General features: G+C 45.6%; 1 protein-coding gene across 26 annotated transcripts; it reads left to right on the top strand.

Annotated features, from left to right (window-relative positions):
- Positions 1 to 24,856: 24,856 nt before the first annotated feature.
- On the top strand, positions 24,857 to 115,162 carry pknox1.1 (pbx/knotted 1 homeobox 1.1). Of its 26 annotated transcripts, none has more exons than XM_049728417.1 (13): positions 24,974 to 25,023; positions 26,362 to 26,451; positions 36,561 to 36,673; positions 49,870 to 49,935; positions 61,746 to 61,876; positions 92,165 to 92,336; positions 93,945 to 94,145; positions 94,224 to 94,368; positions 94,468 to 94,565; positions 110,716 to 110,844; positions 110,921 to 110,997; positions 112,226 to 112,392; positions 114,349 to 115,162. In XM_049728417.1, the coding sequence occupies exons 3-13, from the start codon at positions 36,620 to 36,622 to the stop codon at positions 114,528 to 114,530; spliced, it is 1,422 nt and encodes a 473-aa protein (XP_049584374.1). In that variant the 5' UTR covers positions 24,974 to 25,023; positions 26,362 to 26,451; positions 36,561 to 36,619; the 3' UTR covers positions 114,531 to 115,162. The 26 variants fall into 26 exon arrangements, with proteins under 26 accessions (XP_049584372.1, XP_049584388.1, XP_049584383.1 ...); XM_049728419.2 differs by lacking the exon at positions 24,974 to 25,023 and adding an exon at positions 25,071 to 25,337 and having other exon boundaries at positions 26,362 to 26,443; XM_049728416.2 differs by lacking the exon at positions 24,974 to 25,023 and adding an exon at positions 25,071 to 25,337.
- The last annotated feature ends 26,153 nt before the right edge of the window (positions 115,163 to 141,315 follow it).

The raw sequence follows: 141,315 nt of genomic DNA, 5'->3' as shown, positions 1-141,315 counted from the left end.
CAGAGGGAGGCCCCGGTGACCCGCGTCCGGGCGAGGGAAAACTAAGTCCATTTATATCACTCATCATAAGGGGCTTGGGTGAGCCGTGCTTTGTCTGACCCCTCACCTAGGACCCGTTTGCCATGGGTGACCCTACCAGGGGCATGAAGCCCCCGACAACATGGCTCCTAGGATCATAGGGGCACGCAAACCCCTCCACCACGATAAGGTGACGACTCGCGGAGGGGTGACGACTCGCGGAGGGGCGACGACTCGCGGAGGGGTGACGACTCGCGGAGGGAATTTTAAACACTTTATTGTATTTTTAACCATTTAAACTTTAAATTTTAAAGTGTAAACGTATCACGGCTCCACTGTGCTCTTGCTGTGCTTACGGGCTGATGCGCCCCTGCGGACCACCGCGAGGGCATCTGCACAAGACCTTTATCATTTTGTTTTTGAACACTTGATTGTATTTTTAAACACGTTTTAAACATTTTAAAGTGTAAACGTGTTATGGCTCCGCTCTGCTGTTGCTGTGCTGGCCGGCTGATGCGCCACTGCGGCCCAGCGTGAGGGCATCCGCACGACTTTTATAACTTGAACACTTGATTGTACAGTCAAACCTCGGTTTTCGAATGTCCCGGTTCTCGAATAAATCGAAATTCTAACACAAACTTCAAGATTTTTTTGCTTCGGTTGTTGAACAAAATTCGGAGGTCGAATCTCGCGAGATGAGCCGGGAGGACCCGAGAAAACCCGACTGCGCGGCCCGGATGCCAACTGACTCTGTTCGTTGTTCTTGTATTTTCGTTACTTTGAGGATTGTATTAAGCCCTAATCATGCCTCCAAAGAAAGCAAGTGGGAGCAGTAAAGCCATCCTAAAACACAAAGACACTCTTAAATCAATGCGACAGTGAGCGCCTGGTGCATTGCGGTTGCGCGATCAAACCAAATTAAGCTCCCTGCGCACTGAGGTCCACTTAAATTTTGGAAAGTTCATCAGGACTTTAAAAATATTTTCTAAATTTCAGCGACAGCTCTGTCACAAAAATGCGACCAGCGCGGTGTAGTTTTGCAGTCGGCGACGCGCTACGGTTGCGCGTTCGGCGGTGCCCTGCAGTTGCGCGATCGGACAAAAATGCGCAAATGAAAAAATGCTTAAAAAATGTGTTTTTTTTAGTCTTGGAACGGATTATTTTTTTCCATTATTTGTAATGGGTAAATTAGATTCGGAATTCAAACGATTCGCTTCTCGAACCGCCTTCTGAAATGGATTGTGGTGGAAAAGCGAGGTTTGACTGTACTTTTAAACACTTGATTGTATCTTTAAACACTTTTAAAACTGCTTTAAAAAGCTTGTTATGCCTGTCTGCTTAGATGACGCACGACGCGAGCTCTCTGACCGGCCCGTCAGCTTGCGTCGTCGTCCTGCTCTGCTGTCATCATTCCAGCCCTCCATGTCTTTGTGTGAGTCCGCGTTGCATTTGGGTGTCCTGCCTTGTTTGTGAAAAAAGGAAGTACAAATCAGTGATGCTACCGATTCTGCTGTTGCGAACTAAGTGGAAAAGTGGACACATAACACGACTGGACGAGGCTGGGATAAAGCATGGTTAGAACTGCTCTTCCAGTTAAGCAATTCAGCGGCAAGAATAGGGATCAACATGTTCTCCTCTACCAGCCAATAGTGTGCTGTAAAGTCATATGGGCAGACAAAGCCCCGCGCTCCAAATGACGCTGCAAAAAGCCCCAATGCAGCGAATATATCCGCAATATTTGTTTTCATAAAAACCCGCGATGCACCGAGGCTGCAATAGGTGAAGCTCGAAGTAGCGAAGGATTACTGTATTGCTGTGACCTTTCTCTTGCTTTGACTGGCTTTCCCTTCTCTATGACACTCTTTGCACATACGTAGGAGTTGATCTCAAGACTGCATTATCACACAGGCTAGGCCAGACATGGGCAAACTGCGGCCCGCAGCCACGGGGCCGTTTAATCCGGACCGCCAACCCTCAATAAATTTTATTATTAAACATTTACTTTAGTAATTTTCCCTGCAATGACTGCGTTTCCCCAGTAGATGGGGGACCGCCCGCCCACGCATTTACTACCGGAAGCCGTGTCAGAAAGCTCGGTGCACACTTAAAAGTGCGTGTACATACTCAGTAGTACGGACTCGGCGCACTCCGCGCTCTGTTTCTATTAGTGCCGAATTTAGAGGATGGGCTGTGACGTCACCATTCTTGTAATTTGCGCGCTGAGCTTTCAGATACAGTTTTACGCTAAAGCCACCCACAAAATTTCCCCTGGAATCCTTCCATTAAAATGTATGGCCAAAGGAAAAGGTGGACACTGAGTGCCGAGTGTTTAAAAAAGAGTGGACAATTTGGCTCGACCTATGGGACGTGACGTTCAGCCACATGAACATCAACATTAACCCGTTACAGATCTAGGTTAACGGACCTACACCTCGGGTCTATCCTAAGAATTGCCACAACAAATTTTACTCCAGACTATGATGCACTAGCAAAAACAGGGAGACCAACAACACTGTTCCCACTGAAAATGAAGGGGAGTTTCTCAAGTTTGTTGTAAAAAAAAAAAGCATTTTGAATATAATTTGTACAAATAGGGATTGAAACTAGCGAACATTCTCATTTTCAAACAATGCAAGATGTTCAAAGACATTGATGCACCATCTGTTTGCGACTAATCTGAACTTTTAAAGTTCTTAAGGCCGACTTTAAGGAAGTGTTTCCCGTTTCCTCACCTCTGTCACTAGAGTTAAATCTCTGCTCTGATTTTCAGATACCCCTCACCGTGTTGCCGTTTTGATTACCGTAATTGTCGGACTATAAGCCGCACCGGATTATAAACCGCACCAGCTAAAATTCAGGGATATTTCAGTTTTTTTCTTGCGTAAGCCTCACCGGACTATAAGCCGCACGTGCACACGAGTTTTTTACAAAGAAAGACAGTACATAGAAAGCCTTTTTAACGTTTTAATAACATACTTGAACATGTCTTTCTAAACATTGCCTGTGACGCAGTAGTAGTACCACAGCAACGCGGAAGTGTGCACGCGAGTTATTAGCAAAGAAAGTGTCAGGTTCAAAGTGCTAACTGAATATCTGTATAAAAGAAAAGGATCAGCAGACAAACACAAGTGAGGCAGAATATTGAGTTTTCTCGCGAGGAGTGAGATACAGATTGCTTTCTACAATCTGACTACACTAAAAATCTGTTTACACTCCTCGCTCTTTTTATTTGAAATGCCCTACCCACAGTGTGAGACGATTAGCCCCTGAGGGTGAGGGGGAAAAAAAGATTGCGGGCTTCGTCTCGTAAGAAAAGAAACAAAAAGTAATGCACAAAGTGTTGCGTGCAGATATGGCTATATCAGCAAAACAGTTTAAGCAATATTCTGAGAGATAAAAAGAGAAAGTAATGTTCTTTAAGGAAGATCAGAAGGTTCATGACTCATCGTTTGATGTGTTGTTTTCACGATCTGTTCTGGTGGACGTCATTTTTCTGCTGAGATGTCGCAGTATCTTGTTTGACACAACCGTCATCTCGCCCCTGACTCAGCCGTAATCCTTCTGTTCTGTTGTACAAGATAAGAATAAGCAAGGCAAAGCAGCAAGCATACTGAGCAGTAACATTATGAATAAGTACTCATTAGAGAACGCATGATAACATATATATACAATTTTTCTAACAATTCCCCCCGTTTATCATAAGTTCTCGGGGACTAACTTATCACCCATATGGCCACTTCAAAAGATTTTCAGCCAAGGGATCACATTTCGCAAGAACTAACTTACACTTGGGAGGAAATTGAGTCTTAATCGTCAAAGCCAGAGTCAGGAAACAAATCGGACAGGTTTACCACAATAGATTCGCTGACAGAGTCGTCACTAGAGAAAGAACTCCCGTCAATCGAAAGGTCATCCCTTTGGAGCAACGGAAAAGTCTCAGCTGGTGGAGAGATAGCAGTTGTAATTAGCCTGTTAATTAAGGATCGGAGACAAGGAATGCAACAACATCCACACAGGGTCAAAATGGCAGAGAAAACGGCAATGGAGACTAGGACCGAGGAAACCAGGGTGCGGTACTTTCCGAACACGTTCAACCAGTCGGTCCAAACCTCCGTGTTTACCCCACTGTGTTCCTTCATCCTCCCATTCAAGGTCCGCAGACCCTCAAGGGCCCGCGACAGGCTTCCGTCGGCTGCAGTATTATTTGGAATAAATGTGCAACATTGCTCACCAAACATGGCGCAGACACCGCCCTCTTTTGAGAGTAGCATGTCAAGGGCCATTCGATTCTGGAAAGCCATGAGGGAAGTAGCGGCCAGTTGGGAGTGGACCGCCTTGAAACCCGCCTCGGTCCAATTTCCAAGCCTCTGCACGTTGTAATGGATGTAGTTAATCCTGTCAACATTTTTGTTAAGAGTACACCACCAACACAGGGCGGATTCAAAACCAGCTGCTATCTGATTCACCAATTTATACTCATCCGGTACTCCTCTAGGAACACCAATGGCGTCTATGTAAGTTGGATTAGCTGCACCCTGCCATTCGGCGTTTCGCTTCGTTCTCGGCCAGAATACGGGCACTACGGACTTAGCAAAAGATGTTAGATCATAAGAGGACATTGGTATCAAATGAACAGGAAACAATAGGGTTACCAAAGCGCAAATTCCAGAGCTGTTTAAAGGCAACCTATCATAAAGTTTGTTACTATTACACCAAAACCAAATATCACTATGAGCAATGGGCAAAAAAGGGGCAGTGACATTAATCACGGACCCACACCATGGAGTAGCTAGGGCGCCGATCTTCTCACCGGTACCAGGTAATCTAATGCATGTGAAATCACCCTTAGCTACATCGGAAGAAAAAAGGGGTTTACGTTTTGTCATAGAGGCAACAGGGTAAACCTTATCCCATTTAAAACAATCATGAGTGGGTGAAATGGATGAGTTTAACATTAAAACAACAGCACACTTAGGAACTATATCTGCAGGTATGATTTTCAAAAGAGGTCTTGGACCCATACATGCAATGCAACTAGTGTTAGCCATCTTTGCGGCTTATTCAGCCATAAGAAGCCAGTTGTTGGTTTGACCGCTTATTCCTGTGGAGGCTACAAAATAGCTGTCTACATCAGTGAGGAGCATACTTGTGATTTTTGCTCCTGCTGACAGGGTGTAATTATTTATAACGGGACGGTCTGCGATCGACATTGTTTTGTTAATGCAAATAGCAATAGGAAAGTGGGGATCAATTCCAGAGGACCAAGCCCACAGTTGAAAACCCCAACAAGAAGTGTTAAACAAAGTGGCATTTGGAGGACGGTGTTGTGTTGTTTCATCCTTTAACACTGAAAGTTCCTCATGCTGTCTCGGCCCTTCTGCTACAGACTAATATGACTTTTCTGTCGCCTGCACGTCATCTTTCTTGCATGGCTACGTTACTGTCTCAGCCGCACCTGACCGTTGAAAGATGCACGACACTCAATCCTGCCACTCTCATTCCCCTTCCTGACGACGGTGAATTCCATGATTGTGTCGATGCTGCCCAACAGATTGCAAAGGCTCGGCCTGACTTGAAAGATACGCCTCTGCCAGATGGTGATGTGGTTTTTGTTGATGGGTCTTCTAAGAAAAATGAATCTGGAGTGACCCTTACTGGGTATGCCATTGTTACTGCCGACGAAGTCTTGGAGGCTGCTAAACTGCCATCCTATATGTCAGCACAGGCCGCTGAGCTCATTGCTTTGACTGGGGCCTGCAAATTGTTTGCAAACAAGTCCGTCACTATCTGGACTGATAGTCAGTATGCTTTTGCTACAGTGCACGTTTTTGCTCAGCAGTGGAGCAACCGTGGCATGATAACTTCTACAGGGAAGCCCGTCACCCATTCCACATTACTAACTCAACTTTTGGACGCTGTCCAGCTACCTTTAAAGGTGGCTGTTTGCAAATGTGCTGCTCACACTGCAAGATCTGATCCTGTTTCTCTTGGTAATGCTTTTGCTGACAAATCTGCTAAGGCCGCTGCAGAAGGCCTGCTCCATGTCCTCTCGTCTCTCACTGATCATGATTCGATGTCACACATCTCCCCTGATGTGTTGCTTGACATGCAGTCTCAGAGCCCCTCCCAGGAACGACTCTCTTGGGAAAAACGGGGTGCAACTAAAAACACTGATGGTCTTTTTGTGTGACCTTTGGGCAAACCTATCTTGCCTCGTAACTTGTTCAAATGGGCTGCTATTCCGAGTCATGGGGTCACCCATGTCTCGACGGGGGGTATGGTGAAACAAGTTGAAGCTATTTATACAACATACGGCTTTGCAGCTTTCTCACAACAATTTTGCAGAGCCTGTCTGATCTGTGCTAAACACAACCCACAAGGCAATTTAAGACCTCAGAGAGGGAAATACCCGACTCCATTGTATCCGTTTCAGCCTTGCTTATTCTTATCTTGTACAACAGAACAGAAGGATTACGGCTGGGTCAGGGGCGAGATGACGGTTGTGTCAAACAAGATGCTGCTGACAGCTCAGCGTCCACCAGAACAGATCGTGAAAACAACACGTCAAACAATGCGTCACGAACCTTCTGATCTTCCTTAAAGAACGTCACTTTCTCTTTTTATCTCTCAGAATATCGCTTAAACTGTTTTGCTGATATAGCCATATCTGCACGCAACACTTTGTGCGTTACTTTTTGTTTCTTACGAGACGAAGCCACAATCTCTTTCCCCCCCCCCTTAAGGGCTAATCGTCTCACACTGTGGGTAGGGCATTCCAAATAAAAAGAGCGAGGAGTGTAAAACAGATTTTTAGTGTAGTCGGATTGCTGTAAGTCTGATTGCACTCCTCGCGAGAAAAGACTCAATATTCTGCCTCACTTGTTTTTTGTCTGCTGACCCTTTTCTCTTATTCAGATATTCAGTTAGCACTTTGAACCTAACAGTTAGGATCGATTCCGGAGGACCAAGCCCATAGTTGAAAACCCCAACAGGAAGTGTTAAACAAGGTGGCATTTGGAGGACGAATTTGACCATCAGGGAGTGTAAGAGTCAAAAGGAGGCTTGTACCCTGATTCTTCAAAGTTACTCGTTTAGCAAAGAACACCGCCTCTTTACTGGAACCAGAGGGCCAAAAATCTTGCGTTTGTGTGGTGACAAGGGTGCCCCAGTCGGTGCTAACCGGGTGACTAGTTAAATACCACCAATCTCCGAGGCATTTATCCCCAGTAGTGGGGTGACCATTTCGAAACCCTTTCAAACTTTTCATAGGTAAAATAATAGAAGATGTATTAGGAGCCACAGTAAACATTAATGAGTTATTGTAAGTCCAAGACAAAAGCCATGGCACGCAAGTTGGAACGCGGACGGTTTCTGGTGTACAAACAACATGATCAAAAGGGGATTTTGTGTTGCGCTTATGTCTAGCAATTTTTCCCCATGAGCCATATTGATTAGAATCAGCGTTGGTAGTTGCCTGAGAGATGAATGTTCGAGGCTCATGGTACTCTATCCATACAAATAAAATAACCCCCGAAAAAAAAAAATATATATATATATATATACACTACCGTTCAAAAGTTTGGGGTCACCCAAACAATTTTGTGTTTTCCATGAAAAGTCACACTTATTCACCACCAAACGTTGTGAAATGAATAGAAAATAGAGTCAAGACATTGACAAGGTTAGAAATAATGATTTGTATTTGAAATAAGATTTTTTTTACATCAAATTTTGCTTTCGTCAAAGAATCCTCCATTTGCAGCAATTACGGCATTGCAGACCTTTGGCATTCTAGCTGTTAATTTGTTGAGGTATTCTGGAGAAATTGCATCCCACGCTTCCAGAAGCAGCTCCCACAAGTTGGATTGGTTGGATGGGCACTTCTTGCGTACCATACGGTCAAGCTGCTCCCACAACAGCTCAATGGGGTTCAGATCTGGTGACTGCGCTGGCCACTCCATTACCGATAGAATACCAGCTGCCTGCTTCTGCTCTAAATAGTTCTCGCACAATTTGGAGGTGTGTTTGGGGTCATTGTCCTGTTGTAGGATGAAATTGGCTCCAATCAAACGCTGTCCACTGGCTATGGCATGGCGTTGCAAAATGGAGTGATAGCCTTCCTGATTCAGAATCCCTTTTACCCTGTACAAATCTCCCACCTTACAAGAGTTCAAGAGAGAGTCAAGAGTTTTTTTATTCGCCATGTTTGAGCGTGCCAAACAAGGAATTTGACTTCGGTAAATCACAGCCTCTGTTCAAAATTTGGATGACTAACAACAACACTCAGGACATGTGAAGAACGAAAGATATTCTCAAACACCCCCTGATCTTAAACTCCCAAGAGGGCAAGGAAAAACTCAAAACTCCAGCTAGGGGAAATGAGAAACCTTGAGAAGAGACCACCGATGGGAAGGTCCCTCATCTAGGATGACCAGGCTGCAATGGATGCAGAGAGGACACATAGTACAAACAGTGTAGACAAAAAAGGTGTGGCAAGCGGGATGTTATTGCACAGTAATGACTCTGAGACTCTAAGAGTGGTGTGAGTCCATCAGAGCGACAGCCTGGGGGAAGAAGCTGTCTCTGTGTCTGCTGGTTTTAGTGTACAGAGCTCTATAACGGCGTCCGGAGGGGAGTAGTTCAAACAGGCTGCAACCTGGGTGCGAAGGGTCTGTTGAGATGTTACTTGCACGTTTCCTGGTCCTGGACAGGTACAAGTCTTGGATAGATGGGAGGTTGATTCCAATTATCTTTTCTGCAGTCCTTATTGTCCGTTGCAGTCTGTGCTTGTCTTGTTTGGAGGCCGATCCAAACCAGACAGTGATGGAGGTGCAGAGGACAGACTGGATGATGGCAGTGTAGAAGGTCTTCAGCAGCTCCCGTGGCAGGTTGAACTTCTTGAGCTGTCTCAGGAAGTACAGCCTCTGCTGGGCCTTCTTCCGGACAGAGTCTATGTGGCCGGTCCATTTCAGGTCCCGAGAGATTGTGGTTCCCAGGAACTTGAAGGTGTCTGATGAGAGAATAGTATTACTGCGGATAGTGAGGGGTGAAAGTGGTGAAGGGCCTCGCCTGAAGTCCACTGTCATCTCCACGGTTACCAGCACCAAAGCAACCCCAGACCATCACATTACCTCCTCCATGCTTAACAGATGGCGTCAGGCATTTTTCCAGCATCTTTTCATTTGTTCTGCGTTTCACAAACGTTCTTCTTTGTGATCCAAACACCTCAAACTTGGATTCATCCGTCCACAACACTTTTTTCCAGTCTTCCTCTGTCCAATGTCTGTGTTCGTTTGCCCATCTTAATCTTTTTCTTTTGTTGGCCAGTCTCAGATATGGCTTTTTCTTTGCCACACTGCCCTGAAGCCCAGAATTCCGCAGCCGCCTCTTCACTGTAGATGTTGACACTGGTGTTTTGCGGGTACTAGTTAATGAAGATGCCAGTTGGGGACCTATGAGGCGTCTGTTTCTCAAACTAGAGACTCTAATGTACTTATCTTCTTGCTCAGTTGTGCAACGCGGCCTCCCACTTCTTTTTCGAGTTTGGTTAGAGCCTGTTTGTGCTGTCCTCTGAAGGGAGTAGTACACACCGTTGTAGGAAATCTTCAATTTCTTAGCAATTTCTCGCATGGAATGGCCTTCATTTCTAAGAACAAGAATAGACTGTCGAGTTTCAGATGAAAGTTCTCTTTTTCTGGCCATTTTGAGCGTTTAATTGACCCCACAAATGTGACGCTCCAGATCTGAACCCCATTGAGCTGTTGTGGGAGCAGCTTGACCGTATGGTACGCAAGAAGTGCCCATCCAACCAATATATATATATATATATATATATATATATATATATATATATATATATATATATATATATATATACATATATATATATATATACATATATATATATATATATATATATATATATACATATATACATATATATATATATATATATATATATATATATATATATATATATATATATATATATATATATATATATATATATAACAATAACACAAACCAGCAAAAGCAACCAAAAGCACACGGTAGACTTTGCGCAGGCTACAGCCCGATTAAAGCACTTTACGAATGACTCTCTAATGCTCACGTTTTGGATCTCCTCAGAGTCAACACCCTGAGCTTCGGGTTGGTGTCTTGGAAATTGGCTTCTGCTAGCTTTCGTGTCAACCCTGGATCTTGGCACCAGGATCAGGCACTATTACCAGACTTTGCTCACCTTCCGTACTTAGGTTGGGTCTGCGGAGATCACCTTTTTACAATGAGATAAATGCAGAAAACAAATAAATGCAGAAAAAACAATATTCTTTCTCTTCACATTTATGTAATTGGATATAAACCATATGTATTGTCTGAAACGGATACAATGGAGTCGGGAACTTTCCTCTCTGAGGTCTTAAATTGCATTGTGAAAAAGCTGCAAAACCGTATGTCGTATAAATAGCTTCAACTTGTTTCACCATAAATAAATAAATAAATAAATAAATAAATAAATAAATAAGAGGAGCAAAAAAGGAGCGAGTGCGCGTACAGCAGACATTCCAGAAAATAGCGCAACAGTGCCGCACGCTACGCAGAAGGGGGTAGCGAGTTCAAGGTCCTAACAGCCTGGTGAAAGAAGCTGTTGGCGAGTCTGGTGGTGCGGGAGCGCAGGCTCCTGTACCTCTTCCCAGAGGGCAGAAGGTCAAACAAAGAGTGAGCCGGGTGACACACATCTCTCGCAATCGAGGTTGCCTTGCGGGCGAGATGGGAAGTGTAAATGTCCTTCAGGGAGGGGAGCGAAGCACCAATAATCTTACCAGCCGTATTCACTATGCGCTGGAGGGCCTTCAAGTTCTGTTCAGTGCAGTTACCACCCCAGACAGCGATGCAACTGGTGAGGACGCTCTCAACGGTGCCACGGTAGAATGTAGACAGGACTGCCTGAGGAGCACATGCACGCCTGAGCTTCCGCAGGAAGTACAGGCGGCGCTGAGCTTTCTTTGCCAGTGACGAGGTGTTTGCGGACCAGGAGAGGTCCTCACTGATGTGCACCCCCAGGAACTTGGTGCAGCTCACCCTCTCCACCACAGCACCATCGATGATCAGCGCCAGGTGTTGTGTGTGACCCTTCCGGAAGTCAACAATGATTTCCTTGGTCTTGTTGACGTTCAGCAGGAGGTTGTTGTCCCTGCACCACGTGGTCAGAAGGTCAACTTCCGACCTGTACCGAGTCTCGTCGCCCTTCGTGATGAGACCCACCAGAGTCGTGTCGTCAGCAAACTTCACTATGCGGTTGTCGCTGTAGGTCGCAGTGCAATCATGCGTCAGCAGGGTGAAGAGCAATGGACTGAGCACGCAGCCCTGGGGGGCCCCCGTGCTCAGCGTGATGCTGGCGGAGATTTTGTCGCCAACACGCACCACCTGAGGCCTCTGACAGAGGAAGTCCAGTATCCAGTTGCAGAGGGAGGTACTGAGGCCCAGCTCGTCGAGTTTGCAGATGAGTCGCTGCGGCACAATGGTGTTGAAGGCAGAGCTGAAGTCCACAAACAGCAACCTCACATAAGAGTCCTTTCTCTCCAGGTGTGTGAGGGCCGAGTGGAGGGCAGAGCAGATGGCATCCTCAGAGGACCGCTTGGCACGGTACGCAAACTGGAAAGGGTCAATGGTGGGGGGGAGAACGGACTTGATGTGCTCCATGACCAGCCGCTCAAAGCACTTCATGATGATGGGCGTTAGTGCCACAGGGCGGTAGTCATTGAAGAAGGACGGTGCAGGTTTCTTCGGCACAGGAACGATGGTGGCAGCCTTGAAACACGAGGGGACGATGCTGCAGGGAAACGTTAAAGATGTCCGTGAAGACACCCGACAGCTCCCCAGCGCAGTCCTTCAGCGCTCGACCCGGGATGTTGTCAGGGCCCGCCGCTTTACGCGTGTCAATAGCGGCAAGCGCCCTCCTCACACCGTCGGCAGAGAGGCACAGGGGCTGCTCGTGTGGGGGGGGGGGGGAGTTTTCTTCAGCGGGCAAGTGCTGTTCTGGGCATCGAAGCGAGCAAAGAAGCGGTTCAGATCGTTCAGCAGACGGACGTCGCCCTCACAGCTCCTCGGCGCGGGCTTGTAGTCCGTGAAGGTCTGAATGCCCCGCCAAAGGCTACGTGCGTCCTTGCTGTCCTTGAAGTGGGTGGAGACCTTGCACGAGAACGCCTTCTTCGCTTCTTTGATGCCTCGGGACAGGTCGGCCCTCGCTGTCCTCAAGCCAGCCTCATCCCCCGCTCTGAAAGCCTTGTCCCTGGCCCTCAGCAGTCTGAGGACAGCCCCTGTCAGCCACGGCTTCCAGTTCGATCGAGTGACGACGGATTTCGAGCAAGTCACATCATCGATGCACTTCGTGATGTAAGAGGTAACAGAGTCAGTATACTCCTCTATGTCCGTCCGATCGTTGTAGGTGGCTGCCTGCTTAAACAAGTCCCAGTCAGTGGTGTCAAAGCAGTCACGAAGTGCATCGGAGGCACCCTCAGGCCACACCCGAACCCGCCTCCGAACCGGCCTGGATGCCTTCACCAATTGTCTGTATGCGGGCAAAAGCAAAACGGTGAGATGGTCAGAAAGCCCAAGATGGGGGAGGGGGGTGGCTTTGAAAGCTCCCTTTTGCGCAGAGTAGACCAGGTCCAGGAAGCTGTCTCCACGTGTCGGAAAAGTAACATGCTGGTGAAGCCTTGGGAAAACAGACTTCAGGTTGGCATGATTGAAGTCTCCAGCGAAGATGGTGAAACCGTCAGGGTGCGCTGTCTGCTGTTCACTGACAGCCTGGTACAGTTCACCAAGCGCCGCGATCCTGTCGCCTTTGATGTTGATAGGCGGGATGTATACCGCGACTAGCAGAATTGCTTCCCCGTAGAAGTTATGCCACGGTTGCTCCACTGCTGAGCAAAAACGTGCACTGTAGCAAAAGCATACTGACTATCAGTCCAGATAGTGACGGACTTGTTTGCAAACAATTTGCAGGCCCCGGTCAAAGCAATGAGCTCAGCGGCCTGTGCTGACATATAGGATGGCAGTTTAGCAGCCTCCAAGACTTTGTCAGCAGTAACAATGGCATACCCAGTAAGGGTCACACCAAATTCATTTTTCTTAGAAGACCCATCAACAAAACCAAATCTGGCAGAGGCGTATCTCCCAAATCAGGCAGAGCCTTTGCAATCTCTTGAGCAGCATCGACACAATCATGGAATTCGCCGTCGTCAGGAAGGGGAATGAGAGTGGCATGACTACACTGCGGCCCGCGAACAAATTAGTTTGACACCCCTGGCACAAGGGATAGCCTTCTCATTGATCAATCGCGTATCTTAAATCATGCTTTTCCTCCTTTGAAGCGACTATGTACTTCAAACCCAAACGACACCATTTTATAGCGAAAAAATGTGTTGAATTTATTTGTTTTCGACATAATACTGGTCGCAACTTTGCATGTAGAGCATTTTTTAGTTGTTGATCATAGACATCAGTTGAACACTCTTTCTGGTCTGTGTCTAAAGTCTTCAAACAACTCATCTTCTTTTTGTTTAGTTCGGCCAATGTCTGTGTAATTTGCTCTACGTTGGAATTTTATTTTTATCCTGCCCAATAGTTGGTCAATTTATATTTGTAATGGCACCCCGTTATATTCCAATGGACGGCCCTGGAGATCAAAAGGACTCCAGGTGCCTTTAACGCTTGCCCAATGTTTGGTTAAGGATGCCATGAAAACCGGTTGTACTTCATCACCTCTCAAATTATAGGAAGCAATGAGTTGTTTAATTTGGGGTACAAAGACGGAAAGGATGGTTCGCTTTACCGTGCCACAACATCTGTCTTTGTAATTTGATCATTTTTCTCATCTTCATTCATCACATTCTCAGCTGCGGTTCTTAAGCGAGCTCGCGCTGACACTGTGTCATCATCTTCCTGTCAGTGCAACAGCAAGTTCTTTTTTATCTTTTCTTCGTCTTCCTTATCTTTCAATTGTTCCTCTCATCTGGGAAAATGAGAGTAATTTTGCTATTTAATTTTTAATTTTAAGTCTTGCAAAATTGCTATATCCTTACTGCACCGAGATAAACTGTTAAATATATCTTTAAAAATAAACAAACAAAAACAATCTATGCTCTTCAAAATGGGACCCAAATGTCAGATTACAAATCAAACCTCCTCCTTCACGGTCACATTTTTTGATAGCTATTCTTAGCTAGACACTGTCATATCATACTAAATAATGGCCTGCAAATTAAATATAATGTTGTTGCTGTGGTCTCAAAACATGTGACTAGAATTTGGACAATTACTAACCCCCATCAATTGATAAACTATCTCCTCACTAAAGTCCTAGCCTGTTAACCTATCTGCATCAAGAAGACATTTGCAATGCAGGGGATAAGAGAATAATAATAACACCTGAACCCTAACCCCAGAACACAAGAAAAACCTTAACAATAAACAAAATAAACCCAAGTACTCCAAATATTTCCTCATTAAGATTATAGCCTTTTTGTGTCGAACACCATTGATTTCTAATCATTAACCTAATTTTATCCAGTTCTACAATGTATGTTTTCTCTTACTGTCACATTTTTATGAGGGTTGGGCACTCTCCTCGTCTGACGAGTTTCTGCCCACAACCCTCATATTATTCTATAATTTCTAATGTTTACATTCAACAATGCAAATCTGATAAACCATTGTCTAGCACACCGTTTTCGTGCACCAATTTAACGCAATTCCAACCTTTACAACGAACTGATACACAAAGACAAACATACACAGAAACAAACACACGGGCCCACAACATAGACATGACAATCTTCCCAGCTGATAACAAGGGGGGTGGGGGGAGCAACTGAAGTGCGGAGAGCCTCGCCACCGCCACGTCGCATAATGCAACCCCCCACCTCTGTCCAAAATATGCATTTGTCAAGATATTTTATATTTTCGGTGTCGACCCCTTCCATTAATTTCCAATCTTTGCATTTTAATTCATGTTGGGGTAGCGACTTTTGTTTGCTATTTCATTTTCCCATGGTTTATTTTTTTAAATTTCGGAGTTGGCAATTCGAATGGCACCTACAGTGTCCTAAAGCCAATTTAATTCACAGGACAGTGGTAAAATATTCAATGAGTGGTAAGTCTCCTTTCCTCTGCTTCCACACAAAGCCACTGTTTATAATCCTGTGTGTTTTATATAAAGGAGAGCTCAAATGAGATCACTCTCAGTCAAACCATACACACACACACACACACACACACACACACACACACACACACACACACACACACACAATGCGCACTCTTATCGTCTCACAGGCAAGCAGGGGAGTCCGCCCTCCCGCGGATATTAACAAACTCTTTAACCTTCCTATTGTGTAAAAAAAAATATTTTTACCCTTTTCTTGAAGTAGATATGAAACCTATCTTTTCATGGATAAGGGAGCCAAACCAGCTAAACAAGAGTTAAGAAAAACATTGGATGAAAAAGATTGTTTTTAGGTTTTTTTTTTTTTTTTGGCTGATTCAATACGCTGGTCAAAAATGACCCGCTAACACCACAGATGGCAGCAGAAAGCTAACACATTAGGAAGGTTAAGTTAGGAGGCCCCACGACACCTCAGCGGAATTTAACTGCTCCAAATTACCTGTACTTCTTCAGAAAACAGAGGAGTCCGCCCTCCCATGGAATTTAACTGACTTATAAGTCAGGGGACTCCATCATCCCAACGGAATTTAACTGTTTCTAATTGCGCTTGATAGGGTCTAGAATTGTCAAGGTTTTAAGTGACCTCTTGTCACTGCACATTCATTCCTTTTAACAGAATCAATTATCGTACTCAGAGTCTGCTGGTTCTTTTCCTCGGATGTTCTCGTCAACCACTCTGGTGTCCAGCCGACTGATCGAGTCAGCCCCGTGAAAAGGGTTTCTTTATGTGCCTTGGCCAAGGACTTGTCCTGCGTCAAAAAGTCAGCTGGACCCCCGAAATAGGTCTGTTGAGAATCCCCAATTTCTGTCAGGTTCAAAGTGCTAACTGAATATCTGTATAAAAGAAAAGGATCAGCAGACAAACACAAGTGAGGCAGAATATTGAGTTTTCTCGCGAGGAGTGAGATACAGATTGCTTTCTACAATCTGACTACACTAAAAATCTGTTTACACTCCTCGCTCTTTTTATTTGGAATGCCCTACCCACAGTGTGAGACGATTCGCCCCTGAGGGTGAGGGGGGAAAAAGATTGCGGGCTTCGTCTCGTAAGAAAATAAACAAAAAGTAATGCACAAAGTGTTGCGTGCAGATATGGCTATATCAGCAAAACAGTTTAAGCAATATCCCGAGAGATAAAAAGAGAAAGTGATGTTCTTTAAGGAAGATCAGAAGGTTCATGACTCATCGTTTGATGTGTTGTTTTCAAGATCTGTTCTGGTGGACGTCATTTTTCTGCTGAGATGTCAGCAGTATCTTGTTTGACACAACCGTCATCTCGCCCCTGACTCAGCCGTAATCCTTCTGTTCTGTTGTATAAGATAAGAATAAGTAAGGCAAAGCAGCAAGCATACTGAGCAGTAACATTATGAATAAGTACTCATTAGAGAACGCATGATAACATATATATACAATTTTTCTAACAGAAAGACTGGACACAGAATTTTTTTTTAAAGCTTTAATAACATACCTTAACATTTCTTTCCAAACACTGCCTGTGACGCGGCAGTAATACCGCAGCAACACGGAAGTAACACAGCAAAGTCACTGAGACGCAGCGGTAACACAGCAGCAATACAGCAGCAACACGGTAGCACAGCACTAACAGGACTGGTTAAAAAAAACATACCAGTAAAAGTAAAAAAAGAGCCGTCTTAATCTAAAAAGAGCCGTCTTCATCTTCCTCCTGTGCACTGAAACCATCGAAGTCTTCCTCCTTAGTGTCCGATTGGAATAGCGTTAGATATCCTTCGTCTCACACTTTCTCAGTCTCTCTTTCGTCGTCGGTTTTATGCATTTTTTCAAAGTCAAAGTCAAAGTCAGCTTTATTGTCAATTTCTCCGCATGCCAAAGACACACAAAGAAACCGAAATTTCGTTCCCCCCTATCCCACGGTGACAAGACATGGCTCACAACAGACAAACAAGTAACAAGTATAACAAAAGCGTGCTGAATAAATAATGAATAAATAACACAACAATAAATAAATAAATAAGAGGAGCAGAAAAAAAAGGAGCAAGTGCGCGTACAGCAGACATTCCCGAAAATAGCGCAACAGCGCCACACGCTACGCAGAAGGGGGTAGCGAGTTCAGGGCCCTAACAGCCTGGGGAAAGAAGCTGTTGGCAAGTCTGGTGGTGCGGGAGCGCAGGCTCCTGTACCTCTTCCCAGAGGGCAGAAGGTCAAACAAAGAGTGAGCCGGGTGACTCACATCTCTGGCAATCGAGGTTGCCTTGCGGGCGAGATGGGAGGTGTAAATGTCCTTCAGGGAGGGGAGCGAAGCACCAATAATCTTACCAGCCGTATTCACTATGCGCTGCAGGGCCTTCAAGTTCTGTTCAGTGCAGTTACCACCCCAGACAGCGATGCAACTGGTGATGACGCTCTCAATAGTGCCACGGTAGAATGTAGACAGGACTGCCTGAGGAGCACATGCACGCCTGAGCTTCCGCAGGAAGTACAGGCGGCGCTGAGCTTTCTTTGCCAGTGACGAGGTGTTTGCGAACCAGGAGAGGTCCTCACTGATGTGCACCCCCAGGAACTTGGTGCAGCTCACCCTCTCCACCACAGCACCATCGATGATCAGCGGCAGGTGTGTTGTGTGACCCTTCCGGAAGTCAACAATGATTTCCTTGGTCTTATTAACGTTCAGCAGGAGGTTGTTGTCCCTGCACCACGTGGTCAGAAGGTCAACCTCCGACCGAGTCTCGTCGCCCTTTGTGATGAGACCCACCAGAGTCGTGTCGTCAGCAAACTTCACTATGCGGTTGTCGCTGTAGGTCGCAGTGCAGTCATGCGTCAGCAGGGTGAAGAGTAATGGACTGAGCACGCAGCCCTGGGGGGCCCCCGTGCTCAGCGTGATGCTGGCGGAGATTTTGTCGCCAACACGCACCACCTGAGGCCTCTGACAGAGGAAGTCCAGTATCCAGTTGCAGAGGGAGGTACTGAGGCCCAGCTCGTCGAGTTTGCAGATGAGTCGCTGCGGCACAATGGTGTTGAAGGCAGAGCTGAAGTCCACAAACAGCAACCTCACATATGAGTCCTTTCTCTCCAGATGGGTGAGGGCCGAGTGGAGGGCAGAGCAGATGGCATCCTCAGAGGACCGCTTGGCACGGTACGCAAACTGGAAAGGGTCAATGGTGGGGGGGAGAACGGACTTGATGTGCTCCATGACCAGCCGCTCAAAGCACTTCATGATGATGGGCGTCAGTGCCACAGGGCGGTAGTCATTGAAGCAGGACGGTGCAGGTTTCTTCGGCACAGGAACGATGGTGGCAGCCTTGAAACACGAGGGGACGATGGCCTGCTGCAGGGAAACGTTAAAGATGTCCGTGAAGACACCCGACAGCTCCCCAGCGCAGTCCTTCAGCGCTCGACCCGGGATGTTGTCAGGGCCCGCCGCCTTACGGGTGTCAATAGCGGCAAGCGCCCTCCTCACACCGTCGGCAGAGAGGCGCAGGGGCTGCTCGTGTGGGGGGGGGAGTGGTCTTCAGCGGGCAAGTGCTGTTCTGGGCGTCGAAGCGAGCAAAGAAGCGGTTCAGATCGTTCAGCAGACGGACGTCGCCCTCACAGCTCCTCGGCGCGGGCTTGTAGTCCGTGATGGTCTGAATGCCCCGCCAAAGGCTACGTGCGTCCTTGCTGTCCTTGAAGTGGGTGGAGACCTTGCACGAGAACGCCTTCTTCGCTTCTTTGATGCCTCGGGACAGGTCGGCCCTCGCTGTCCTCAAGCCAGCCTCATCCCCCGCTCTGAAAGCCTTGTCTCTGGCCCTCAACAGTCTGAGGACAGCCCCCGTCAGCCACGGCTTCCAGTTCGCGCGAGTGACGACGGATTTCGAGCAAGTCACATCATCGATGCACTTCGTGATGTAAGAGGTAACAGAGTCAGTATACTCCTCTATGTCCGTCCAATCGTTGTAGGTGGCTGCCTGCTTAAACAAGTCCCAGTCAGTGGTGTCGAAGCAGTCACGAAGTGCATCGGAGGCACCCTCAGGCCACACTCGAACCTGCCTCCGAACCGGCCTGGATGCCTTTACCAATTGTCTGTATGCGGGCAAAAGCAAAACGGTGAGATGGTCAGAAAGCCCCAGATGGGGGAGGGGGGTGGCTTTGAAAGCTCCCTTTTGCGCTGAGTAGACTAGGTCCAGGAAGCTGTCGCCACGTGTCGGAATAGGAACATGCTGGTGAAGCCTCGGGAAAACAGACTTCAGGTTGGCATGATTGAAGTCTCCAGCGAAGATGGTGAAACCGTCAGGGTGCGCTGTTTGCTGTTCACTGACAGCCTGGTACAGTTCACCAAGCGCCGCGATCCTGTCTCCTTCGATGTTGGAAGGCGGGATGTATACCGCGACTAGCAGAATCGCGGTAAATTCCCTCGGCAGATAAAAAGGACGGCACTTAATGATCACAAACTCCACAAGCGGCGAGCAGTGCTTACATACCACCACAGAGTCCCGGCACCATTCTTCTCGGATGTAGACGCATATTCCACCTCCACGCGACTTTCCCCCTCGTACAATGGCGCGGTCCGCCCGATAGCACGCTAGCCGCTCCAGGTGCACTTCGAGTGTGAAGAGGGTCTGCTCATGCTAATCTTATTCATGCACGACGCGCTAAATTACATTAAACTAGCGAGCGACACGTATAGCTTAAAAGCGGCATTTCTAGTAATAGTACATATATGCAGTTCTTTTGTCCCCCATGATGACGGTTCGTGTATAAAAGCTTCCTGTCTTTGTGTGAATGCGGGTGTGTGCGTGATGCGCGAGACGATCAAAACACAAACTGGCACGTCTTCTCCGGCGCATTATCTCTTCTTCGTCTGTCTCGCTCTTGCTTCCTGCTAGAGCGCCTCCTGGAGACCGGAGGCCGTAAAAATCCAGAAGTACGCTCCAGAGTAGACACAAGATAATGTCAGCAACATCGACTGCCTTTGGCTTAAAAGCGGCATCATATGCATTTCTTTTGTCCCCCATGATGACGGTTTGTGTATAAAGGCTTCCTTTCAGTAATGTCCGTCTTGATCGCGTTCCGCGTGATGCGCGAAATGTAAACACAAACTAGGACGTCTTCTTCGGCGCATTATCTCTTCTTCGCCTGTCTCGCTCTTGCTTCCTGCTAGAGCGGCCCCTGGAGGCCGGAGGCCGGAAAAATCCATAAGTACGCCGCGCCGCCGTTTAAGGTTCAAAGTAACCTTCTGAATAAAATGCATTAAAAGTTCACATTCATCACAACTTGTTTTAGGTGAGCAAAATGTCAGAAGAATTGAATTTAAATGCTGATTGATTGGGTTTTAATACAATGCAGATGGTCCAAACAGCGCCACTGCTTTGTGTAATCTCTGAGTGACATGGCAGAGTAAGAGAAAGGGTTTAGAGCACAGGTGTCAAACTCAAGGCCCGGGGGCCAGATACGGCCCGCCACATCATTTTATGTGGCCCGCGAAGCCAAATCGTGCATCAAATTCGTGTGTCATTACTAGAATTGCAAATTGTCTTCACTTTTAATATCTTATTTTTAAAATATTTTACCAGTTTTTACTCGTCTGATTTGAAAACGAGTTATTTGTCAGTTTGTTTTGTAGCTTTTACTGTATATAATAGTGTTAAGAGTAAGAGTGATCAAGTCATCACAAAAATCACGGAAAAAATCTTATATAAGCCGCACCTGACTATAAGCCGCAGGGTCCAAAATTTTGGAAAAAAGTCGCGTCTTCTAGTCCGGAAATTACGGTAATTTATTTGGATGTATTTTTTGGCCAATTCTTCAAGATGCTGTATTTGGTCAGAATGTTTGCCGTTTGATGTGATTTCGCCTCATAAGATAAACATCTTTCATAAATCTGACCTGCAGGCGCTGAAGTAACGGAAACTGTTATTCATAATAACAGTGTCGTATTTAATGAGAATCACTGATAGCAGTTTTTTGATGGATTTTGTTTTTAATGCTGTTAATAAATGCATTATTTTTTTGAATATCCATGCTTTACTACCTACTAAAGGCCAAAACCTTTTATGCAATGACCTTTACATGTCGTTTATATTATTTCACACAAACACTACATCTATCTGCTCCTGGTTCGGCCCCCCTGTCAAAATTTAGTCCCCAATTCGGCCCACAAGTCAAAAAGTTTGCCCATCCCTGGGCTAGGCACCGTCGCCCCCTTGCAGGAGGGCGGCCAAGAATAGTATAAGAATAGGGACCTTGGAGTTGGGGGTTAGACCTTCTTTCGCAACTTGTAGAGAAGGCTCCAGAGCTGTGTCTCGATCCTTCTGGCATACATTAAATAGTTAAACAGAGAGGCAGCCTCCTGATTATTACTATTAGCATAGCTAACAAATGCAGACGAAGACGAAGTGCCATTCTCGCTGACACCTACGGGCAAGTTGGAGTGGTCAATCAGCCTACCATGCATGCATGTCTTTAAAATTTGGGAGGAAACCGGAATACCCAGAGGTGACCCATGCAAGCACGAGGAGAACATGCAAACTCCACACAGGAAGGCTGGAGCCGGAATGGAACCCTGCATCTCTAAATTGTGAGGCGAACGTGCTAACCAGTGCTCCACCTTGCCACTACTGCAGGGATGTCAAACATACGGCCCGCGGGCCGGATCCGGCCCGTTGGATCATTTAATCCGGCCCGGCATAAATTTCTGAGTATGTCAAAAAAAGAAGCGAGTCTCTAGCTCATTTCTATCAAAAGTTATGATCTTTTAAAACAAATACAAACCAAGTGCTCCCTCCGGCCACGGGAGGGCAGTAAATGTGTAAAAGAGCTCACGTCCAGCGGCATTGACACGAGTTAGTACTAAAACTAAACCGTAAATCTTGCTTCACAATTCACCACAAGTTATCAGTCAACACACCCTTCCCAAAATGGCACTGTCAAAAAGAAGAAAAGTGGACACGGAGTGCAGAGTTTTCAAGGAAAAATGGACTGAGCATTATTTATTCACAGAAGTGAATGCAAAACCAGTGTGCTTGGTATGTAATCAGCAAGTTGCAGTGTTCAAAGAGTTTAATATTCGGCGCCACTATGAGACTCATCATAAAGACAAGTATGACCACTTGAAAGGACAAATAAGGAAAGACGAGATAAACAAATTTGTGGCTGGTCTGAAGAAACAGCAGTCTACTTTTACGCGCAGCCGCAATATCGCTGATGGGGCTGTAAGAGCCAGCTACATTATTGCTAACGAGCTGGTGCAGGCATCCAAGCCATTTTCTGATGGGGAGTTTGTGAAAACATGCATGTTGAAGGCTGCGGAAGTCGTGTGCCCTGAAAAGCGACCTGCCTTTGCCAATATTAGTCTGACGAGGAACACTGTCGCAGATCGGGTGACAGAACTCTCAAGTGACTTGACGCGCCAAATGAAAGAGAAAATCAAGTCATTTATCGCATTTTCAATTGCAATTGATGAGAGTACCGATGTCACAGATATTGCTCAACTGGCCATATTTATTAGAGGTGTTGATGAAACTTTGACCATCACCGAGGAGCTGCTTGAATTGGTACCCATGAATGACACCACAACAGCAGACGACATTTTCAGCGCTCTCGTTGGAGCGCTGGACAGGGCGGGAGCGGACTGGTCGCGTGCCGTGAGCCTGGCTACCGACGGTGCGCCATCAATGGTCGGGAGAAAGGCAGGCGTTGCTACAAAATTCCGTGACAAAGTACAGACCGCAAATGGAGGACAAGACTTTTGGGCATTTCACTGTATTTTGCATCAGGAGGCGTTATGTTGCAAAACACTGAAAATGGACCATGTTATGAGTGTGGTTGTGAAAACTGTCAATTTCATCAGAGTGCGCGGTCTAAATCACCGTCAGTTTGACACATTTCTCCGTGATCATGACATTCATGCTGGTCTACCATACCACACTGACGTGCGGTGGTTAAGCAGAGGCGCAGTACTCAAGCGCTTCTTTGAGCTACGAGGGGAAATTGGACAGTTTATGGAGAAGAAGGGACGCCCAGTAAAGGAACTTAAATGCAAGGAATGGGTGCAGGATCTTGCGTTTCTGACTGATATTACACAACACTTGAACACACTTAACACTACATTGCAGGGCCGAAACAGAGTTGTCACTCAATATTACGACAGCATAAGTGCGTTCAAGATGAAACTATCACTGTGGGAGACGCAGATATCCAGCGGTGACTCTGCACATTTCTCTTGTCTCACAGCTGTTCGTCTGGAAGCACCGGACTGTCCCGATAATGATTTGAAAAAATATAAAGACAACATAACAGATTTGCTGCGAGAGTTTGAGCAGAGGTTTCAGGTATTCAGTGAACTTGAGAACAAATTTGGCTTTTTTCGCTCGCCATTTACAGTGAAGCCTTCTGATATGCCAGCTGACATTCAACTCGAGCTTATTGACTTGCAGTGCGATTCCGCTATGAAGGATAAATTTGGGTCCGTGGGATTGGATACGTTTTATCAATATCTCGTGCCAGGTTACCCCAAATTAACAGCCATGGCTGCAAACGTTCTATCCATGTTTGGGACTACTTATCTTTGTGAACAGGTTTTTTCCGTAATGAACAATACTAAAACAAAGCAGCGCTCAAGGTTAACAAATAAACACTTGAATGATATTGTTAAATGTGCTGCTACTCAGGATTTGACACCCAATATTGATACACTTGTGAAGGCAAAAAGATCCCAAGTTTCAGGAGCCAGCAGCAGCAAGGAGACTGCAGGAGTGCAGTGAAAGAGAAAAAAAGTGTGATGACACGAAATTAGTTTGCACTCATTAATACAGATCATTAAAAATAAGATTAAACTGGTTTCATATTAAAGACAGTTAATATTGTGCAGTATATTCTCAGCTTCAGTAGGCCCAGCCTAGTAATTTGATCGGATGTAGTATAAGCATGCACTGCTATAACTTTTATTTTGTATTTCTTTTTTTATTTATTTCAAAGCAGTACGACAATTAAGGCGAGAATATTTTTTTTTCATACGTAGCTCCCACTTGAGTTTGTTAAGTGTGGTGAGTTGGTTCAGGTGTAAAACTGCGTTCACTTCATTGTTAAAATAAACCAGTGAACCATGAAATCATTTTTTTTCATTGTTTGTGGAAAAAATGTGTTGTGCTTAGAAAAAATTCCTTGTCATCCGGTAATATGTAGGGTAGGCTACAAATGTAGGCTGAATGATAAAACATAGTACTGAAAAACAAAGCAAAACATTTGGAGTTGACATTCTTTTACTGATCCGGCCCACCTGAGAACAGAAAGTCTGGATCCGGCCCCAGAGCCAAACTGAGTTTGACATGCCTGCACTACTGTAAAAGAATGGATGTTTTTTTTTTCTTCTTCTTTTGACCCCCCCATTTCATATTTTCATGGCAACATAATTGGTTGTATGTTTCATTTTAGTTAAAAAAAGCCAAACATTCAAATTAATGTAGCAAAATAAAATTTTGTTGTGTTATGGTCTACTTTTGGAGAACCATCAACATGTCTTATAAGTCAGGGTGTACTCACGGTATGACAAATATGTCGCAGTTACACAAGCCAAAAAGGGCAATAACGATTGGGAACCACCGCTTATAGGAATAACAATGACAAACCAGTAGCAGGCACGTCATTGGAGAGATAAAACCAACAGTGCAGAGGCAGCTGAGACCTGCAGAACGTCATTGACCGCCCACCTTATAAATATTAATGTCCCAAACGTCCCTGCGTGACCATACGCGATGACGCACCGCGACAATTGCGGGTCCGGATTGCTGCAGCCGCTTGTCAGTGTGACGAAGATTGGCACTCAGGTAAGCTGTCACTCAAAATCCCTATTTTCCGTCCCTATCAATCAAACAATCTGCGCTCAACGCTTAAATGGCCTAGGGCGAGAAAACGCGTAGTCTTGTGGGGCAGCAGAAGCTTGATGAGGGGAGTAACAATGTGGAATAATAAATTCTGTATACAAGAGGAGGGTGGGGAAAAATGTCGCCGTTGAGACGAGGGTTGTGGAAAATCACACGGCCAACGCTCCAAACGAGGCCCGGCAGCTGTAATGCTAGCGCGGAGAGGAAGGATAAGAGGGCGGCTGTTTTACATTATAATTTACCGTTCTCTCGAAGCTGTAGGTAACCTCAGTTTAGGCTCCTTTGGTGCAGCTAAATAAATTCATTTCAAATGCGGTCTTCGACCGATTAAATAAACACAAAGCCAGTGCTATTTCTCACCGTCAAGTCTATTCACATTCTGTATTGGCACACAATTTACAATACACTTAATTTACTGTGTTTTCGTTTATTAGTGCTACGAAAGCCCAACAAAATACTTTTGCTAATGAATTTTTAGAAGATGAATATGGTGGTTTGTATTTTAATAGTACCAGCGGGAGAACCACTTATAAATAGCCGTTAGCTACTGTGCTAATGTTAGCTAGGAACCGGGTCGGCAGTTACGTTCCAATCCATTTGTATTGCCAAATGTGACTTGGTGTTACAGGCGGCCAACATGGAGCACAAAATAGAGGCTCGACACATACTGAGTTGAGTATTTAGTTGCTCGAAGTTGTCAGACTGCTTCGTACATGCGCTCACTTTGCCACCACGCAAAAATCGGACACGGGGCTGAAAGTTCCCTGTTGTGTTAAAAGTCGTTCCAGCCATTTGTTAGTGCAACGGAAAAGCGTGTCAAGAGCTGATGATCTAGTACTAGTAGTTTCATGGATACGAGTGCTGCACTGTGGTGCAAAAATGTTAACTTTATATAATGCCAATTTTAGACTTCACAGCTCATATTTTGTTTTATTCACCCTAAAACGTGGGACAACAAAACATTTTTTTTACTTAATGGTGTCCTTCATAATTACAATGTTTGTGTACGCTCTGTGCTCACGTGTGCCTGCGTGTTTATTATTGTGTTTTATTCATGTATGTATGTATGTATGTATTGTTGGATTTGGTCCACAATTTGGGAAGCGCGCTATCCGCGCCTCACAGCAAAATCCGTAGCCAATCACCTGTTATCCAATTTACTCACTGTGTGCTCGTTTTATTTCTTCAGTTTTAGGAAAAGGCTAAGACACCGAAACAAAATTTTGATTTACACAGGTTGGTTGAGTTCAATCACAATTCTTAAGAAAGCTCTGTTTTCAGGAAAGTACAGTACAGCGCTGGGCCTTTCGTGCGACCATGCTCAAGAGCAGAAAGTCTCCATTCAGAAAAGGCAACGTTCAAGGTTCTTTGGTCAGTTTATATTCAGTTGCACATGCTAGTGTGGGCTGAGTTTGATGGGTGATGAGTAAGGGGGTGTGGCAAGTTCGCAGGAGAGTTTGATTCCATGGGAGTGGGTGCTGGTTCGGTGAGAGCTGGTTCCGTGGGGGTGGGTGCTGATTATGGGCGATTCGGAGTGTGTGGGGGCTGCTGTTTTCCATCCCGTCTTTCGGCCCTGGCGATCACCTTTGACCGGGTTCTTGGTTGTTTTCCTCCTGCCGCTCTTCCTCTGGCACCTCTACCGGTTTTATCTCCAAGTCTCCTTCCTGTACCATTCTTGCACATACATCCACTTCGTCCACTGTCGCACACCGCCCATTCATCATTCTTTCAATTTTGTCATTTTGTACGGAGTTATGTGAACTTTTGGCTGTGACATCATCAATTTGTTAATGTTCCCTGACTATGCAAAGCTCTTACTCACCACTTACCATGCATTTGTTTGTTTGTTCTTTTGACACTATCTTTTGACACATATCTTTTCATTGTTAGGCAAAACATTTCCCTCTGTCCAGAACGTTCAGTAGTAATCCAAAACTGGCGTCTAGTATTAATCAAAACATAAGATATAATCAAGTACTGAACATTCTTAGACGACTTTGGCAGTGTCCGTGATTTAGAAAATCTTCAGGCATGCATTAAACAGTTCCTTAAGGGCCATTAAGCTATTCAGGCAATATATAAAAAAACATTTATTTCAAAGTGCACAGAAATACATATCAGATCATAAAGTTATAAAAACCTTTGACATTACCACCTATCAAAAATGTCTAGTTATGTCTTCTTTATTGATTTGGTGTGTAGGTATAATTATATGCTTAAAATGTTTCTTTTATTGTTTTAATATGTGAATATACTTGTCTGCTTATGTACTTTATTCAATGAGGTTTGAGCATATCTGTTTTTGTAGCTAGGCAGGACTTTTTGTATTTCGACCCCATTTCTTCACTCCCTCTGTTGACCTCAGTTTAACTGAGGTCACCAAAACCGTTGACACTACAGCTCAGTGGCCTAGTAGTAGAGTGTCTGAGACTGGAAGGTAGTGGGTTCAAACCCCGGCCGGGTCATACCAAAGACTATAAAAATGGGACCCATTGCCTCCCTGCTTGGCACTCAGCTTTCAGGGTTGGAATTGGGGGGTTAGATCACCAAATGATTCCCGCGCGCAGCACCGCTGCTGCTCACTGCTCCCCTCTCCCCCAGGGGATGGATCAAAATCACATGGGGATGGGTTGAATGCAGAGGACAAATTTCACCACACCCAGATGTGTGTGTGACAATGATCATTGGGACTTTTTTACCAGGGTTCCTCTGTTGGCACACCATGGCCCTCTGTGGAGCCGCTTCAAGCCCCTCTGTGGGGCCGCCAGTGAGTGAGAAAAATAAATATAGATAAAATTCATACCCAGACATTTGTAAAAGATGGAGAGTGGAAAGGCAATTGGCCTAGACGACATTCCAGTGGCTGCATGGAACTATCAAGGAGAGATGGCAGGGGAGGTTCCTTAAAAAGCGAGAAGATGCCTGAGGAAAGGTGCTGGTTCCTATTTTTTATTTCAGACCACGGTGATGCGCAGAGCTGCACTAGCTACAGAGTTGTTATGTTGATCAAGCAAAGCATGAAGTTATGGGAAATAATGTTAGAAGCGAGGCTTGGAAATCTCTACTGGCCAAAATAATGGAGAGTGTGGCAGAGATGAAGATGTTGCATTTAAATTTTATAGAAGTGGTGCGGGAGGACATGCAGATGTTGGTGTGACAGGACAGAAAGATTTGGAAACGATTGCTCTGCTGTCGCAGACCCTAACAGGAGCAACCGAAAGAAGAGGAAGGAAGAGAAAAAAAATCTGAGGGTTAGGGTTATATTTTGGCTGTCATGATCATTATTGTAGCCCTCACATGTTATCCCTGCACTTTAAATTGTCAATTTTTGCATATTTGAAGCCCTTTGAGACTTGCCTGTTGGCTAAATAAATAAAATTGACCTTACTTTATTTTTCAACTTCTGCATTCTTCTGCCTTTTATTTTTTTTTCAAATCTTAACTGTTTCCACATAAGCTCGGTGGCGCACTGGATAGCACGTCCGCCTCACAGTTAGGAGGGTGCGGGTTCGATTCCACCTCCGGCCCTCCCTGTGTGGAGTTTGCATGTTCTCCCCGGACCGCGTGGGTTTTCTCCGGGCACTGCGGTTTCCTCCCACATCCCAAAAACATGCCTGGTAGGCCGATTGATCACTCCAAATTGTCCCTAGGTGCGAGTGCGAATGGTTGTTTGTCTCTGTGTGCCCTGCGATTGGCTGGCAACCGGTTCAGGGTGTCCCCCGCCTACTGCCCGATGACGGCTAGGATAGGCTCCAGCACGCCCGCGACCCCCGTGGGGACTAAGCGGTACGGAAAATGGATGGATGGATTTCCACATAATTCATCTGATTTACTCCATTCCACTTTTAACATCTTAAATATTCATGCCAAATATTCCAAATATTTACCTTTTTTTTTTTTTGTTTTTTTTGTTGTTGAGAAATTCACAAATTTTCAGCCAAAATTGTATTCATTCTTAATGGCACATTCAACATTTCTCATTTTCTTCCACATAATTCATCCAATTCACCTTCTTTCACTTTCTAGATTAAAATTTCACATTTTCACTTTTGAAATTGCGGCAAAATTTTGCAAAATTAAGTTTCTTTTTTATCGACTCAACTTGTTTCAATTTTTAACTGTTAATCTTATGCCTACCTATTCTAAAATTTCCCTCTTCGGAAAAATTTAAAATTTTCAACTTTAAAATTCACGCCCAATTTTACAAAATTCTTTCTGTATTTTCCTACATTTTCTGACCAATTGAACTCGTTCCAAATGTAAACATAATTTTGTAGCATTCCCCAAATTTTTATTCAGCCTCTTCGCCTTCACACGCAATTTCCACAGAAATTACAAATTCTAGTTATTGTTAATCCTTTCTGAACCTCGTAAAGACAAGCCGCACCAACAATGGATTGATGGATGGATTATTAATCTTAACCTCAAGTGCCTATCATAATTTGCCATTTAAATTAATTGTCGCAAGGGTAATGTCACTGTATTTATTTAAAGCCCTACTGTATTCTTTTTTAATTAAGTAGTGCCCTGTATTACTACACTGCTCAAAAAAAATTAAAGGAACACTGAAAACACATCAGATTTTAATGGTGAATTTTTTTTGGGGGTATATCTATACTCTCATGATAATGATTCAGGGCTGGACCGTCCGCCACTCTCAAATGCGTCCATCTTGTCTTTGTTCTTTTAGTCAATTTTCTTTTTGATCTGCAACTGTGTGTATTCCCCCAACTGTATGGTTCTTGTCCTGTGAAGAGCTTTGCTTGCCCCCTTCAAGCATGATAATAGTTCCTGTTGTTCTCCCAAAGGTCAAAGTTGTCTCATCACCAGTGACCGTCCTCTGTTGCTTTTGAGACAGCCAGTGGAGTAGAGGACTCGGTTCAGGAATTGTGCCATGCGCTAGGGCAGAACACACTGGGACACAAATTTCACAAAACTATCTTTGTGTTATCAAATCTTCCTGTGTAGCATTTGTTTATTACACCCAACTCCTCCTATTAGCATTTGTATTCTATCAGTTGGGCACATTCATCATCGTAGTATCAAACCGCCCTTATCAAATGCTTTCTCTTTTTCCTTCTGAGTAATCCATCCACACTACCCATTAACAAGGCTAAAATCTTCGTTCTTCTTTTATTTTTTTTGTTTTTTCTGACTTCCATTGTTTATCATCAAATAAAGTTCTGAAATCCTTTGTAATTAACTGTAATGTAATTTAACATTCGACCCACATGGTTGTATATGCGGAAAATGTTATTGTTCAATCTATGGGTCATACAGTGCCTGTGTTCCAAATATGACACTCCTCCTTGATTTAACATCTCATAAGTTATTATTGTCAGCAGCGCTAAAGAATAGTGCTTGAAAGTGAATGCCTTATCGCCCAATTTAAAACACATGCCACATTTGAGCTAGTATTTCATTTATTTATTTGCCATCCTCATGCTAGCTGGCATATGTCAGAAGTAATTTTGCTTTTAATTTTAAGTCCTTTAAAATTTCTATATACCGTATTTCTTGGACTAAAAGTCGTGTTTTTTCATAGTTTGTGTGTGTGGGGGGGGGCGACGTATACAGAGGAGCGACTGATATGTGAATTTTTTCACAAGTTTTCAAAAAAAACTTTTATCGTTACAGTTCAGTAGTTGTTGGCTCGTTGAACTCTTGTTTTGTTAAATAAAGAGCCATTTACCAAACCCACGTCTTTCCTTGTACTTTGTTAACGCTGCAATATACTAGATCTGTGGAATAACGACGATGCTGACGTCAGGGCGCACGCGCGGCGTTGTTGACAAAGGACGAGCAATTTGATTGATGGATTTAATGATTTGAAGTGACACAGATGGTTTGATCATATTATTGCTCATATAATAGTTATTTGATATATAATTTATATATCGTTATATGGGCCTGTGGAATATTTTAAAGTGCGAGCGCCGTCAGCTGCGCGCATCCGGCCGTCATTGTTGACATAAAGGACGATCGACGGATTTAATGATTAGGAGTGACACAGATGGTTTGATAATATTATTGCTTATATAATAGTTATTTGATATATAATTTATATATCGTTATGGGCCTGTGGAATATTTTGAAGTGCAACCGCCGTCAGCGTCGCACACCCGGCCGGCATTGTTGACATAAAGGACCATCGATGGATTTAATGAATTGGAGTGACACAGATAGTTTTATAAACGTGTTATTTATGTAATGCTTATTTGAATAACTCTGAATGTTACATCAGGCCCGTTCTCAGCTCTTCGTTTGTACCTATTGTTTAGCCCGTTGTTGCTCGTTCATGTCTGTTGTTGGTGTTGGATTTTGTCAAATAAATTTCCCCCAAAATGCGACTTATACTCCGGAGCGACCTTATATATGTTTTTTTTCACGTTATTGTGCATTTTATGGCTAATGCCACCTATATTCCGGAGCGACTTTTAGTCAGAAAAATACGGTACTTACTGCACTGAGATAAACTGTTAAATATATCTTTAAAAAACAAACAAAAAACAATCTATGCTCCTGCACAGACCTTGCATGTTGACTCTTAAAAGTGGCACCCAAATGACAGATTACAAATCAAACCTCCTCTTTCACTCACAATTTTTGATAAAACAATCTACTCATCTAGACACTGTCATCACATACTAAATAATGGTCTGCAAATTAATCATAATGTTGTTGTTGTCCCTCAAAACATGTGACTAGAATTTGTACAATTATTAACCTTCATCAATTGATCAATTATCTCCTCACTAAATTCCGTGCCTGTTAACCTATCTGCATGAAGAAAACATTTACAATTTACTATTAACTCGGCATCTGTCCTGCTATATCAGCGATGCCTTTACTTTTTTTTTTTCTTTTTTCACGAGTCTCTGACTCGTATGGTGGCCTAGCCGAGCTAATCAACCCCGACCTTAGGCAACAGTACAAAGTCCCGAAGCGTCTACTATTGAGGCCACTCCGGTGCCCATATGCTAGCCATTGACATCCCACAAGTTCCAGCGGTGAGAGCGCCCTTCGCTGATCAGACAAAGTCCTCATCACCTTTGTCTTTTTCAAAAAGAAATCACTTTTTCGCCAGTTTCCATACAATCATAAGTGTATATACAACCACCATTCCTGAACACAGAGCTAAAATTATTAATATTTAGTTTTACTCTGCTTTCACTCCACAATATTGCTGAACTGGGAGATTTTATTGAAAAATAGTTTCCCCCCTTACCTTTTGTGCCGATCGGTCTGCAATATTGTTGCGCAAGAGCGAAGAAGGAAGAATCTTTCCTGGAGCATGCACTTTTGATTCTGAAGAAATCACGCCAGATGGTCACCATTTGTTAGATTTGGTCCACAATTTGGGAAGCGCGCTATTCGCGCCTCACGGCAAAAGCCATAACCTGTTATCCAATTTACTCACTGCATGCTCGTTTTATTTCTTCAGTTTTAGGAAAAGGCTAAGATACTGACACAAAATTTAGACTTATACAGGTTGATTGAGTTCAATCACAATTCTTAAGAAAGCTCTGTTTTCAGGAAAGTACAAGAAAGAAAGAAAGCGCTGGGCCTTTCGTGCGACCATGCTCAAGAGCAGAAAGTCTCCATTCAGAAAAGGCAACGTTCAAGGTTCTTTGGTCAGTTTATATTCAGTTGCACATGCCAGTGTGGGCCGAGTTTGATGGGTGATGTTCGGTGAGCGCTGGTTCCGTGGGGGTGGGTGCTCATTATGGGCGATTCGGTGTGTGTGGGGCTGCTGTTTTCCATCCCGTCTTTCGGCACTGGCGATCACCTTTGACCGGGTTCTTGGTTGTTTTCCTCCTGCCGCTCTTCCTCTGGCACCTATACCGGTTTTATCTCCAAGTGTTCTTCCTGTACCATTCTTGCACATGCATCCACTTCGCCCACTGTCGCACACCGCCCATTCATCATTCTTTCAATTTTGTCATTTTGTACGGAATTATGTGAACTTTTGGCTATGACACCATTAATTTGTTTGTTCCCTGACTATGCAAAGTTCTTACTCACCACTTACCATGCATTTGTTTGTTTGTTCTTTTGACACTATCTTTTGACACATATCTTTTCATTGTTAGGCAAAACATCTCCCTCTGTCCAGAACATTCAGTAGTAATCCAAAACTGGCATCTAGCATTAATCAAAACATAAGATATAATCAAGTACTGAACATTTTTAGATGACTTTGGCAGTGTCCATGATTTAGAAAACCATCAGGCGTGCATTAAACAGGTCCTTAAGGGTCATTAAGCTATTCAGGCAATATAGTATGTCAAGTCAAGTTTATTTGTATAGCCCTAAATCACAGTCTCAAAGGGCTTCACATAGACAAAAATTGACAATTATTCTCAAAGCATCCCCTCATCTTAAGCTCCCAAAAGGGCAAGGAAAAACTCAAAAAAACCCTACCAGGGGAAAATGAGAAACCTTGAGAAGGGACCACAGATGGAAGGATCCCCCTTTCAGGATCACCAGGTTGTAATGGATGCAGAGAGGGCACAAGTAATACATAATATGAAAATCAATGAAAAAATGGATGTCGGAGGTGCCCTCGATTGTCCTGGCAGTGTCTTCAAGGAGGTTGAGCTGCAGTTTCCTCATCTTGAATTGGTCCCCGAGAATCCAGCTAGCCGCTATCAGCTTTTGCGCCACCTAACCCCCTCCCCAGCCAGGGAGGGGGGTGGGGAGAGAGAACAAAAACAAACTCCGGCCGAATCGGCCACTACAATTTAGTTAAAGGCCATCTCATAGAAATGTGTCTTTAAACGTGTCTTAAATGTTTCTACTGAGGTAGCAGTTCTAATATCCATAGGTAGGGCATTCCAAAGCTCTGGAGCCTGAATAGAGAATGCTCTAAAACCTGCAGACATTTTCTTGGCCCTCGGTGTAACTAAAAGACTAGCGTTTTGTGAACAAAGGTTACGAGACGGAACATAAGGAACGACTAGGTCGACAAGATATGAAGACGCTAAGCCATGCAGTGATTTATAGGTTAGTAGAAGAACCTTGAAGTCACATCTTAAATGGACCGGGAGCCAATGTAAGTTGGCTAATATTGGGGTAATGTGATCAAATTTTCTTGTCCGTGAGAGCAGACTCGCAGCAGCATTTTGTACTAACTGTAGACTTTTGATGAGGGATTTAGGAAAACCAGAGAATAATACATTACAGTAGTCCAGGCGCGACGTGACGAACGCATGTATAATAGTTTCCGCATCCCCGGTCGAGGATCGGACGAATCTTAGCAATAGTACGAAGGTGACAAAACGCAATTCTGGTTATATTCATAATGTGTTTTTGAAAGGAGAGCGTTTGGTCAAATATTACCCCGAGATTTGTTACAGTATCACTCTGAGTGATAGTACGGTTATCTATAGTTATAGTGGTTTCCTTAAATAAGTGTTGATAACGAGTAGGACCAATTATCAACATCTCAGTTTTATCTGGGTTAAGAGGAAGGAAGTTGAGAGACATCCATTGCTTGATCTCCGCAAGGCACGCCTCAAGATTACAACAGTCCCGCGGATCTGTCATCGATAACGGCATATATATGTGGAGGGAGTGTTCGTAAAAAAATAACAAAAAACGTGATTGTTATTTTCAAAAGAGCCTTATGAGAGATTCGCTACTGTAGCTCTGAGATCATTCAACTCAAAGTTCATCAAAAACAATATCAAAAAAACATTTATTTCAAAGTGCACAGAAAAGTTAGGGTTAGGGTTAGTATGCCACATCTTTTGATGGAAATAAAAGTTTTCAGCCTACAGAAATACAGACAGAGGGCTCAGTATACAGACACCCCAAAAATCAAAGTGAAAAAATGATATGGCAGGCTCGTCCTTTTTGCCTAAATTCAATTTCTGCAACTCAAAATTATTTTCAATATCTTGTGTGGCCCCCACGAGCATGTATGCATGCTTGACAACGTCGCGGCATGCTCCTAATGAGACGACGGATGGTGTCTTGTGAGATGTCCTCCCAGATCTGTCTAAGGGCATCAGTGAGCAGTCAGATTGCCGTTCTCTCGCCAGTCTGTTCGTCCCTCTATGGAAATCCCTCCCCAGACCATCACTGACCCATCACCAAACCGGTCATGCTGAATGATGTTGCAGGCAGCATAGCGCTCTCCTTGGCTTCTCCAGACCCTTTCACATCTATCACAGGTGCTCAGGGTAAACCTGCTCTCATCGGTGAAAAGCACAGGGCGCCAGTGGCGGACTTGCCAGTTCTGGTGTTCTATGGCAAATGCCAATCGAGCTCCACGGTGCTGAGCAATGAGCACAGGAAACACTACAGGACGTCGTGCCCTGAGGACACCCTCGTGAAGTCTGTTTCTGACTGTTTGGGCAGAGACATTCACACCAGTAGCCTGCTTGAAGTAATTCTGTAGGGCTCGGGCAGTACTCAACCTGTTCCTCCTTGCACAAAGCAGCAGATATCGGTCCTGCTGATGGAATGAGGACCGTCTACGGCCCTGTCCAGCTCTCCTAGAGTAACTGCCTGTCTCCTGGAATCTCCTCCATGCTCTGGAGATTGTACTCGGACACATATCAAATCTTCTTGGAACAGCACGCATGGATGTGCCATCCTGGAGGAGTTGGACAATCTGCGGAACTTCAGGAGGGTTAAGAAATCGCCTCTGGTTGGTGCTCCTTCCCTCGCGCGTGGCCGGATGCTGCTCCTGTGCTTGAACTCAGTCACGCCCGCAGTGACGCACATTGTTCAGAGGCACACCCCGCGCTGTCAGCACTCATGGCCGCTGTCCCAACTATTAGACGGCAGTGCTTTTTAACTATGTGCGCGGCAGTTGGCGCTTGTCCTCAGTGAAGCACATTGCTCAGAGGCACGCTATCAGGGTTCATTACCACTGTCCCGGACCCTGGCCACCTAATTCCCGTTTACCTGATCTGCTGTTTAATGGTACGCCTGGCTGGTTGTCTGCCTTGACACATGCATACCTTGCACCTGATTCCCATTTGTCTGATCCGCTGTGCAACAAGATGCCACCACGATGCACGACGCAAGCGCGCTGACCGACTCGTCAATCGTCTTGTGCACCCGCTCTGCCAGGTGTTCTGGCCTCCCTTTTCTCGTTTTCATCTTTTTGCATTCCCCTAATAAACAGTCCGTGTTGCACATGGTTGTCCTGCCTCGTTCGTGACAGGCTGGCTGTCCGCAGCCTGGCAATTTTGAATGCAGGAAAAACCCTGATTCCTGCTCAATCAGGTGCCAGAGAAGTTTCTTAATTTATATGTTCGGTCTACACATATTTACAATTTGTTCTCAAGGATGAGTATAACATTGTGATCATAGTAAAAAAAGCAATCAATGTTCGGTCATTTGGTTTACAAAGAATGAAAATATTTAAATGTAAACGATACAGTAATACCATCTAAATTTTTCTCCACATTAACACGGTCATTGTAAGGTTTATGTAAATTTAATAAAAATTGTGTTTTGTTTAGGCTGACTACCTTTTCTCACAATCTATAATGCCTGAGTGCTTGCAGCATCTGCGTTGAGCATGATGGCAGCCCATTCGGTTTCCATTGACAAATACTCCAAAGGAAAGCGCCAGGTGGGTGAGCAAGATTATTATTTCATATACCTTTTTTGACACAAGAAACATGTTTTGTTTTGTCTAAATAATAATACTAAGGTAAAGGGTGTGTTCAACACCCTGTAAATCTGCCGTTTTCTTTTTTGCTACGCGAGCATGTGTGTTGTAGTTGTCGTCATTGTGTTGTCATAGTTGCGTGTGTGTATGTACAATGGGTACGGAAGTATTAAGACCCCCTTATGTTTTCACCCTTTCTAATATCACAGCCGTTTGCCTAAATAATAAAAGTAATATTTTTGCAGCGCAATGGCCACACCTTTTACATCACAAAATTTAACGCATGAGCATGATCAAAATCTTGAGGCTATCCTGACAATTTTTTTGTTGGATTTGTTGAAGTACATCGAAGTGTAAAGAATTAGATTTCCTATCTTTAAGTGGCGCTATAGGTACAAGATATTATCATTTACGGTATTTTCCGGACTATATGTACAAGTACGGCGTACATGTTGCACCAGCCATAAAACGCATAATAAAGAAGGAAAAGACGTATACAAGTTGCACTGGAGTATAAGCCTGTTTTGGGGAGAAATTTATTTGATAAAATCCAACATCAAGAACAGACAGGTCATTTTGAAAGGCAATTTAAAATAAAAATAGAATAAAGACAACAACAGGCTGAATAATTGTGTGGTATACAATAGCATAAATAACATGCTAACAAATTAACCAAACCATCCGTGTCACTCCAAATCACTAAATCTGATGAAATCTTCATCCTCTATCACTTTTAAACAACTTCGCTAACTCCGGAGGGAGAAGATGCAATGCTTTCTCTCCTACGTCACTTATGTCAGATTCTTTGTCAGTTGCAATCTAATTATTCCACAGGCCGAGAGCGCCCTCTTGCGGTTTAGTGTGAAAATAACATGTGAAATGATATAATGTGTTAATTTCACACAAGTCACTCCAGCGTATAAGTCACACCCCTGGCCAAATAATGAACTATGAAAATAAAACTCTGATTTATAGTCACGAAAATACGGTAGATATCTTCAGACTAAACATATAACGTTTCAGATTTTCTGGATTATGTGCAGGTGAGTTATTAACAAGATATGCATATGAAATGCTAAATTTAATTGCCTGACCCTGTTTTACAGTATTTTGTATTTTATTATATTTTATAGTATTTTATCCATCCATTCTCTACAACAATTGTCCCCACGGAGGTCGCGGGCGTGTTGGAGCCTATCCCAGCAGCCATCGGGCAGTAATCGGGGGACACCCTGAACCGTTTGCCAGCTGATCGCGGGGCACACAGAGACGAACAACGATCCGCACTTGCACTCACACCTTGTGGCAATTTGGAGTGCTCAATTGGCCTACCAAGCATGTTTTTGGGATGTGAGAGGAAACCGGAGTGCCCGGGTGGGGGGGACGGGTCCGACAGCTCAGAGGTGGCTCGGGTGTCTCATCAGGATGCCTCTTGGACGCCTCCATGGGAAGGTGTTCCGGGCAGGTCCCATTGGCAGGAGGCCCTGTGGACGACCCAGGGCGCGCTGGAGAGACTGTCTCTCAGCTGGCTTGGGAATGCCTTGGGATCCCCCCGGGGATGAGCTGGACGAAGTGGCTGGGGAGAGGGAAGTCCGGGAGGCCCTTCTAAAGCTGTTGCCCCCACGACCTGACCCCGGATAAGCGGAAGAAGATGGATAGATGGATTTATAGTGTTATAGTATTTTCAGGCTAGCTGGCCGGGCAACGTTAGCCTCGGCGACTCGCGAGCATTCCCCCACCCGCCGCGACGGCATATCGGCATATATATATATATATATATATATATATATATATATATATATATATATATATATATATATATATATATATATATAGTCAAACCTTGGTTTTCGACCAGAAGGCGGTTCGAGAAGTGAATCTGTCAAATTCAGAATCTATTTTTCCCATTACAAATAATGGAAAAAAAATTAATCCGTTCCAAGACTAAAAAAAAAAAAACGCCTTTTTTAAGCATTTTTTAATTTGCGCATTTTTGTCCCATCGCGCAACTGCAGCGTACTGCTGAACGCGCAACCGTAGCGCGTATTTTTAAAGTCCTGATGTACTTTCCAAAATTTAAGTGGACCTCAGTGCACAGGGAGCTTAACTTGGTCCGATCGCGCAACCGCAGCGCGCCGGGCGCTCACTGTCGCATTGGTTTAAGAGTGTCTTTGTGTTTTAGGATGGCTTTACTGCTCCCACTTGCTTTCTTTGGAGGCATGATTAGGGGTTAATACAATCCTCAAAGTAACGAAAATACGATAACGAAAGGAGTCAGTCGGCATCCGGGCCGCATGATCGGGTTTTCTCGGGTCCTTTTGGCTCATTTCGCGAGGTTCGACCTCCGAATTTTGTTCGACAACCGAAGCAGAACAATCTAGAATTTTTCGTTCAAATTCCGATTTGTTCGAGAACCGAGGTTTGACTGTATACCCTCCCCCCTTACTTTTCCGTGCTTTTTCACATTTGCCATTCTCATCCCTGTATTTTATAGCAACTCTAGTTTGAAGTCAATTGTATGAACCCTCCATGACAGGGGTGCAAAACTCATGCAAAAATCAATGGATGAAGTTAGACATTCAAAAATTCACAACTCCTGTTCATTTTAGACTTTTAGAGTGTGGCTGGAATTGAACGTTTGTATGTCTTGGAGTGGTACATGTGCCTGCCAATTTTCCTAGCCCAGGTTAAACATACCAGGATTGATTTTTATTTTTGCACTCGAGGTGGCACTCTCATTAAACTTCAAAAACAGGCGATATGGACTATTCACAACAAACCCTACACTTTCCACACAAAACGAATTGTTTCTTAAGGATGAAATACTCAAGCTTCAAGATATTATACACACTTCATGAGCTAACATGTATAATGTCTCTAGAGTTGACATGCCTTTTACCATACAAAATATATTCAGAACGAGACAAAATAACCTTAGGCTCAGAGGACAGTTGATATTTGAGCACCTGCAAATAAACACAACATTAAGAAGTTACACACTTACACACTTGTTAAATACTGGAAAAGTTAAATGCAGAAATCAAGATGTGTGCAAATCTAAAGACTTTCAGAAAAACATTGAACAGCCTACTGATACAAAAATACAATGTATGAGACTAACCGTATTCGCCCGAATATAAGACGATGTTTTTTGCATTGAAATGAGACTGAAAAAGTGGGGGTTGTCTTACATTCTGGGTCTAGACCAGGGTTTTTTGCTTCAGTTGTTGAACAAAATTTGGAGGTCGAACCTCGCGAGATGAGCCGGGAGGACCCGAGAAAACCCTACCGCCCGGCCCGGATGCCGACTGACTCCGTAGTTATTGTATTTTCGTTACTTTGAGGATTGTATTAACCCCTAATCATGCCTCCAAAGACAGCAAGTTGGAGCAGTAAAGCCATCCTAAAACACAAAGACGCTGTTAAAGCAATGCGACAGTGAGCGCCCGGCCGGCACGCTGCGGTTGTGCGATCGGACCAAATTAAGCTCCCTGCACATTGAGGTCCACTTAAATTCTCGAAAGTACATCAGGACTTTAAAATTATTTTCTAAATTTCAGCGACGGCACATGCGATATCAGGGCTTTAAAAATATTTTCTAAATTTCAGCGACGGCTCTGTCACAATAATGCGACCAGCGCGGTGCAGTTGTGCAGTGGGCAATGCGCTATGGTTGAGTGCTGCAGATGCGTGATCGGACAAAATGCTTTAAAAAAAGGCATTTTTTTTTTGTTTTGGAACGGACTAAATTTTTTTCCATTATTTGCAATGGGAAAAATAGATTCGGAATTCGACCGATTCGCTTCTCGAACCGCCTTCTGGAACGGATTGTGGTCAAAAACCGAGCTTTGACTGTAGTTCAGTGTCTCTATTAGGATTGAATATTTTGCTATCTCCGATCCAAGGAAAAAGCGCATGAAGCTTTGTCACCGACGGACCATACTTTATGGCCGTCTGAGACATTCGTACCCCAGACAGGGTCATGAGGGTCAAAGGTCACAACAGCCCTGCGTCGACATCCAGGAGAGTTGTGTGCCGTTGTCATCTGATGATGCTGTATCTTCAGGTGTGGTCTGTTACCCACACTGGTGCACACACTCCTGTCCAGTTGGCGGGCAGCATCGGACAACCCTTGTGACCACAAAGCCACCAGCCATTCTGTATGAAGTAGGTTCCGTTTGATGGTGCAGCCATGTTGGCTGGAGAGCCCACTCCACTTGAAATGGCTGTCCTATCCTGGCACTCAGCGGTGTTGTCCAAAGCTCCCATCCAGTTTCCCCCTGGAGAGTAGTCGTCGTCAATGCATTTGTGGGTTTCCTTTCCTTGGATGTAACACGTGTAGTTCACTCCAGGTGGCCTCTCTGTATAGCCACTTGTGGCATCTTTCGTCCTTCAACAGTCACATTGAGATTAATCCAAAAGAGTTCGATCACAGGTTTCTTTCTGTGAGTCCAGGGCAGTAGAGCTAGCATCACTGACTTTGACAGCATGGTGTTGAAATCCTCCCTTAGAGGCCATGCATTTCGAGTCAGTGACATTCATCACTTTGGCTTCGAGGTGAACTTGCGGGGTGGAAGGGTGGAGTTTGGAACACACATAGCATCCCTCCTGTGTGTGGGATCTCACAGTGAACTTCACATACTGGTAACAAGTGTTGATTTTGTATGGGTTTCTGTGGTCCCATGACCAGTCCTCAAAGTTCTCATCATGTGATCATCTTTTCTTCAGTTGACATTGTCAATCGATCTATTCAGAAGAGCCCATAGACCATAGCACGCTCCAACCACGCAGCAGAAGATCCACCTGGCATTTGCAGCCCCATTGCTACTAGGATGGCAGAGACACCGGGACATCCCCTCGCCTTCAGAGCGGGGATCCTTGAATTCCTCACCAACATTGAGACGCCCCACCCTAAACAATGAGGCCCCTTTGTAGTCAGGCTTCACCACCATTCCAAAATTAGGGGTCCAGCACTCTCTACAATTTGCAGTGGCTGAGGTGAATCCAGCTGGGCCTTTCAGCAATTTTTCTGCGGTGGGGGTAGTCAGCGACTTGAAACGGTCCCTTCCACTGTGGCTGGCCCAGTTTGTCCTGTTTGACGACCTTTATGTCGTTCCAGTCTCCTGGCTTGGAGCAGTTGTTGACCTGTGGGTAAGAAAGATCAGGCGGCAGTAAATTTGCATTCGACACATCTTTCAGTTTGAGTGCTCTGATCATGCTATCTGCCAAGGGCTGTTCTTTGTCTGCTTTTTGCAAATCTTGTATCATTCAACAGTATATTTTATTGCCCTTTTGAACTGGGCAAATAGGAGTGTTTGCAAGGAGAGTCTGAGCACTTCCTAATGATTCCTCCTGACCAAAGACCATTTATGACAGGGGCTATCCCATTGATTGCTTCCTGTTTTAAAGAAGATTCTCTGATCTTGGTTGGATTTTGACTGGAGGAATGGACCGCAAATCCTGTAGCAGATGGTTCCTTTTCCCACCTCCTTACCAGTCAAACAAATGTTGATTAGTCAGGGAAGCGCATAAGCACGTGCCCTTCCAACAACTACAACACTTCCTCATAGCTTATTTAGTCACTTCAAGCATCTTCCAATTGCTTACAGCAAAAGTTTGAAAAGTTTGAGAAAATTTTAACTCAATGGTATGACACCAAATGTATGGTATTTTTCGGACTAAAAGTCGCTCCAGAATTCGCATTAGCCATAAAATGCACAATAAAGTTAAAAAAAACAACATATATAAGTCGCATTTTGGGGGAAATTTATTCGACAAAATCCAAAACCAAGAACAGACATGAACGAGCAACAGGCTAAACGATAGGTATGCTAACATGACAAACACAAACGAAGAGCTGAGAACGGGCCTGACGTAACATTCAGAGTTCTTCAAATAACTATTACATAAATAACACGTTTATAAAACCACGTGTCACTCCAATTCAATAAATCCATCGATCGTCCTTCATGTAAACAATGCCGCCCGCGTATGCGCCGCGCTGCTGACGTAGCACTCGTCGTCAGTTGCAGTTCTAAATATTCCAGACCCATATAACGATATATAAAGTATATATCAAATAACTATCATATAAACATTATCAAACATCTGTGTCACTCCAAATCATTAAATCCATCGATCGAATTCCTCGTCCTTTGTCAACAACGCCGCGCGTGCGCCCTGACGTCAGCCTCGTTGTTATTCCACACATCTAGTACATAACTATATTGTAGCGTTAACAAAGTACCAGGAAAGATGTGGGTTTGGTAAACGGCTCTTTATTTAACAAAACAAGAGTTCAACGAGCCAACAACTACTGAACTGTAATGATAAAAACATATACAAGTTGCTGCACGAAATAAAATATATCAAATAACTAACATAAATAGTTCTCCGCCACACGGCCCCAAGGACCGGTGTCGACTTCCAGGCGTGTAGCTGATCAAGATGGCCCCGGAGGTGGCACTTCCAGCCACGGAGGTGGCTGAGACCTACGCAGAGTAGGACCGGGCGTGCGTAGGAGCAGTGTCCGAGCCCCATCCACCGTCCCCGGACAGCCAGCTGCCGAGTGCCGGCCCCCGACTTCCAGCCATGGAGGTGGAAGAGAGCTCCTTAGAATAGGACTGGGCGTACATGAAAGCCATGTCCGAGCCCCATCCACCGTCCCCGGACAGCCACCAGTCCAAGCGCCGGCCCCCGACTTGCATCCACTGAGGTGAAAAAGACCTCCGTAGAGCTCCAGGTGTGCGTAAAAGCCATAATAGTTTTTCAAACCTTCTGTGTCACTCCAAATCATTAAATCCTTCAAACTCTTCGTCCTCCGTGTCACTTACAAACAAAGCCGCTAATGATGCCGGGTAGTACGTGGGGCCCTTCGTCATCCCGTGATTGAATCGTTTGTCCTTTATGTAAAGAACCGCCGCGCCGCTGACGTTACTTGATTGATTGATAGAACTTTATTCATCCCACAGCGGGGTAATTCACTTGTCACAGCAGCGCATATGAGTGCAAGAATAATAAAGAGTGCAAGAATAAAACAAGTGCCAGAATTACAAAAAAGGATAAATAACAGACAAGGACAAACACAAGTGCTGCTAGTAGAGACGAAACACATTCATTTTATCAGGTGGCACGCATGTTGTAAAGTCTGACAGCAGAGGGAATGAAGGACCTTTGGAACCGTTCCTTCCTACATTGAGGGTGCAAAAGTCTGCCGCTAAAGGAGCTGCTCAGGGACCGCACAATCTCATGGAGGGGGTGAGAGGTGTTGTCCATGATGGATTTAAGCTTAATCAACGTCCTCCTCTCACCTACAACCTCAATGGAGTCCAGGGGACAGCCCAGGACGGAGCTCGCTCTTCTGACCAACATATTCAGTCTCCCCTTGTCCCGGTCAGTACTGCCCCCACCCCAGCAGACCACAGCGTAGAGGATAGCTGAGGCCACCACAGAGTCATAGAAGGTCTGGAGGAGAGCCCTGCACACACCGAAGGACCGCAGTCTCCTCAGCAGGTGGAGGCGACTCTGGCCCGTTTTGTACAGGGCGTAGGTGTGATCAGTCTCGTCCAGTTTGTTGTTAAGGCAAACACCCAGGAATTTGTAGTTCTCCACTACCTCAATGTCCAATCCTTGGATGTTCACCGGAGTGAAGATGGGTGCTGTCAAATTACAATAATCCCTTGCCACATCGCGTTTGTTTTTTAAATTTTTGAAAATTTGTGAAAAAATTCACATATAAGTCGCTCCTCAGTATAAGTCGCCCCCCCCAAACTATGCACTCTCCCTCCTTCTGAGGCTTGGCGACGCCCATACCTCACACCTTGACAAACTTTTTGGGAGGATGTGTTCTTTACTACTTATCATTTAATTTGACTTTTTTTCTAAAACCCTACTCAGTTTCCCAGTTCACACATCTTCTGCATGTATTACTGGTTGTGTTACTGGTTCTTTTCTAGTTAGTTATCAATCCAAAAGCAACTCTTTTTTTTCTTAGCATTTATCTTACTCTTCAAAGTTGTTCTACTAATTTTTCATACCGTATTTTTCGGGCTATAAGTCGCGTATTTTTTCATAGTTTGTTTAGGGGGCTGACTTATACTGAGGAGCGACTTACATGTGAATTTTTTCACACATTTTCAAAAAATAAGAAAAAAAGTGGAACCGCGATGTAGCAAGGGATTACTGTAATTTTCATTTCAAGTGACATCAGCGGCGCGGCGCGGCGGTTGCTTACATAAAGGACAAAGATTCGATCACGGGATGACGAAGATGACGAAGAGTTTGAAGGATTTAATGATTTGACACAGAAGGTTTGAAAAACTATTATGGCTTTTACGCACACTCGGTCCTACTCTACGGAGCTCTCTTTCACCTCCGTGGATGGAAGTCGGGGGCCGGCGCTCGGCCGGGTGGCTTTCCGGGGACGGTGGATGGGGCTCGGACATGGCTTTTACGCACGCCCGGTCCTATTCCATGGAGCTCTCTTCCACCTCCGGGGCTGGAAGTGGATGGAAGTCCACGCCGCCATACGCCTGGAAGTCGATGTCGGTGCTTGGGGCCGTGTGGCGGCAAACTATTTATGCTACAGTTATTTGATATATTTTATTTTGTGGAGCAACTTCTATGTTTTTATTGTTACAGTTCAGTAGTTGTTGGCTCGTTGAACTCTTGTTTTGTGAAATAAAGAGCCGTTTAGTGCCGTGAAAAAGTTTGTGAACCCTTAGGATTTTACAATATATTTGCATTTTTTTAAAGAAATAACGGAGACAAGTTCACAATAGTGTTACAGAATGGTGACACATTGCCATTATGGCTGAATACAAATTAATAGGACTATATTTTAACTATAAACACACAAGAATAACAAAATAATGAAAACGCAGTTGTGAATAAGTTTGTGAACCCTTGCCAACAGTCAGAGTTAATAGCTTGTTGCACCTCCTTTAGCAGCAATGACTTCTTGCAATCTTTTCTTGTAAGTACTGACGAGTCTCTCACATCGAGCTGGGGAGATTTTGGGCCACTCCTCCCTGCAGAACTGCTTCAGTTGTCCAAGGTTTGATGGTTTTCTTTGGTGCACTGCTTTTTTCAGGTCCGACCACAACATTTCTATCGGATTTAAGTCTGGACTTTGACTGGGCCACTCCAGAACATTGAATTTTTTCTTTTTGAGCCATTCCGATGTTGATTTACTTGCATGCTTTGGATCATTGTCCTGTTGCAGCATCCAGTTTCTTCCTAACTTGAGCTTCTTTACAGACGGTTTAACGTTTTCTTCCAGAATATTTTGGTAAACCTCGGAATTCATGATTCCTTCTATGATGGTAAGTTGCCCTGGTCCTGCTGCTGCAAAGCAGCCCCATACGAGTACTCGTCCTCCTCCATGTTTTACAGTAGGGATGAGGTGCTTTTGTTGATAAGCTGTGTTTGGTCGTCTCCAAACAAATCTGTTTTGATTTTGGCCAAAAAGTTCTATTTTAGATTCATCAGTCCATAAAATGTTGTTCCAAAATTCTTGAGGCTTTCCTATGTGCTCTTGAGCAAATTTTAACCGAGCTGCAATATTCTTTTTTGATAGTAATGGCTTCTTCCTTGCTACCCTTCCATGAAGGTTATTCTGAGCCAGTCTTTTTCTGATGGTGCTGTCATGAACTTCAATTCCTTTGCTTGAGAGAGATTTCTGAAGGTCTCTAGAGGTAAGTCTGGGGTTATCAGTGACTTCTCTCACCATCTCTCTTTCTGCTCTGCCTGTTATCTTCCTTGGACGACCAGATCTTCGAAGTGAAGTAGTTACTCCATGTTCTTGGTACTTGTAAATCACTTGTCTTACAGTTGAAACATGTAGCTGCAGATCTTTGGCTATGGTTTTGTAACCTTTTCCAGATTTGTGAGCTGCAATTATTGCTCCTCTGTGGTCTGGAGACAGCTCTTTAGATCTTCCCATTGCTAGATTTGTAATGTTTGTGTCCACGCAGGTATAGCTCTACTAAATGACAAGTACATTCAGGTGCGTATACAACAAGTGTGGCTTTAAGGTCTGTCAAGTCACATGAAATTACCCGAAGTCATCTAGTATTGAAAGACATGTCACACAGTCAGTTTTAACTTCTATAGGTGGAAAGGTTCACAAACTTATTCACACCTGTGTTTTGATTTTTTTGCTATTTTCTTATGCTTCCTGTTAAAACAGGGTTTTGCAGATTTGTGTCAATGCTAACTAGCCTTGTGTCAATATCCTGTAACACTTTTGTAAACTTGTCACCGTCATTTCTTTAAAAAAAGTGCAAATATATTGTAAAATCCTAAGGGTTCACAAACTTTTTCACGGCACTGTACCAAACCCAAGTCTTTCCTTGTACTTTGTTAATGCTACAGTATAGTTATATACTAGATCTGTGGAATAACGACAAGGCTGATGTCAGGGCGCACGCGCGGCATTGTTGACAAAGGACGAGGAATTTGATCGATGGATTTAATGATTTGGAGTGACACAGATGGTTTGATATTATTGCTTATATAATAGTTATTTGATATATAATTTATATATTGTTATATGGGCCTGTGGAATATTTTGAAGTGCAAGCGCCGTCAGCGGCGCGCACCCATTGTTGACATAAAGGACGATCGATCGCTTTAATGAATTGGAGTGACACAGATGGTTTTATAAACGTGTTATTTATGTAATAGTTATTTGAATAACTCTGAATGCTACGTCAGGCCCGTTCTCAGCTCTTCGTTTGTGTTTATGTCACGTTAGCATACTTGTCGTTTAGCCTGTTGTTGCTCGTTCATGTCTGTTCTTGGTGTTGGATTCTGTCGAATAAATTTCCCCCAAAATGCGATTTATACTCTGGAGCGATTTATGGTTTTTTTCACGTTATTGTGCATTTTATGACTAATGCGACCTATATTCCGGAGCGACGTTTAGTCCGAAAAATACGGTAGTCTCCAGCAACTTCAACCATTCAACTTGTATTTTCCTTTCATTGAGGCAATCATTCATCCCTGCCTATTTGCTTCTCACACACAGTCTCCAAAAAGGAGCCTTTTCATCACATTGGTCTCAATTTATCCAAGCTCTCCACACAACATTCATATATCATTCTCAACTCACGTTCCTTATCCTAATTTTTCTATTATTTCTCATAAATGTAGCATTGCAATGTCTCAAATTCACAATTTTGCTTCATCCAATTCCTGAAAACATGTTCTGTCTTTTTTTATTTTATTTTATTTTGTTTTATTTCTCATGAGGGCTAGACACTAATGTGCACTCGTGTGGACCAGTTTCTGCCCACAAACAGATTTCTTTCTTATACCTCTTTTTTATTTTCAAAATTGTTTCTGTTTTACGATGCAAATTGAACAAACCACAGTCTAGCAAATTCCTTTGCACTTAAAGTTTAGCCAATTTCATCACTTTAACACATAGGCACACACGTACAGCTCTCGCGCACGAGGGGTGGGGGGCCCGGCATCAATGATACGTCACAGGCTGGCCATTTCCTGCAGTTGATCATGAAGCCGGTTCCCGCCCACACGCGCGAGGACAGCACATTCCAATTCTTTATTTATCTTTTAGAAGCAATTTGTATTTCTTTACCACTTGATTTGCAAATTTTAACTTCAGTGTGCACACATAATTTGATCCCTGGTCATTTGTCATTCTATAATCTGACAATGAATCTAAACCAAAAGTAATGTATGTTTTTTCTTTAATGCGCTCAGAATGTCTCATGCTGTATGGACATCTACTATTTCTTTCTCCGTAGGAGCATGAGAGATCAAAGGGGAGGAAGCTTGTCATGCTGAAAATTCGACTTTTCCTCTGCCTCTTCCTCCACCCTTTGATTGATCTTGTTTTACATGACGACACTCTCTTGCAAAGTGTCCTCGTTTCCCACAGTTCCAACAGTCCAATTTTGATGGGGATTTTGATTTGAACCACTGCATGGTTGTTGTAACACAAGCAGTGTCCACTTCCACCAAGTGTTTCCTCACCCAGTTGCCTAATTCAGGGCGGAAACCAGTGAGGAGCACATTTTTAAGCTGTTGGTGATATGTACTCTCAGCTGCATCATTGAATGAGATGCCACTGTGCACCCTGAATTCTTTTTCAAATCTTAATTAAATAACGGCCTCATCACTTTTCATCTTTCTATTATTTGTCTTTTGAATTTGTTCTCTTCTCTCTTGTGAAGCTTTCAACCACACTCTAGCACATTGCAATTCTCTCTTTTCTTTCCTTTCTCAGTCCCTTTGTTTTCCTAGCCACACTCTCCTCCAAAACTTCAACTACTATCTTCCACATTTCAACTTTCAACTTCCCTTCTACTCCACACTTTCTTCCACTTTGGCATGTATCACATACAATTAAGAAATCTACTCGCCATGTACTTCTCATCTCCTTCAAGAGGCCCTTTATTCGGGATTTTCCGGTTTTATTTCCCATCTTAATTTTTGTATTTTAGGTTTTTACAATTTCTTTTCAATTTTTTCTTTGAGGATCCTCAATTCAGGTTTAAATTGATCTTTCAACAAGTTACTAGCCTGTGTTATTACCGTGGATTAATGCTAGAACTGCTTTTTAGTAAATTTTTCCTACCAGTCACACTCAACCACACAACTTTCAGGCAAACCGCTTGGAAAAACGGACAAAAAAGAATCTACGCCCTTCTTCAATTAAGAAAAAGAAGCTCACTTTTTTTCTCGCCCGTTCCTTCCATTGGGACTCGAACCCAAGCTGTTCATTGGCTCGAACCAACGGACAAAGAAAAATCTACGCTCTTCTTTGATTAACAAAAAAGAAGCTCTGTGTTTCTTAGCACGTTCCTTCCACTGGGACTCCAACCCAAACCAGATCCCATAGCTTGGAAAAACAGACAAAGAAGAATCTACGCACTTCTTCAATGAACGAAAAAGAAGCTCTGCTTTTCTTAGCTTGTTCCTTCCACTGGGACTTGAACCCAAGCTATATCTCGTGCACTTTTCACTTTTACGCGTTTCACATCAGCACAACCACACGACTTTAGGGCTTTTACTTACTTGTCCCCTGGTTGTTGCACTTCCAAATCCTGTCAATCCACTGTTGTCAGACGAAGGCAGACCTAAGATGCTGGCCCAGCGAAGAATTTTCTTCCCAGGTCTTTATTTTCCAGGTCGTCCTAATAGACGCTGGCCTGTCGACAGTGTGCAGCACGTCGTCCTCCATCGGTCAGCAGTGGGTATGTTGAGATCCAGGTCACGGCACCAAAATATTAGAGTGGTGCTCACTCTAACTTACTTGCAAGAAACACACGGGAGACAGTATGCCCTTTGAGCACTTGCAAGTGGAGAAATCGTTCGTCACTGTGCATACAGCAATGTTCAAACGAAGTCTAACTTTGGATTCTTGCAAGAGCATATTTATTGAGAAAAGCAGGGTGGGGGTGAGAGTGGACTGGTTTGGTGAACCCCGAGCCTCTGGTCAAATCAGAGGAGGGGGTGTTTTCAAAGTCTGCTTTATTGTCAATTCCTTCACATGTCAAGACATACAAAGAGATCAAAATAGTAAACAATACAAAAAGTAAAAATAAGAAGGCACATACAATGAATAAATAACTTGGTCGAAATGGTGCACTTGTGCATACAGGAGACAGTCAGTATAATAGCGCAAAAGTATAAGTGGAGTAGTGCAAGTGGCAAGGCAGCCATCGTGGCCCAAAAGGCCAGGACGTTATGCAGCCGAGGGTGGAGGGGGGAAACAGAACAACTTAGATTGCTTCCTCTGCAGCTGGTCAATCAGTAAAGAGGATGCAAGCACTTTATTATACAAGGTTGTGGAAACAGAAACTAGTGGAGCATTTTTGATAACTAAGCAAGAATGTTTCCACACCATTTGGAAAGTTTCAACAACTGAATGTGTAAACTTTCCAGAGTCAAGAAAAGGTGAAAGGTTTTAACAAAGTTAATAATTATATTCTACATTCCAACATAAGACGATCAAGATAATTTGTCAATCCTAACAGATTGGTTTATTTACATTTCAAAAACCAGAAGCCATTCATTTACAAATGTGATTGAACTTTAGTTTACATACCGTAAATTTCAGGCTATAAGCCGCACCAGACTATAAACCGCACCAGACTATAAACCGCACCAGACTATAAGCCGCACCAGACTATAAGCCGCACCAGCTAAAATTGATTATTTTTTCGTTTTCTGCTTATATAAACTGCACCGGACTATAAGCCGCGCGTGCGCACGGATTATTTACAAAGAAAGACAATACATAGAAAGCCTTTTTAAAGTTTTAATCACATTAACATTTCGTTGTAAACACGGAACAACACTTGGTGGGCTAAAGTTTTAAGAGCATTAACATTTCGTTGTAAACACGGAAGTAACAGCACTAGCTGGGCTAAAGTTTTAATAACATTAACATTTTGTTGCAAACACAAAAGTAACAGCACTAACTCGGCGGGTAACAAAAAACACACCAGAGAGCCGTCTTTGTCTTCCTCCTGTCCACTGAAACCAGCAAAATCTTCCTCCTCAGTGTCCGATTGGGATATGCATGTAAAGTCGCCGCATGATCGCGTAATGTTTTTAATGTTTAATTCCCATTTGTAAGAGAATAAACACAAAGATGATTGTCAGGAAAGAGATGATTCTTTAGGGACGCATAACGTTTTTTAACATAACAGCACAACAGTGGTCCACAGCCTTTTTATGAGTTTATAAGTGTATTAGTCATGAGAAAAATCACGGGAAAAAACCTATATAAGCCGCACAAGACTATAACCCGCTTGGTTCAAAATTTGAGAAAAAAGTAGCGGCTTACAGTCCGAAATTTACGGTATTTAAATGTTCAGCTATTAAGATGTGATAGACAGTTTTTGTATGATTTCAATGAGGCAAAATAACGTGCTTTTTCTCTCGAATATATTGTTATAATCATTAGTTTCAGATGTACTGTAATTATTTTCTGTATAAAAATTAAAATTGGTGTTCAAAAAGTCTTTTTTCAAACTTGAGTCTTGTAAAAGAGGGGGTTGTCTTTCAATCAGGGTGGTCTTATATTCAGGCCAATACGGTAATGAGAGCACAAAAAACTCAACACTATGTATCTCGGTTGACCTGGGAACGCTTTGGTATCGCCCGGGATGACCTGGACAAAGTGGCTGGAGAGAGGGAAGTCTGGGCGTCCTACCTGAAGCTGCTGCACCCGCGACCTGACCCCGGCTAAGCTTTTGAAGATGGATGGCTGGATGGATGGATGCGTGCGCTAAGTTTCATATTTTCACGAATGTTTAGATAATCAAAATGTGTTTTTTTTCCCCAGCTAACATAACAGAAATGTGGACTTCCTGATAGCTTTATCAAATGGTTCCTAGAAACGTCTTTGTAAGTGTTTGAATGTTAGACATACCAGCAAATTTTTATAGCACTAGGTGAAACATACAACAGGGACTACTTTGATAAAAATTTGTAGAGGACACTACAGAGCTATTTTTTCAAAATCACACACTAAACTAAAAAAAATAATTGGTAAATTTGCTCTCCGTGATGTGTGTGGAAAGTCTCATGAGTTTTCGTGCATGTTCACACCCGCAAACAGCGTTGTTTTCTTGCGGAACTCTGTGTTAGCATCATGAAGGTCAAAACAGTCTCCCAGACAAATATTAACTCTTTAAATGCCAAGCGTTTTCGGAAAAGACAACCCCTAAAATCCCAGCTAATTTCAAGCATTTTCACTCATTTCTCAAGGTGAAAGCAATAAAAAAAAAAAAAAAACAGTGCAGTGTTTTTCAACCGGGGTGCCCCGGCACACTGGTGTGCCGCAAAATATTGTCAGGGGTGCCATGGGAAATTCTCCAATTTGTGTGCCTGTGCCCGGCAGAGTAATCATGTAGTACGCGTCCATATCAGAAGGTGGCAGCAGCAGGTAGGGATTTGCCTTGTGCTTGCAGACGATAAAATTGGTGACGCATGAATGCAGCGGCAGGTAGCATTGACGGATAGTGAAAGTGATGGAGAAAGGAAAGTCAAAGTCAGCTTTTGAAATGAAAAAATTCTTACATTGTACTGGACCCCGGACAAAATCTGGACCCAGGTGAGGGCCCTAGTATGAGTGGAGGTAAAAAGAAAGCAAAGACAAGGCAATACAACGAAAACTTCAAGATTCAAGAGTTTTTTATTCGCCATGTTTGAGCGTGCCAAACAAGGAATTTGACTTCGGTAAATCACAGCCTCTGTTCAACATTTAGGTGACTAACAACAACACTCAGGACATGTGAAGAACGAAAGATATTCTCAAACACCCCCTGATCTTAAATTCCCAAGAGGGCAAGGAAAAACTCAAAACTCCAGCTAGGGGAAATGAGAAACCTTGAGAAGAGACCACAGATGGGAGGGTCCCTCTTCTAGGATGACCAGGCTGCAATGGGTGCAGAGAGGACACATAGTACAAACAGTGTAGACAAAAAAGGTGTGGCAAGCGGGATGTTATTGCACAGTAATGACTCTGAGACTCTAAGAGTGGTGTGAGTTCATCAGAGCGACAGCCTGGGGGAAGAAGCTGTCTCTGTGTCTGCTGGTTTTAGTGTACAGAGCTCTATAACGGCGTCCGGAGGGGAGTAGTTCAAACAGGCTGTAACCTGGGTGCGAAGGGTCTGTTGAGATGTTACTTGCACGTTTCCTGGTCCTGGACAGGTACAAGTCTTGGATAGATGGGAGGTTGATTCCAATTATCTTTTCTGCAGTCCTTATTGTCCGTTGCAGTCTGTGCTTGTCTTGTTTGGAGGCCGATCCAAACCAGACAGTGATGGAGGTGCAGAGGACAGACTGGATGATGGCAGTGTAGAAGGTCTTCAGCAGCTCCCGTGGCAGGTTGAACTTCTTGAGCTGTCTCAGGAAGTACAGCCTCTGCTGGGCCTTCTTCCGGACAGAGTCTATGTGGCCGGTCCATTTCAGGTCCCGAGAGATTGTGGTTCCCAGGAACTTGAAGGTGTCTGATGAGAGAATAGTATTACTGCGGATAGTGAGGGGTGAAAGTGGTGAAGGGCCTCGCCTGAAGTCCACTGTCATCTCCACGGTCTTGAGCGGGTTCAGGTCCAGGTGGTTTTGGCTGCACCAGTGGACCAGCCGCTCCACCTCCTGTCTGTACGCAGTCTCATCACCGTTCTGGATCAGTCCGATGAGAGTGGTGTCGTCTGCATACTTCAGGAGCTTCACGGAAGAGTCACTTGCGGAGAAATCGTTGGTGTAGAGGGAGAAGAGCAGTGGGGAGAGGACGCATCCCTGAGGGGCTCCAGTGTTGGTGGTCAGGGTGTCAGATGTGATGCTCCCCAGCCTCACACGCTGTCTCCTGTTGGTCAGGAAGCTGGTGATCCACTGACAGGTGGAGGCAGGCACCGCGAGCTGGATGAGCTTCTGTTGGAGGATGTCAGGAGCGATGGTGTTGAACGCCGAGCTGAAGTCCACAAACAGGATCCTGGCGTACTTTCCTGGGGTGTCCAGGTGTTGCAGGATGTAGTGCAGTCCAATCTTGACCGCATCATCCACCGACCTGTTTGCCCGGTAGGCAAACTGGAGGGGGTCCAGCAGGGGGCCCGTGACATCCTTCAGGTGGTTCAGTACTAACCTCTCGAAAGATTTCATGACCACAGATGTCAGTGCAACAGGTCTATAGTCATTCATACCTGTGATGGCGGGCTTCTTGGCCACTGGAACGATGGTGGAGCTCTTGAAGCACGAGGGCACCTCACACAGCTCCAGGGAACGGTAGAAGATCCGTGCAAAGGTAGGCGCCAGCTGCTCAGCGCAGACTTTCAAGCAGGAAGGTGACACGCCGTCTGGGACCGGTGCCTTCCTGATCTTTTGTCTCCGGAACATCTGGCGCACTTCCTCCTCGCGAATCTGGAGTGCGGGCGCGGCCTCTGCAAGAGAGAGAGTCGGTGACCACGGTGATGGAGGTGTGGACAGAGCAGTTGTGGGGGGAGGTGAGTATGTGGATTGTGTGGATTGTGCTGCAGGAGGTCCCGTTGTGTGGGAGGACCGATCAAACCTGCAGTAGAACCTGTTTAGCTGGTCAGCGAGCCTTGGGCTCTCCACAGGACGGGGGGTTCGTTTCTTGAAGCCCGTGATGCTCTGCAGGCCTTTCCACACTGTTGAGGGATCAGGATTGGCAGAGAGGTGTCTCTCCAGGCTCTCCCCGTAACACCTCCTGGCTTTCCTGACCTCTCGGTTCAGTGTGTTTCTGGTCTGCTTGAACAGGTCCCGGTCGCCGCTCCTGTAGGCCTCCTCCTTGACTTTGCGCAGCCTCCTAAGGTTCGGTGTAAACCAAGGTTTGTCGTTGTTGTACGTGCAGAAGGTCTTAGTCTGCACACACAGATCCTCACAAAAACTGATGTATGATGTGACAGTGTCAGTGAGTTCATGCAAGTCTGAATTTGCAGCTTCAAAAACACTCCAATCAGTGCAGTCAAAGCAGGCTTGGAGGTCCTGCCTTGACTCCACTGTCCACTTCCTGACAGTCCTCACCACAGGCTTAGAAGTTTTTAGTTTCTGTCTGTAGGCAGGGATGAGATGAACTAGACAGTGGTCCGAGAGTCCTAAAGCTGCACGAGCCACAGAGTGGTATGCATCCTTAATTACGGTGTAGCAGTGGTCCAGTGTCTGTGGCCCTCTGGTGGCACACGTTATGTGCTGTCTGTATCTGGGGAGTTCGTGTGCGAGGTTCGCCCTGTTAAGATCACCCAGAACAATGATTAGTGAATTTGGTAGAAGTTTCTCCATGTCTGTCACCTGGTCAGCCAGCATCTGCGTGGCTTCACTCGCACGTGCGTGTGGTGGGATGTAAACAGCCGCCATGACGATCGAGGAGAACTCCCGTGGTGAATAGAACGGCCGGCAGTTTATGAAAAGTGTTTCTAGGAGAGGGCTGCAAAAGTCTTTCAACACCATGACATCGGTACACCAACGTTCATTAATGTAGAAACAGAGACCACCTCCCTTTGATTTTCCGGAGAGCTCCGCGCTGCGATCTGCACGCGTTAGCCGAAACCCAGCTAACTCCATGGCGTGGTGGGGGGTTCGTTCGCTAAGCCACGTCTCAACAAAACACAGCGCGGCGGATCTGCTGAAGTCCGTGTTCCTTGAAGTGAGGAGCAGCAGTTCGTCCATCTTGTTCGCCAGGGAGCGGACATTCGCCAGATGAATTGACGGTAGGGCAGAACGGAACCCTCTCTGCCTCAGCTTTACGAGGGCTCCCGCTCGTTTTCCGCGTCGCCGCCGTCGCACTAGCTTGTATAGCACCGCCGCTCCGGCTAAAATCTCCGACAAACAGTCTGAATCAGAGAGAACAGGAGAGAAAATACCAGAAGAAGACTAACCGATGTTTAACAGTGCTTCTCTAGTAAAAGTGATCCGGGATGGACAGCAGAAGACACAGAAAACACACAAAATAAGACAAAGAAACAGAGAGCGACTCACCGTGGCAGCCATCCGCGGCGCCATCAGATGATATCTAAAACTATCTTTCATTTGGATTTACTTTTACCGGAGATGCAACGGCACCTACTCCATTGTGCTTGGTATGTGGTAAAAAGCTCTCCAACGGTGCTATGGTTCCAAGCAAGCTTAAGCGACAACTGAACACCCTTCACTTCAAAATAAGAATTTTGAGAATTTTGTTTGTCTGCGTGATCAGACAAGGAAACAGGCCACTTTCATGAGAAAAAAACACAAAGGTAAACGAGAGAGCCCTTAAAGCTAGTTGCCACGTAGCTGAACTTGTGGCTAAATCAAAAAAGTCCCACATTGTGGCAGAGCAATTAATACTTCCCGCCTGCAAAGCCATTGTAACTGAGATGCTCGGACCTGAAGCGGCTAAAGAAATAGCCAAAGTCCCTCTCTAAGATAACACAATTTCCAAACAAATCAGTGAGATGTCTGCAGACATAGAAAGTGTTGTTTTGGACAAGATCCGTATCAGTAATAAATTTGCTTTGCAACTTGATGAGTCTACTGATATTAGTGGACATGCTCAACTCTTGGCCAATGTGCGTTTTGTGGATGGAGACACAATCAGAGAAAACGTTCTATTTTGCAAGGCTTTGCCAGAAATAACAACCGGAGAGGAAATTTTTCGCGTCACATCAGAATATCTGGAAAAAGGACTTACCGTATTTGCCGGTGTATTGGTCGACCTTTTTCGATCCAAAATCGACCTCGACTTATACACCGAGTCATAAAATTTAACTTCGTATTCATCGCTTCAAATGTGATGGTAACCAAGGCCGTTTCTCATGCATCTCATTGTGCATTGCACTTAGAAAATTTGAACCGGGCGGCGTGCGCGAGCTCGCCGGCCGCTGGAAGTCGAATGAGGCGCCGCGATCTCCTCCGCGGTGCTTATAAACAGCCGATCCGCTCGGCGGGGGCTATTTTCGGCCACTCGGCGCGTGCGCACGGGCTCCTGGATGTGCCGGGCGGGTGCGCGAGCTCGCCGGCCGCTGGAAGTCGAATGAGGCGCCGCGATCTCCTCCGCGGTGCTTATAAACAGCCGATCCGCTCGGCGGGGGCTATTTTCGGCCACTTGGCGCGTGCGCACGGCCTCCCGGATGTGCCGGGCGGGTGCGCGAGCTCGCCGGCCGCTGGAAGTCGAATGAGGCGCTGCGATCTCCTCCGCGGTGCTTATAAACAGCCGATCCGCTCGGCGGGGGCTATTTTCGGCCACTTGGCGCGTGCGCACGGCCTCCCGGATGTGCCGGGCGGGTGCGCGAGCTCGCCGGCCGCTGGAAGTCGAATGAGGCGCCGCGATCTCCGCCGCGGTGCTTATAAACAGCCGATCCGCTCGGCGGGGGCTATTTTCGGCTACTTGGCGCGTGCGCACGGCCTCCCGGATGTGCCGGGCGGGTGCGCGAGCTCGCCGGCCGCTGGAAGTCGAATGAGGCGCCGCGATCTCCTCCGCGGTGCTTATAAAGTGCCGATCCGCTCGGCTTGGAGCTATTTCCGGCCTCCCGTTGGTGCCGGGCGGCATGCGCGAGCTCGCCTGCCGCGATCTCCTCCGCGGTGCTTATAAACAGCCGCATGCGCACGGCCTCCCGGAATTTGAACACATTTCGTCAATAAATTTCGCATATTGAATTTTGAAGTTTAATATAATGCAACAATTGAGCTCGACTTATACAAAGGATATATCATAAAATCGTAAATTTCCGTCGAATTTTAGGGGGTCGACTTATACACCGAGTCGACCTGTACACCGGCAAATACGGTAAGTGGGAAAACTGCATGAGTGTCTGCACTGATGGAGCTGCAGCCATGGTTGGGCGCACCAAAGGCTTTGTAAGCAGAGTGAAGGAGAAAAACCCAGATGTGATCATTCCGCACTGTTTTTTACACCGCGAAGCCCTCGTAGCCAAGACTATACCGGCAGACCTTGTTCCTGTGTTGGATAATGTTGTGCGCATGGTAAACTTTGTAAAGTCACGACCTGTGAAAACTCGCATATTTGCGGCTTTTTGTGAGGAAATGGGAGCAGAGCATAAAGCCTTGCTGTTTCATACGGAGGTCCGATGGTTGTCGCGCGGCAAGGTGCTGGCCCGTGTGTATGAGCTGCGAGAGGTACTTTGTTTCTGACAAACGAGGGGTCCGATTACGCAAAGCTGCTTGCAAGTGATGAGTGGTGTGCAAGGCTGGCATACCTGGCAGATATTTTTTATCATCTGAATGAACTGAACACATGAATGCAAGGCCGAAATGAAAACTTGCTTACAAGCACAGATAAAATAAATGGATTCCGTTCCAAGGTGCAACTCTCGCAGCGACATGTGAAAAGTGGCAATCTTGAAATGTTCCCATTCACCAAGAAATGGCAAGATGTTAATACTGCTGCACTGTGTGAGATAATAGTTGAACATTTGAAAATTTTTGCGCTTGAGTCTGCGCCTTTTAACCCGAAGCGCCTTATGGTGCAGAACATATGGTAACCAGAAGCTAAATGTGCATAGACATTAACTTACACTTTGTACACTTAGCTCTGTATAATGTTAGCCTGACCAGCTCAGTAGACTAGTGGTAGAGTGTCCGCCCTGAGACTGGAAGGTTGTGGGTTCAAACCCCGGCCGGGTCATACCAAACACTATAAAAATGGGACCCATTGCCTCCTAGCTTGGCACTCAGCATTAAGGGTTGGAATTGGGGGGTTCGATCACCAAATTATTCCCGAGCGCGGCAACGCTGCTGCTCACTGCTCCCTTCTCCCCCAGGGGGATGGATCAAAATCTCACGGGGATGGGTTAAATGCAGAGGACAAATCTCACCACACCCAGATGTGTGTGAGACGATCATTGGGATCATCATTCCAACGTCCCGGTTCTTGAACAAATTGGAATTCAAACAAAAAATACAAGATTTTTTTGCTTCGGTTGTCGAACAAATTTCGGAGGTCGAACCTCGCGAGATGAGCCGAAAGGACCCGAGAAAACCCGACCGCGCGGCCCAGATGCCGATTGACTCCGTTCGTTATTGTATTTTTGTTATTTTGAGGATTGTATTAACCCCTAATCACGCCTCCAAAGAAAGCAAGTGGGAGCAGTAAAGCATCCTAAAACACAAAGACGCTCTTAAAGCATGTGACAGTGAGCGCCCGGCGCGCTGCGGTTGCCCGATCAGACCAAATTAAGCTCCCTGCGCACTGAGGTCCACTTAGATTTTGGAAAGTACATCAGGACTTTAAAAATATTTTCTAAATTTCAGCGACGGCTCTGTCACAATAATGCGACCAGCGCGGTGCAGTTGCGCGGTCGGTGGCGCGCTACGGTTGCGCGTTTCGCGGTGCACTGTAGTTGCGCGATCGGACAAAAATGCATAAATGAATAAATGCTTAAAAAAGGCTTTTTTTTTTTTTGTCTTGGAACGGATTAAATTTTTTCCATTATTTGTAATGGGAAAAATAGATTCGGAATTCGACCGATTCACTTCTCAAACCGCCTTCTGGAACAGATTGTGGTCGAAAACCGAGGTTTGACTGTAGCTTAGTTTCACTCAAATCACCAATCTCAGAAAATGAGAAAATAGGAAACTAACATGAACGTGCGAAGGCAGAGTGACAGAGGGAACCGACAAATGAACAGAAACAGACTAACAGAAAGAGAGAGAGTCAAAGACAACGAGACTAACAGGACAGAAAGAACAATCCGACGGGAGTGACATGCAGACAGGACTTAAATACAGAACAGGTAACGAGAGGCAGGTGACTGTGATTACATTGATTGTGAGTAGACACAGGAGAGGAGGGGCGAGTACACAGAGACGCGAACGGAAACCATGACAACACTAACACTAGGAAACGAACGGAGACGCTCTCGTCATTGTCTCGTTGTCACGTTGCTCTTCTGCAATGATCCTGGCTTTTCAGAAACCTCTAATTGTGCCTCGTAAGCATTTCTCTTTGTCTATGCCATTTTAAAGGGTCCTTATTCTGTTTGCTCTGCACAAATGATAGTATTTATTATTATCGGCGGAGGTACTACGTACTCTACGTCTACATATTACGCCTGTGTATTATAGAAGCCACACAAGACAACTTTATAGATTTGCACAAATGATAGTATTTATTTATCAATGGCGGTAGAGGTACAAACTCTACGTTTTACTTATAGTCCTCTGCTTTTTTGTCCCGATCTATGTAAAATGTAATGTCCTGTGATTGGTTCATTGGATCTACGTATTACGCCTGTGCATTATGGAAGCCATACAAAACAACTTTGCAGACTTTAGAATTTGGTCCACACAAAAGGCGCACCTTATTAAAAGGCGAACCTTAGGTTTTTGAGAAAATTAAAGGCTTTTAAGTGCGCCTTATGGTGCAGAAAATACGGTACCCATTAAGCCCACTACATCGAAATGTCCTTATTTTTCCAAACATATGCGCATGATCTTTAAGCGACATTATTTGTAAAATTAATAAACATTTCAGCTCACATATAAATACGTTACACGACACTCACATTGAACGACTGTCGACAATTTGTATAGGCCACTGGGCTTAGTCGTACTTGTTGCTCCTAAACGTAATTTACCATTAAACCCTGATGAAAATCCTTACCATCCATCCATCCATTTTCTGAACCGCTTAGTCCCCACGGGGGTTGCGGGCGTGCTGGAGCCTATCCCAGCCGTCATCGGGCAGTAGGCGGGGGACACCCTGAGCTGGTTGCCAGCCAATCGCAGGGCACACAGAGACAGACAACCAATCTCACTCACACCTAGGGACAATTTAGAGTCTTCAATCGGCCTACCAAGCATGTTTTTGGAATGTTGGAGGAAACCGGAGTGCCCGGAGAAAACCCACGCGGGCCCGGGGAGAACATGCAAACTCCACACAGGTGGAATCGAACCCGCACCCTCCTAACTGTGAGGCGGACGTCCTACCCAGTGCGCCACCGAGCCGCCCGAAAATCCTTACCTATAATTTCAATTTCCTCTTCAGAAGCCACAGAGCCTTTATTGGAAGCCCTGACCTGCCTTCGGGTGCCTGGTCATCTCGCGGCCATTTCTGAAATGATAGCTGATTGCCAATCTCTTCCGGGCTGCTTCGGGAACAACCACAAACAGTGGTTTCCGCTCATAGGAACGAAACATAAAAACAATCTCGGGCCTGTTGTTAACGAAATTACACTTTTTTTCAAAAACATAGCAATGCAAAAATATGTCCAAAATCTAAAAAAAATCATGATTTAATAACGTTATTTATTTTTGTTCAAAATGGATGAGTGGGAGTCCCCAGGGAGACGTGGATACACAATTGTCCTGTCATTTTCTGCCGGGATAAGATGAAATATTATGAAGTCATGATTTTTTTTTTTTTTTTTTTTTTTTTTGATTTTTGACTTTTCCATCTGGCACCCCTTAGTCCCTTGGCCCTTTGCATGTGATCATGACACTTTAGCGCAACATTTTTCTGTTCAAATTTTCGGTCCCTGTTTGTACTACTGTTTCTCTCTTTTTGCAGTAATTTAAATGGTTGTGCTTTATTTATGTTTAGCAGATGCAAGGTGTAACCAAGTTAGAGAGCCATTCAGAAGAGAAATTTGAAGGGATGTTGGCAGAGGCACCCAACCCAACACTCGCAGATCCACAGACGCCTATGGACGTGGACAAAACCTCCATATATCGGTACAACTGAGTCTCTGTGTCTAATCTTTGACTTTCGTGCGTGCATGCTTCTTTATCACTCTTAAATGTAGGGCCCAACCGATATGGATTTGTTCATGCCGCTGCTGATTTTGGTAAAAAACAAAATACAGATTACTGATTAATTGGCCAATCAATACAAAAATGTGCAATACATAATTTTTTTTTTCCGTAAATGCATTTCAGGGGTTACTTATATGCAGATGTTCACTATTCGGAGGCCGGCTATACATTCATCCATCCATTTTCAACACCACATATCCTGTTCAGGGCCGCTGGGGGTGCTGGAACCTATTTTAGAATGTAACAGGCGAAAGGCAGACTACTCACTGAACTGCTCGCCAGCCAGTCGCAGGGCACATATATGAACAACCAACAGTCACACCCACATGCACGCTCTCACTGAGCGGGAATCGATCCCACACTGACCGAATGCACACAAGTCAGGCGAGTGTACCCCCACACCATCAGCAACTTGCCACCCTGGCAATGCATATAACTAATGAAGTGTATGAAATTTTTAATCAATGAAAGACATTAATCCTTGTCATGAATGTGTCTACACGCACGCACGCACACACGCGCGCGCGCACACATACATATATACGCACACACTGGTTTACAGTACTATGTACTGATACTGATGAGTATGAAATTAATAATTTTCAATTTCATTCAGTATAAGAAAATGTGTGAGAATAGTTCTTCAATTTAACATTAGTTTTTCAACTTTAGTTGCTCAATCTGGACACTGGGTGGCATCCACGTAAAATGTGACATGACATTTATCACGGTTCTCTGCTACACTGTAAATACGTACGTGAATAAATAAATATAAGACTATTGCAGCAATCAAATCTGAATGTCAACAAGTCCAGAAAGCAGCCGCTGCCCATTCTGAAACTGTGGCCAAGGTTTCCAACCGCTGAGCTGAGTACGAGATGCTTATGCCAGTGGTGACTGTTCTCAAAATGTAAAGCCAATGCATGTGTGTTGAAAATAAAACTTGCTCAACTCAAATTTTTTTTTTTTTTTCAGGTGCTCATAATACAGATCATACATCCTTGATTTTTAGGGTCCGGAGTAACCACTGCTGCGAGGTCCCTATTGTTTTTGTAGAAATTGTTATGGCCAGAGCAGTGACTGCTGCGAGGTCCCTATCATTTTTGGAGAAATTATTATTATTCAAACTCAACCACATACTGTTGTGTGGTCCCCATTGTTTTTGTAGGGATTCTTTTTTTTTTTTTCGTCCGTAAAGGATTGCATTTTGACACCTTAATTACGCATGAAACCTCACCAAACTTTGCACACTCATGAGCCCTGGAGAAGAATTTGATATTTTATTTGTCATAAGCGATGACAACAAAATGGCTCCAAAGCATCATTGAGACTGAAAAAATAAAAAGGCCCGTTTGATCTAGATGGAAAACAACTCCATTGCAGTCATAGTCTAAAACAGACATGGGCAAACTACAGCCCGCGGACCACATCCGGCCCACGGGGCCGTTTAATCCGGCCCGCCAACCCTGAATAAATGGTATTATTAAGCATTTTTTTAACGGTCATTTTCCCTGCAATGACTGCGTTTCCCCAGTAGTTAGGGAACCGCCCGTGCATTTATTACCAGAAGCCGTGTCAGAAAGCTCGGTGCACACTCACAAGTGCGTGTACGTACTTAGTAGTATGGACACGCCGCACTCCATGCTCTATTTCTATCAGTGCCGAATTTAGAGTGTAGGCTGTGACGTCAGCATTGTCGCAATTCGCGTGCTGAGCTTTCAGATACCGTTTTACGCTAAAGCCACCCACAAACCTTCCCCTGGAATCCTTCCATTAAAATGAGTGGCCCAAGGAAAAGAAAGCCGGACACTGAGTGCCGAGTGTTTAAAAAAAGAGTGGACAGTTTTGCTCGACCTATGCGACGTGACGTTCAGCCACATGAACATCAACATCAACCCGTCACAGATCTAGTTTAACGGACCAACACCTCGGCTCTATCCTAAGAATTGCCACAATAAATTTTACTCCAGACTATGATGCACTAGCAAAAAAAAGTGAGACCAACAACACTGTTCCCACTGAAAATGAAGGGGAGTTTCTCAAGTTTGTTGTAAAAAAAATAAATAAAAAAATGCATTTTGAATATAATTTGTACAAATAGCAGAGATTGAAACTAGCGACCATTCTCATTTTCAAACAATACAGGATGCTCAAGGACATTGATGCACCACCTGTTTTCGACTAATCTTAACTTTCAATGTTCTTAAGGCCGACTTTAAGGAAGTGTTTCCCGTTTTCTCACCTCTGTCACCAGGTGTTTGTGAGTTAAAGCTCTGCTCTAATTTTCAGATATCTGTCACCGTGTTGCCGTTTTGGTTTCTTTATTTAGATGTATTCTTTCACTGATTCTTCAAGATGTTGTATTTGGTCAGAATGTTTGCCGTTTGATGTGATTTCGCCTCAAAAAATGAAAATTTTTCATAAATCTGACCTGCAGGTGATGAAGTGATGGAAATTGTTGTTCACAATAACAGTGTCGTATTTAATGAGAATCACTGATAGCAGTTTTTGGGTGAAATATTTTTTTAATGCTGTTAATAAATGCATTTGTTTTAAAAAAGCCTTTTTTGAATATCTATGCTTTACTACCTACTAAAGACCAAAATGTTTTATGCAATGACCTTTACATGTCGTTTATATTGCTTCACACAAACACTACATCCATCTGCTCCTGGTTTGGCCCCCCCGGTAAAAATTTAGAACCCAATTCAAGTCAAAAAGTTTGCCCACCCCTGGTCTAAACTCAACAGAAAAACAGAATTTTCTAATGTCCAATTTTGGCCCATTTTTGCACAATTATAGAAATTATACTTTTTCACCCTTGTCCTAAAGCAGTGTTTGTCAACCTTTTTTCATTCACGGCACACCTGTTCATTAGAAAAAATCTCGAGGCACACCAACAAAAATCTGGTAAGACGTAGCCACCTACTATATTAACAATATGCCGTATTTGCCGGTGTATTGGTCGACCGTTTTCGATCCAAAATCGACCGAAAAAAATCGACCTCGACTTATAAACCGAGTCATAAAATTTAACTTCGTATTCATCGCTTCAAATGTGATGGTAACCAAGGCCGTTTCTCATGCATCTCATTGTGCGTTGCACTTAGAAAATTTGAACCGGGCGGCGTGCGCGAGTGCGCGGCCCGCTGGAAGTCGAATGAGGCTCAGCGATCTCCTCCGCGGTGCTTATAAACAGCCGATCCGCTCGGCGGGGGCTATTTTCGGCCACTCGGCGCGTGCGCACGGCCTCCCGGATGTGCCGGGCGGCGTGCGCGAGTGCGCGGCCCGCTGGAAGTCGAATGAGGCTCAGCGATCTCCTCCGCGGTGCTTAGAAACAGCCGATCTGCTCGGCGGGGGCTATTTTCGGCCACTCGGCGCGTGCGCACGGCCTCCCGGATGTGCCGGGCGGCGTGCGCGAGTCCGCGGCCCGCTGGAAGTCGAATGAGGCTCAGCGATCTCCTCCGCGGTGCTTATAAACAGCCGATCCGCTCGGCGGGGGCTATTTTCGGCCACTCGGCGCGTGCGCACGGCCTCCCGGATGTGCCGGGCGGCGTGCGCGAGTGCGCGGCCCGCTGGAAGTCGAATGAGGCTCAGCGATCTCCTCCGCGGTGCTTAGAAACAGCCGATCTGCTCGGCGGGGGCTATTTTCGGCCACTCGGCGCGTGCGCACGGCCTCCCGGATGTGCCGGGCGGCGTGCGCGAGTCCGCGGCCCGCTGGAAGTCGAATGAGGCTCAGCGATCTCCTCCGCGGTGCTTATAAACAGCCGATCCGCTCGGCGGGGGCTATTTTCGGCCACTCGGCGCGTGCGCACGGCCTCCCGGATGTGCCGGGCGGGTGCGCGAGCTCGCCGGCCGCTGGAAGTCGAATGAGGCTCAGCGATCTCCTCCGCGGTGCTTATAAACAGCCGATCCGCTCGGCGGGGGCTATTTCCGGCCTCCCGTTGGTGCCGGGCGGCGTGCGCGAGCTCGCCGGCCGCTGGAAGTCGAATGAGGCTCCGCGATCTCCTCCGCGGTGCTTATAAAGTGCCGATCCGCTCGGCTTGGAGCTATTTCCGGCCTCCTGTTGGTGCCGGGCGGCGTGCGCGAGCTCGCCGGCCGCTGGAAGTCGAATGAGGCTCGCGATCTCCTCCGCAGTGCTTATAAACAGCCGCATGCGTACGGCCTCCCGGAATTTGAACACATTTCGTCAATAAATTTCGCATATTGAATTTTGAAGTTTAATATAATGCAACAATTGAGCTCGACTTATACAAAGGATATACAGGTTGCAGCCTGTTTGAACTACTCCCCTCCGGACGCCGTTATAGAGCTCTGTACACTAAAACCAGCAGACACAGAGACAGCTTCTTCCCCCAGGCTGTCGCTCTGATGAACTCACACCACTCTTAGAGTCTCAGAGTCATTACTGTGCAATAACATCCCGCTTGCCACACCTTTTTTGTCTACACTGTTTGTACTATGTGTCCTCTCTGCATCCATTGCAGCCTGGTCATCCTAGAAGAGGGACCCTCCCATCTGTGGTCTCTTCTCAAGGTTTCTCATTTCCCCTCATTACCCGTGAGGCTATTTAATTTCAAAATAGGCTCTTCCGTTAATGTTTTCGAGTACGTTTACGGATCAATAGACAACGGAATGATAAATAAGCAGCACCAATGTGTTAAATCAGTCTTTAGTCGGTTCCGATCACTTTTATGGGAGAGAGTTTAAGAAACGTGATTGTTTACAGGGGGCTGCCACGACACTGCTGAGGCTCATGGGAGAGTGCGAGCTGAGGCTCATGGGAGTTTGACAGAGCAGACATACAGATAGACAGACAAATAGACAGACTAATACATTATAGGGAGATAAAAATAAGAGTTTGCGGGTGGCTAATGCTATAATGATAGCTGGTATACGCACGAGGCTATTTCATTTCAAAATAGGCTGCTCCGTTAATGTTTCGAGTAAATTTACGGATCGATAGGAAGGGAAACATAGTTAAGCAGTACCAATGTGTTAGATCGAACTTTAGTCCGTTCCAATCATTTTATAGGAAATAGTTTGAGAAATGTGATTGTTTACAGGGGGCTGCCACGACACTTTGCTGAGGCTCATGGGAGTCTGCAAGCCGAGGCTCTTTTTTTTTTTTTTTTTTCTTCTAGATAGGACAGTACCAGTTTGATGAACACTAAAGATATAGACATATATACCAACATCCCAGTGTAAAACCAGTCGGAATTAGCCGGAGCAAAATTGTATCCGTTGTTCTCGTGACGTAGAACATAGACAGGACAGACAGACAAATAGACATTAGACATGACATTAACTCAGCCTGACAGAGCAGACATACAGATAGACAGACTAATACATTATAGGAGATAAAGATGGGAGTTTGCGGATGGCTAATGCTATAATGATAGCTGCTATACGCACGAGGCTATTTCATTTCAAAATAGGCTGCTCCTTTTTGTTTTCGGGAAATTTATGGATCGATATGGAAGGGAAACGTATGTAAGCAGTACCAAAGTCAAGTCAAAGTCAGCTTTATTGTCAATTTCTCCACATGCCAAAGACACACAAAGAAACCGAAATGTTGTTCCCCCCTATCCCACGGTGACAAGACATGGCCCACAACAGACAAACAAGTAAACAAGTATAACAACAGCGTGCTGAATAAATAATGAATAAATAACACAACAAATAAATAAATAAGAGGAGCAAAAAAAAAGGAGCAAGTGAGCGTACAGCAGACATACCAGAAAATAGCGCAACAGTGCCGCACGCTACGCAGAAGGGGGTAGCGAGTTCAGGGTCCTAACAGCCTGGAGAAAGAAGCTGTTGGCGAGTCTGGTGGTGCGGGAGCGCAGGCCCCTGTACCTCTTCCCAGAGGGCAGAAGGTCAAACAAAGAGTGAGCCGAGTAACTCACATCTCTCGCAATCGAGGTTGCCTTGCGGGCGAGATGGGAGGTGTAAATGTCCTTCAGGGAGGGGAGCGAAGCACCAATAATCTTACCAGCCGTATTCACTATGCGCAGCAGGGCCTTCAAGTTCTGTTCAGTGCAGTTACCACCCCAAACAGCGATGCAACTGGTGAGGACGCTCTCAATGGTGCCACGGTAGAATGTAGACAGGACTGCCTGAGGAGCACATGCAATGTGTTAGATCGAACTTTAGTTATTTCCGATCATTTTATAGGGGATACCGTATTTATTCTAATTATCGCCCAGGGCGTTTCATCAAGTCCAGAGTAAATGCAGCTGTATACCAACAGATTTTAGAGCACTACATGCTTCCGTCTGCTGAAAAGCTCTATGGAAATGATGATTTCATTTTCCAGCATGATCTGGCACCTACCCACAGTGCCAAAACCACCAGTACCGTATTTATTCAAATTATCGCCCAGGGCGATAATTAGAGAAGGTTTATGTCCAACCTGGGTGATTAATAGAGAACACTTTTTGTCCGATCGCCAAGGAGCACTGAAATGGGCGATATGTATATTTTCCTTATGTAGTATGCAATACCTGCATCTCATTGGTGTTCTAAACACTAGAACAGCAGCTGTTTTGATCTACATCTAACAGCGGGGTGCGTCAATTGATGCTCCATCGATGCGACACGTTACCGTCGCACATCACATGTTCTGCACGTCATGTTATTGCGATTTTCTTGTTCGAGCGCACACCCCGATAACGTAATTGTGTGAAGATATTGTAGCGAAGTGACGAGTGTAATTGTATCATAGTTTATAGAGAAAAAACAATTTAAAAGGGACATTCGACGTGCTGTCAAATCAGTCATATTTAAACTTGCGCAATGACGTCGGCATGCGGTCATGGAGGAAAACGTAAGTTTTGGGGGGAATTTTTAGCAGCTTGGGCGATGGTTAAAGGTATCAGTGTTTTTTATTTATGTCATTGCTAACACACACTGGGCGATTATTAGAATATGGGCGATAATTAGAATAAATACTGTAGTTTAAGAAACGCGATTGTTTACAGAGGGCTCATTGGTTATTGGCTAGTGGATGCATACCGCAACCTCAATTTGTTGCAGTATAGCTTCTATTTTATGCGCCTTTTAATCCGGTGTGCCCTTATATGAAATAATTTCTAAAATGAAAAATTCTATGTGGGTGTGCCTTATAATCCAGTGCGCCTTGTGGTGTGAAAAATACGGTACCCACTCTACGGTAAGAATGCTGCTAGAACACTGAATATCCCCCTTGGGATCAATACGTAAAGTATCTATCCAGGGATGAGAATGTTCCGAGGAACCGCGGATTTCCGTGTTTTTTTCCGTTGAAAGTATCATTTTCGTGAATAGTGTAAATCCGTTGAGAATTTGCTTTTTTATATATAGTATGGAAGCGGGCAACATTAGCCTCGGCGACTCGCGAGCATTCGCCCACACGCCGCGACGGCATCTTTTGGCACATCTCAAGGCAAAATTTGTTAAGCTGTGAGTACGGAAATCGGCTTGCCTTTGTAAACCTAACTCACTGGCAGCAGTGATGCGACAACATCCGCCTTATTTTCGGCAGCATTTTGGCGCTACTTTCGTCACATCATTTCCACTTGTTAACTCGCGCGGAGAACTAGTGTTTTTACACCACCACAATGTAAATTTGCGATTGGGTTTTCATCACTTGTAGACGAGTTATTTAGTTAGATAGATCTAGGGCCTACTCAGCAAAAGTTTTCGCCAATATATATATATATCCGGGTTAGAGCAACGCTGGCGTCTGGATTGTTGACTGCCGCTTCTGCCCCGAACTGTGTCCACTACTTGTTTGTCCGCTATTTGTTTTGTGTTTCCCGTTTTAAGTGTGCCCGTTTTTTTATTTTATTTTTCTTGCCTTTTCACCTGCCCACCGTGTATCTCTGCAGCTCTGCTCGCTCCCTCGGACGCCGAGCTGCGCTAGCCAGCTAGCCAGACCACCACCGGACCCTCCTACCTCCCGGCTCTGAGCCTATAGCTGCTCGCTCTTGGCTCAGCAAACAGCTTTAACCCAACTTTCTGGCCACTCGGATGGCGTCCTCGGGGTGAGCACCCGCTCACTGCGAGCTCACTGGTCGTGGCTTGGCGGTGTGCCGCTATGACACACTGGGGCTTGCCGTTTGTGCGGGTACAGTCGGGATCGACCAACACCACCACCCACTCCACCAACATCACTACTCGGTCCACTGCTGCTTCCATGCATTTCACTGCCTACCAACTTCTAGCTAACTAGCTACTAGCCACTTCTAGCATTTTATCTGGATTATTCCGAGCTGCTGTCACGTCTCATCTCTTCCATGAACTATCACTTCTGCTACTCCGGGCTTCTATTCCACCAACTTCTCGGCCATTTGTCTACACTGCTGCTTCATCACCTCAACTATAATCAGCGTCTCCCTGCTGCCACTGCCTCAGCTGCCAGCAATGCTGGGATCCTTTGCCATCGCCGCGACATCCACCGTAGCTCTGGACTATCTTTTAACCGACATTTCCCTGATGGCTCACCCATCCCCTCTTTCTGGACTACCTCTCGCCCCCCGTCACCCCCACCTCCCGTACTAACAACCTCCGCTCCCCCCGCTCCTACATCCATCTCCCCCGCGCTGCTGGACAAATCACCAGTTATTTTTTAACTACTATTGGACAATAACTTGGATCTGCTCCTTCTCTGGGAAACATGGCAACAGCCCCTGGATTTTTTTACTCTCAACCAAGCCACTCCGTCCAACTACAGCTACATCGCCAAACCCCGCCTCTCTGGGCGAGGGGATGGCATTGCTGTTCTCCATAAGCCGTCCCTACCCATCACTGAATTGGACCTCAACCTCCCATCTATTTCATCCTTTGAATATCTTGCTTTTTCCCTTCCCAACTCTACTACTGCTGTTCTCATCTACCGCACCCCAAAGTCACATCCGTCTTTTCTTTCTGAACTCTCTGAACTCCTCACCATCATATCCTCAGTTTCCTATCGCGTCCTACTCATCGGTGACTTCAACATCCACATCAACCAGCCAACTGCTCCACTGACGTCCGACTTCATCTCCCTTCTGGACTGCTTCCATCTCACCCAGCACATCAACTTCCCCACCCACACCAAAGGCCACACCCTAGATTGATTGATTGATTGATTGAACATTTATTGATCCCGGGGGTGGGGAAATTCAGGCCCCAGCAGTATCCATACCACAGAGCGTGTATACAACAGACACACGGATGACATGAGTGCAACTCGATAGGCTCTCATAAGGCTGCCACACAACGGCGCCACAAAGAAAGCCAGAAAGTGCGAAAGATAAAAGCCATCAAAGCACATCAAAGCAAAGCAAAAAGACAAAGGAAAAAAAGTAACAGCGACCAACCAGCATATAGTATGCTCCTCCTTTCCACTCACATCCAACCCCCGTCATCTCGCCTTTCCACTGTCAGATCATCTCTGCATCCTCTTCTCCGCCCCTCACCCCTCGCCTCATAATTCCACAAAATGCACCATCTCCTACCGCAACATTAAGACTGTAAACCCACGCTTTGCCAGCTCTTATCCTCTGCCCTTCCCTCCGACCCCACTTCTTCCTCCCCTGATGACCTCGCCACCATGCTCAAAAACATCCTTTCTGACTCCCTTGATTCCCTAGCCCCCTGGAAAACTTCCTGTTATATTCACTAACTCTGCACCTTGGTACACCCCAGAACTCCGCTCCATGAAACAAACTGGCCGTCAACTTGAACGCCTCCACAAAAGAACCCGCCTCACTGTTCATGTTGAAACCTTCAAACAACACATCTCCTACCGTGATGCTCTTCTTGCTGCCAAATCTGCTTACTTCTCATCTCTCATTAATAACACCAACCAGAACCCCCGCATACTGTTCTCCACCGTCAACAAATTGGTCCAGCCACCGGCCACCAAGCCACCCTCCTCACACACCCTCTGTAACTCCTTCCTTGTCAACTTTAACAACAAAATTGCCCAAATCAACAATTCTCTGACCAACACCATCAATAAATCCTCCTCCCCCACCTCCCCTGCTCTCCTGCCCCCCCTTCCTGACCTCCCGCCCTTCCCCTCTCTCACTGCCTTCTCCCTTGTCAACTCCTCCACCATCCTAGACACCATCACCGTATCCAAGACAACCACCTGCTCTCTCGACCCCCTTCCAACGACCTTAACTAAGGCCTGCCTCCCTGTCCTCCTCCCTCACCTCACCACCCTTTTTAATCAGTCTCTATCACTTGGCCACTTTCCCACTGTCTATAAGCTTGCAGACATCACCCCCGTCCTCAAAAAGCCCACCTTGGACCCAGTCAACCTCTCCAACTACCATTCCATCTCCAACCTTTCATTCCTTTCCAAAACCCTCAAACGCATTGTCTCCGCCCAACTCCACACCCATCTCCAGTCCAACAACCTCTATGAACCCTTCCAGTCCGGATTCTGCCCACTTCACAGCACCGAAACAGCTCTTGTTAAAGTCACCAATGATCTCCTCATTTCTGCAGACTCTGGTGCCCTCAACATCCTATTACTACTCGACCTTAGCGCAGCCTTTGACACTGTGAACCATTCCATCCTCCTTCAAAGCCTGCGGCAACTAGATGTTGAGGGCACTGCACTCGACTGGCTCACCTCCTATCTCGCCAACAGAAATCAGTTCATCTCTCTCTCTGGCCACACACCCATCCTCTCCCCAGTTACACAGGGGGTCCCCCAAGGCTCAGTTCTTGGCCCCCTCCTATTCATCTGTTAGCTCTTTCCCCTTGGTAATGTCATCCGCAAACTCAATCTGGACTTCCACTGCTACGCTGATGACACCCAGATCTATATACGCACCACACCAACCCAAAACCCTCCCCTCACCCACTTTGAAACCTGCATCTCTACAATAAAAACATGGCTGACCCACAACTTTCTCAAACTCAACAATGACAAAATGGAGCTCCTCCTCATAGGCACTAAATCCTCCCTTAACAAAACTGGATCCATCACACTCACCATTGACTCTTCAAGCATCACTCCCTCCCCTCTGGCACGCAACCTTGCCGTTATTTTCGACCCTACACTGTCCTTCCACCCTCATGTTAGCTCAGTTGTTAAGACCTCCTACTTCCACCTCCGACACATCGCCAAAATCCGGCACTGCCTCTTTCTCCCTGCCGCCGAATCCCTCATCCACGCCTTCATCTCATCCCGGCTTGCCTACTGCAACTCCCTTCTCACTGGAATCACTGCTCACTCACTCCATAGACTTCAACTAGTGCAAAACTCTGCTACCCGCCTCCTTACCCACACCCGGTCCTGTGAACACATCACTCCTGTTCTCCACTCTCTTCACTGGCTCCCCATTAAGGAGCATATCATCTTCAAGATACTCCTCCTCACGTTCAAAGCCCTTCACCACCTGGCTCCCACTTACCTATCCGACCTCCTTGTCCCCTACCGCCCCAACCGTCCCCTCCGATCCTCCAATACTTCACGTCTGACAGTCCCAAAATCTAAGCTCAAATCCTTCGGCGACAGAGCCTTCTCCTGCACATCACCCCGACTCTGGAACTCTCTCCCTCAGTCTGTCTGTGATTCACCCACACTCCCCATATCTAAGTCCCGTCTAAAAACTTACTTTTTCTCAAGCCTATGACCTCACCTACCCATAACTGGTTTCCTCTTCTTAACTTTATCCCACTGGCTCTTCCCCGTCGCCCTCCCCTCCTGTACGTCTTTGCCTTGTTCCCTGTAAGCGTCTTTGGGTTTTTGAAAAGGGCTATACAAATTTAATGAAAGATTAGCAAAAACGTTTGCTATATATACAGTGGAGCCTCGTTTTTCGACGACAATCCGTTCCGGAAGGCTGTTCGAGAAGTGAATCGTTCGAATTCCGTGTCATGTTTTCCCATTACAAATAATGGGGGGAAAAAAAATCCGTTCCAATTAAAAAAAAAAAAAAAAAAAAACGGCTTTTTTTTAAGCATTTTTTTCATTTGCGCATTTTTGTCCGATCGGGTAACTGCAGCGCACCGCCGAACGCAACTGCACTGCGCTTGGTGCATTATTGTGAAATTTAGAAAATATTTTTAAAGTCCTGATGTACTTTCCAAAATTTAAGTGGACCTAAGTGCGCAGGGAGCTTGATTTGGTCCGATCGCCTAACCACAGCGCGCCGGGCGCTCACTGTTGCATTGCTTTAGGAGTGTCTTTGTGTTTTAGGATGGCTTTACTGCTCCCACTTGCTTTCTTTGGAGGCATGATTAAGGGTTAATACACACCTCAAAGTAACAAAAATACAATAACTACGGAGTCAGTAGGCATCTGGGCCGCGCAGTCGGGTTTTCTCAGGTCCTCCCGGCTCATCTCGCGAGGTTCGACCTCCGAATTTTGTTCAACAACCGAAGCAAAAATGCATGATTAGAGTTGATGCAATCCTCAGAGTGTAATAACGAATGGAGTCAGTTGGCATGCGGGTCCTCTCGGCTCATCCTGCGAGGCAACCGAATTTCGTCCGACATCCGAAGCAAAAAAATCTCTTTTTTTTTTTTTTTTTTTGTTTGTTTTTTTGTTCAAGAACCGGGACGTTAGAAAACCAAGGCTCCACTGTATATATATATACGTATACTGGTGCGTCCGTCAGGCTCATCAAACAGCGAGAAACTGAATCATTATAAAGCGTTCGTCGCATTAACACGCATCCTCAGCAACAATTTCAAATATTCTCACCTCAATAACGGACATCGAAAGCCAGGCAGCGACGATGACTGCTAGGGGAAAGTACTGGGTATTGAGCGAATGTGCGAGTCATCGTGCGTCAAGCAACGACAATAACTACCGGTACGTAAACATTCAATCGCCATGTCTAAATGAATGTCGTTGGCAAATATTCGCCAAACTTGGCCAGACTTCCAGGGGAAGAGGCCGAATTTTCACTTGTTCTGGCCGACCGGAGGAACCAGCCGAGGCGGACACTTTACGGCGGTTGAGTCGTTGGCACTTAGAAAATATTTGCCAAACTTGGCCAGACTTCCAGGGGAAGAGGCCGAATTTTCACTTGTGGTGGCCGACATGGGGAAGCAGCCGAGGCGGACACTTTACGGCGGTTGAGTCGTTGGCACTTAGAAAATATTCGCCAAACTTGGCCAGACTTCCAGGGGAAGTGGCCGAATTTTCACTTGTGGTGGCTGACACGGGGAACCAGCCGAGGCGGACACTTTACGGCGGTTGAGTCGTTGGCACTTAGAAAATATTCGCCAAACTTGGCCAGACTTCCAGGGGAAGTGGCCGAATTTTCACTTGTGGTGGCTGACACGGGGAACCAGCCGAGGCGGACACTTTACGGCGGTTGAGTCGTTGGCACTTAGAAAATATTCGCCAAACTTGGCCGGACTTCCAGGGGAAGAGGCCGAATTTTCACTTGTTCTGGCCGACATGGGGAACTAGCCGAGGCGGACTCTTTATGGCGCAAGAGCCGTTGGCACTTAGAAAATTTGAACCGGGTGGCGCGCGCGAGTGCGCGGCCCGCTGGAAGTCGAATGAGGCTCAGCGATTTCATCCGCGGTGCTTATAAAGTGCCGATCCGCCGGCCGGAGCTATTTTCGGCCACCCGGCGCGTGCGCACGGCCTCCCGGCTGTGCCGGGCGGAGTGCGCGAGCTCGCCGGCTGCTGGAAGTCGAATGAGGCTCCGCAATCTCCTCCGCGGTGCTTATAAACAGCCGATCCGCTGTGCGGGAGCTATTCCCGGCCACTTGGCGCGTGCGCACGGCCTCCCGGATGTGCCGGGCGGCGTGCGCGAGCTCGCCGGCTGCTGGAAGTCGAATGAGGCTCTGCGATCTCCTCCGCGGTGCTTATAAAGAGCCGATCCGCTCGGCGGGAGCTATTTCCGGCCACTTGGCGCGTGTGCACGGCCTCCCGGTGGTGCCGGGCGGCGTGCGCGAGTGCGCTGGCCGCTGGAAGTCGAATGAGGCTCCGTGATCTCCTCCGCGGTGCTTATAAAGTGCCGATCCGCTTGGCTTGGAGCTATTTCCGGCCTCCCGGTGGTGCCGGGCAGCGTGCGCGAGCTCGCCGGCCGCTGGAAGTCGATTGAGGCTCCGCGATCTCCTCTGTGGTGCTTATAAACAGCCGATCCGCTCGGCTGGAGCTATTTCCGGCCACTGCGCATGCGCCCGGCCTTCCGGAATTTGAACACATTTCGTCAATAAATTTCGCATATTTCTGATTGAATTTTGAAGTTTAATATAATGCAACAATTGAGCTCGACTTATACAAAGGATATATCATAAAATCGTAAATTTCCGTTGAATTTTAGGGGATCGACTTATACACCGAGTCGACTTATACACCGGCAAATACGGTATATAAGTCGCACCGGAGTATAAGTCGCACTTTTGGAGCAAATTTATTTGTCAAAATCCAACACCAAGAACAGACATGAACCAGCAACAACAGGCTAAATGATAAGGTATGCTAACGTGACATATACACAAACGAGGAGCTGAGCACGGGCCTGAGTAACATTCGGAGTTATTCAAATAAGTATTACATAAATAACACGTTTATCTGTGTCACCCCAATTCATTAAATCCATCGATCGTCCTTTATGTAAACAATGCCGCGTATGCGCCACATATGTGCCGCTGACGTCGGACTCGTAAGTTGCATTTCTAATTATTCCACAGACCCATATAACGATATATAAAGTATATGTCAAATAACTATCATATAACCACAATATTATCAAACCCTCTGTGTCACTCCTAATCATTAAATCATCGATCAAATTCCTCGTCCTTTATGTCAACAACGCCGCGTGCGCGCCGCACAGATCGAGTATACAACTATATTGTAGCGTTAACAAAGTACCAGGAAACACGTGGGTTTGGTAAACGGCTCTTTATTTAACAAAACAAGAGTTCAACGAGCCAACAACTACTGAACTGTAACGATACACACGAAATAAAATATATCAAATAACTATAACATAAATACGTTTTTCAAACCTTGTGTCACTCCAAATCAATAAATCTTTCAAACGTGGGGCCCTTCGTCATCTTCATTATCCCGTGATAGAATCCTTTGTCCTTATGTAAACAACCGCCGCACTGCTGACGTCACTTGCAGGTCAAATGACAGTAATCCCTTGCTACATCGCGGTTCGTTTATCACGGTTTCACCACATAACGGATTTTTTTGATTTTGAAATTTTGCGAAAAAAATTAACATATAAGTCGCTCCTGAGTATAAGTCGCCCCCCCAACCAAACTATGAAAAAAAACGCGACTTATAGTCCGAAAATTACGGTATATACGTATATATCATTGAAGATTGGTGAAAATCAACTGAAATATTGCAAGCCTTTTATTTTTTTAATATTGCTGATTATGGCATACGGCTTAAGAAAACTCAAATAGCCTATCTCAAAATATTAGAATATTTCCTCAGACCAAGTAAAAAAAAATATTTATAACAGCAAAACAAAATCAAACATTTGAAAATGTCCATTAATGCATTCAGTACTACTAGGTTGGGAATCCTTTTGCATGGATTACTGCATCAATGCGACGTAGCATGGAGGCATTGCTGAGGTGTTAGGGATGCCCAGGATGCTGCCATAGCGGCCTTTAGCTCATTTGCATTGTTGGGTCTATGGGGTTCAGGTCTGGGGAATTGGCAGGCCAATCGAGGACAGTAATGCCGTGGTCAGTACACCATTTACTGGTGGTTTCGGCACTGTGCGCAGGTGCCAGATCATGCTGGAAAATGAAATCATCATCTCCATAGAGCTTTTCAGCAGACTGAAGCATGTAGCGCTCTAAAATCTCTTGGTACACATCTGCATTTACTCTGGACTTGATGAAATGTCAACTGCTGGTGTTGGTCCACTCAACACCAGCAGCTGACATGGCTCCCCAAACCATCACTGACTGTGGGAACTTCAGACTGGATTTCAAGCAGCTTGGACTTTGCTCCTCTCCAGCCTTTCTCCAGACTCTGGCGCCTTGACTTCCAAATGATATACAAAACTTGCTTTCGTCTGAAAAGAGGACTTGGGACGACTCTGGAACTGTCCAGTGCTTCTTTTCCATAGACCAAGTCAGACGTTTCTTCCGTTGTCTTGAGTTCAGAAGTGGCTTGACCATGGGAATACGGCTATTGTAACCAATTTCCCGGACACGTCTGTGAACAGTGACTTTTGATACCTGGACTCCAGCTTCAGTCCACTGTCTTTGAAGCTCCCCCAAATTCTGGAAGCGACTCTTCACAATGCTGTTAAGGCTGCGGTCATTTCTGTTGGTTGTGCACCGTTACCTTCCACATTTCCCCCTTCCAACAGACTTTTTGTGGATGTGCTTTGAAACTGCACTCTGTGATCAGCTTGCTCTTTGAAAAATTTCTTTTTGTGTCTTACCCTCCTGATGGAGAGTGTCAATGATGGTCCTCTGGACAGCAGTCAGATCAGCAGTCTTCCCCATACTTGTGATTTAGCTTACTGAACCAAGGTGAGTGTTTTTCAAGGCTCAGGAAACCCTTGCAGGTGTTTCGAGTTAATTAGACGATTCAAGTGATTAGTTGAACACCCTACTCGTATACTTTTTCATGATATATTTTTTGGAGCAGTGTATATATGTATATATATAACTTTTTCCTCACCCCCCGTGGGTGGTCTCTTTTTCCCTTCAAGCTCGGGTCCTCTACCAGAGGCCTGGGAGCTTGAGGCTTCTACGCAGTATCTTTGCTGTTCCTAGTACTGCACTTTTCTGGACTGAGATGTCGGATGTTTTTCCTGGGATCTGTTTCAGCCACTCCTCCAGTTTTGGGGTTACTGCCCCTAGTGCTCCAATGACCACAGGTACCACTGAAGTCTTCACTCTCCAGGCCTTCTCCAGCTCTTCTCTGAGCCCTTGATATTTCTCAAGTTTCTCATGTTCCTTTTTCCTAATGTTACCATCATTTGGGATGGCTATGTCAACCACAACGGCTTTCCTCTGCTCTTTGTCCACCACCACAATGTCCGGTTGGTTCGCCATTACCATTCTGTCTGTCTGGATCTGGAAGTCCCAGAGGATCTTGGCTTGGTCATTCTCTACCACCTTTGGAGGTGTTTCCCACTTCCAGTCCATACTCTGCACAGATGTTCCTGTACACTATTCCAGCTACTTGGTTATGGCGCTCCATGTATGCTTTACCTGCCAGCATCTTCCACCCTGCAGTTATGTGCTGGATTGTCTCAGGACCTTCTTTGCACAATCTACACCTGGGGTCTTGTCTGGTGTGGTAGATTTGGGCCTCTATTGCTCTGGTGCTCAAGGTCTGTTCTTGTGCAGCCAGGATCAGTGCCTCTGTGCTGTCCTTCAGACCAGCTCTTTCTAGCCATTGGTAGGATTTCTGGATATCACCCACTTCAGCTATGTTTCGGTGGTACATCCCATGTAGGGGCTTGTCCTCCCATGACGGTCCCTCCAGCACCTCATCTTCCTTTGATGCCCATTGTCTGAGACATTCACTGAGCACGTGATCCGTTGGGGCCTTATCCCTGATGTACTTATGGATCTTGGATGTTTCGTCTTGGATAGTGGCTCTCACGCTCGCTAGTCCTCGGCCTCCTTCTTTACGGCTAGTGTACAGTCTCAGGGTGCTGGACTTGGGATGGAACCCTCCATGCATGGTTAGGAGCTTCCGTGTCTTGATATCTGTGGTCTGTATATCTTCCTTTGGCCACCGTATGATTCCTGCAGAGTACCTGATTGCTGGTAGGGCGCAGCTGTTAATGGCTAGGGACTTGGTCTTGCCGTTGAGCTGACTTCTTAGGACTTGCCTTACTCGATGGAGGTATTTGGCTGTGTCTGCTTTCCTTGTTTCCTCGTCAAGGTTGCCATTTGCCTGTGGAATTCCAAGGTATTTGTAGCTGTCCTCAATGTCTGCTATTGTTCCTTCTGGGAGTGAGACCCCCTCTGTGTGGATTACCTTTCCTCTTTTAGTCACCATGCGGCCACATTTCTCAAGTCCGAATGACATTCCGATGTCAGAGCTGTAGATCCTGGTAGTGTGGATCAGGGAGTCAATGTCCCGCTTGTTCTTAGCGTACAGCTTTATGTAATCCATGTAGCTGGTGGCTGGTGGTGGCCCCATTCCTGAGTTGGTATCCATAGCCCGTCTTGTTGATTATTTGGCTGAGGGGGTTCAGTCCTATACAGAACAGCATTGGGGACAGAGCGTCTCCTTGGTATATACCACATTTGATGGTCACGTGTGCAAGTGGCTTGCCATTGGCTTCAAGTGTGGTTTTCCACTGTCTCATCGAGTTGGCGATGAAGGTTCTCAGAGTCCCATTGATGTTGTACAGCCTCAAGCATTCAGTGACCCAAGTATGCATACACCTCACCATGTGTGAGCAACCGCCTTCAGCTGAACACCAGCAAGACGAAGGAGATGATTGTGAGCTACGGGAGGACAGCACCCTACTTCACTCCGGTGAACATCCAGGGATCGGACATTGAGGTAGTGGAGAACCACAAATTCCTGGGTGTTCGCCTTAACAACAAACTGGACTGGCCTGATCACACCCACGCCCTGTACAAAACGGGCCAGAGTCACCTCCACTTGCTGAGGAGACTGAGGTCCTTTGGTGTGTGCAGGGCTCTCCTCAGGACCTTCTATGACTCTGTGGTGGCCTCAGCCATCCTCTACGCTGTGTTCTGCTGGGGTAGAAGCAGTACGGACCGGGACAGGGGGAGACTAAATAAGGTGCTCAGGAGAGCGAGCTCTGTCCTGGGCTGTCCCCTGGACTCCATACAGGTTGTGGGTGAGAGGAGGACGTTTATTAAGCTTAAATCCATCATGGACAACACCTCTCACCCCCTCCATGAGATTGTGTGGTCCCTGAGCAGCTCCTTTACCGGCAGACTTTTGCACCCTCAATGTAGGAAGGAAAGATTCCGCAGGTCCTTCATTACCACTGCTGTCAGACTCTACAACATGCGTGGCACCTGATCACGTGTTTCGTCCCTACCGCTACTTGTGAGACTTGTCTTTGTCCTTGTCTGTTATTTATCCATTTTTACATTTGGCACTTGTCTCTTGTATTCTTGCACTCTTTTACGCCACTGTGACAAGTAGTACATTTCCCCGCTGTGGCATGAATAAAGTTCTATCATCATCATCATCATCATCAGTCAGTGTTTAAGAATCTGGTAAGACCAGGGGTGGGCAAACTTTTTGACTTGCGGGCCAAAATGGGTTCCAAATTTTGACCGGCGGGCCGAACCAGGAGCAGATGGATGTAGTGTTTGGGTGAAGTAATACAAATGACATGTAAAGGTTATTGCATAAAAGGTTTTTACTTTTAGTAGGTAGTAAAGCATGGATGTTCAAAAAAGCTTTTTGAAAACAATTGCATTTATTAACAGCATTAAAAAAATATTTCACCAAAAAAACTACTCAGTGATTCTCATTAAATACGACACTGTTATTATGAATAATAGTTTCCATCACTTCAGCGCCTGCAGGTCAGATTTATGAAATATGTTCATCTAGTGAGGCGAAATCACATCAAATGGCAAACATTCTGACCAAATACAGCATCTTGAAGAATCAGTGAAAAAATACATCTAAATAAAGAAATCAATAGTTTTGTTGGTCTCCCTTTTTTGGTAGTGCATCATGGGCTGGAGTCAAATTTGTTGTGGTAATTCTTTGGACGGCGGCTCGGTGGCGCACTGGGTAGCACGTCCGCCTCACAGTTAGGAGGGCGCGGATTCGATTCCACCTCCGGCCCTCCCTGTGCGGAGTTTGCATGTGCTCCGGGGTTTTCTCCGGGCACTCCGGTTTCCTCCCACATCCCAAAAACATGCTTGGTAGGCCGATTGATCACTCCAAATTGTCCCTAGGTGTGAGTGCGAGTGCGAATGGTTGTTTGTCTCTGTGTGCCCTGCGATTGGCTGGCAACCGGTTCAGGGTGTCCCCCGCCTACTGCCCGATGACGGCTGGGATAGGCTCCAGCACGCCCGCGACCCCCGTGGGAACTAAGCGGTTCAGAAAATGGATGGATGGATGGATGGATGGATGGATGGATGGATGGATGGATGGATGGATGGATGGATGGATGGATAATTCTTTGGACAGAGCCGATGTGTCGGTCCGTTAACCTATAAACCGGATTCGGTTGAAGTTGGGAAATTGTGTAATGTAAATAAAAACAAAATACAATGATTTGAAAATCCTTTTCAACCTATATTCAATTGAATACACTACAAAGACAACATATTTAATGCTCAAACTCCATCCATCCATCATCATCCGCTTATCCGGGGTCAGGTCGCCGGGCAGCAGCTTAAGGAGGGACTCCCAGACTTCCCTCTCCCCAGCCACTTTATCCAGCTCATCCCGGGGGATCCTAAGGCGTTCCCAGGCCAGCTGAGAGACATAGTCTCTCCAGCGCGTCCTGGGTTGAACCTAGGGTCTCCTACCGGTGGGACATGCCAGGAACACTTCCCCAGGGTGGTGTCCAGGAAGCATCCTGATGAGATGCCCGAGCCACCTCATCTGGCTCCTCTCAATGTGGAGGAGCAGCGGCTCTACTCCGAGTATCTCCCTGATGACCGAGCTTCTCACCTTATCTCTAAGGGAGAGCCCGGACACCCTGCGGAGGAAACTCATTTCGGCCGCTTGTATCCTGGATCTCGTTCTTTCGGTCACGACCCATAGTTCGTGATCATAGGTGAGGGTAGGAGCATAGATCGACCGGTAAATTGAGAGCTTTGCCTTTTGGCTCAGCTCTCTTTTTACCACGACAGACCGGTACAGAGTTCGCATTACTGCCGACGCTGCACCGATCCGCCTGTCGATCTTGCGCTCCATCCTGCCCTCACTCGTGAACAAGACCCCAAGATACATCAACTCCTCCACTTGGGGCAGGATCTCATCCCCGATCCGGAGAGGGCATTCCACCCTTTTCCGAGCGAGCACCATGGACTCGGATTTGGACGTGCTGACCCTCATCCCGACGGCTTGACACTCGGCTGAGAACCGCTCCAGTGAGAGCTGGAGATCACGACCTGAAGAAGCTAACAGCACCACGTCGTCTGCAAAAAGCAGATACGCCATGCTAAGGTCCCCAAACCGAACACCCTCAACGCCTCGGCTGCGCCTCGAAATTCTGTCCATAAAGATTATGAACAGAATCGGTGACAAAGGGCAGCCTTGGCGGAGTCCAACCCTCACTGGGAACGAATCTGACTTACTGCCGGAAATGCGGACCAAACTCTGGCATCGGTGATACAGGGACCGAACTGCCCTTATCAGTTGGCTTGGCACCCCGTACTCCCCGAAGCACCCTCCACAGAACTTCCAGAGGGGCACGGTCGAGCGCCTTCTCCAAGTACACAAAACATGTGGACTGGTTGGGCGAACTCCCATGTCCCATCGAGGAACCATGCCGAGGGTGTAGAGCTGGTCCACTGTTCCACAGCCAGGACGTAAGCCACAGTGTTCTTCCTGAATTCAAGGTTTGACCTCCCGAAGGACCCTCCTCTCCAGCACCCCTGAATAGACCTTACCAGGGAGGCTGAGAAGTGTGATTCCCCTGTAATTGTAACACACCCTTTGGTCCCCCTTCTTAAAGAGGGGAACCACCACCCCAGTCTGCCAATCCAGAAGCACCTTCCCCGATGTCCACGCAATGTTGTAGAGGCGTGTCAGCCATGACAGCCCCACAACATCCAGAGCCTTTAAGAACTCTGGGTGGATGTCATCCATCCCCGGGGCCTTGCCACCGAGGAGTTTAACTACCTCAGTGACTTCAACCCCAGAGATCGAAGAGTCCGCCTCAGAGTCTCCGGCCCTGCATCCACAATGGAAAGCGTGTAGGTGGAATTGAGCAGGTCTTCGAAGTATTCTCCCCACCGACTCACAACGTCCCGAGTCGAGGTCAGCAGCACGTCATCTCCACTGTAAACAGTGTTGATGGTGCACTGCTTCCCCCTCCTGATGGACGAGAATTTCCTCGAAGCTGTCCGGAAGTCATTCTCCATGGCCTTGCCAAACTCCTCCCACGCCCGGGTTTTTGCCTCAGCAACCGCCAAAGCCGCGTTCCGCTTGGCCATCCGGTACCTGTCAGCTACCTCCGGAGTCCCGCAGGCCAAAACGGCCCGTTAGAACTCCTTCTTCAGCTTGACGGCATCCCTTACCGCTGGTGTCAAACAGCAGGTTCGGGGATTGCCGCCACGACAGCCACCAACGACCTAACGGTCACTCCGGTCGACCGCCTCAACAATGGAGGCGCGAAACATAGTCCACTCGGACTCAATGTCCCCCGCCTCCCCCGGGACGCGGGAAAAGCTCTGCCGGAGGTGGGAGGTGAAGCTCTTCCTGAAAGGGGATTCTGCCAGACGTTCCCAGCAGACCCTCACAGAGCGTTTGGGTCTGCCAGGTCGGACCGGCATCTTCCCCCACCATCGGAGCTCAGATCAGTTTACAGCTCCGCCCCTCTCTTCACCCGAGTGTCCAAAACATGCGGCCGCAAATCCGATGACACGACTAAAAAGTCGATCATCGAACTACGGCCTAGGGTGTCCTGGTGCCAAGTGCACACATGGACACCCTTATGTTTGAACATAGTGTTCATTATAGAAAATCCGTGTCGAGCACAGAAGTCCAATAATAGAACACCACTCGGGTTCAGATCGGCTCAAACTCATAAACTTTATTTTATTTTTCAAATAATAATTAACTTAGAATTTCATGGCTGCAACACGTGCAGTAGAAATTGAGAAAGGGCATGTTTACCACTTCGTTACATCACCTTTCCTTTTAATAACACTCAATAACCGTTTTGGAAGAGAAGAGACTAATTCTCTTAGCTTCTCATGTGGAATTCTTTTCCATTCTTGCTTGATGAACCACTTCAGTTGTTCAACAGTCCGGGGTCTTCCCTGTCTTATTTTACGCTTCATAATGCGCCACACATTTTCAATGGGAGACAGGTCTGCCGCTGTTGTAACGTGTGCAGAATATGGCTTGGCATTATCTTGCTGAAATAAGCAGCGGCGTCCATGAAAAAGACGTCGCTTGGACGTCCAAAATCTATACGTGCTTTTCGGCATTTATGTTGCCTTCACAGAAATTTAAGTCACCCATGCCATGGGAACTAATGCACCCCTATACCATCATAGATGCTGCCTTTTGAACTTTGCGTTGATAACAGTCCGGATTGTCCGCTTCCTCTTTGGTCCGGAGGACACGACATTGTTTCCAAAAACAATTTGAAAAGTGGACTCATCAAACCACAAAAGTCCAAGTCAAAGTCTGCTTTATTATCAATTTCTTCACGTCAAGACACACTAAGACAGCGGTGTCCAAACTACGGCCCGCGGGCCAACTGCGGCTCGCAGTCGAGTTTTTATTGGCCCGCAGCAAATTCTGAAAACATAATTGAATATTGCCCGCACAAGAAGCTTGAGCTCAACTATGTTGCACTTCTCAGTTTCAACACTAGATGGAGCCCGCCAAACTAACGAAATCAAGCGAAGAAAAACTTTTATCGCTAGTCACCAGAAATGGCTGCACCAAAGAAACGCAAAATAGCAAGTGAGTGTAGAAGATATCAAACACGCTGGGAAAATGAGTATTTCTTCAAAGAAATCAACGGAAAGTGTGTTTGTTTGATTTGTAATGAAGATGTTGCTGTGATGAAAGAGTATAATGTCCGTCGGCACTATGAGACCATACATCAGAGCTACACATCGTACACCGGTGCTGAACGAGCACAGAAAGTTAAGCAAATGGCAGCTAGCCTGCAAGCTCAACAGCAGTTTTTTTTTTTCGTGCCAACAAAACACAGGAAAACTCCACAAGAACAAGTTATGAAGTCGCTAAACTTATTGCCCAGCACGGTAAACCGTTTTCAGACGGTGATTTCATAAAGCAGTGCCTCATCAAAGTCACAGAAGTAATGTGCCCAGAAAAAGTGCCGGATTTCAACAATGTGAGCTTATCCAGTGGTGCGGAGAATTGAGGACTTGTCAGCTAACGTGAAACTCCAACTGAGAGACAAGGCTTGTGCTTTTGATTTTTACTCAATAGCATGCGATGAGTGCACAGATGCCACAGACACCACGCAACTGTTAATTTTTTTGCGGGGAGTAGATGATAATTTTTGCTGTACGGAGCTGCTTGATATGATGAGCCTAAAAGGCACAACGACGGGAAAATATTATTTTTTTAAGCTGTGTCAGAGGCAGTTGAAAAGATGGGGCTTAAATGGGAAAAGCTCTGTGGAATAACAACGGACGGAGCTCCGGCCATGACTGGCGAGCGCAAAGGAATGGCATCGTTGGTGTGCGCCAAGGTAAAAGAGAGCGGAGGTGAGGCTGTTAGGATGCACTGTATAATCCACCAAGAAGCACTGTGTGCCAAGACTGTCCAGCTGGGCGATGTGATGAACACTGTCGTAAAAACTGTCAACGTAATTCGAGCGAGAGGACTGTACCACAGAGAATTTCAGGCTTTCCTATCTGATGTGGATGCTGAATACGGGGATTTACTCTACCGCTCTGATGTGCGCTGGCTCAGCCGCGGCTCTGGGCTGCAGCGGTTTTTTCGCTGAGATGAGAAATTGACCAGTTTTTAAAAGAGAAGGGCCGACCTCTTCATGAGTTAAGTGACCCTCTGTGGCTGGCAGACCTGGCATTTTTAGTTGATCTTACGCATCATCTGAATACACTGAACAAGAACCTACAAGGCAAAGAACAGCTGGTGCCACACCTGCATGCGCACATGAAAGCCTTCTGCGTAAAGCTCCGCCTGTTTGAGACACAACTACGAGGTTTTAATGCTGCACACTTCCCTGCGCTGTCTGAAATGAAGTCTGCTTTTCCAAAAGCCGACCTTTCTGCTAAAAAGGAGAAATATGTGTCTGTGATTTCCTCTCTCATGACGGAATTCAACCATCGTTTCCAAGATTTTTCTGCCATTGAAAAACAAATCAAGCTGTTCTCGACCCCCTTCCTGGTGGATGCAGAAGAAGTGGAAGAGAGTCTGCAGTTAGAGCTGATTGAAATTCAATGTGATGATTCTCTGAAGAGTCAGCATCAGCTTTTCCCCCTCCCCGAATTCTATCAGAGTTTGGATAATGCCAAGTTTCCTCTGATGAGAAGCCACGCAAAAAGAATGATGAGCCTGTTCGGCTCGACATACATATGTGAACAAACATTTTCTCTGTTCAATCAGAACAAAAGCAGACTGAGAACCAGAATAACTGATAGCCATCTCTGTGAAGTCCTTCGTGTCTCAACCGCCAAACTTTCTCCTGACATGTCAATCATCCTTCAATCCAAAGGACAGCATCACTGCTCCCACCGAGTGCAATGTTCTTCACAATACACAGTATTCATGTGTCAGTATGTCACCTCTAGTGTGTGGCCCGGCCCTTTGTTTATTTTTCTGTATTTGGCTCTCACTAAAAAAAGTTTGGACACCTCTGCACTAAGAGATCGAAATTGCGTTTCCTACTATCCCATGATGACAAGACATATTACATATATATATATATATATATATATATATATATATATATATATATATATATATATATATATAAAGTTTATGAGTTTGAGATAGATAGATAGATAGATAGATAGATAGATAGATAGATAGATAGATAGATAGATAGATAGATAGATAGATAGATAGATTGTGCATATAGCAGACAGTCAGAATATAGCGCAAAAATACAGGAGGAGTAGTGCAAGGCAGCAAACATGGCCCAAAAGGCCAGGACTTTTTCATTATGCATCAGTCCATTTTTCATGAGCTCGGGCGCAGAGAACCCGGTGGCGTATCTGGATGTTGTTCATAAACGGCTTTTGTTTTGCATGGTAGAGTTTTAACCCGCACTGACTGATGTAGTGACGAACTGTATTTACTGACGGTGGTTTTCTGAAGTTTTCCTGAGCCAATTTGGTGATATCCTTTACACACTCATGTCGGTTTTTAAGGCAGTGCCTTCTGAGGGATCGAAGGTCACGGTCATTCAGTCTTGGTTTCTCGCCATGGCGCTTACGTGCAGTGATTTCACCAGATTCTCTGAACCTTTTGATGATATTATGCACCGTAGATGTTGAAATCCCTAAATTCCTCACAATTTTCCTGTGAGAAATGTTGTTCTTAAATTGTTCAACTATTTTCTCATGCAGTTGTGGACAAAGTGAACCCCGCCCCATCGTTGCTTGTGAATGACTGAGCATGTTTGGGGAGGCTCCTTTTATACCCAATCATGGTACCCACCTGTTCCCAATTAGCCTGATCACATGTGGGATGTTCCAAATAGGTGTTTGATGAGCTTCTCTCAGGTTTCTCAGTATTTTTTGCCACCTGTCCCAACTTCTACTGGACATGTTGCAGCCATGAAATTCTAATTTAATTATTATTTGGCAAAAAACAATTAAGTTTATCAGTTTGAACATGAAATATGTTGTCTTTGTAGTGTATTCAATTGAATATTGGTTGAGAAGGATTTTTAAATCGTTGTATTTTGTTTTTATTTACATTTTACACAATTTCCCAACTTCAACCGAATCCGGTTTGTAGATCTGTGACGGGCTTTGGTGACGTTCATGTGGCTGAACGTCTGCTCACACACGTAGGTCAAGCCAACATGTCCACTCTTTTATTATTCGTCACTCAGTGTCCACCTTTCTTTTCCTTGGGCCACTCATTTTAATGGAAGGATTCCAGGAGAAGGTTTGTGGGTGGCATTAGCGTAAAACTGTATCTTAAAGCTCAGCGTGCGAATTACAAGAATGCTGACGTCACAGCCCACACTCGAAATTCGGCACTGATGGAAATAGAGCACGGAGTGCGTACTAATTAGTACGTACACGCACTTGTGAGTGTGCACCGAGCTTTCTGACACGGCTTCCGGGAGTAAATGCGTGGGTGGGCGCTTCCCCATCTACTGGGGAAACATAGTCATTGCAGGAAAAATGACGCCAAAAAAATGTTTAATACAACTTATTCAGGTTTGGCGGACCGGATTAAACGGCCCCGTGGGCAGGATGTGGCCCACGGGGCCAGGAGCGACTTGTATGTAAAATTTTTCACAAATGTTTACTTGATCATTAACACATTACGGACTTACTAGTATAGTTGATCATTTTACATGTTATTTTCACTTTAAACCGCATGAGGGCGCACTATGGTTGTGGAATAATTGGAGCCTCACTGACAATCAGTTCCATTCAATGACTTCTAGAGTCAGGAGATTTTATGATTTGGAGTGACACAGATGATTTGATAAACTTGTTATTTATGTTATTTGACATATAGTTTATTTAAATTAGTAACGCGTATGTTGTTAGACTTCAGTAGTTTCCGATTGTCTCGCGAGGCCGTTAAGGCAGCAGGAGGGGGGGAAAGAGTGATCTAGCGTGTTGGCTCATATGTTGAGCTCTTGTTTTGTGAAATAAAGAGCCGGTTACCAAACCCACATCTTGCCTGGTACTGGTAACGCTACAATATAGTTATATACCGTATTTATTCAATTTATTGCCCAGAGCGATCATTAGTGAAGGTTTATGTCCAACAGAGGGGGTGGGCTATTAATAGAGAACACTTTTTGTCTGATCGCCAAGGGGCACTGAAATAGGCGATATGTATATTTTCCTTATGTAGTATGCAATACCTGCATCTCACTGGTGTTCTTATCACTAGAACAGCGGCTGTTTTGATCTACCTCTAACAGCGGGTGCATCAGTTGACGCTCCATCGATGCGACATGTTACCGTCGCACATCACATGTTGCACACGTCATGTTATCACGATCGTCTTGTTCGAGTGCGCGCCCCAATAACGTAATTGTGTGAGGATATTGTAGCGGAGTGACGAGTGTAATTGTATCATAGTTTACGGAGAAAAACAATTTAAAAGGGACATTCGACGTGCTGTCAAATCAGTCATATTTAAACTTGCGCAATGACGTCTGCATGCGGTTGCGGAGGAAAACGTAAGTTTTGGGGGGAATTTTTAGCAGCATGGGAGATAGAGGTATCAGTGTTTTTTTATTTATGTCATCGCTAACACACACTGGGCGATTATTAGAATATGGGCGGGGCGACGATGAGGCTGACGACGAGGCTGACGTCAGCGGCACACGTAGGTCCGGAATCAACAGCTGTTTTGTTGTTTTTTTGTTTTGTTTTTTGACACAGAGGATGAATATTCCGATGGATTTAATGATTTGGAGTGACACGGATGGTTCGTTAAAATTGTTGTTTATAATACATTTATTTCATATATTTAGTCTGACGTCAGCAGCGCACGTCGTTCCGGCGTCAACAGCCGTGTGTGTTTTTTTTTTTTCATTGACAGGATGAATATTCGATGGATTTAATAATTTAGAGTGTCACGGATGGTTCCTTAAAATTGTTCTTTATATTACATTTATTTGATATATGTATCTAGTCCAGGGGTCACCAACACGGTGCCCGCGGGCACCAGGTCGCCCGTGAGGACCGCATGAGTCGCCCGCAGGACTGTTCTAAAATTAGCTCAAATAGCGGCACTTGTCAGTGAGCTGCATCTATTTATTTTACAGTTAAACCTCGGTTTCCGATTATCCTGGTTCTCGAACAAATCGGTATTTGAACAAAAAATTCGAGATTTTTTTTTGCTTCGGGTGTTGAACAAAATTCGAAGGTCGAACCTCGCGAGATGAGCCGGGAGGACGCGAGAAAACCCGACCGCGCAGCCCGGATGCCGACTGACTCTGTAGTTATTGTATTTTCGTTACTTTGAGGAGTGTATTAACCCTTAATCATACCTCCAAAGAAAGCAAGTGGGAGCAATAAAGCCATCCTAAAACACAAAGACGCTCTTAAAGCAATGCGACAGTGAGCGCCCGGCGCACTGCGGTTGCGCAATCGGACCAAATTAAGCTCCCTGCGCACTGAGGTCCACTTAAATTTTGGAAAGTACAACAGGACTTCAAAAATATTTTCTAAATTTCAGCGACGGCTCTGTCACAATAATGCGACCAGTGCGGTGCAGTTGCGCGGTCGGCGACGCGCTACGGTTGCGCGTTCGGCGGCGCACTGCAGTTGCGCGATCGGACAAAATTAAACTCCCTGCACACTTAAATCCACTTATATTTTGGAAAGTACATCAGGACTTTGAAATTATTTTCTAAATTTCTACATTTTTTTTAGTCTTCGAACGGACTAAAATTTTTCTATTATTTGCAATGGGAAAAATATATTCGAAATTCGACTGATTAGCTTCTCGAACCGCCTTCTGGAACGGATTGTGGTTGGAAACCGAGGTTTGACTGTATTTTTGCTATTCTTGTTAAAATCACACTTACATGTGACCTGGAAATGACAATAATAACACATAGTGAAAGCTAAATTGAGCAAATTACCTATTTCAAATGTGTGTGTTAAACTGGTAGCCCTTTGCCTTAATCAGTACCCAGGAAGTAACTCTCGGTTTAAGAAAGGTTGGTGACCCCTGATCTAGTCTGACATCAGCGGCGCACGTAGTTCCTTCCGGCATCAACAGCCGTGTGTGTGTGTGTGTTTTTTAAGTGACACAAGACGAAGATTCCGAGGGATTTAAAGATTTGGAGTGACACGGATGGTCCGATAAAATTGTTGTTTATATTATTGTTATTTGATATATAGTTAATATATTGTTATTTGGGCCTGTGGAATAATTTGAACTGCAACTAACAACGAGTCCAACGTCAGCGGCACACGCGGTGTTGTTTAGAGAAAGGAAGACGAATTCGATTGATGGATTTAATGATTTGGAGTGACACAGATGGTTTGATAAACGTGTTATTTATGTTATAGTTATTTGAATAACTGTTAATGTTACATCAGGCCCGTTCTCAGCTCCTCGTTTGTGTTTGTCACGTTAGCATACTGTATCGTTGGCCTGTTGTTGCTGGTTCATGTCTGTTCTTGGTGTTGGATTTTGTCAAATTTCCCCCAAAATGTGACTTAAACTCTAGTGCGACTTATGTAGTATGTTTTTTTCCTATATATTGTGCATTTTATGGCTGATGCAACCGTTACGCCGGAGCGTCTTTTAGTCCGAAAAATACGGTAATTACCTTTTGAATGATATCTACCAATAATTGAAATACACCATGAAATTAATTTATTTTCCAAAGAAAATTCAGTCTGGTATGGCTTTACTGTTAAATGATTAAATGATGTGTTAATGACCTATACGCTTTCCTTTTGCAGACATCCCCTGTTCCCTTTGTTGGCTCTGCTATTTGAAAAGTGTGAGCAATCCACTCTTAGTTCTGAATGCATCACCTCTGCAAGCTTTGATGTGGACATTGAGAATTTTGTGCGCTCTCAGGAGAAAGACGGAAAGCCCTTTTTCAGTGAAGACCCAGAACTCGACAACTTGGTAAGCTTACGTCATATGACCAAAAATGATAACCCTGCTCTATATTGTCAGTTTGGGTTCAAACCTCTCTACATTATAGTCTGAAAGGTTAAAGGCAAATGCAGTAGTGGTCGTAGATCACTACTGCATTTGCATTTGGCTTTGGAACCATTTGAGACACCTGACTGTTAGGGTGTATTCAGACCTGACTGTTTGGTCCGCTTTAAACGGACCAGGGTTTGATTGAAAGGCTGGTCCGGACCTTTTGTGCAGGTGTGAATACACGCAAACAAATCCTGGTGCGGATTAATGAAACGGACCGAGACCCACTTTTTTCAAGTGGTCTTGGTTCGCTTCCAAACGAACTCTGGTGCGGTTCGCTTCAGGTATGAATACAAACAGTGAAGCTCTGCACCAACATCACAAATATGCAGAGCAGGAGCACAGCGCGTAGGACTCTCATGTTTTCCTCCGTTTCTGGGTTTGTGCTCTGTGTGACGCCCAGGTCATTGCTGTCCAATGGGAGCACAAATCGTCACAAGTGTGGATGTGTACGTATACTTCACTTGCAAAATGTACAGTCTGAATAGGAACCGCACCAAACGAAAAAAATTAAGTCCGCTTTTGGTCCGGACCAAACAAGCGGACTAAAGGGTTTTTCTGGTCTGAATACACCCTTAGATTTCACACATAGAGCTGGTTTATTCAGGTTGGGTATCAATCCTCATTCCGAAATACCTATTCCTAACCAGTATTTTATAACGGGTACCAGTGCCTGAATTACAGGTGTCAAACTCAAGCTCTGTAGGCCAGATATGGTTCATCACATACCGTAATTTTCGGACTATAAGTCGCATTTTTTTTCATAGTTTGGGTGGGGGGGGTGACTTATACTCAGGAGCGACTTATATGTTAATGTTTTCCGAAATTTTCAAAATAAAAAAAAAAAAGTGAAACCGTGATAAACGAACCGCGATGTAGCAAGGGATTACTGTAATTTGAATTTCAAGTGACGTCAGCAGCGCGGCGCGGCGGTTGTTTACACAAAGGACAAAGATTTGATCACGGGATGACGAAGATGACGAAGGGCCCCACATACTACCGGCATCATTAGCGGCTTTGTTTGTAAATGACAGGGAGGACGAAGAGTTTGAAGGATTTAATGATTTGGAGTGACACAGAAGGTTTAAAAAACTATTATGGCTTTTACGCACGCCCAGTCCTACTCTACGGAGCTCTCTTTCACTTCCGTGGATGGAAGTCGGGGGCCAGCGCTCGGCCGGGTGGCTGTCTGAGGACGGTGGATAGGGCTCGGTCGGACATGGCTTTTACGCCCGCCCGGTCCTACTCTACGGAGCTCTCTTTCACCTCCGTGGATGGAAGTCGGGAGACGCATTCCAATTCAATTTGGGAGAAATAACTGAAGGACAATATAGTGATGACAGTGATAATTTTGGTTATTATCACAAAGTGAATGACTGTTTCATCTTTGGTTACTTCGATTGTCACGAAGTATGCTTGTTTTTGACTTAAGAACTTTGTCATTTGCATTGTTTACAATACTGCTTTACCGTGTGCACACACATTGGGGTCCCTTTCCTAAAATGTGGTAATTTTTGTGTTCTGCAGATGGTAAAAGCCATCCAGGTGCTGCGAATCCACCTGCTGGAACTGGAGAAGGTGAGTGACCTGTGTAAGGACTTCTGCAGTCGTTACATTGCTTGCCTCAAGACTAAGATGAACAGTGAGACCCTACTGAGTGGAGATCCTGGTAGTCCTTACTCCCCTGTTCAAAGCCAGGCCCCAAGTTTCTCACCAACCAAATCCCAGGTCAGTTGTCTGTATTAAGTCACCCTCATAATGTTATTCTGAGGTTATCATAATCAATCCAAGCTCTATTTTTATAAGGTCCCCTGCTCCATCTCAGGGAGTCCTCATGGTCAAATTGTGGTTCCGGCTTCAGCCCTGCAACAAGGAAATGTCACTGTCACGGCAGTAAATCCCACCCAGGTGGTTGCAGGTATGTCATCATGGCATACTACTACACCGACAGGTAACTGTCCTGTTACAGCTAGAATTTTATGTAGAAAATGGCACTGTGATTAAGTATTCTATCGCCAGAAACTCTAATGCATTTGTGTGTTCCAACCAGGCGGCACAGTGTATCAGCCTGTAACAGTTGTCACTCATCAAGGCCAGGTCGTAACACAGGCCATTTCCCCAGGAACTCTCCGTGTCCAAAACAATCAGGTTTCTCATTTCTCTCTTTGAATTTTTTTTTCTCACATTGGTGTTAGTGTACCGCCGGAGATCTCACATTGACGTCTTGATGGCGGAAAGGAGCAGTATTGTAAAATTTAAATATCTGGTGTTCCCATTTTTGTATCTATTTTTGTATTTGTCAAAATAATCCTCTATGACTGTTTAATGCTTGGACGCATGTCATGTAATGTGAACAAAAGGATGGCTATTGTTTACAAATACAGTGCACACAGGCACCTGTACCTACCATGTCACTGCGCATGTGCTAAGTTAAACTGGTGTGTTGCATCTTGTGGATGTCATTTACTGAAAAATTCATCGTCCAGCCTTTTAAATATAATATACAGTAGCTCTCTTTTTACACGGGTTTTATCACTTGAACTCAGCTCTTCAGTGTGAAACCCCGTGGTCTCGCCGGTAGAGCTTTTTGGCTATTGTTCACAAATACGTACAGTAGCTCTCGGTTGTTATCGCGTGAACTCAACTCTCAGCGTGAACCCACGTGTGCTTGTGATCTCGCGGGTGAAGCTTTCCGGAATCCCACTGCGCACGAATGCAGTTGGGCGTCATGTGGGTTTAGAACCTGCTAAAAAGCAACACAAACTTTGTCCGATTACCGAGGGAAAGATTTCCCGATATTTTGCGTCAAAAATTGAATAGGTCGATGAAAGAGGCGGCGGACTTCCGGGGTTCCACTGCACTTAATTTTCAAAAAATTGCAGTCCCATTGTGCCACCGTCTCAACGTGCCAATACTCCAACGTTGTCAGGGTTGCGAGGGCCCTTCATAGCTGCTAGCAGCTTTAGGTAGTGCCCGAGCAGTGAGTGCTGCGAGGCTTGAGCAGAGACTGCTGCGAGTTCTGAAATGTTTTTATAGAAATTATTATTTTAGCCTGAACAGTGACCGCTGCGAGGTCTCTATTGTCCATCCGTCTGTCCGTCCGTCCGTCCGTCCATCCATCCATCCATCCATCCATCCATCCATCCATCCATCCATCCATCCATCCATCCATCCCGCTTGTCCCCACGGGGGTCGCTGGCGTGCTTGAGCCTATACCAGCTGTCATCAGGCAGTCGGCAGAAGACACCCTGAACCGGTTGCCAGCCAATCGCAGGGTCCCTATTGTTTTTGTAAAAATTATTATTGTTAGGGCCCGAGCAGCAATTGCTCCTATGCTCCCTATTGTTTTTGTAGGATTTTTTTTTCTCTCCGTAAAGGATCAAATTTTTGACACTCTAAACATGCACAAAAACTCACAAGGGACTTGTCAGGTTCAAAGTACTAACTGAATATCTGTATAAAAGAAAAGGATCAGCAGACAAACACAAGTGAGGCAGAATATTGAGTTTTTCTCACGGGGATTGCTTTCTACAATCTCACTACACTAAATATCTGTTTGCACTCTCGCTCTTTTTATTTGGAACGCCCTACCCACAGTGTGAGACGATTAGCCCCTAAGGGTGGGGAGAAGCGCGTGGGCTTCGTCTCGTAAGAAAAGAAACAAAAGTAATGCACAAAGTGTTGCGTGCATATATGACTATATCAGCAAAACAGTTTAAGCAATCAATAACTTTCTTGGATTCCGAGAGATAAAAAGAGCTTTCTCTTTGACGTTCTTTAAGGAAGATCAGAAGGTTCATGACGCATCGTTTGACGTGTTGTTTTCACGATCTGTTCTGGTGGACGTTATTTTTCTGCTGAGATGTCAGCAGTATCTTGTTTGACACAACCGTCATCTCGCCCCTGACCCAGCCATAATCCTTCTGTTCTGTTGCACAAGATAAGAATAAGCAAGGCAAAGCAGCAAGCATACTGAGCAGTAACATTATGAATAAGTACTCATTAAAGAACGCATGATATATATATATATATATATATACAATTTTTCTAACAGGACTAGTGAAAATTTTTATATTTTAAAGTTGTCATAAACAATGAAAATAAAATTACTCTGTAGCACCACCGAGAGTGTAAAAATGAAACACAGTCACAGACTCATTGACCTAGACCTATGAAAATTGGCAGGCATGTTTAGCATCCATGCCAGCCATAGTCTACAATGAATCGGAAAAGAGTTATGAATTTTTAACGTCCAATTTTGGCCTGTTTATGCACATTTACAAAACTCATATTTATGCACCCTTGTCCAAGAGGATTCATTCAATTAAATTTAAACTTGGGTTGTACCATCTTAAAACCTGCGAAAACTGGGATTTTTCTTATTTTCTTTTAAGTTTTCAAAATACGATATCACGAGGGCGGGGCAACACACAAGGAAAATCTTAACTCCCTTGCACATGATCTAAAAAGAATGTCACTACCTGGACATCTAAATGATAATATTCTCTTGTACCTATAGCACCACTTAGTGGTGACAAAAAAATCAAAAGATTCCACTTCACGGAGCCTGTTTAATGAATCCAACTTTAAATTTGTTACAACGGCCTCAATACGTTGATCATGCCCTACGCCAAACCTCCAAATTTTACATGTGATGATAGTCCAGGTATCTATGAACTTAATATTCATCGTCGTGATCGCGCCACCGACTGGCTACTGGAAATAAACATTCTATTCATTAATGACAGCGAGAAAGTGGAAGCAGTCGTCAAATCAGCCAACTTAGTTGCCTTTCAACTAAAGGCAAGAGTACCAAAATAAGTCTTTCATCATGTCTTGAATGTTTCTACTGAGATAGCAGCTCTGATTTTCGTAGATAAGGGCATTCCAGAGCTCTGGTGCCCCAAAAAAAAAAATGCTCTCGAACCTGCAGACTTTTTTTATGCACTCGGGGTCTCTAAAAGAACAGCTTTTTGTGAACCAAGGTTTTGGGACGGAACATATGGTACCACTTGTTCGACGAGATAAGAAGCCTAGCTGTGTAATATTTTATAGGTTAGTAACAGAACATTGAAGTCACATCTCAAGTGAACCAGGAGCCAATGCAAGTTGGCTCGTATTGGGGTAATATGATCAAATTTGCTCATCCTTGTGAGGAGCCTATCTGCAGCTTTTTGTACCAACTGTACCAAATAGACTTTTAATGCTAAACATACAAAAACCAGACAGCAGTACGTTACAATGATCATGGGCCAACGTAACAAACGCATGTAATATGATTTCTGCATCACGAATTAAACGATTGGGACAGATGTTAGTGTTATTGCGGAGGTAAAAATGCAGTTTTTGTAATGTTCTTAATGTGTTTTTGAAAGGAGAGAGTTGGGTCAGAGTTGGGACATCACATGTTACATTAACATGGACTACATGGTGGGGGCTCTCTGAGAGGTAAGATCTAAAGTAGGAAAATGCTGATCCCCAAATACCAACACACATTTCAAAGCAATCTAATGTGTTATGATCAACAGTGTTGAAGGCAGCACAAAGATCGTATTGATGAAGTATTGGAGTCTATAGCTCGGACATCGTTAGTCAGTTTAGCAAGAGTTATTTCAGTAGATGTCAGCTATAAAACGAGACTGAAAAAGTTCAACTCGATTGTTAAAAGCCATAAGCTGTTGCGCTACGACTTTCTCAAGAATTTTCTCAATGAATGTGAATTTGAAACCAGCCTATAATTACTGAGACACAAATAATAGCGGTCAGTGCCAGTGGACAGTAATAAATTAATGCTCTTTAAGACAGAGGGCCCTACAGTTTGAAATATATCTTTAATGAGTTTGCCAGGAAATGCGTCGAGTAAGCAAGTTGTCTGTTTTGCCGCACTAGCCAGTTGTGCATGGCTCTTAAGGGACACTTTTTCAAAATAGGAGAGGCTTGTCAGATATTTTCAGCCTCATTAATTTTACCTTCATGAAATTATCAAGTGAATAGGCGCTATCTAAGGGCAACTGCTGTTGCATTATCTTGGCCACAATATCAAACAAGTATTTAGGGTTGGTTTTATTTAGACCGATAATTCTAGAGAAATAATTAGTTTTTAATGGTTGAGGAACTAAACACCTTATCGTGGTGGAGGGGTTTGTGTCAGGGTTGACAATTTATTTTGATCGTATGATTATGTTGAAATGTTGACTAGAATCATTAACTCTGTTAAAACGTTCCACCTTTCCTTGACTCGTTTGTTGAAACTTTCCAAGGTTGTGCAAACGTTCTTGCTTAGCTTGTTGTCTGAAGATGCTCCACTAGTGTCTGTTTACACAACTTTGTAAAACAAAGAGATAAGACCCTCTGCACTGACTAAACTAGTCTGCAGAGGTGACCCCTGAAACCTGTTCACCCCCACCACCAACATACTTTCTCTCAATAAATAGTCCCTTGCAAGAGGCGAAGGTTAGAGTGCTTTCAAGCACCTCCATACCACACAGGGTGATGATGGCTTTCTCAGCTTGCAAGCGTAAAGTTAAAGTCCCTATGATCGTCACACACACATCTGGGTAGAGTCCAGAAGGAACTCCTGCTGAAGATCAGGAAGGGGAAGGAGAACTACGGGAGGTGGCTGGAGAAGCAAATGGAGCTTAACAATGCCAGAAACATCTGGAGGGTCTGTAATCCATCTCAGGCCTTTGGTAAAGGGGTTGATAGGAAACCAACTTGTGGGGACAAGGACTGGGCGGATGAACTCTGTTCTTCAACAGATTTGATTCTGCTTCCTCACCCCTTTACCCACCCTGCTCCCACTCCTCACCTTTCCCGGTCTGCTCCCCCCCTCTGCACCTCACCCTGCCACCTTCAACCCGTATCTTCGTTCTTCACATGTCCTGAGTGTTGTTGTTAGTCACCTAAATGTTGAACAGAGGCTGTGATTTACCAAAGTCAAATTCCTTGTTTGGCACGCTCAAACATGGCGAATAAAAAACTCTTGAATCTCTTGAATCTTGAAATGTCCCTAGTGTGGGATAAATAGCGTTTTATCAATCAATCAATCAAATGTTGTGGGACTGTCCTGGCTGACACGCCTCTACAACATTGCGTGGACATCGGGGACAGTGCCCCTGGATTGGCAGGGTGGATTGGGGTGGTGGTCCCTCTTTTTAGGATTGGGGACAGGAGGGTGTGTTCCAACTACAGAGGAATGACACTCCTCAGCGTCTCCCTGTTAAGATCTAGTCAGGGGTGCTGCAGAGCAGGGTCCGTCGGGAGGTCGAATTTCGGATTCAGGAGGAGCAGTGTGGTTTTCCTCATGGCAGTGAAACAGTGGAGCAGCTCTATACCCTTGGCAGGATCCTTGAGGGTGCATGCTCAACCAGTCCACATGTGTTTTGTGGACCTGGAGAAGGCGTTCAACCATGTCCCTCAGGGACTTCTGTGTGGGGTGCTTCGGGAGTATGAGATGCCGAACCCACTGGTAAGAGCTGTTCATCAATGCCAGGGTTTGGTCCGCATTTCCGACAGTAAGTCGGATTGGTTTCCAGTGAGGGTTGGACTCCACTTAGGCTGCCCTTTGACACCAATTCTGTACATGATTTTTATGGACAGAATTTCTAGGCGCAGCCGAGGCATTGAGGGTGTCCGGTTTAGGGACCTCAGCGTCGCGTCTCTACTTTTTGCAGACGACGTGGTGCTGTTGGCTTCTTCAGGCCGTGATCTCCAGCTCTCACTGGAGCGGTTCGCAGCCGAGAGTGAAGCGGTCAGGATGAGGTTCAGCACCTCCAAATCCGAGTCCATGGTCCTCGGTCGGAAAAGGGTGGAATGCCCCCTCCGGGTCGGGGATGAGATCTTGCCCCAAGTGGAGGAGTTCAAGTATCTTGGGGTCTTGTTCACGAGTGAGGGCAGGATGGAGCGCGAGATCGACAGGTGGATTCGGTGCAGCGTCGGCAGTAATGCGGACTCTGTACCAGTCCGTCGTGGTAAAGAGAGAGCTGAGTCAAAAGGCAAAGCTCTCAATTTGACGGTCGATCTACGATCCAAATCTGAGACCATGGTCCTCAGTCAAAAAAGGGTGGAATGCCCTCTCCGGTTCAGGGATGAGATCCCACCCCAAGACGGATTCACCATGGTCCGAGCAGATAGGACCAGGAACAGCAGTAAAAACAAAGGAGGCGGGATCACCGTGTTCGTAAATACCAACTGGTGCAAGCCGGACACATCACCATCAAAGAGCACTCCAGATATAGAACTGCTGGCGCTAGGTTTGAGACTAGACTTCTGTCCGAGAGAGTTCTCACTTGTTGTGGCAGTGACTGTTTACATTCCTCCGAGTGCGGTCTCGGCGCCTGTAAATGATGTCGTCCACTCTTGCATCGCAGGGCTACAGACTGCGCACCCAGATGCATGTGTTACTGTGAATGGGGACTTTAATCACATAAATGTGGGAAACACACTGACGGACTTTACCCAGTATGTCACACGTAAAACAAGGGAGGAAAAAATATTAGACAAATTCTATGCCAATGTAAGAGGAGCTTACACATCCACAGCTCTTCCGCCACTAGGGGCATCAGACCACAGCATGGTCTGGATGGAACCAGCTTACATCCCTATAATAAAGAGGTTGCCTGTCACCACCAGAACTGTCCAGCAATGGACAGTGGAGGAGGAGCTGTGGGCGTGCTTTGAGACCACCGACTGGGGGATGTTCCAGAGAGTCCACAAGGAGGACATAGACGGTCTTGTAGACTGTGTCACGGACTGCATCAAGTTCTGTGAGCAGAGCATCGTCCCAATTAAAAAGGTTCCTAATAACAAGCCATGGATAAATGCCAACATCAAGACCTACTTGATGAGGAAGAGGAGGCTGTTTAAAGCAGGGGACACTGAGGGAGCCAAGGCGGCTCAAAAGAAGGTGAAGAAGGAGCTGAGAGCAGCTAAAGACAGCTACAGGAGGAAACTGGAGGGAGGGGTGGTGGCCCACAGCTCTAATGAGGTGTGGAAGGGCTTTAAGATCACGGGTCTCAAGCAGCCACATACGGTGGTGAAGGGGACCCGAGAGCAGGCAGATGACCTGAACTGCTTTTTTAACAGGTTTGACCAACCTGTCCCCTGTCACCCCCCACCGTCCCCCTCCCTCTTCCCCCCTCTCCAATTCATCCCACCCCAGGAAGCTTTATCCCCCACTTCTCCTGACCCCCTCACATCCCAGCAGCAGGTACCTCCCACCACCACCGGTTGGAAACAGGGAGCGTGCTCCACACCTAGAGACACCCACAGCTTAATAACATCTGAGCAGGTGAGGAAGCAGTTCTCCAGAGTGAACATGCACAAGGCCAGAGGACCAGATAACATCAACCCCACACAACTGAAGGGGTGTGCTGGAGAGCTAGCGGACGCATTCCACCATCTCTTCAGTCTATCTCTAAGACTGAGGAAGGTTCCACAGCTCTAGAAGACCTCATGCATCGACCAGGTGCCAAAGAATGGATGGCACAGCACTCCAAACGACTACAGACCGGTTGCCCTAACATCTCAGGTCATGAAGATCTTGGAGAGGCTGGTGCTGCAACATCTTAAGCCCCAGGTGAAGGATTACTTGGACCCCCGGCAGTTTGCATATCAAGAGAATGTGGGGGTGGAAGATGCCGTCATCTACATGCTGCACATGCCTACACACACCTGGAGAAGCCACGGAGCACGGTGAGGATCATGTTCTTCGACTTCTCCAGCGCATTCAATACCATCAAGCCATCACTGCTGGCAGACAAACTAGCGGTGATGGGTGTAGAAGACTCCCTGACAGCCTGGATCCACAACCACCTGACAGACAGACGACAGTACATTAGACTGCAGGGCTGTCAGTCTGAGGTGGTGGTATGTAACACCGGTGCCCCCCAAGGAACTGTCCTGGCACCATTTCTCTTCATCGTCTACACCTCCAACTTCCAATTCAGCTCCCACCAGTGCCACCTACAGAAAGAAGTTCTCTGATGACTCCTCTATTGTGGGCTATATCACAGACGACAGGGAGGAGGAGTACAAGGCCCTGGTGGAGAACTTTGTCAAGTGGTGCGACACCAACCACCTTCTGCTCAACATCAGCAAAACCAAGGAGTTGGTGGTGGATTTTAGGAGGAAGAGCGGGACCTCAGCCCCTATCACCATCAAGGGAGTGGAAGTTGAAAGAGTGGACTCCTGCAGGTACCTGGGGGTACACTTTAACAACAAACTGGACTGGACTGACATCACCGAGGCTCTTATCAGGAAGGGGCAGAGCAGGATGTTTTTCCTTAGAAGGCTGAGGTCGTTTAATGTTTGTAATAGGCTACTGAAAATGTTTTATCAGTCAGTAGTCTCCAGTGTCCTGTTCTTCGCCGGGGCCTGCTGGAGAGGCAACATCTGTGCCAGGGATGTGACCAGGCTGAACAAGCTAGTGAAGAAGGCCAGCTCTGTGGTGGGGACAGAGGATGGGGAAAAAACTGGCGTTCATGTTGGCAAATCCCTCCCATCCACTGCACATCGAGCTGACGGGGATGAGGAGCAAATTCAGCAACAGATTTGTCCTCCCCCGTCAAAGCACAAAGAGATTTGGAGAGTCGTTTATTCCAGCTGCACTCCGACTCTACAATCAGGCCCGCAGGCGCGGGGAGACCTGGAGCTAGAGACTTGGGACTTTTTATCTGCACTTTAGTAAACTACCAGCTTGCACTGCATGTTATTACACCAGCAGTGTGTTATATTTACTATTGCATTGTGAACTCTGTTTTTCTGCTTGTCTTCCTCTTTTTAAATGTCATGAGCTGGTTGACAACTGATTTTTCCCAGAGGGGACAATAAAGGTTTCAATCAACCAATCAATGAGGTGGCTCAGGCATCTCATTAGGATGCCTCCTAGACGCCTCCCCAGGTAGATGTTCTGGGCATGTCCCACCAGCAGAAGACCCCGGGGACGACCCAGGACGCGCTGGAGAGACTGTCTCTCGGCTGGCCTGCGAATGCCTTGGGATCCCCCGGGATGAGCTGGACGAAGTGGCTGGGAAGAGGGAAGTTTGGGCTGCTGCCCCCGCGAGTGGTTGAAGATGGATGGATGGATGGATGGATGGATGGATGGATGGATGGATGGATGGATGGATGGATGGATGGATGGATGGATGGATGAGGAACTAATATTGCGGCTGCTATAATTATGATTGGGTTCATGACGTTGACATTGAGCCAATACTTCAAATCTAATTTAAGTAATGGTCAGACATAGCAGAAGTATACGGTAGTACTTCTCCATTTGATGGGGCCAAGCCTTGGGAAAGTACCAAATCTAAAGCATTACCATTTTTATGCATCACTACATTTCTTGCCCGTGTAAAACCAAAAGCATTGATTATTGTGTGAAACGCCGCAGTAAGTGGTTTTGCTAGGAGATTCATATAGATATTGAAATCACCCATAATTAGGGGGACTGTAAATAACCAAGATAAAACGACAACAAGGCTGGGGATTGCGCGACAAGAATTTCAAATGTTTTAAAGGCTAAATGTAACACTTCTGAAGGATGATTTAATAAATATTTACCATAAATTACTTCAATGGCCCAGTTGGTTCGGCTGCAAGAGCTGAGTGAGTGTTCAAATGAGACACTGGGACAATATGAATTATATTGCCGGCTTTAGTGAAAAAAAACAGGAAAATATAATCAGTTTGAACCACAACCAATAAAACATAGGAAAATATAATCAGTTTGAACACATAGAAAACAAATTGTTCACACTCTCAACACATCATCACCAATACACATTTACAAATTAGTCGAAAGTCCAGAAAATTATATCAGTTTAAAAATCCCGGGATGTCAACAACTCAGGGCCTACCACACCGGTGAGTGCAGCAGAAGGCATCCAAATGTCTGTCTTTTTTGTTTTAGATCCAACTGGGAAGGCTCGCCATCGATCCAAGCGAATCCATCAGAATGAAAATCCCAAAATAAAAAGGGAAACAACAAAAATGATCTCCGTACGATAGCTAACAGTAACACCTGATCGCCGAACAATCGCATCAAAGGATATCACAATGTCAAAACGGCTGATCACCGAACAACCACATCAAAGGATATCACAATATCAAAGCAATAGCAATATCAAAAATGAATATAAAAAAGATTCACAATCTGTTGTACTCTCTTTTTTATCGATTTCTCTCACTGTGTTCCGTTATCCGCTCCGTCCTAGCCTCGGCCTACTCGTTCCCTCTCAAATCACCCACTCTCTCGGTAGGAGGAGGGACGAGCAGTTCGATAGGCTGAGGTATCACGTGCTTCCGTTTTTTTCTCGGATTTTGATTGGCTAAATACTAATCACTCTATCTTATGAGGGTTACATCAAGGTCTTAGATCAGATTAAAAAATATTAGCTACGAGGACGTGCGTCATGAGAGTTCACAAAGTTTGGAGGTGAGGCCTCATTAAGTGGGTGCGAATTATTTGGTTTTAACCAGGTTTCACAAAGACCAATCTGATGAAGATTATGGTCTCTGATCAAATAATTAACTAGCTTTTGCGGAAAGTGGTCTAATAAAACCTGGTTTCAATCTAGTAGGCTGAAATTATTTACCAGTGGATGATTTCTAACCCAAACATTCGTAGGATTACATTGTCTGAATTCCGCATTGCATTTGAAATGACTATTTTCGCGGTGGGAGGTGACGACCGTAAGAATCTAATAGTTATTTGTCGGCACACGTGTATTGCTATTCGGAGCGAGCACTGTCATCAATGAGACCTGTCTGGGAAGTATGCCAAAAAAGAGGAATTCTGTTCCAAAATGAAACGTGTGGATTAGGACAAAACTCCACAAGCACGTAAAGAAAATACACACACTCATAAAACGCTTGCAGAGTTGAACAAAAACACACTGAATACCATTGACAAAGTGTGACTAACGGGGCAGGATGACCAAGTGCGACACAAACAGTGTTTATTGGATGTTAAAGGGAAAAGGGAAAGAGACAGGAGCGGGTGCGCCAAGGAAGCAGCATTAGAGTGGAGAGCAGCAGACAGCCGGTGGTGAGCGGGCAAACGGTGTCGCTGAACCAGACTCGTTCCAGGCGAGTGGTGATTGAGAGCAGGCAGACAGTTGAACTTGACAGAGAGCGAAGCAGAATAAGCAAATAGGGTCATGGTCACCCCTCCGTGAGTCGTCACCTTATCGTGGTGGAGGGGTTTGTGTGCCTCAATGATCCTAGGAGCCATGTTGTCTGGAGCTTCATGCCCCTGGTAGTATTACCCATGGCAAAAGGGTCCTAGGTGAGGGGCCAGACAAAGCACGGCTCACAAAACCCCTTATGACGATTAAGAAAATTGGACTTAGTTTTCCCTCGCCCGGACGCAGGTCACTGGGTTTCCTCTGGATTCAGGCCTGGAGGTGAGGCTCAAAGGCGAGCGTCTAGTGTCTGGGCCTTCACCCATGGGGCCCGGCCGGGCACAGCCCGAAAGGTAAACGTGGGTCCCCCTCCCCAGGGGCTCACCATCTGTGAGAGGGGCCAAAGGGTTCGGGTGCAGTGTAAGCTAGGCGGCGGCCAAAGGCAGGGACCTTGGCGGTCCGATCCCCGGCTGCAGAAGCTGGCTCATGGGACATGGAATGTCACCTCTCTTGCTGGAAAGGAGCCAAAGCTGGTGTGCGAGGCAGACAAGTTCCGACTAGACATAGTCGGACTTGCCTCCACACACAGTTTGGGTTCCGGTACAAGCCCTCTCGAGAGGGGCTGGACTCTCTTCTACTCTGGAGTTGCCCACGGTGAGAGGCATCGAGCAAGTATGGGTATACTTATTGGCCCCCAGCTGGGCGCCTGCACATTGGGATTTACCCTGGTGAACGAGAGGGTTGCCTCCCTCCACCTTCGGGTGGGGGGACGCGTCCTGACTGTTGTTTGTGTCTATGCACCAAACAGCAGCTCAGAGTACCCACCCTTTTTGGAGTCCCTGGAGGAAGTGGTGGAGAGTGCTCCTTCTGGGGACTCCATCGTTCTATTGGGTGACTTCAATGCTCACATGGGCAATGACAGTGAGACCTGGAAGGGCGTGATTGGGAGGAACGCCCCCCCTGATCTGAACCCGAGCGGTGTTCTATTGTTGGACTTCTGTGCTCGACACGGATTTTCAATAATGAACACCATGTTCAAACATAAGGGTGTCCATGTGTGCACTTGGCACCAGGACACCCTAGGCCGCAGTTCGATGATCGACTTTGTAGTCGTGTCATCGGATTTGCGGCCGCATGTTTTGGACACTCGGGTGAAGAGAGGGGCGGAGCTGTCAACTGATCACCACCTGATAGTGGGGGAAGATGCCGGTCCGACCTGGCAGGCCCAAACGTACTGTGAGGGTCTGATGGGAACGTCTGGCAGAATCCCCTGTCAGGAAGAGCTTTCGACTCCCACCTCCGACAGAGCTTTTCCCATGTCCCGGAAGAGGCGGGGAACATTGAGTCCGAGTGGACCATGTTCCGTGCCTCCATTGTTGAGGCAGCCGACCGGAGCTGTGGCCGTATGCTGCCTGTTGTGGCGACAATTCCCGAACACGCTGGTGGACACCGACGCTAAGGAATGCCGTCAAGCTGAAGAAGGAGTCCTATCGGGCCGTTTTGGCCTGCGGGACTCTGGAGGCGGCTGACAGGTACTGGATGGCCAAGCGGAACGCGGCTTCGGCGATTGCTGAGGCAAAAACCCGGGTATGGGAGGAGTTTGGCGAGGATATCGAGAATGATGGCTTCGAGGAAATTCTGGTCCACCATCCAGCGTGTCAGGAGGGGGAAGCAGTGGTTTACAGTGGAGATGGTGTGCTGCTGACCTCGACTCGGGACATAGTGAGTCGGTGGGGAGAATACTTCGAAGACCTCCTCAATTCCACCTACATGCCTTCAATTGTGGAAGCAGGGCCTGGAGACTCTGAGGCGGACTCTCCAATCTCTAGGGTCGAAGTCACTGAGGTAGATAAAAAAACTCCTCGGGGCAAGGCTCCAGGGGTGGATGAGATCCGCCCGGAGTTCTTAAAGGCTCTGGATGTTTTGGGGCTGTCATGGCTGACACGTCTCTACAACATTGCGTGGACATAGGGGACAGTGCCTCTGGCAGACTGGGGTGGTGGTTCCCCTCTTTAAGACGGGGGACCGGAGGGTGTGTTCCAATTACAGGGGAATCACACTCCTCAGCCTCCCTGGTAAGGCCTATTCAGGGGTGCTGGAGAGGAGGGTCCATCAAGAGATCGAACCTCGGATTGAGGAGGAGCAGTGTGGCTTTCGTCCTGGCTGTGGAACAGTGGACCAGCTCTACACCCTCGGCAGGATCCTCGAGGGGGCGTGGGAGTTCGCTCAACCAGTCCACATTTGCTTTGTGGACTTGGAGAAGCCGTTTGACCGTGTCCCTCGGGAAGTTCTGTGGAGGGTGCTTCGGGAGTACGGGGTGCCGAGCCAACTGATAAGGGCGGTTTGGTCCCTGTATCACCGATGCCAGAGTTTGGTCCGCGTTTCCGTCAGTAAGTCGGATTCGTTCCCAGTGAGGGTTGGACTCTGCCAAGGCTGCCTTTTGTCACCGATTGTGTTCATAATTTTTATGGACAGAATTTCTAGGCGCAGCTGAGGCATTGAGGGTGTCCAGTTTGGGGACCTCAGCGTCGCGTCTCTACTTTTCGCAGACGACGTGGTGCTGTTGGCTTCTTCAGGCCGTGATCTCCAGCTCTCACTGGAGCGGTTCGCAGCTGAGTGTGAAGCGGTCGGGATGAGGGTCAGCACCTCCAAATCCGAGTCCATGGTCCTCAATCGGAAAAGGGTGGAATGCCCTCTCCGGATTGGGGATGAGATCCTGCCCCAAGTGGAGGAGTTCAAGTATCTTGGGGTCTTCTTCATGAGTGAGGGCAGGATGGAGCGCGAGATTGACAGGCGGATTCGGTGCAGTGTCGGCAGTAATGTGGACTCTGTACTGGTCCGTCGTGGTAAAGAGAGAGCTGAGCCAAAAGGCAAAACTCTCAATTTGCCGGTCGATCTACGCTCCTACCCTCACCTATGGTCACAAGCTATGGGTCGTGACTGAAAGAACGAGATCCCAGATAAAAGTGGCCGAAATGAGTTTCCTCCGCAGGGTGTCTGGGCTCTCCCTTAGCGATAAGGTGAGAAGCTCGGTCATCCAGGAGAGGCTCGGAATAGAGCAGTTGAGAGGAGCCAGATGAGGCAGCTCGGGCATCTCTTCAGGATGCCTCCTGGACGCCTCCCTGAGGAAGTGTTCCAGGCATGTTCCACCGGTAGGAGACCCCCGTGGACGACCCAGGACGCACTGGAGAGACTATGTCTCTCCGCTGGCCTGGCAACGTCTTGGGATCCCCCGGGATGAGCTGGATGAGTCTGCGAGTCCCTCTTAAAGGTGCTGCCCCCACGACCCGACCCTGGATAAGCGGAAGAATATGGATGGATGGATGGATGGATGGATGGATGGATGGATGGATGGATGGATGGATGGATGGATGGATGGGTCATGGTCAGAAACAGTCGGACAGGCAAGTGAGATAGGCAACAGGAGTCGGTAGGCAACGAGAGCAGGAACAGGGAGTAACACGGGACGAACTGACCAAATGTAACTGGAAAAGTGCGCTTAATTAAGTAGACATCTTGATGAGCAGGTGATGCACAACAGGTGTGGGCAATGAGTGCTGATTACTGCAAAGCAATGTGCGTCACGGAGGATAACAGGTAGGGAGGGGCAGTAGCAGAGGGACGGAGCTATCCAAGGTGCTGATGGTGCGGACATGTGACACAAAGCAAGTAAACGTTGGTAAGACATAACTAAAGCTGCCATCACTCTGACATTATGGGAGCAAGTAAAGCTTGACAGGATGTTCGGTATTCACTTAAGTCAGTTTACATGCCCGTACTCTGCATTATAACTACATTTGTGTCTATTTCATGTGTAGTATGTGTAGGACAATTTTGGAAACTGTCAAAATATTGCAGCTGAATTCGTTGTCATTGCAAACGTATCCACTGTATCTTATACTTGCTCCAGATGCTGTATCTCTTACCGTCCACAAGTTACACAGCCTGTATTCCAGGTTGATGCATGTAGTACAAATCCATATAGCAAATAAAATTTCTTTTTTCATTCTCACTGCGGCAGTAAACAGTTTTTCGCTTTAGATCAGTATTTACTGCATCTCAAAATGTTATGTCATTATATAACAGTGGTTCTTAACCTGGGTTCAATCGAACCTTAGGGGTTCGGTGAGTCAGTCTCAGGGGTTCGGCAGAGCCTCCATTGTGGAGGTCCGAACACACCTGATTTATCGTGTAAATTCGTGATAGCGCATATCTGAACTGGTTTCACAAAGGCACACTGATTTGCAGGTATGTAATTTGTTGTGAGTTCATACATTGTGTTGGTTTTGTTCTTTGAACAAGGTGATGATCATGCACGGCTCATTTTGTGCACCAGTAAAAGATATCTTGTCTTGAATTTGATTTTTTTTTCTTTCGCTAAGGAGGGGTTCGGTGAATTGTCTATTGTTATTGATTTGGTTTTTTTAAATATTGTTTTTTAAAGCTCACATTCCCCCTCATCTACTATTACTAAATACTATTATTGAATGCAAATATTTTTACGGCATATTAACTGTATGCATCTTCTACTTACATTTGTTTTAGATCAAGCCTTTATAAAGTACTGTATACATTAAACAAAAAGCTCACTGTTGCTGGTTATGATAAAGTGTACAAACTTTACAATATACCCAAACATGTCACAATGTAAACGTAACGCTGATAAACATAGTTTTTATTCCAAATACGGTACTTACAGACGATGCTATTGAAGGCGTAAAAAACACAAAGCAACTTGTTGGCAGTCAATACAGTAATGCTGCTTTCGTTAGGAAAGCGATTCGCAGACTGAGCACTTCACAAAATAAAGGGCAGGACACAAACCATTCTTCCAATATGGGAGGTAATGAAGTCAACCACTTTCTTCTTTTTACTAGCCATTAGAAAAATCTTAAATAACTTAACATCTGTTTTTCAATTCAGCAACTGAGTTTAACCAAGGCAGAAGAATTTTAAACACTGTATTGAATGTTTTCTTTTTAATTCCACTAAAATATGACATCAAAATAAGATGGCATTCTTCATACCACATTGTTTCCATCAGGAGGTGTTGACATTTCTGTACCTTAGTTGGAGCGAAATCCTAAAATATCTTATACGTTTCATATGAACATTTGAAATGCAAGTTACAATTGTATAGTTGTTCTTGGCTAACCCAATCTCTGTTCGCTCAGCTCCAACTGCGATTTCACCAGGACTTAAACCTCTTCAATCATGATGACAGCTCAACTAAAAACAAACGTGGCGTTCTACCCAAACATGCGACAAATGTCATGCGCTCATGGCTTTTTCAGCACATTGGGGTGAGTCTGTTTGTCAGGTCATTTGTATATCATGGAATACCAAAACAACAAAAATGTCTCCCCCTTTCATCTGTAGCATCCTTACCCAACAGAGGATGAAAAGAAACAGATCGCCAGTCAGACAAATCTGACACTTCTTCAGGTCAATAACTGGTGAGTAAAGTTCCTCCATAGTCCCACAAATGGGCTTCTCTCTCATCTACGTACTTGTTTTTTTAACAAGTTTGTGTATTCGATGAATTTTAACATAAGATAGTATGTCTGACAATGTTAGTTTGCACATGTCTCTCGAGAGATATGAGAAATGTGGCCTATTGACTGCAGTTTCATAATACTACTATATTAAATAAATACATGAAGTAATGTTCAGAATAATAATTGTGCTATGTGATGAAAAATATTCCAGGTTTTGATTATGTTTTTATAGTTACAAACAAGGTACCAGGAGATTCTCACAAATCCAACAGGACCAAGTGTTTATGATATCTTAAGGCTGTGAAATTGGGCTATTAGTAAGAAAAAATAGAAAAGAGGGTGTTCACAACAATAGTAGTTTCTGTTGTTGATCCTAGAAACTTTACTACTGAACAAAACTATATTTAAGGCAAACTTCTTTTTTTAGCAATCCTGTGAATCCCGAAACTAGAAAACGTGCACGCGTGTCTGTGTCTTTGTGTGTGCATGTGTGTGTGAATATATAGGTGTTTTCACAAAATCAAGGTTATGTCGCATAGATTAATTTCAAGTTATCGACAAAAAGCGCTTGTTTGGAGAGTGGAGATTTTGAAATTCCTGCAAAAATAACCTCTTTTTTAAAAAAAATTTCAGCAGCCCAAAATTTAAAATCATTGTCAAAGTTTAGGAAAATAAGTGATTAGTACACAAAGTGCCTTGTAACGAAGGACTCCGGTGCAGCTGACAGTGTAGGTTAGCGTGCCTCAGTAACTTACTTTTTCCCAGATTTCCTCGCCTCGTCATTTCATAAATGAGAACCAATGAAAATAGAAGTACACCCTGATGTTACTGCAACACAAAATCAAACAGCAGACAAACACACATCAAAGTGCATTGCGCAGTGACTAAGCAAACTACTATCCCAAATTCGTTGTATATCATTGTACAATGACAATAAATGCATTCTATTCTATTCTACTGCTTGTTTACAACCGACAGTATGCTACCCAAGCATTTCTCAATAACCTGAAATTGCTGATCCGAACAACCAATGATTTATAAAGCAAAATCATGAAAATGATCAGGGGTACCCAAACTTTTGCATACGACTATATGTATATGTATATACTTTACCATATGTATATATGTGCGTACGTGCGTATGCATACGTACTTACATACAGAATTATGCTGCCTTGTGTTTGCAGGTTCATAAATGCTCGAAGGCGAATTCTACAGCCGATGTTGGATGCAAGCTCCTCTGAGACGCCTAAAACTAAAAAGAAGACTCCTCAAAACAGGCCACTGCAGCGCTTCTGGCCTGACTCCATTGCCTCAGGGGGCGGAACACCGCAGCAAGTTACAATGCCCGATGGTATAACGAAAGCGTTACTCAATATCCAAAATTATATTTTACATTCTCTCATTTGTCTTGCAGTATAATTTAAGAATTTACAATAATACAATAATTACAATGTTTTGGTCATTCATTTACAGTATATAACAAGTATGTGGAGACTAACGCAAACTTGAAAGTAATGACTTTGATACCTCTACTCAAGCAAGTACGTACATTTACTCTGACCAGAAGAAAAACCTAACTTAATCTAAATTGTTTAATCCAGATATTTTTTATATTAATTATTCACAAACATCACACAATAGTACACAGCGTTTTTAGGCTCATGAACATTTACTGAAAGACTTCCTGAAAATGCGCACCGCTGGTGTTGGGCAGAACCAACATCATGGAAGAGACCACTAGAATATTGTTTATTAAACTATTAACATTCAGGGTATCCGCGGGGTTGTAAAAGGTATTGAATTGTAGTAAGTTTTAAGTAGTAATTAGCAAAGAATATTGCCATTAAAAAGTATTAAAAAGTAGTAAATACCATTTGAAGCGGTATTAAATTTTCGAACCAATATCCACCTTCCATCTGTGTTGTGCTGGCCTATTTCCTAAAAATCACGTAATTTCATCTATTATATAAATTATATGTGCGAGTAGGACCTGTGACCTACAGTATGTTGTAGCGTTAATGCAATGCTTTGGATGCCAACAACTGTAATAAAAAAAGGTCTGTGACGTCTATCAGTGTGCAAACGTCAACAAATTAATTTGCGCCGACATAATATTCCCTGGTAATGGAGGCAAAACGAAGTCAAAGGACAATGTACGTATTTCGATATCTGGTTGGAGGACGCTATAGTCAAAGACTGGCTCAGGCCAGTTAATTGGTAACAACCGAGAGGCTTATTGCTGTGTCTGTAAAAAAAATATATCATCTGGATAGGACTGAATGCTGTCAAGTCAGGTTGCACATGGAGTCTAACCCAAGCCAACAGTTGCACCAACTGGGTGGGCAGGTTAACGTTTCAATGTTTTGCAGTAGCGGAACGGCTATATTACGCAAACCTCCCCCGCTACCCAGCAAGCCACTGCCAGCGTTAGTGTTATCAGCACCGTACAATGTCAGACGCAGAAGGCAAACTCTATGGACCACTTCAGTATTTGGTGGCCGGGGTACTGTGGGGCCTGCAGACAGCGACCAAATACCATTCGTACACCTCCAATGAGGGCACTTTCACAATATGTTTAATGACTCAGAAATAGCTAAACGCTTTGCGTATAGCAAGGACAAGTACGGCTCCGGAATCAAGTTTGGTTTACCACCAGGCTTCAAGAAGTAGCTAGTTTATAAATAGAATAAAATATGGCCCCCACTTCAACTTTTGCCTCAGTGTATTGCACTCTTTAATTTTAACACCAGGGCCAGCAACTGTTTTACCACTACTGTTGATCAAGGCAGTTGCTCCACCAAAAAGGACAAAAGTAGACGAAGAAGACATTTGCCATCCATTTACCATCCCCAAGATACTAAAGTGAATATAGTGAATTTTAAGTGAATATTTCTTCAAAGAGAAGGCTACAATCGCCAGCTATGATGTTGCCCAACTCATTGCAAGACATAGCAAGCCTTTTTCAGATTGAGACCTTATGAAAGACTGCCTTGTCAAAGTCGCTGAAATAATGTGCCCGAAAAAGTTGCAGGACTTCAAAAACGTCAGTGTCATTCCCAATTTAGGTGACTAAAAGATTTATTCCACACTACCTGTTTATTTGCAGGTATATCAATAATGCACATCAATTCTGTCACTGTTTTTACCCACCTTTTGCGTTTTTCTTGTTAACACAGAGTACACACAGCTGTGCTCAGTGCACACACTGCACACGCAAAGTCATCTGATCTCATCTGTTGCTCCTTGATCAAGTGACATTTCACACAGATACGTTGTTGGACAGTGAAATTCCTTGTCTGGTTTTCAGGTACAATGGTGACAATGAATGTGGAGGGTCTACACAGCCTAACATCAGATGGTGCGACACTGGCAGTACAGCAGGTGATGCTAGGAAGCCATAGTGAAGATGAGTCTGGGGACAGTGGAGATGATGACGATGATGCTGATATGACTGGGCTGGCTCTTCATAACAGTGACTCACTCCAGTAGAAAACACGCACAAACGTATAAACATGTAATACAGAATATAAAATAGGTCTGCATAAGTGACTGGGCTTTTGAACGAATCGGCACACGCATTACATATAGAGCACAAGACAGGACACATGAGAATTGTTCCTCCTTTGCCATTGTTTTTTTATCATTTAGTTGCTGTAGGCGATTGCACTTTGTAAATTTAAATGAAAAAATAAATTGAATTCATCTGGTGTTAAACACCAGGAGCGTTTGTATGCTACATTAACAAATATTGAAAACTGTAATATTGTTTTCCTTTGCAACTTTTGAATTGTACATTAATTTTGAATGACAACACTTTCACAAGTTCTATCGTTAGCGTTTGTCTCTTTTTGCATGCTTGTGTTTTGAGTAGATATGTGCAAGACTGACTCCACAGCTCTCACATGGACCTCTGCGAAAGAGCCAAGCTCTTTGGAGTTTCAAAAAAGATGCTTATTTTTATATACATAAACGTACATATGAAAATGTTTTTGTTTATTTTTTTGTTCTGTTTGTAACAAATGTTGATGTACAGATTCATAAATGCAGCAACCTTGTTTTCCAGGGTTCTTTGGAGTTTTCGTAAAAAATCAAATAAAATTTAAATGTTTTTAAAATTAAAACAGAGTTCTATCAATGCTTGATTTCTCATAATGCTGCCATTAAGAAAACAAATCTTGACTGCATAACACTGCCTTTCAGTTTCAGAATCACCAATAATTTTTGTTTTCTCTTGAGTAACTGGAGTTTGCTTAAAACAAAAAAGGCAAATTTTTAAATGAATATTTTGACTGACGTTTATAATTGTCTTGTCATTAAAGAGACACTAAATCGGGCTGAACATTGGTACTTATAAGATGTAACCAAAATGTAAAAAATTACATCAGCACCAAAGTTCACGCCACCAAAATAATCTGTAGTGATTAAAGGACTTTTGGGGGATGACATTTACGATGAATTGGCCCACCCACTTTTGGAGCGCTCTTCCTGTTTGTTTTTCATCTCAGTATGTACGTCACCGGGATGCAGGCAGGCAAGCATTGTAATGTGTATTCTTTCCTGGATTGGTTTGTCACGTTTTGCTGTCACTGTCTGAAATGATGATCCAAATTCATATGCACAACTCTTGTTTACTTCAACCTGCGAAAATATGAGAAACAAGATTAGCAGAACGATTTCAGCTTCTTACCAGACGGACATGGGGCTCTGTGTAGCAGACACATCAGTCAGCAGACAAATTTGGCTGACCGGTTGTGCAGCAAGGAGGATCTCCGTTTGCAGTGGAACATGTCGGCCAGCTTGCCGTGGGCAAGGAGGCTTGCTGTGGACCGCGTGGGCCGGCCGGCTGCGCAGTGAGGAGCAGTCATCAAGGTCAAACAGCTTATTATCAACTGCCTTTAAATTGGTCGAAATTCATCAAATTGCTAGAGCTCAGGTTTATGTGCAAGTCATTTAGCTTTGTATGGTCCTTATATCATCCATTTAAAATACTACTTAAAAATGTATTTACGATGAAAAAAATTGGGGTCTATGGCTAAACCGCGCTAGACAGAAAGTCGTGCAGGATCGAAGAGAGTAAAATTGAGATTTGGGTGTATGAGTTTCATGACTTTTAGCCCAGGTTCAGAACCTCAACAACTGCATCATTTGTCTTTGTACACAGCATATTGCTACAGCAACCACATGCAATTAAAAAAAAAACTTTCAATAACTATAATAATATAAGGTCTACCAGGTGTATTGTGTGTGCAAGGTTTTGCCCAGGTTCAAACACAATAAAGCAAATCTCTAAGATGAGTTTGTTAAAATATGACCACTTTAAGAGTAAAAATGCTGCCCAATTCCAAAATAAAGTCAAAATGTCAGACTTCCTATTAGCTTTAGCAAATAGCCACTGTGGTGAATTATCTTCGATGTTCTGCTGGTCTCCAAGATCAAACGGCGGATAGGTGGCTGGCTCAGGGAAGGAAAACTTCGGTGACACACGGCTGATTGGGGAAACATTTTATTCAACCGGTCAGAACTGAAGTGTCTCTCGCTAAAAAGAAGTCCCCCTGTCTTCTCCCGCCTTGGGTCTTACGTCCAAAAACCTTACCCCAAACATTTTGTGTTTTCCATCTACAATTTGGACCTATTTGTCTCATCCTAAATCACTCTCAAGGCATGCTATGTACTTAAGGTTACTTTAACTAGGAAAACTCAACCTAAGTTAATATCGAATTTCTCCCTGACAGCAATCTGACCAAGGTTGAATTCCCCCAACCCGCTTAACCAATTGACGCCGAACGCTAACCCCCCCTTCGGTGCTATTTTAACCACGCCATCAATTTGGAGAGAAAACTTTGCTGTGGCCCTCTAGAAGCTCCAAAAAGTCGCCGGACCACCATCGAAAAAAAACCTCACCAATCTAATGACGAGGAAAAAGAGGGACGCCCATTCTACACCCCCAGAGACCCCCCCTCACCTGGCGTCAGCCATGTGAAGGGAGCTCCGGTACACATCACATTCCACAAAGCGTAGCATGAGCCCCAAAAACAGTTATGAACAGAACCATGCCCCCAAATACAAACCAGTATTGTCATATCGTAAACACACCACGAGGCAAAGAAATGAGATAACATAATGCAGTTAATAAACACGGCAAACCAACGAAGTAACAGTGAGGTATATAAAAACTAATATCATTAGCATGCAACAGTCAAGCCCCCCCATGTGTGAGTGCGTGCCGCAGCAATGTCCAGTCCACTGAGTCCTCCTCGGTGAAGAGCACCGGGCGGCGCTGCCCAGGGCCTGCTGTCCAAACAAAGTCCTCATGTCCATACCACCATACCACCTTAGAGTCCCTTGCAAGGCCCCGGTCAGCATCCAAGCGTCCTGCAACGAATGAGAACCACCGCCAGTATCGAGTGATGACAACGGCACAAAATGCAACGCACGCATTCAACATCATTACGAGGGAAGCAGCACTGTCCATCACGGGCCGGATGGCCTCTCCGTTCCCCCTCCCAAACACCCCCGACTGGGCAACACTGCATGACAGATCCCCTTTGTGTTTTTTTTTTTTTTACAGCACACACAAAACAACAAAAATGTCATAACAAGAAACAATGTAAAGAAAACAAAGACATGCGCAAGGAAGACTAGACCCCCCGACAGGCTTGTAAGGTGTCTCCATCCGGTCACAAGTGAAAATCAACATAGCCTACCAATTTAAGCGGGATTCCTCCCAACAATGAGGCAAATAAAAAATAAAAAAAACAGAAGTGTACAACCCAACAAGAAAAACAAGCAAAATCTAGGCTAAAACACACCAAAATGACAACATAACTTTTTTTTTTTTAAAGCGATACCTATCATTCACCAGCACCTCTTCCCCGAATCCCCAATCCGCCCACGCTCGACCGGGATTAACGGCATCTGGGTTTGGTTCCCTGGCATTACCACTCCGAACCACCGCAACATCACGGCCTTCGCGCACGTCAATATTACAGTGCAAAAGCACAACATTACACACAACGATATCCCAAGAACCCCCAACAACTGAACCAGCATCGCCCCCATAGGCCCCAGCCTCTCCTGTAGCCGACCAGCCCGCGCCTTCGGAGAGCCCAAAAGAGTCCCGGATGACTCTAAGCGTGTCGATGACACTGGTTATATTATCTGTGTTATCAGGGATTAGAGGATAACAGGCGTTGTCCGACAAATTGAGGGACACGCACAACCCCACTTGCCGGGCCAAGATATAATCCAAGGCCATGTCGTGTTTAAGTAGGGTCAGGCGATGGCTCTTCTGGATAAGTGACAACTGTCTGAAACCCTTGATTGTCTCATTTGCGAAACCCTGGAGAGTATATGTAATGTTATCAATATGATCCGCCAAAAACGTAACCCCGTACCAGGGGAAAATCCCGAGGCCCAATTTCTCCCCAAAACTAATTCTCCAATGGTACGCCTCCGTAGTGTGAAACTTCGCCATGTCCCTCTTACCTCGACTCGGGACCTGACTAAAAACAGTACCCTGGGGCTTAGGGCCCTTCCTAATGGGCATCACCTCAAACGGGAGCCTTAAGGTTGCCGAATAGCTGCAACCCACCCAGCCATAAGGTAAAAACAAATAGGCCTTAGCCCCGCACACCCACCAGATATCCCTAAGGCTACCTATGGTCGTATTCCCGGGGACCGTACGATTTTCCACCATTACCGTAATAGCGTGCCGTGCGTTTGGAGGTGTGAAAGTTACCGGATGAATAGCGCCTCTCTCTCCCCACGGCGTACCTGGGAATTGCATGGAGTACATGTCACACTCCGCCGCCCCCAGAAACACTCCCGGACCTCCGTGTGTCACGTTAGAACAAAAACACGCCGGCACCATCACCGAAGGTACATCTATAGACTCCGCTACCTGAATATCGTCATGCACGGCTAGCCAATCTAAATAGGGTAATTCGCTTATCCATGCGCACTCCCCTGTGGGTTTGAAAATCTTCCTGACCTGCGCGTCAGTTTCGGGCGCTTCCCACGATTGCTCATACACCAACCAAAGCAGCAACCGGAGTTGACAGTTATCGGACACTGGCACAGCGATGGTTTGAAAAACCGCCTGTAGCATACTAGGTGTTTTGACCCGGACCAAACACGGCCCACTCACCGCCTTGGATGATCTAATTGAATGTACCATTAGTTGATACCACATGTTCTTGTTCGCCCATTCGCCAACCCTCTGTAATGCCGAGGCCTCAAACCCATACGCCTTCCATGCAGTTTCTTGTCGTGCCATGGCTCCTCCGTAGGGGACCAGGCAGAGTCAGCGGACAACTCGTCGACATCCTTTGTAGCGACAGGCGGCGGCCCCTCAGTCTCCACCTTCGCCACAATCATGTCAGAAATGGCAGACCGATTTTCAAGAGAGTCGATGTTTATCGGGGGTGTCGTGTCATTTTCGGTCATGACCGTAACTGATACTCCTGCTCCCTCCCCCCTTGCAGGCCCACGATGCGGGCTGCCTGGGCGCTTTTCGGCGCTTGCCCTTCTCTCCTTCAACTTTACAAAATTAATGCTTTCTGCCTTCCGTTGGCTGACCGTGCGATTTATTCCCCCCACGGCCTGAGGAAAACAAGTACATTTATATTGCCCGAAATCAGTCTCGCCGATCTTTGTCACAAACAGCGCACAGTTACCTAGCCACTCGGCTCACCTATATGAATTCAATAACAGTACATCGTCTGCATAAGTGCGCCCAGCCAGGGCAAGTACACTACCGGTGTTGTCCTCCCATCGGGCTGTGTGTATGCACAGAGACCCAGCCTCGGTGGTGCAGTCACATGGCAGTAGGACGGCACCCCCTAGCACCCCCCTCAACAGTGCTCGAGGTAACGTTCGGGTTTGGCTCTGCATCTGACTAGGCATCCGCCACTTGGTTCTGGCGGACATCTCGGTTCACTGGGGGCACCACCCCCGGGCACCGATGGCTCGGTGCCACCGTGTTTCGATGAGTCACCCTCACCTGGGGAGGGTGCATGGTCCAAGTTGATATGTTCAAACTGTTGACCAACTCGGGCCCTGGTTGTGACGCACCCGAGTCCAACAGGAACAGGCAGTGCAGGCCCACCATCAGCCACAGCATCGCCACGCCCTTTCTGCTACCGATCCTGGCCACACGGCAGCTCCTGATCTGGTTGTTTTGAATCTCCACAGTCATGACTCCCCCTTCGGGGTTCTTCATGATCAGATGGTACCAAGTTGGCAATCCCTTCACTTGCACAGCTGTCCCCGTACAGCGCACAACTTCGAATGGCTCTTGTCGCCGTTCGTTGAACCACTTCCGGCGAAACACTTTCACGTACACTTTGTCCCCTGGCTGAACTGTGTCTTTAGTGTTCGCTTCGAGTCTCTCTTGCATTTCTTCTTGTTTCTGCCTGTCAACAACATAGGTGGAAATGTTCCTATGTATCGTGGTTAGGTGTTTGACATAGGCCTTCATTTTGTCCTCCAAAACAGACAGGCTCGGGCCTTTGCCACTGGTGCGCAGACACGGCGACAGCATGCGTCTTCCGGTTACCAATTCGTGAGGAGTCAAGTGTAAGTCGTGAAGTGCACTTGACCTGCATACCATCAGTGCCAGTGGCAAGGCAGCTATCCTATTCAAGCCTGTATGTTGGCAAATTTTGGAAATTCGATTTTTCAAAACGCCGTTAATTTTTTCACAAATGCCTTGACTTTATGGGTGATACATGGCACAGTTTGTTGCTGTTTAATACCCAATTTTTGAAAAATAAGTTTGACCGTCTTATCCACAAACTCTTTCCCGTTGTCTGCCAAAATTCTATCAGGAAGCCCCCATCTGCTGATGACCTCGCAGCACAGATACTTGGCAACATCTTTTCGTTTAGTCGGACACGCCTCCGGCCATCTCGAGAATCGGTCCACAACGACTAACATGTATCTTTTCCCCTCGACCGATTGAATCATGTCGACAAAATCTACCACTAGCTCCCTCATGGGGCCGTTTGGAGTCGGGATGTAACCCGTGGGGGTGGCTACCCCTCGCCTCACGTTGTTTTTCAAGCAGATTACACATTTCCCAATGACGTGATTGATTTGTTCGAGCAAATATGGCGCCCAAAAACCATATTCTGCGGTTATTTTTCGCTTCACCTCCCCCCTTGACACATGGGCTAGCCCATGTGCCTCTTGTATTAGCAGTCCTAACAAATCTGGCGGGGCAACCACCAAACCCTCGTGATTTCTCCACACCCTGTCTGAGTCTTGGCACGCCACCCTCAACACCCACAAATGTTTGTCCATCGGATTAACTGCTGCTTGCATCAAGGTTACATCCCTGTGTGACCTTGTCCTCGAGGTCGACCTCATGTGTGACCAACAAAGTTTTTCCCATCTGCTGACCCTTTGTTACAGCCCTGGCTGCTTCGCCTGCCAGTTTGTTACCTTGTGTGACCCGGGACGCATCTGACTTGTGAGCAGCACATTTCGCAATGGCTATTTCGCTGGGCCTCATCTAGCAGCTTCAATATCTGAGCATGATGTTGTATGGGGGAACCATCGGTCTTTTTAAACCCCCGATTCCTCCACACCGCTCCGAACAGGTGGCACACACTATGCGCGTATGCTGAGTCAGTATAGATTGTGACTCTTTTTCCCTCTGCGAGCAGGCACGCTTCAATTAACCCCACCAATTCAGCAAGTTGCGCTGATGCTGGCTGTGGTATAACTTCGGCCTTAATTGTCACAAATTCTGCCCCGTGCGTTTGTATGACCGCAAAGCCCGCACACAACGTCTCCCCGACTCGATAACAAGAGCCGTCTGTCCAGAGTTCTAGGTCCGCCTCCCCCAGGGGGATGGCTTGTAAATCAGACCGCAACCGGGAATATCTTTCTGATTCATGCACGCAATCATGGGGGTCACCGTCCTCTGAAGTTGGCAAATATTCTGCTGGGTTTACAGTAGTACACCTTGCCAGAGTAACATCCTCCTGCTCCAAGAGCCTGTAATAGTCTCTGGGGCTCTATCAAGGTGAACTTACCATGATTCAAAGGGGTCCAAAGACTATGATGAGTGAGGATGGTCACAGGATAGCCCATCGTGATGGACGAGGCTTTGTCATACATCAAATAGACCCCTGCCATCGTTCGATAACAAGGTGGCAGTCCCATCTCCACCTCGGAGAGTAAGATGTCGAGTTAAGCCACAGGCTGGCAGAGGACCGCGCACGCAAACCTACCCCCTGTCAAGGTGGTGAATAACAAAATTTTTCGAATAGTCAGGTAAAACCAAAGCCGGAGCCTTTTGCAATCTCGTTTTGATCGTTTCAAATGCCACGTGGCCATCCTGTGTCCAATCCAGCACTGCGTGGAGGTCATTATTGCCTGTGTCCTTGATCATGGCCCTCAGAGGCCCTACTAATTTAGCGTATTCTTCCACCCAGGAGGCTGAATAACCCGCGTTGCCCAGGAATGTCAACATCTGTCTGACCGTTCTGGGCTTCGGGGCCGTCCGTATAGCCTCCAAATGGCCATCAGAAATACGCCTCAATCCGCGTGATATTTTCTGGCCTAAATAATCAACCTGCAGTTGGCAGTGTTGGAGTTTTTTCTGTGACACCTTGTGACCATTTTCCGCAAGAATTTGCAACAATTTGATTGAATCTTCGTGATATGTTTCTACATCAGATGCACAATGTCTTCCACGTATTGAATAACGGTGCTCTGCACCTGCCGTTCCAACCCTTCAAGATCATCTTTTAACACTTTGTTGAACACATGGGGGCTATGCTTATAGCCCATCAGCAGTCTCTGATACTGATAAAACTGGCCCTTGACCGTAAAACCAAACAGTTCTTGTGATTCGCAGCTGAGTGGGACGCTGAAAAAAGCGCCACACGAGTCCATCACCGTGAAGCACACTGCGTCAGGCGGAATTTGTGCCAGCAAGGTCTGTGTGTCCGGCACATCAGCTACCTTGTCAACCACCACCTCGTTTACCGCCCGAAGCCGGTGGGAATTGTCTGGCTTTTTCAACGGCAATATCGGTGTGTTGCTCAGAGGCGTTTGTGTAATTGTCAACACGTTTGCAACTAGCAATCCTTCAATCTGTGTCTCAATCCCCCTCACTGCTTCCTCCTTCAGTGGGTACTGTGTTTTCCACGGGGGCCTTCAGCCGGGCCAAAGATCCACTCTCACTGGTTGTGCTGACTTCACGAGTCCAATGTCCGTACTGTGGCGCGACCACACATAATCAGGAACCTGTTGTAGTATTTCCTCCTTGAGCGCTGCCACGCTAAGGACGGATTTGTGCGACAGCTGCACCGTTTGAGGTCGTACGGATCCTTGGGCTGAAATCATGATTTTCATAAACCGTCTATCATCGCTCACCCACAGAGCGTTGATTTCCTTTAGTGGGACAAATTTGATTGTCTCCGCCTCCATCATCATTTCTCCCACATGTTGCTGGTCACAGTCCTCTGACACCATCAAGGTCACATGGGGGATGCTGTCCTTGACTTTGAATTCCTTGTGGAGGTATCCGTCATTGTGCACCTTCATGGCCGCTCCCTATGGTCCCAGAATAATGCAAGTTCCGTTTAGTTGCACTTCCAGGGGTTGTCGCTGCAACTACTCTTCCGCCTGGGACTGTGTTGAGTCTTTGGAGTATTGGAGCGTGTAATGATATGGATATTCGGGGACCCTTGCTGTCGGTATATTGGCATGGATAAACTTTTCCCACTTCTTGAAAGGTTCCAACAGGTCATTGCTAACATCGCCAACCCAGAACACTGTAGGTGCAGTTTCTCCAGGCCTTGACTGCATCAGCACCCGGTGGCATGTCTCATAGGGGATCTCGACGACACAACCGTCAGGGGAACACTTTATAGTGCAGTTCACTCTGCACAGGGCGTCTCTGCCCAGGAGGGCAATGGGGGTACGGTCTGATACCAAGACCGGTATGTTTATAGTTTGGTCTTTCCAGCAGCGCTTTACTGGTCTTGTGGAAGGTATCAGCTGTTTTATACCCTCGAACCCTATTGTCCGTACAAAATGACCGGACATGGGGAGATGAATAGCGTCTTCGGACACAAGTGAAAGCCGCTCCACTGTCAACCGTTGCTGTCAACGGTTGATTGTTTACTTTCACTGTTATTGTTGGCTCTCGTTCCGGACCTGACACTACCAGCTGACATCCCCCCTTCGGGCCCTCCGGGCCCCCCGGGCACCTCTAGAATCCGGGCTCTGGGCCCCCAAAGGCATTTACCGGGCCCTGAGGTTTTTGAAATTGTTGGCTGAACCCCCCTCCAAAGACTCCTCCAGGGGCCATGCTGCAGTTGCGGGCCCAATGTCCTACTTGGCCACAGTTATAGCAAGTGCGCAGGCCCCCTCCCTTTCCCCTGCTTCCACGCCCTCTGGCGCCCCAGGACTGGGTTTGGTTGTACCCCCATTAGGGTGCTGGACTGACGGGCACTGCCATGGCTGCCTGCTGCGGTTGGGCAGAGGACTGCGGGGGCTGCAATAAGATCTGTTGAGGTGGGGCATGCACGATGGCCAATTGCTTCTTCTCCTTCTTACGTTCGGCAAGCTGCACCTGGTTCAACTTCCTCACCACCTCCTGGTCCTGTTGTTTTTGAGCCAGCTCTTTCTTCCTGAACCAGTCAACTTGATGCGCTAGGTGATCTGTGAACACGTTAATCGCCATGCTCCCCAGCCACATGACCTCTGACAATTTGCTCCTAACTGGCAGAGGCAGACCCATCTGGACCTTCCCCCGCAAGATAGATTTCTCCATTTGGGTCGTGTCGGGGTCATTCCCCGTGATGTGTCTCCAAGTCTTATAAGATCTTGCAACGCATGAGCGTGGTCCCAGGGGCTCGAGTACAATGTTGTCCGGGTTCACATTTGTCGGGTACACTGCCCTCAGTGCTCTCCACATCTGGCCCCGAACTGCTGCGAACAGTTCAGAGTCATTTGCTGCTGTTGTGGCAAAGCGCTGAAGTCCTGCCTTCCCCAAGACGTCACTCATGCAATGAACTCCCACGACATTAGCCAATAGCCTCTTGATGTCTCCCACTTCAAACTCCCACCATACATTCCTCCAACTTGGAGATCCACGGGTGCGCGCTGTCTTGGATGGTGGGCAACTTCTCGAGGATGGCCGACATATCCGAGCTCTGCCATGGCTTGTATTCCAGTTGCTTTCCTCTTACCACCACTGGCAGGATTGTGTTCGCTCGCGTTGATCCGTGCTCCCAGCCAAAAGGTGTCTCTTGCAGTTTGGATGACACTTTCTTCAACTCAAGCTCGGCCACTTCCAACTTTTGCAACTGTTCCTCCAGTTCCTCTTGCTCTCTTGGTTCCACGCTCCATTCAAATTCCTCCAGGCATTGTTCCTTTTTTACCTTAATGCTTCTCAAAGCGGTCCTTCTCCAGTCCTCCATGGCAACTGGGGTGGAGCGTGAGGTAAGCTCCGGGTCTTCGTCCTCCCAGCTGTCCTCGCCATTGTCGCTTCCGCTGTCCGTACAGCTTACATCTCTCTTTGCTCTTGTCTTTTCCCCTGGGGTGCGTCCTTTATTCTCCGCTCTTCTCAAAATGCTTTTGATTATGGGGTCGCAACCCCCTGCTGCTCCTTCTATGTCGTTCTGGCTATCATACTGTAACTCTCTCTTGGTGGACTACTGTCACAACTCGAGTTTTATTTCTCTTATGGGTCAGGTTAGGACGCATAACAATAGTGCCCCTGACTCTTCCTGTTTCGACAATGCCCTTATCCTCGGTCTCCAACAAAAAAGGTGTGTAAACCTTATCCATTAGCTTCCTCGCCTCTTCCACATTCTTTAGTACATCAGCCGTGATTTCCTCTTTATTCTGTTTGAGCTCCAGATCCAATTTTTGTCCCTGTTCATCAAATATTTTCAACAATCCCAATTCCAATTCCCTCTTTTCCTTCCTCTTTCCCCCCATTTTCCCTTTTTTAACTCCTGCTTTGTATGCTGATATGAGTACACGCATAGTCTCAATGACTTCCCTGTTAAAAGTCCCTTCCACCAGCCAAGGCCTCTCCATGCCAGGCCATCTCTTGTTCCATTTCTTTGACATCTCTTTAACCCCTTTGCTAAGCGGGTTATTTCTCAATACCACCTCGATGGGGGTCACTGTTGAACTGGTAAGACTTCTGTCCCCCATATTTCATTTTTTATTTTTTTATATTATGATTATTCTTTTTTTTCACAAATTAATTGGGCACAGGAGGTAACAAAAACACATAAGAAAATGCAATAGGATTTTGCCAACTTCAGATGTCCCCTATACGACCGTTATGCAGGAGAGCTATTTTGATATCTGTATTTGCGTCTGTGCATTTACGACCACCCTATTTCCCGTGCTTGGACCGAAAATATGTAAAATATCACCTGTTTAAAAACAACCGTACCCCAGTTTGCATTAATCAGTCTGTTGTCAAGCCCACTATGAAAGCCCTTGTTCCCGGGTGAAAATAACACACGAGTTTGTGAATAAAATCACACTGGCCTTAAGAATTTGGAGGCGGCGTTCCACAAAGCTTTTCTCCAGACAACCTGGAAGTTTCGTCCGTGTCTCTTTGTCCTCTGGGAGGAGACGTGTGCGTCCACCGTCTCGGGTTTGTCATGCATTGGTCTGTTTAACTATTTGAACTTTTCTACAAATGTAATCTCTCAGCTTCATATCAGTTGCCAGTGGGGTGCTGACCGCTCCCGACAAGGTCCCTCATTAATTACGAGTGACCCCCCTTTCTTCACTTCCTTCCTCTATCTCGTGACAGAAAGGTCCCTGTCCCAGACCGCCTTTGTGGCTTCCTGCCATAAATTATTGGTGTCGCGGCTTAACTTTCTACTTAAGACACACACAAATACACACATCAGTATTGTAACACCAAGCATGCCCCTCTCCCACTTATTGGCAAACTGTTAACCATTAGTACTTTTGCAGTTTCAAAAATATGTCAAAAATATATTCAGTTTGGTTCATGCATTATTTGCCCAGCAGCATTTGGTCATCCACCATTTGTGTTAGTTTCACACGATTTCGACCTATACCGGGGGACCCGGCCCCGCTTCTCTCCACTCCTCAGTGCGCATCCCCGGGGCGGGCAGCCTGAACGAACGAAGGGGGGGGGGGGGGGGGGGCGGCTCATCAAGGTTGACTACGCGGCCTGGCCAGACCCACGCTATCAGTCCGCCGGCCCCTCCCCGCGCGAACCCAGCACCCCCGCCCCACAGGCACGCACCTTGGAGCGAGCACGGGCTCCCTACTCGGTCCCCTCCCCGCTCAAAAATTCTCCACTTCCACCTTATTCCACACGCACGCACGCACGCACACATATGCACACACATTCACGCAAATGCACACACACGCAAACGCACAAGCACACACACGGGGATCCCTTGAGCACACACAAAAGAATGACAACAGACTGACATACTTATCTCACAGAGATTAGCACACACACATAGGAAACAGCACAAAAAAGGGATCCAAATCTGACCCCCGTTTCAATTCTTTCCAACCGCTTCTATGCGATTTGGTCATTATAGCGGCTGTTTCCCATGCGCAGTCGCACTCACAAACATGCCCTGTGCACTCCTTGTCTTTGTTTCTCTAAAAGTGCTTTGTTTTTCCCCTTTATACTGCAGATTTCTAACTTTAGTGTGCACACAAATTACTTTTCTTACATGGTATACCAAATTTAAACCCCCTGATGCCTCTTTTTCCACGTTTTCCAATTTCTACCGGCTGCGCACTTCCCCTATCTGCCAATTGCGGTCTGCTGCAAGCCGTAAATTTCATTAGGCTTTGACAGGCGTGTATGCTATCACAGTGCGTCTCGACAATCGGGATCAAACCGTGTCGACTTGGGTACGACCGCAGCGCACCAGTTCACCTCGGTAAATTGCCCAAAGAGTATCTCTAAGAGGCTAACGGGCCAGCCTTCTGCCGGGGAAACATTGCAAACTCGCTCACACTCCTAATCTGATCAGTGCCCAAATAACGTGGTCTGCGCGCTTCATTCTCTTCGGCACTCCTAGGTCCCAGACCTGGCCGGTATTTCTCCCACATTCATTCATACAGTTACGGATGCCAAGGCTGCGCACTTCTCGTATTTGCCAAACGCGGTCTGCAGCAAGCCTCCCTTTTTAGTGCGACCTTGACAGAGACAAATGCCGCCACCGAACATCTCAACAATCGCCATTGGGTGCTGTTAGAGATTTGCTCACTCCAAGTTATTTTGCAAGAACCAAACAGAAGACAAGCAAGTTCTTTTAGACACCTGCAGGTGGAGAGTCCATTCGTCGCTGTCTGAACAGCGATTATCGAATGAAGTCTGAAAGGTCTCCTTCCTGCAAGGGCATATTTATTAGGAGGAACAGAGTGGGGGTATGAGTGGGCTGAATAGAAAGCCCTTGTCCTCTAGTCTAAACATCTCAGGGGATGTTTTATGATCTTGTGATAAGGAGGACAAGGTAAGGTATTTATTACCTGTTGCATTCCAACATAATCCTCTAGATATCCTGGAAAACCCTAACATCTCCCTCCTGTTTTATCATATGATTATGCTACCCCAAACAACAAAGACAAGTAAGAAAAAAACACATATATATGTATAATGAAGAAAGAAGAATAGGAAAAATAAAAACAACAAACAATGATAGCAACACTTTCCAGTGAAGATGAGGCATTACCTTAATACCCCAGATCAAACTTATTGTGTAAGCGAAAAACCTGCTGGCCAGATGTTATTAGCAGGAAAATTCTTACACGGTCCCTTTGCCTTAAGGCGACCAGAATGCTATCAATAAAAACAAAAAGAAAAACAAAGAAACAGTACATCAGCGTATCCATTACTTGCGAAGCATATTTGATGGTCAAATCAACAAGTTTCCGTAATACATGCTCAACAGAACAGCATCTACGCAATCCACGTCTCATTATCATTATCACATCTGTCACGTCTAAGAAGTTGTATATGTGCTCGCATTTTCGTCAGCTGCTGATGTTCTAGTCTGTAGGTGAGGTCTGTCACACACACTGGCGCACACACTCGTGTCCAGTTGGCAGGCAGCATCGGACAACTCTCGTGACCACAAAACCATGATCCGTACTGAACAGGCACGTGCACTCATAGGATGCAGGTGAGGCAGTGCCTCTGAACTTCTGAATGAAGTAGGTCCCGTCCGATGGTGCAGCCATGTTGGTAGTAGAGCCCTTACACCTTGAAAACGGCTCTCTCATCCTGGCACACAGCGGTGATGTCCAAAGCTCCCATCCAGTTTCCTCCTGGAGAGCAGTCATCGTTAATGCATTTGTGGGTCCTGCAACCTTGGGTGCAACATGTGTAGTCAGCAAGACTTGGAATGGTCCCTCCCGTCGTGGCTGGCCCAGTTCCTTCCTTTAATGACCTCGATGTAGACCCAGTCTCCTGGATTGATGGGGTTGTCGACCTGTGGGGAGGAAAGATCAAGCGGCAGTAAATTTGTCTTTGACACAGTTTGAGCGTCCTGATCATATAATCTGCCAAGGACTGCTCTTCATCTGTTGTTTGCAACTCTCGTAGTCAATTGTAGTGCCCATTTAACTGGCAAATAGGAATGTTTGCGGGAAGAGTTTGAACACTTCCTAATGATTCCCTTTAACCAAAAACTATTTATGACAGGGGCGTTCCCATTTATTGCCTCCTGGTTTAAAAGAGATTGTCTTACCCATGCCTTCTTTCTCCTCACACGCTCGCATCCACACAGGGTGTGAACACACACACACACACACGCACACGCACCCACGCAGACAAAGAGATTCTAATCCATCTCTCATGTAGCTTCTCTTGATAGAATCTCCTATCGGTAACTGTATAGCAGACGTTTTAGCATATAATCCCATACTCTGCTCTCTCACTTCTACTTTTCCATGTCGGTGCAGTCGTAGGTGGCCCCTATTGCAGTCATTGTCTTGTTAACTGTTGCCTTGTGACTCCTATGCATGATTGTGTGAATGTCAAAAATTGAACGTACCTAACTTTCTGACCATCCAACCTCCACTGTGGTGCAAAAAAACTTACTATTGTATTGAGTAGGTACATTGAGCAACCTAGCTTCCTCCTGACTGCCAAATGTCCTGTTCTAAAATTCATATAACTCGACCTCTACGTCTTAAGCTTGATGAGCCAAAATATAAGATCTTGCTCTTGTTTCCTACCGTTTTAGCCTATTTGTTTTATCCAAATCCGTTCAATCTCTGATTATAATCTGTACCCCTACGTATTTTTCAAATGTTTAATTATTTATTTATCAAATCTACTCAGTTCTGTCAAACTCAGTGCACAATGAACCTCCCTTCCACTTTGAACCAAGCTTCACCAAATTTGGGAACGCCGTAGCAAGGAGTGCGATTTGGTTGTCGGACACTCCAAGTCCATATCTTTTTGCCGCACTTCACCCTCTCACATTGGTGTTCTTTGGCTGTTGCTTCAGAGCGACCCCATCCATCACTCTTGAATGAGTCCATTGTTCAAATGAGTCAATTTTCATCATTGTGAGTTCCTCCGCTTTTCACTGTCTTTTCTCGTCCCCGAGGATGTTGTATTTCCTCCGGAGTGTACTTGTCCTCCTCCAAGCACAACAGCAGTCTTTTCTTGTCCTTCGCCAAAGGTCAAAGGTGCTTCAGAGCCAGGCACCATTTTGTGGTTGTTCACGGCTGCAGGCGAAGTCTTGGATTGGGTTTCAGGGGCCCTGACACTGAGAATGACAGGCTGGTTTGAACACTTGTAAGACTATTTCCAAATGTAGCTGCTTCCATCAATTTGCTGGTAACATTTATTTACCAAACTTCAAATTCTCCTAATAACAGCGGTCTCGTTTTTATATCGTAAATCCTGCAACTCATCCTATTTTTGAGCTACATTTTATCTATAGTTCCAATTTAATCGGACAGTATGTTGTCTTCAGTATCATTATTGAAAATCAACTCATCGAGGTCTGCTTTCCACATCAAGCCCTGATCTGTATGTCTTGACCTCTCACATGTTATTGTCATGCTTGCTCAAAAATGTGACTTAGAGTATGGTGCTGTGAATTCTCAATCTCCCCAATGAAATTGGATCCCACCTCGTAGTTCTTATCTTTCTCATGTTCCTGTTAGCCTGCAATTGTCCAAATCAAAAATGTTTTCTTTTAACTGTCTTTCTTTTGAACCTCTAAATCTCTCGTGTTGCTAAACTATCTACACCAGAACAAAAAAAATTACCACAATATAACACCTAATGTATTCGAAAATTCATTGTCATAAAGTGTTGTATTATTACTATCTTCCACTATCTGTCCTACTCACTCCCCCCCCTTTTGAGGCTTGGCAACGCCCATGCCTCACACCTTGACAAACTTTTTGGGAGAATGCGTTCTTTACTACATACGATTCCATCATCATTTAATTTGACTTTCTTTCCAAAACGCTTCTCAATTTCTCAGTTCACACATCTTCTACATGTGTTACTGGTTCTCCAGTTTTTTTTCTAGTTAATTATCAATCCAAAAGCTACGTGTTTCTTTCTAACATTCAACCTGCTCAAAATCACTCTTTCATCAAAGTCGCTCTACTAATTTTTTATAGTAGTCGCCAACAACTTCAACCATTCAACCTGTAATTTCTTTTCATTCAGGCTATCATTCATCAATGTTCATTCGCATCTCACACGCAGTCTCCAAAAAGGAGTCCTTCTATCACATTGGTCCCAATTCATCCAAGCTCACCACACAACATTCATATATCATTTCCAACTTAGGTTTCCTGGTAGAGCAATCCACCAATTCAAAAAAGACTTAACTAAAACAACCAACTGGCAAATTAATCTGATTTTTTCCTTTGTTTTTAAATTTGAAGAACTCAATCTCTCAGATTTAGCTTGCATTCAGAATTTTGTATAATCTTATAACACAACCAATTAATTATTCCTATTAAATGTAGCATTGCAAAATCTTAAATTCACAATTTAGCTTCTTCCAATTCCTGAAAGCATGTTCTGTCATTTTTTTTTCTTCGAATTTCTCATGTGGGCTCGACACTTAACATGCACTAGTGTGGATTAGTTTCTGCTTGCAAACAGATTTCTCTCTTTTTCCTCTCATTTTTATCTTTCAAAATCATTTCTGTTCTGCGGTGCAAATTGGATAGACCACAGTCTAGCAAAAATTTTTTATACTAAAACTTTAGCCAATGTTCATCATTTTAACATATACGCACACACATGCACAGCTCTCGCATGCAAAAGGTAGTTCCCAGCAACAATGATTCGTCACAGGCTGGCCATTTCCTGTGGTCGATCATGAGCTGGTCCCTCCCATGCACACGAGGACAGCACATTCTAATTTTATTTATTTATCTTCTAGAAGCAAGTTGCATTCCTTTACCACTTGATTTGCATATTTTAACTTCAGTGTAACACAATTTGAGCTCTAGTCATTTGTAATTTAGGCATACAAACAGCATTGTCATACTTCTTGGATGGACAGGATTTCTAATAATCTAAAAAAAAATTCTAATAATCTGACAATGACATGTTTTGCTGTCATATGGGCATCTATTCTTTCTTTCTCTGTATGAGCATAAGCGGTCAAAGAGGAGGAAGCTTGTCATGCTAAAAATTTGGCTTTTTCTCTGCTCCTTCCTCCACCCTTTGATTGATATTGTTTTGCAAAACGACACTCTCGTGCGAAGTGTCCTCGTCTCCCACAGTTCCAACAGTTGTCAGAATCTCGTGGGGGTTTTGAATTATATGGCGGCCTGCGACCTTGTTGGTATCTAACTCTTCCTCTGCCCCTTTGGGAACTTTGGAAGAAGATCGTTGTATCTTCATTTAGATCATTATCATCATCTAGATGAAATACATCAGAACTTTTGCCTTTCTCAATCCCTTTATCAGCGTCTCCGGGCCACTGCATGTTTTTTGTAAACCAAGCAGTGTCCGCTTCCACCAAGTGTTTCCTCACCCAACTGCCCATTTCAGGGCGGAAATTAGTGAGGAGCGCATTTTTAAGCTGTTGTTGATAAGCACTCTCAGCTGTATCATTGAATGGGATGCCACTATGCACCCTGAATTCTTTGTCAAATTTCCTTGTACTCCATACATTTTCTTCCACTTCAGCATGCATTGCATACAATTAAGAAATCTACTTGCCATGAACTTCTCGTTTTAAAGAAGAGCAGAGCAAGAGATTTACCGTTCTTATTTCCCATCTTAATTTAGTCGCTTAAGGTTTTACAATTTTTTTTTTCAATTTTTTTTTCTTTGAGGATCCTCAATGCAGGTTTAAATTGACCTTTCAACAAATTACTAGCCTGTTTTATTGCCATGGATCAACGCTAGAACTGCTTTTTAGTCAATTTATCCTACCAGTCACACACTCAATCACACTAACTCCAGCGCTTTTTTAGGCCTCATGGCTCGGACAAACCAAAGCCGTATCTCATAGCTCGGATAAACCAAAGCCGAATCTCATAGCTCGGACAAACCAAAGCCGAATCTCATAGCTCGGACAAACCAAAGCCGAATCTCATAGCTCGGACAAACCAAAGCCGAATCTCATAGCTCGGACAAACCAAAGCCGAATCTCATAGCTCGGACAAACCAAAGCCGAATCTCATAGCTCGGACAAACCAAAGCCGTATCTTTAGCGCTTTAACTTACTTGTCCCCTGGTTCGTTGCACCGCCGGATCCCGCCAATCCACCTCTGTCAGACGAAGGCAGACCTAAGATGCTGGCCCAGCGAAGAATTCTCTTCCCAGGACTTTCTTTTCCAGGTCCTCCTAATGGACGCTGGCTTGTCGACAATGCAGCACGTCCTCCTTCGCCGGTCAGATGGTGGGTATGAGGATCCCGGGTTTCGGCACCAAAATGTTAGAGATTTGCTCACTCCAAGTTATTTTGCAAGAACCAAACAGAAGACAAGCAAGTTCTTTTAGACACCTGCAGGTGGAGAGTCCATTCGTCGCTGTCTGAACAGCGATTATCGAATGAAGTCTGAAAGGTCTCCTTCCTGCAAGGGCATATTTATTAGGAGGAACAGAGTGGGGGTATGAGTGGGCTGAATAGAAAGCCCTTGTCCTCTAGTCTAAACATCTCAGGGGATGTTTTATGATCTTGTGATAAGGAGGACAAGGTAAGGTATTTATTACCTGTTGCATTCCAACATAATCCTATGATAAAGATATCCTGGAAAACCCTAACAGGTGCGATCTCAACATCCCAGCACGTCCTGGGAATTTTGCCTCCGGAGGCTAGGTGGCGTACGTCTCTTGTCGCAAGGAGTGTTCAATCGTATCTGTGCTTCCGCCCCATTCACACAGCTAAAATTTACATCCTCATCAGGATCTGTCGCCAAAATAAAGTCCACGTTTTATGGGACTTTTCTATTATTATTCTCTCGTGACAGTCGATCAGCGATGTCCCAGACATCCTATCCTGTTTCACGTGCCCTCTCTCTCAGGGCATTTCTTCTTTCTCATTCATCATTCACACCAGACATGTCACTCACACTGTTCCTGTTTACCCATTAAGTTTCATGTTATTTCTCCATTTTTATTTGCTTTTTTCTTTTTTCTATTTTTATTGAACATTTTCATTTTCCTATTGGGGCCACACCCCCCTTTCAAAATTCACATTTTGACGACTTTTGACGAGGGGAGACAAATCCCCCCCCCCCCACCCGAGCCAGCCACATGCACATCAGATCCATTAACTATCCCCCTGAGGAGCCCCTCTGTTAGGTTCAAAATCAGCAAAAGGATCAGCAGACAAAACCAGTGAGGCAGAATGTTGAGTCTTTTCTCGTGAGGAGTGCAATCAAACTTACAGCAGTCCCGAAATACACTAAAGGTCCGTTAACACTCCTCGCTCTTTTTATTTAGGAATGCCCTACCCACAATGTGAGACTAGCCCCTGAGGTGGGGGAAAGCGTGGGCTTTGTCTCATGAGAAAAGAAACGAGATTCTATAAACAAAAGAAGTCGTAGACAAGATGTCATGAGAATCGAAAAGAGTGGAAGGACAAAATGCCATGTGCAGACATCAACAAAATAGTTTGAGCTATCAACAGCTTTCTTGGATTCCCAAAGATGTAGAAGGTCAGGAAGCTCCAGACAGCATCGTATGACTTGTTGTGTTCTGGTGGACGTCTGCAAGGCGAAACTGCAAGCATTCTGTGCAATAATTTTATTAATAAGTACTCATTAGGGAACGCATGATAACATATATATACAATTTATCTAACACCCTCTCTCTCCCCCCACACCAGGCACGAGCACACCGCAAAAACCGTGACTGAAAGCTCCTCACCTCAAACTCAGCCAGCCGGCTGGACGCTCGATGCTCACACCCAGGTGGACGAGGGCTCCCCGGGGAACTAGAGTACTGTTTGTGATGCCAAAAATGTGGTGAACTCTCTTCGATGCTCTGCTGGTCTCCAAGATCAAACGGTGGATAGGTGGCTGGCTCAGGGAAGGAAAACTTCAGTGACACACGGCTGATTGGGGAAAGATTTTATTCAACCGATTTCAGAATTGAAGTGTCTCTCTCTAGCCAAAAAAGAAGTCCCCCTGTCTTCTCCTGCCTTGGGTCCACAAACACCAGCATATTTCTTTGTAAGCAACGCATCACCACGGCTACCACGTGCGATGAAATAAAAGGCTATAGGAACCTTAAATATCCTTGACTCAAACAGGCAAATGGTCTAAAACCTGGTTGTGAGTATGAACTTACCCTATAAGGACCATCATATGCATCACAACTCGTACAACCACCCGCACAAGGGGTACCACATTGGCTCGTCAAGGAGCTCCCGGTGGAAAAATCAAAACGGGAATTTAACAGAACAAAAGACAATCAGGGTCTAGGCCTGCATCAAAAACACAAAATAAATACAAGTCAAACACAACAAGAATCAAAGGAAACGAACACGAGGAAACCAGACTGACATGACTGATAGCACACAAATAGCAGCTTGACGGGAATAAAGAAAGAATTAATAAATACTAAAAGACAGCAAACAAAAAATCGAAGACTGATGGGGGAGGCCAGATGAAAGGTTCTTGGCTAAAACAGTCGGGTTGCCGTCCAGAAGGGGCTACACAATATGTACGCCGGAGCAGGATCGGAGGGTGGCTGGAGGGCTTGTACCAACCAAGACTAGGTCTGCTGGCGCAGGGTCAGTTGCATCAGGGTTAGGCTTGATGTTGCTGATGAGCTAAAATAATGTTATAATCTGTAAAGATGGAAATGTAAAAATGTAGAGATGGAATTTTAATAACCACTTATTCAGTGTGGCGGCTCGGTGGCGCACTGGCTAGCACGTCCGCCTCACAGTTAGGAGGGTGCGGGTTCGATTCCACCTCTGGCCCTCCCTGTGCGGAGTTTGCATGTTCTCCCCGGGCCCGCGTGGGTTTTCTCCGGGCACTCCGGTTTCCTCCCACATTCCAAAAACATGCTTGGTAGGCCGATTGAAGACTCCAAATTGTCCCTAGGCGTGAGTGTGAGTGAGATTGGTTGTATGTCTCTGTGTGCCCTGCGATTGGCTGGCAACCAGTTCAGGGTGTCCCCCGCCTACTGCCCGATGACGGCTGGGATAGGCTCCAGCACGCCCGCGACCCCCGTGGGGACTAAGCGGTTCAGAAAATGGATGGATGGATTATTCTGTGTGAAAATTGTACTTCATTAAAACTACACACTAGCTACAAATGTAGCAATTTATTGAACCGAGACACTGTTTTTTTTTCTAAATGTATCAAAAATAACGTTGAGGTTAAGATGTTGGCTTGGCCATCAGCAAGGATTCCAGTTTCTCACATGGCATTTTGCAAAATCTATTGCCCATCCCTGCTCTACATGCCAGACAATCAGCTCAAAAGATCAGGTTGTTTTTACATAAGGAGCACCACCATACACTTCTGCATGAACATTAACCATGCTGTTTTCTTCAGAAAAGTATTTCTGAATTTATGGTTTACCTCATGGGAACAAATGTACAGTAGCCCAATAAATGTAGGCAATACTTTTTGCATATTGACACATGGGGGCGAATCTTTTTGGTGACAAATACCTAAAAAGCACTATATTCATATTTACAATTGGATATAGAAAATCTTGTTTTCAATATTTTGACACTGATTCAGTGCATTTGGGCAATTTCTAATTCATGTCGTACATTACATTGCATTTCTAACAACAAACTGATGGTAACATACAGCTGAAGAAAAACATGAATTATGTGGAAGAAGAAGCGGGACAAAAAAGTGTGGAGAATAAAATATAATAATAATAATAATAATAATAGAGAATGGTGTAGAATAACATATGTGTGAAGGCCATCGCCTTCACACAATAATAACTAGAAAATGCAATTTCTGGAGAAATTGTGTGTGAAGGCGAAGACTTTGAATCACGTCTTGGGGAATGATGCCGAATGATGTTGAAATGAGTTGAATTACTTGAGAAATGTAGAAAACAGAGGTGAAAAACGGAATTTTGGAGAATTTGGCGGAATTTTGGAAGATTTGGTTGAATTTCAAATCTGAAAATGTGGAATTTATGGTAAGTGGGAAGTTGGGGAATAGGTAGGAAAAAGATGAAGAGTTGAAAGTTGGAATGGGTTGAATCGGTTGAAAAATGTAGAAATTAGAGTAGAAAAACAAGTTTTTTGAGAATTTGGTTGAATTTCAAATTTGAAAATTTTGATTTTTTTGTAAAGGGAAGTTGTGGAATAGGTAGGCAAAAGTTGAATACTTGAAAGTTGGAATGGGTTGAATCGGTAGAGAAATGTAGAAATGAGAGTAGAAAAACGAAATTTTGCAGAATTTGGTTGAATTTCAAATTTGGAATTTTTGGTAAGTGGGAAGTTGTAGAATAGGTAGGCAAGAGATGAACAGTTGAAAGTTGGAATGGGTTGAATCGGTTGAAAAATGTAGAAATTAGAGTAGAAAAACAAAATTTTAGAGAATTTGGTTGTATTTCAAATTTGGAAATTTTGGTAAGTGGGAAGTTGTGGAATAGGTAGGCAAAAGATGAAGAGTTGAAAGTTGGAATGGGTTGAATCTGTTGAACAATGTAGAAATTAGAGTAGAAAAGCAAAAAAATTGGTTGAATTTCAAATTTGGAATTTTTGGTAAGTGAAAGGTTGTAGAATAGGTAGGCAAAAGATGAACAGTTGAAAGTTGGAATGAGTTGAATCGGTTGAAAAACGTAGAAGTTAGAGTAGAAAAACGAAATTTTGGAGAATTTGGTTGAATTTCAAATTTGGAATTTTTGGTAAGTGGGAAGTTGTGGAATAGGTAGGGAAAAGATGAACAGTTGAAAGTTGGAATGAGTTGAATCGGTTGAAAAATGTAGAAGTTAGATTAGAAAAATTAAATTTTGGAGAATTTGGTTGAATTTCAAATTAGGAATTTTTGGTAGGCGGGGACCTTGGCGGTCTGATCCCCGGCTGCAGAAGCTGGCTCTTGGGACATGGAATGTCACCTCTCTGGCTGGAAAGGAGCCCGAGCTGGTGTGTGAGGCAGAAAGATTCCGACTAGATATAGTCGGACTAGCCTCCACACACAGTTTGGGTTCCGGTACAAGCCCTCTCGAGAGGGGCTGGACTCTCTTCCACTCTGGAGTTGCCCACGGTGAGAGGCGTCGAGCAGGTGTGGGTATACTTATTGCCCCCCGGCTGGGCGCCTGCACATTGGGGTTCACCCCGGTGAACGAGAGGGTAGCCTCCCTCCGCCTTCGGGTGGGGGGACGGGTCCTGACTGTTGTTTGTGTCTATGCACCAAACAGCAGCTCAGAGTACCCACCCTTCTTGGGGTCCCTGGAGGAAGTGCTGGAGAGCGCTCCTTCTGGGGACTCTATCGTTCTACTGGGTGACTTCAATGCTCACGTGGGCAATGACAGTGAGACCTGGAAGGGCGTGATTGGGAGGAACGGCCCCCCTGATCTGAACCCGAGCGGTGTTCTATTGTTGGACTTCTGTGCTCGACACGGATTTTCAATAATGAACACCATGTTCAAACATAAGGGTGTCCATGTGTGCACTTGGCACCAGGACACCCTAGGCCGCAGTTCGATGATCGACTTTGTAGTCGTGTCATCGGATTTGCGGCCGCATGTTTTGGACACTCGGGTGAAGAGAGGGGCGGAGCTGTCAACTGATCACCACCTGGTGGTGGGTTGGCTCCGATGGTGGGGGAAGATGCCGGTCCGACCTGGCAGACCCAAACGCTCTGTGAGGGTCTGCTGGGAACGTCTGGCAGAATCTCCTGTCAGGAAGAGCTTCAACTCCCACCTCCGGCAGAGCTTTTCCCACGTCCCGGGGGAGGCGGGGGACATTGAGTCTGAGTGGACCATGTTCCGCGCCTCCATTGTTGAGGCGGCCGACCGGAGCTGTGGCCGTAAGGTCGTTGGTGCCTGTCGTGGCGGCAACCCCCGAACCCGCTGGTGGACACCGGCGGTAAGGGATGCCGTCAAGCTGAAGAAGGAGTCCTATCGGGCCGTTTTGGCCTGCGGGACTCCGGAGGCAGCTGACAGGTACCGGATGGCCAAGCGGAACGCGGCTTCGGCGGTTGCTGAGGCAAAAACCCGGGCGTGGGAGGAGTTCGGTGAGGCCATGGAGAATGACTTTCGGACGGCTTCGAGGAAATTCTGGTCCACCATCCGGCGTCTCAGGAGGGGGAAGCAGTGCAACGTCAACACTGTTTACAGTGGGGATGGCGTGCTGCTGACCTCGACTCGGGACGTCGTGAGTCGGTGGGGAGAATACTTCGAATACCTCCTCAATTCCACCTACACGCCTTCCATTGAGGAAGCAGGGCCTAGAGACTCTGAGGCGGATTCTCCAATCTCTGGGGTCGAAGTCACTGAGGTAGTTAAAAAACTCCTCGGTGGCAAGGCCCAGGGGGTGGATGAGATCCGCCCAGAGTTCTTAAAGGCTCTGGATGTTGTGGGGCTGTCATGGCTGACACGCCTCTACAACGTTGCGTGGACATCGGGGACAGTGCCTCTGGATTGGCAGACTGGGGTGGTGGTTCCCCTCTTTAAGAAGGGGGACCGGAGGGTGTGTTCCAATTACAGGGGAATCACACTCCTCAGCCTCCCTGGTAAGGTCTATTCAGGGGTGCTGGAGAGGAGGGTCCGTCGGGAGGTCGAACCTCGGATTCAGGAGGAGCAGTGTGGCTTTCGTCCTGGCCGTGGAACAGTGGACCAGCTCTACACCCTCGGCAGGATCCTCGAGGGTGCATGGGAGTTTGCCCAACCAGTCCACATGTGTTTTGTGGACTTGGAGAAGGCGTTCGACCGTGTCCCTCGGGAGGTTCTGTGGAGGGTGCTTCGGGAGTACGGGGTGCCGAGCCAACTGATAAGGGCGGTTCGGTCCCTGTATCACCAATGCCAGAGTCTGGTCCGCATTTCCGGCAGTAAGTCGGATTCGTTCCCAGTGAGGGTTGGACTCCGCCAAGGCTGCCCTTTGTCACCGATTCTGTTCATAATTTTTATGGACAGAATTTCTAGGCGCAGCCGAGGCGTTGAGGGGGTCCGGTTTGGGGACCTCAGCATCGCGTCTCTGCTTTTTGCAGATGACGTGGTGCTGTTGGCTTCTTCAGGCCGTGATCTCCAGCTCTCGCTGGAACGGTTCGCAGCCGAGTGTGAAGCGGTCGGGATGAGGGTCAGCACCTCCAAATCCGAGTCCATGGTCCTCAATCGGAAAAGGGTGGAATGCCCTCTCCGGATCGGGGATGAGATCCTGCCCCAAGTGGAGGAGTTCAAGTATCTTGGAGTCTTGTTCACGAGTGAGGGGAGGATGGAGCGTGAGATCGACAGGCGGATCGGTGCAGCGTCGGCAGTAATGCGGACCCTGTACCGGTCCGTTGTGGTGAAGAGAGAGCTGAGCCAAAAGGCAAAGCTCTCAATTTACCGGTCGATTTACGCTCCTACCCTCACCTATGGTCACGAGCTATGGGTCGTGACCGAAAGAACGAGATCTCGGATACAAGCGGCCGAAATGAGTTTTCTCCGCAGGATGTCCGGGCTCTCCCTTAGAGATAGGGTGAGAAGCTCGGTCATCCAGGAGAGACTCGGAGTAGAGTCGCTACTCCTCCACGTTGAGAGGAGCCAGATGAGGTGGCTCGGGCATCTTATCAGGATGCCTCCTGGACGCCTCCCTGGGGAGGTGTTCCGGGCATGTCCCACCGGTAGGAGACCCCGGGGACGACCCAGGACGCGCTG

The sequence above is a fragment of the Syngnathus scovelli genome, chromosome 8, assembly GCF_024217435.2.
Source record: "Syngnathus scovelli strain Florida chromosome 8, RoL_Ssco_1.2, whole genome shotgun sequence".
In the NCBI taxonomy this organism is placed as follows: domain Eukaryota; kingdom Metazoa; phylum Chordata; class Actinopteri; order Syngnathiformes; family Syngnathidae; genus Syngnathus; species Syngnathus scovelli.
The sequence above is the reverse complement of the archived record's forward strand: the minus strand, read 5'-3'. Positions and strand labels throughout refer to the sequence as shown.

Coding starts and splice junctions, on each gene's coding strand:
- pknox1.1 (XM_049728412.2), top strand. CDS start 24,952: ATGACGCACCGCGACAATTGCGGGTCCGGATTGCTGCAGCCGCTTGTC. Junction 94,146..94,223: donor TCTCACCAACCAAATCCCAG/GTCAGTTGTCTG, acceptor TATTTTTATAAG/GTCCCCTGCTCCATCTCAGG. Junction 110,998..112,225: donor CTTCTTCAGGTCAATAACTG/GTGAGTAAAGTT, acceptor TTGTGTTTGCAG/GTTCATAAATGCTCGAAGGC.